General features: G+C 39.6%; 2 protein-coding genes across 10 annotated transcripts; one reads left to right on the top strand and one right to left on the bottom strand.

Moving 5' to 3' along the window:
* Positions 1-42384: 42384 nt before the first annotated feature.
* Positions 42385-107494, top strand: sipa1 (signal-induced proliferation-associated 1). 8 transcript variants are annotated; one of them, XM_079464046.1, is made up of 18 exons: positions 42404-42647; positions 44487-44587; positions 53604-55127; positions 58977-59101; positions 63428-63616; positions 65129-65303; positions 66687-66790; positions 69395-69552; positions 69645-70248; positions 70394-70668; positions 71417-71785; positions 71865-71994; positions 80232-80355; positions 93257-93355; positions 93521-93593; positions 93756-93834; positions 96102-96132; positions 106015-107494. In XM_079464046.1, the coding sequence occupies exons 3-17, from the start codon at positions 54014-54016 to the stop codon at positions 96129-96131; spliced, it is 3648 nt and encodes a 1215-aa protein (XP_079320172.1). In that variant the 5' UTR covers positions 42404-42647; positions 44487-44587; positions 53604-54013; the 3' UTR covers position 96132; positions 106015-107494. The 8 variants fall into 8 exon arrangements, with proteins under 8 accessions (XP_079320169.1, XP_079320171.1, XP_079320172.1 ...); XM_079464044.1 differs by lacking the exon at positions 96102-96132 and adding an exon at positions 44283-44404 and having other exon boundaries at positions 42598-42647; XM_079464043.1 differs by lacking the exon at positions 96102-96132 and having other exon boundaries at positions 42385-43843.
* A 3106-nt stretch (positions 107495-110600) lies between these two features.
* On the bottom strand, positions 110601-139944 carry psmd9 (proteasome 26S subunit, non-ATPase 9). Of its 2 annotated transcripts, XR_013786312.1 has the most exons (7): positions 139513-139944; positions 120704-120806; positions 120034-120221; positions 119628-119729; positions 119420-119508; positions 113488-115759; positions 110602-111469 (listed from the first exon to the last, which is right to left on the bottom strand). XR_013786312.1 is itself a non-coding variant. In XM_079450919.1 (6 exons), exons 1-6 carry the CDS (start codon positions 139633-139635, stop codon positions 115732-115734), a joined length of 633 nt encoding a protein of 210 aa, XP_079307045.1. In that variant the 5' UTR covers positions 139636-139944; the 3' UTR covers positions 110601-115731. The 2 variants fall into 2 exon arrangements, 1 of the variants encoding a protein (XP_079307045.1); XM_079450919.1 differs by having other exon boundaries at positions 110601-115759.
* Between the last annotated feature and the right edge of the window lie 4235 nt (positions 139945-144179).

The following is a 144179-nucleotide window of genomic DNA, read 5'->3' as shown; positions in this document are numbered from 1 at the left end:
ACCTCTGCTAGTAAGGGCACATTCAACTCGGAGTATGGCTTCCTCGCGGGCCCTTCTGTCGGGGCGTCTATGCAGGATGTTTATATGTTACTACAAACTGGACCTCTTTTCTTTACCTGGAACCCAGGCACTTTTGTCCTGAGATGTGCGTGGACACCTTCACACTTGGACAGACACAATGCATTATGGTGTATTGGGCATTTCGTTCCCCAAAGTGTCAACATTCACGCAGTGTAGAGTTCCCTCGAAAGGGAACGTCTCAGGTTACGACTGTAACCGTAGTTCCCTGAGACAGGGAACGAGACACTGCGTCGTTGTGCCATAACTCCCTGTGCCTGGAGCATTTGCTTCAATAAATTTTGCAGAAGCTGATTTGCACTGCGTCCGCTTCCGATTTATACCTTCCGGTGCCGCGCGTCACTCGTGACGTCATAGTGACGTCATCGCGGCGCGACGATAAGTCGCGAGATTAGTTTCACACAACGTATTCAGATGCGTCACGCTGCTGGCGTTCCCCAAAGTGTCAACATTGACGCAGTGTAGAGTTCCCTGTCTCAGGGAACTACGGTTACAGTCGTTACCTGAGACGATTTGTTTATTCAAGTTAAGTTGTACAGTCAGACACATAAGCATTACTTTAATAAGATATAAGAGAGATATATTTAATACATATTTATTCAAAATATATTACATATGTGAATAAAATAAACAACTAGGCTATTAGTTATGCTTAACCAATTCAAATTGCATCATTCAATACTATAGAATTAGTAGGCCTGACATGCTCCAAAACTGGACACTACTACTGCTGGTCCACTGATGTTATTATGTTCATGGAAGATCCTTTGAAAGTCTTCTGCACTATATATATTTTGTTTCAATATACTTTTTTGAGTATCAAAGCATTTGTTTAATTTATAATTACAAAGTTATGGATCTGTTAACTTAATAAGTTACTAAAATATGGTTCACATCTCACAAGTTCATATAAAAGTTTATTTTTTGTGGTCTATGTTTATTATTGTCATAGCTGTGTATTCAATATGACCACTTAAGTTGTGATAGTGAGAGACTGAGTGCATCTGTTCACACACTGATTTCAATAGCAGATGTCTTATTATAATGTCCATTGGTATCAATCTTAATATTTTTATGAAAACATGTTTTAACTTATGATATACCACCACTGGCACGCCATCGGGACTGTGGTCATCATGGCCCCGAGGGGTGTGTCCCCCTCTGCGGCAGGCGTCCCTTATTTTTCTGTATTGAAGGTGCCAACCCTATTTGTAACAATGAAAATTGTAAAAAGCGCTATATAAATTAAGCTGACTTGACTTGACTTGAAGTAGGAACTTGCTTGAGGTCTAACGACGTAATCAGGTTATTGAAGTCGGCAGCCTGTGGTTTTTCAAGATGGATGTTGAAGTCTCCAAGTTCCACCAGAGGAGTACTGGTCTCCTCAACTATACAGTACATGGCTTTATTCAATTGTATATTGGTTTATTCAAGCATCTATTGGTTTAGATACATTTTGGTGTGTTAAGATACTGTTGTGGAATTTTCTTATTCCTTAATCAAGGTGAGTCAATTTTGACAAACGCAATATACAGAGACATCAGGTACTTTGCAAAGTATTTTATTGTCGTTTAATCTGCATCATAAGCAATGAGCATGGTGCAGAGCAACGGCCCTCTTTCCTCCTGCACCCATAGTATATATATGATTAAAAATGTGACACCCCCTCCCTTTGCCCCCTAACAAGAATCCCGAGCTGGTTTACGAGAAGTGATGCCCGTTATTCCAAACAGAACATCTTGGCCTCTGCTCGAGGGCAAAGGCAGAGTGGTATGACGCGTATAGAGAAAAACATGATAACATATGAAAGAAAACAGATAAAAACTTCATAAACATATAGATAGACACATCAAGAAGCTAGACTAGAAAATTTCCATTACAATACATTTTGGTTTAGATACATTGGTTTGTTCAACTTCATATCGGTTTAGATACATTGGTTAGTTCAACTATATATTGGTTTGGATACATTGGCTTGTTCTGTTATATATTGTTCTATTTCATTTCAGTCAACACGCCACAGTATGGGTCAGCCTAGCTAAGGATGAGCTGTCAGGAAATGTTTTTTATAAACAAGTCACAATCACTTGTTTATAACCACCAGAGAAGTACCTCTTCTCCTATGCGGAGGAATGCTACCGCTAAGTCTTTGTGTGTTTACGTTGGGTTACAAGTTGTGTTTTCACAGTCACTTGATTATAACTGCCAAAGAGGAGCCTCTTCTCCCGTGAGGGTGAAAGCTACAGATTTTTAGAGAGCTGTTTGGGACTACAGCTATTCTGTCACAGAGGACTCATTGTTTCTGGAAACAAAAGCCATCTTCTGGATTCGACTTTCCTTGTTAGCATGCAAGAGGTGCAGTCGGATTTGACCCCTGCAATGCCTGCAGGCACTGAGCCACACCAGTCGGGACAGGATTCTCAGGAGGATGGGGTCAGACGTAGAGGTCTTCTCGGGTCCAAATATCTTTACCCGACCTGAAATGACCCGAATCATTTTTACCCGAACCCGACATGCCAATTTTTTATTTATTTTTTAAAGCCCCGAACTGAGACAGACCCGATAACGTTAGACCCGAGTCCGACCCGACCCATCGTAATTTTTTTTCAAACCCGAATAGACCTAAATGTAAATGTTACATGTAAACGTTACATGTAAACGTTCATTATTTCATAATGAAAATGAAATTGATATGGCAATGAAAATGTTGATCCTCTTGTTTTGCTCTGGCAAATTGCGCAAACTCAGGCTAAATAGCCTACGCAAAACAGTATAAAGACACAGCTTAATCCAGTTTCCTGATCAATCCCCTACAGCGATCTTTTTTTTTCGCAAGAGGAGAGTTGGTAACTACACGCACACACAAGAGCGACGCGCTGTTATTGTACAGGATAGTTCGGGTTTTCCTCGGGTCAATTCAGCAAAAGCATTTTTACTTTATATTACCCGAGAACCAAAGAACCTAATAATATACCCGACCCGTGTCCGAAGCTCCCGTGAATCTTTTAGACCCGAACTCGCTCAGGTCTCGGGCCGGACCTCGGGTTTTCGGATATAAGTGGACCCGTGAAGACCTCTAATCAGACGTAAACAAGCTTACAAACGTAAGCATATACAAGGGGACCTTGACCAGCTGCAGATGCAAATGCGAGGTATGCAGGAGACCCTAAAATCCCTGGTGGAGGCTTAGCAAAGGGCTGCAGAACCTCGAGGCTTGGGGTTGCCAAAACCAAAATGGCCGGCCACCACCCGGATGAAATTACAGTGGTAGCGTCTGGCAGGTTTGGAAGGGACGAACGCCCTGAGCATTCTGAGATGGACGACAACTCTGACATGGGTGAGTACGCTTCCCAGGCCGGGACCCTATGTGGGACCGGTGCGTGCACAGCTGGTTCCAACTATCACTCATGCCACTGGCCCTGCCTCACGGCTCTCGTCCTGCCTTCCTCGCCTCAAAGACTTGAAATAAACTATAAATAAAACTCTAGCCACGAGGGGCAAAACATAAGAAACAAACCAACTTGAACAGATTCAGGTGCAAGTTAACTCAAAGGGCAAGACAGGAACCTGATACCAACTGGAATGAACCAGTATGGGACAGTAAACAAAAGGGGCTATATTTTCAGGTTCTAAGCCCATGGTTTAAAGCGTCTAGTGCAGGTGCACTCAGGGCGTGTCCGAATCCACTTTTGCTAGTTTAGCGGCAGGAAAATGGTCGGTGCGCATGGTCTTAACGGGTTGTCCCGATTCTCTTAATGAGAAATGGGTGTCTTTTAGTCGCAATGTGCAATTAACCAATAGGAGTTTCATGGCGGATTAGCTATTTACACAGCGCAATTGAAAGTCTCTGATTAGAGACTTTCCAGAATGGAAACGCAGGGAGTAAGGAGGATCATAGGGAGTAATTCTGAATATGTTACAATTGGTTTGATACCTTTATTTCAAATATTGTTATCGTTTAATGGATTTATGTAATTACGTACAAGTTGTACAATTATTATAAAATACATAATTCCTAAAAAACTGAGCCTTGTGCAATAACAGGCATGTTTTTCTGAACATTTTAGTATTGGTTTTATAGATTAATATCACGTAGTTAAATTGTTTAATAAATTTTCATGGTTAATTTATATATTTTTTTTTCTAGAAATTAAGCCTTGTGCAACATAAAGGGCACATCTGAGTTAGTTTGGGCTCAAAACATAACAGGCCAAAGTATGTATGCACGCTTTTATATATTTATTAACAAGCGCAGATTGATTTAAACCCAAGCGGTGACCAATACATAGTTGATCTAAGCAATGTATCTGAACCAATATATAAGTGAACTAACCAATGTATCCGAACCAATATATAGCTGAACTAACCAATGTATCTATACCAATATATATTAAATCGAACCCAATGTATCTAAACTAATAAATAGATAAACAAACCAATCTAACTTAACCAATATATAGTTGAACTAACCAATGTATCCACACCAATTTATAGTTGAAGAAAGCCAATGTATTCAAACCAATATATAGGTGAACAAACCAATGTTTCCAAACCAATATATGCTTGAACACACCAATATACAGTTGAACTAACCCATTTATACTTGAGAAGACCAATACTTGAGCAAACCGATGTATCAGAACCAATGTATCTGAACCAATATATGTGTGGTTATACCGATGCATATAAACCAATTTGTTTGACATCCAACCATACATTTAACATAAACCAATACACATTAACATTATATATGAATTATTTCATGAACAGCTTCCCACAGTGGATCGCGTCATTTGCACTTTGACTCAACACAATTTACCACAACAGTTTAAATTAAGATATACACAAAGAAATCGGTTTAATCTTTTACTCGTCCAGATCTTGGAGAGAGAGCGTGTGCGAGCTAAAACTTTCTTTTACTCAATGATGAATACATTTGCAGTTAATCCGCGGGTCACATGCTTTACTCGGCAGATTAAGTTAAAATATATATGAGATTGCATTTAAAATTGTTACTCTTCTAGATACTGAAAAAAGAGGGAAAGCGTGTGCGTTATCTTTTACTCAATGGTGAATAAATGTACAGTTAACCCGAAGTTAACTTCTTTTTTGGATTTTGGAATTGGATTTGGATTCAATTTATTGTCATTACACACATACAAGTACAGTGCAACGAAATGTATTTTTAGAAGAAGATAAAGCATAACCTGGGGGAGGTGAGGAGAAAAACATGTACACAATACACCATAGACAAGACTGCAACAGGGATAAGTAATCCAGTTCCAACAAGCAGCCATCTGATCCTGCTGCCATGGTGGCGCCGTATACAGACCCGCTTGTCAGGCTGGCGGGTCAAAGCGACGGAGGCGATGGATCTTGGAATGGGTGACCGCCCTCGAGTGCGGCTTATGTTTGTGTGTGTGTGTGATAGTCTGTGTGATAGTCTGTGTGTTTCAGTAGAATGGGGGCGGGACGCGAGAGCGTCTCTCCGTACTGCTCCACTCAGGGTTGAATTCCAGCACCAGCCTTGGCCAAGGCTGATACGGGGGAGTCGAAAAAGATAAGATTGATTGTTTTGTCTTGGGTCTTTGTCCATTTTGGTCTCCAAAATATAAATTTTCCTTTGCAAAGTCGTGAGCTTCTCCGTGATAGAATCCATATTGCGGTTATTAGTCTCATTTACAGAGCCGACCGCTCTTCCCACGACTTCCATCATAACGGGCAGCCTTGTGAGACTTTTGAGAGCTGTTACCGTTTTCTTAATTTCTCGATAACTAAGGGCACAGCCTAATCCAATCAGCATAATACCTGTTATCATGGTTCCGAATAGGTAGATATCTTCAATGTCCTTCACGGAAAGAGGAGCCAGACACACGATCCGCCATCTCTCCCAGGCGTCCATCGTGTAGCCAGCTGCGAACGTTCCGTCAGGGCAGACAGGTTCCCCCGAACCCAAGCTTCTCGTCGAGAAGATCGTGTCAATAGCGTTGAGAGACCAGTTGATCAGATCCATAATTTCAGTTGTAGAGCAGTGCAGAGAGAATCTCTCAATAGATGATACGAGACAAGACACGAGATCAGCAGGAAAAAAAGGGGAGGACGGGAGCAAGAAAAATGCGACTGCCTCCGTTGAGAGAGCGAAGAGAAGGATTCATTTTTTCATTTTCATTTTTCATTTTAAATCTTAGTTTTTTCGGCATGCTATAATTGTGTGCTTTTAAATAAAATGTTCATCTCAAAATCTAAACTGTATTATTTCAACATGTTTTAAGACCTACAGGCGTCTTCGGAACACAAAGATATTTTAGGTGGCCTCCGAATAAACATCAAGGTTATAGTTGCTGGCATTAAATTCAAAGATCTGCTCTTGGCCTACAAGACCACCACTGGTTCGTCACCCCTAAATCTTAACTCACCAATACAGACTTATGTACCCACCAGATCCATAAACTCTGCAAACAAACAACGTCTTGTAGTGACTTGCAGAACAGTGACTTGCAGACTCAGCTGTCATTGAGTCTGTTCTGTACACTTCAATAACTGTCTGGATTGGTTCAGCTACAAAATCAGACATCAGAAGACTACAGAGAACGATTCGGACTGCTGAAAGGATTATTGGTACTCCCCTGCCCACCCTTCAATAACTGTAAACATCCAGATTGAGGAAAAGGGCTCAGAAAATTACTCTGGATCCCTTACATTCAAGTTACCGCATCTTTGAACTTTTGCCATCTGGGCGGCGATTCAGTGCCGCAAATACCAGGACAGTCAGGCACAAGAACAGTTTCTTGCCCCAGGCAATCTACCTCATGAACAGTTAAATGTTCCCCACTTATGCAATAAAAACGTTCAATATCCTTATATTTATTTGTTATCCCTCCATCCTAGTACATCGCTGCATCTTACTCAATCCTATTCCATTATCATTTCTAACAAAATTGTTTATACCCTTATTTATTTGCCTATTTGTGTGTTGTTGTCTCTGTGTACTGGAAACTTATGTCACTAAAATGTCTCGGTTACATGTGTAACATCAGTTCCCTTTCTGTCAGTCTCTTGATGTTGTGTCGAGACCGACAGAATGGGGTTTGACTTGAGAACCTATCATCTCCGATTCTACTTTGAAAAGGCCAATGAACTTGGGGAATGGGATGGCACCCATGCCCATTCATTCACCTTTTTGGGCTGAGGAACTTGAGAAGCGCTCTCGTTCGCTGCAGCGGGCTGGCACAACACTCGTGGCATGATGGACACAACGTCTCGTTCCCTCCATCAGGGAACCGAGGTTACATTCGTAACCGAGACGTTACCCTTCTGTCGGTTTCTCAACGTTGTGTCGAGACTGACATAATGGGGTTCCTGTCGAAAACGCCACGGTGCTGCGGCGTGTCACGATTTCCAGCGGAACGACACTCACTGACCTAGGCGAGTCACAAATGAGCATCCTCGCAAATCGTAACCATCCAGTGGTGTAGTAAGACATCAATATGTGGGATCACGACGAGAGGTTCTTAGTACCGGCCGTACAGGTGGTGGCCTTGCTACTCTAGAGGCGAGTAGGCCACCCGACACCGTAAGGAAAACTGGGAAGTGCTACCACCTAGCCAGCGGGGGGACGCTACGGAGACCACATCTTCCCGAAGGGAGAATACCTCCACAGTCTCACCAGTGGGGAGAACTTATGAGAGTATTGGGAGGTCACAGGTTCGCAGTCAGGGGAACCAAGAGTGAGAAAGCTTCGGGTCCACCTCGTGAGGGAAACTCACATGTACGGGGCGTGAATACGAGCTTCATGTTCGTACCCCCAAGTGCTTAGTGATGGATGGAATGCCTATACTTCATCCAATGGAGGATATAGGGAGGCTGGAATAGCGCCTGAAGAGGGCGCTTCGCAGGCGTACTCCCAGCCACCGCCAGTCTCACTCAAGACCCGGTCCGACACAGTTTCGACGCCGGTGCGAAAAAAGGCTGGCCGTAGCCCAACCCACAGCTCTGCAGATCCCCTACCCTCCTGATGGAGCGCCAACAGGAGAAGCATCTTCATCATTCGAGAAAGATCAGGTTCTCCAGGGGCTCCAACAGGGCCTTACGCAGGTCCACCAGGAATATGTTAAGGTCCCAGGAGTACGGATAACGACAGGGGGATTAGCCCACTGTGTGCCCCTTAGGAATCTGCTGATCAAAGAGGAGCCACTTATAGCGACAGTCGCCTAGTGGTGGGAGGGACCAGGCTCACAAGAGCGGGCGACAGGTCACTTCGGATCTTCTCGTCCCGTCCAGGGTTCAGACATGGGCTTCCAGAGGTCTGGTGTCGGGAGCCAGACCGTGCCCTTCTCTCCAGGGGGGAGTGTTCCCCTCTGGCAAAAGCTAGACAGTGCTTGCACAACAAGGCAATAAAAAAAGTTTGATTTAAGATTATCATTACAAAACTTCAGCCGCTATTAGATTATTAGAGTCGCCACCTAATAGTGCATTACAGTAATCTAGTCTTGATGTCAAAAAGGCATGAATTTGCTTCTTTGCATCTGATGGTGACAGCATATGACGTAGTTTTGATATATTCTTAAGATGGAAAAACACAATTTTACAGGTGTTGGCGACCTGGTTCTCAAATGACAGAGTACTATCGAATAAAAGACCAAGATTCTTTGCTGAAGATGAGGGTTTTATGGAACATCCATCAATAGTTAAGCAGTATTCTTGGTTGTTACGTATGGCGATGTTCGGTCCAAGTTCAGTAATAAAAAATGCTACTCATTCACTTTTTTATATCGACTATACATTCCACTATTCGATGGAATTGCTGTGTTTCGTGAGGCTTCGAGGAAATATAAAGTTGTGTATCATCAGCATAACAGCGAAAGCTTACTCCGTGTCGCTTTATTATATCTCCTAGAGGTAGCATGTATAATGCGAAGAGCATAGGCCCTAAGACCGAGCCCTGTGGTACACCGTACTGGACTTGCGATTTGCGTGATACCTCATTGTTTATTGCTACATATTGGAAATGGACGGATAAATACAATCTAAGCCATTTCAAAGCTATTTCCTTAATACCGACATAATTTTCGAGTCTATGTCGGAGCGTGCTGTGGTCAATGGTGTCAAATAAGAAAAATAAAAATTAACCAGTTAAGAATAAAAAATTAAATAAAATATAGTTTAGAATAGAAAATAAATAAAATAAAGTACAGCACAAACAGTCGGACGGTCAAAGGCACAGTGCACATTCATTAAATGCAAAGTTAAACAGATGTGTTTTGAGTCTGGATTTGAATGTGACTACTGTGGGAGCACATCTGATCTCTTCTGGAAGCTGGTTCCAGCTGCGGCTCGCATAATAGCTAAATGCAGACTCTCCTTGCTTGGAGAGAACCCTTGGTTTTTCTAGCTGATGCGATCCTAATGACCTGAGTGTTCTTTTGGGTCTGTATTCAATGAGCATATCTGCAATGTATTGAGGTCCTAGGCCATTGAACGATTTATATACCAGTAATAAAACTTTAAAATCTATCCTATATGTAACTGGTAGCCAGTGTAAAGACCTGAGGACTGGTGTGATATGATCATATTTTCTGGTTCTGCTCAGAATCCTTGCCGCAGCGTTTTGTATGAGCTGCATCTGTCTTATGGTCTTTTTGGGGAGGCCAGTAAGGAGGCCATTACAATAATCCACCCTGCTGGTGATGAAAGCATGCACAAGTTTCTCTAAGTCTTGACTGGTAACAAAGCATCTAATTCTTGCAATATTTTTCAGATGATAGTATGCTGATTTAGTTATTGCTTTGACATGACTACTGAAGCTAAGGTCTGACTCTAGAGACACACCTAGATTCCTGACTTGATTTTTTGTTGTTTGACCTTTAGAGTGAAGGTACGCGTTCACCTTGAGAACTTCATCTTTATTTCCAAACGCAATGACTTCAGTTTTGTCTTTGTTTAACTGAAGAAAGTTTTGGCACATCCAACTATTTATTTTATCAATGCATTTGAGCAGGGAGTCAATGGGGCTGTTAACGCTAAGTATATCTGTGTGTCGTCTGCATAGCTGTGGTAAGCAATTTGGTTATTTCTCATTATTTGGCTCATTGGGAGGATGTACAGGTTGAATAGGAGAGGCGCAAGAATTGAGCCTTGAGGGACTCCGCATGTCATGGATGTCCACTCAGACTTATGGTCACCTATACTCACATAATAACCTCTTGCTTCTAGGTATGACCTGAACCATTTTAGGACTATCCCAGAAAGCCCCACCCAGTTCCCTTTCTGTCGGTCTCTCGAAGTTGTGTCGACAGAATGGGGTTTGACTTGAGAACCTATCATCTCTGACTGACTTGAACGGGCCAATGAAAATTGGCGAATTAAATTTGCATGCCGGTCCCCGCTCCGGATATCCGGGTATAAAACGGAGCCGGCGTGCTGCATTCATTCACCTTTTGTTCTTCGGAGCCTTCGCATCCTGATGCTGACGACTTCGTGGTTCTACTACAACTGTTGCTGGTCTTACGACGTGGTGCAGCGGACTGTCCCTTCTCCTATGTCTTCCCCTGGGCGTCTCGGCAACTTCCAAAGCTTCTCTCTAAAAGAGCTAATTTCTTCAGCGTGGCATGTCCCGCTGTGCTCGTGGGTGCAACGCACTCATCGAGGAGGGGGACAGACACGATGTCTGCCTCAAGTGTCTGGGACTCCGGCACGCTGAGGCAGCGTTTGTGGATTCGTCATGCCCGCACTGCGGACGAATGATGATACAGACGTTGCGGTCATGGGTGGCTGTGTTCTTTCGGGAATCAGCCACCACCTCGAATGCTTCCCGTCCCGCGGCTGCCACTGCCTCGGCGAGCAATGAGAGTGATGGGGGATCACCGTGAGCTTCAATCCGTCAGCCCCTGGCTCGCCGACCGTTCACGCCCCGCCTCGCTCGTCTGACCATCCCGGAAAAGGCGGTACGCCGCCTTGCTCCTCAGTCACGCACTAGAACATGGGGCATGACGACGATGAGATGTCGCTTGCAGCATTCAAGCGTCGAGGCCCCCCCCGACTCATTGGAGCTTCCTCCTCCGGGGGGTCGAGCTCAGGAGGAATCGGATGTCGAGATGTCAACCATGCTTTCCCGGGCCGCCGCGAATATTGGGCTGCAGTGCACCGCACCGCCTCTTCCCCAGCGCTCGCGGCTGGATACGTGGTTTCTCGGCACCGGCCGCGACTCTAAGCCGCGGTCGGCCCCGTATGGCGTTTATTTTGACCCAAAAGTCGCGCGCAAGGAATCCGCGCGCGCAGGTGCAATGCAAACGCGCATAATGATATACACGCGTGAAAAAGCTGTTCCGCGAGGGCGTATTTATACACCGCGAGCGCGCAGAAAAGTATCCGCGAGCGGAAAAGAATACTCGCGAGGGATCTTTTCTGCAAAGCGCGCATAAATGGAGCCAGGTTGGGCTGGGATGAGTACTCTCGCGAATCACTCTGCGCTCTCGCAACTGCTGCACATTACTCGCTCGATGTTCAAGCAGACTTTTGAGACTTTGGGGGCTGGACAGATGACTGATGACTCCGCCTCTGTGATTGGTTGTTTGGTTTGAAAAGTGACAGACACGTTTTGTGAGACCATCATGTCGGAGCAGGTAATGCATTTCTGTTAAATCAATAGTCATTTATCGTGTTTAATCCATGCAATATACTGCTTAATATGGTTAATAGAAAAGTTAAGTTAGGATAAAATCTCCTCGCAAAGGTTTGCACAGGTCCTTATAAAAGTTTGCTAAAGCTAATTTAGCTGACTACATTAACCTTTAACCCTCAAACTGTTAACGGTTAAGTTAGTCTCTCTGGCCTCAAGTATGTTATTTCTTAGTAGTGTCATTTTCATGCAGCTAATCTGAAAATAGATTGATGTTTAGCCTGGATTTCTTATACATAGCCTTTGTTTATGTTTATAAAAGGACTATATTTTACTAAAACCCACAGTGTGTATTGAATGCATGCGTATATAGAGATCATGTCACACCATATCTAGTAGGTGCTAAACAATGGACTAGAGAATTATATAATAAACACACAAGTTGAACATTTGCATGCTTTTAAACCTCTTTCCACTTTTGAACTGTGATGTGTGCGTTACAACATGGACATTGATTTTGATTCCTTTTTTTGTGCTGTCAACAGGTGAAACATCACCTTTTGGAAAATCTTTTGCATAAATTACAGCAGGCATTCAGCGCAACATCACTGGATTTGGATTACTTGGAGTTTCTTTGTCGTCAGGAGCTGTATATTCTGGAGGCCCTATCTAATCACATTCAAGTACCCCCTTTAATCACCCAGGCATTGCAAGAGCTCTTTGACCTTGTTAGGGCACAAGTGTATTGTCCAGCCCCATATGTCAGAGTAGAAGTTGATGGCACCACAGGACGACCAAAAGTTTTGGTTGAGGAACAACGCCTGAAAGAAATGCTCCGTGCTCACCTTCCCGTGCGCTGCATAGCTACACTGATGGGTGTTTCAAGGAACACAATTTTCAGACGCATGAAAGAATATGATCTTTCTGTCAGGGACATGTATAGTCCTCTCTCTGATGAAGAACTTGACATTTTGGTTGCTTCTGTCAAGAATGATTTACCAAATGCAGGCTACAGGATGGTCAGAGGAAGACTAAAGTCATTGGGCCACAGGGTTCTGTGGAGAAGAGTTGCAGCCTCTATGCATAGAATTGATTCTATGGGCATCATATCAAGGTTGTCAAGTCTTGGCTGTGTTGTGCGCAGAGTGTACTCTGTACCAGGGCCCTTGTCTCTGGTACATGTGGACACAAACCACAAGTTAATAAGGTTTGTATTAAAGTTAAGTATAATATACAAAAACATTTGCATGTTTCTATTTTTTCTTTTATGAATTTTTAATATTATTTGCCTCCCAGATACAATATTGTGATATTTGGAGGAGTGGATGGTTTCTCCAGAAAGGTAAATGGCTGATGCTGTATTTTAGTAATTGTACTTGTTGTGCTCTGACTAAACATTTGGTAAACATTATGTAGTCTTCTGGTACACAGACGTGCATACAACTTGTATGCTTTTTAAATGGTTCACATTATTTTTTCGCCTTTGGCAGATATTGTACTTGAATGCAGCCACAAATAACCGTGCAGCAACAGCATTTTCATTCTTTCTGGAGGCAACTCAGCTGCATGGTTTACCCTCAAGGTAGTGTATTTTAAATTGTTGCAAAGCTACAATCCTCTCGGTAGATAATCATAAATGTAAAATAAAACATGTGAAAACATCATACTGTTCTATAACTATCCAGCATTAAGGTGTTCACTTTAGTAGTTCATGTAAAGGAAGACATTATGTTTTAGATTATGCCTCCATAATGACATTTGCGAAATCAAAGACATTTGCGAGACAATTTTGGGTCATCCCACTTTTTAATACACAGTGGGTTTGATGCTTTTATGGCCATTCAATGAGAAACAGTTGTTTAGAAAAAGTTAATGTTTTTTTTCTTGAGGATGTTGAGGAGTTTCTGTTGATTCCACTATTCTTGATGTGATTTAAGGGTAAGAGCTGATCAGGGAGTGGAGAACGTGGATATTGCTCGGTTCATGTTCACTGTCCGTGGCAATAATCCGGGAAGCTTCATCTCAGGAAAAAGCGTGCACAACCAAAGGTATTAATCATAGTTCTTTCTCCGCTTTCCTAGTAATTTGAGTTTCCATTACTAAAACTATATTAGTACCATTACATTTCCATTATATCAAGTTCTACATTTAGTATGTACTAGCAGTTGAAGCTTTGGGTATAGGGTATGACATTGCAGAATACAATTACAACAAATATTCGTGAGTTTTGTTCCATTTACAAAAGTATATACCATGTATTAACTTCTTACACAGTAATGGAGTTTATTTATTGTAACACCCAACAGGATAGAACGGTTATGGCGTGATGTGTGGATCTCTGTATCTTCGAAGTACTACAACCTTCTACACTGTCTTGAGGAAGATGGGCTCCTGGACATTTCATGTACAGATGACATATTTTGTGTACATTATGCATTTCTTCCAAGACTCAAGAGGCTTGGAGATATTTACTGAAGGCTGGAACCACCATCCACTTCGCACTGAGGGAAACAAGACTCCGACACAGAATGTACATTAGTGTTAAGCATCTGTGCAATCTCCCAGATCTGAGAACTTTGAGGTAAGAGTGTAAATATATTTTTCAAAAGCAAGACTTGATTTATAATTTAAACATTATGACCATCATTTTTTATTATCTATATTAAATATTGTTAGAATGCCAAAGCTTTTATTTGATGTTTTAAAACATTTATAGGACCTGCAAGAGCCTGACATTGACTGGGAGACTGCTGTAGACTTTGAGCATCTTGACACAGAAAGTGGTATTGTAGTGCCTACATATGAATGCCCTCTGACTGAGGAAATGAGGAATGAACTCCAGACTTTGGTTGATCCAACTGACCCAAGCATAACTGATGAACAGCTATACATGGTCTGTTATGAACATGTAAAACGACTACAGACACAAAATTAACCTCCTTAGCTATAACAATCTTATCATTGAACTGGACTCTTGTTTCTGATTGCATTGTAAATACTTTATTTTTTATACATTAAATGTAATGATTGGAAGATAAAGTACATGAAACATTTTAAATTCTTAAAGAACATGTGAGCTAAGCGAGCACCAGAATAATGCTTTGGTATTGCATAAACTGTTCAAGAATAAAAAACAAATGAATGCATGCCACTTGTACTTAATATTGTGTCAGAACTTTGCAAACATCAATTATTGAACTTGAACAATGACACAGCAGATGAGCTGGAGCAACATTAATAGCGTCCAAATTCATAGCCATGGGTAATGGCCTGTGAAATAATATTCCTGAATTCCTCATATGTACCCAGGTGTGTAACTGGGAATGTGACAGAGCGGGAACATGCGTTAACTACAGGGAAACAGATACTGTGTGTACCATAGCGCACACTGCAATAATGATCAAACTCCATGACAATTTTAAAATGCTCACGGTTTGCATGACTTAATGGAATATGAGACTGTCCTGTCAGTCACTGGCAAAACTTGCTAACATTAATGAGCATGTTGTTGGTATGTGCCTCTGCCTTGTCATCTTCACTCTGTGTGTCCTCTTTGGGTCTGTCTTTGCCCTCTTCTGAAAAGGTGATAAAAATCATTGCAGTTTTAAATTGTAGTTATGCAGGTACTAGCCCAACTGGAACAATACAGTAGGGCTTTCAACAACTACGACAAATTAGCTCTATTTTCAAAAAAGAAAATTCAAAGAACAGAACAGTTTAAACTTATAATTAAATTGTTAATTTGTGTAAATTATTTACCTTCATCCTCTATGTCCTGTACATAGTCCTGCAGAAAGTTGACTACTCTGGACTCCATTTGACGCCTCATTGTACCCATCTCACTGAAGACAGGTGATAGTGATGTCACTAGAAAATCAGCATCCGCCTTAAAGAAAAAAAAAGAAAACCATATATTCATATTTGAAATGTTTCTTGATTTAGTTCATATTATCTTCAAGATCTATGAGTCTTTTTTGCTTGCCTTGCAAAATGATCCTGGAACAAACAGCTGTCTGCAAATGTCCGTATCTTGTTGGACCAAGCTGAGAAGCCCATAGAGTTTTATTCCAGAGCAGATTTGTTGCAGCATGGGAAGTAACCTCACAGTAGCGTGTAAAACTACAGAGCTGTGACACAAAGTAAAATACTGAATTAAAAAATCCACAACAATTGCCTATAACAAAAGAATTGTCCTACCGCACAATCTCTTCTTTTCTTTCTAAGACACAGTCCCTGTGTATCCACATGACAAAATTCTGGCTGTGCACTCGATCAGGGATGTTTTGTCAGCTTCCTGAATCTATGAAACAAAAAACCCAAGCAAACTCAAATCTATACTATAAGACCTACTCAGAGTTTACAAGTTTTACGTATTGTTTTAAAAAGGATGTAATTTTCGCTACCTAAACATAAAATTATGGTGGAAAATTCAATGCAATTTTTTCCAAGCTGAAATTAAACACCTCTTTAATAAGCTCAATCAGTTCAGGGTCTGTAACATCCTTTTCAGTTATTGCTTCCTGATCCATTTCTCCAGTGGATAGGTACTTGTAACACCACTGCGAAAAGAAGTTTGGCGGTGGTCCACCCTGTGCGATGCTAACAGCAAATATCTCTCCAATAGTCCTGCAATTAAAAAACAAAATATATTACGGCACAATGGGTAACTGTATAAAATTTAAATGAGAATGAGAGTGAGAGGTGCTTGGGAGAGAAAAGTAATTAGCAATATTTTGACACCTATTGTAAACCATCTTTCAAATGTTGATAGTTATTTTAATCTGTATCCATGTCATCAGCCATTGGAAAGCTTTGCTAACGTGTAATTCACATATAAAAAATTTATTGGAAAAGTGTTAGTCCATAATTTCCATTTTGTAATAACCTACTTGAAGTTATGTTTGTCCAAGTCTGTCATTGAATACTTTGGGTTTTTGCCATCCTCCCCTCCATCAAAGAACCGCTTCTCTATTCCTGACATCATTTCTTTTCATAAAAGGGAAAAAGAACACATGAAATACAAGTAAAAACTAATATATATATAAAAATATATACTAACCGGTTAAAAATTCTATTCGCAGAGCCCCATTGTCAATACCAGCCTCTCCAATAAAAGAAACTCTGAGGGCATTTACAGGGGAAGACTTTTTCTGGCACTGCCATTGTTTGATGCCTCTTGCAAGCATCTGTTCCCTTGCCACACAAATGCTGAAGATGCTGCTTTCGTCCACCCTATCAGTTAGGTTTTTGATGACATCAGCAATGCTTATTAGGAATAGAGAAAAAAGGTTAGAATTGCACATTGAAAAAACAAACAATCTGAAGAAGGTTTTGATACCTTTTAATCTCTTGGTGTGTCTTAAATCGTTTTGGAAAGATCTCTGTTTCATCAGCTTCTTTTTTATCAAAATCGATGGCCTCTGTTTCCTCACAAAATCTGTGGGAATATCAATCTACTGTAACATGTTTTAGCCATACTAAAGGTGAGATACTGTTACTAGCATAACAAGATGAATTCATTGTATGATATTTAAATGTAGCTTCAGAACATAATGCATGGAAACACTGAGAAATACCTTTCACCACAGTAGCTTGCATGGATTTCCACAACGTCAATGGGGTAAAACTGCTTACAAATGGGACAGGCTGTCTTGAATGCAACCCATTAATAAAAACATTATTATTATTATGTTCACACCAATACCCTGTGGCCTTTCCTCTAATACTTAAGCAAAGCATCTGTATTCAAAACTTTTCTAAATTTGTATTTGGAAAATTTGTATAAAATATGTGCAATGAATTCTTGTTTGGCAGAGAAAGAACTAGCATTTTTTCAAGTTGTTCTAATGGTAACCACATAAAAAAGCCAATAATAAAATGGTGCCTTTGATACTCTGTTAAATTGGTTAAAAGTTCAGGTGAAAGGAGAATTGTCTTGTCTTGTTAGTGTTCTCCCTTGGTGAACGCCAGGGGGTGTTCATTAAGGGGGGGGTTCTGTCATGATTCTGCCTAATCTTGTCTTGTTTTTCTGGTCTAGGGGCAGAATTATGACAGACCCACGTGTTTTATGTGGAGAGAAACATATTATTGTCAATCAGGACATAATATGTGTTCTCTCCAGTCTCGTCATTGGCCCCGCCCCTCTCATTCCTAGTATTGCTTTCCTCCTGTGTCTCATTACCCACACCTGCCCATTGTTATCTCCTTTGTTAGTCTCCCTATTTAATGCCCTCTTGTCTATTGTCTTGTGCTCGTTCGTTGTACTTGTTTCCTGTCATGTTCTTGGTCACTGTATGCAGTTTGGCATGTTCCTTGTTTAATTATTCTTAGTTTATTTTTGCCCCTCTTGCGGGAAGTCTTTGTTTTCAATTTTGTATCTTAGTTTTGTTAGTGTTTACCCCATCGTTGGGTGTTTGTTTTGTTATTAAAGTCTGTGTGTTAACCCCTTCATCCCTGTGTCTGCCTGCACTTGGGTTCTCCTCTGTGATTCATGACAAGAATAGTGTAAATTATTAAACTAACACCGAAATGGTATGAAACAGCACAATCACATTTATTAACTTCATGTAAGTTTACGTAAGATTTTTAAATCAGGGTGTTTGAGAAGTGAAATTTAGTGTACATTATAGAGGTCTGACAAAATGTAAATCAAATTATTAGGCAAGGTTAAAATTATTGTAGTCTGAACAATTTAATGAACACCTTAAGCCAACCATGGTTTTCTGTTGCAACTTACCCATGAATGGTCAGCATTATCTGCAATACTGATGGTTCTTCAACCCATCCCTGCCTGTAGAAGAGTTAATTCATCTGCAGCTTTTGGTGTATTCTCCATATATTTGTTGACAAGGTAAAACTGTACTGGAAAACACTTGACAGTAGTGAGTCTTCTGTTCATGTCAGTAACAGTAGAATGTGGTCCCCTTTTCCTAGTCAATTTTTTCCCCAGATTTTTCCCAAACAGTCCTGGGAAGGATCTGCAAAAAGGTGAAGTAAGAAACAGCATCAGAAAAATAATTTAAAACAATGTCAAGCACTACAACATTTTGTTTATATTTAAACTATCATAAATTTGAATACAGCAGAATGACAAACCTTGACATGTTTTGCTCCAAAGTGTTTTTCTGCTGTGGAACTTCTCGGCTAGTGTGTGGCTGGTTTGCAGAATCTGCAGAAACTCCTTTCAAACACACAAAAACAACAAATTTGATTTGACTAATATTTGATTAATCAAGTACATAAAAGGTTCATACACCATCGTCATATTCAAAGTTTAGATTACATTTTGGCAACATTGTTGCTTTAATTTAATTTCATGAAATACACTATAATGACTAGCATATAAACAAGATGTAACAGATAGCATAAGGTGTGTGTAACAACATCCTCACTGTCTCTGGCTGCTGGCTGAGATAGGGCGCTTTGCAGCAGTGACATCACCCGTCGCGCTGCCTCCTTTAATTCTTCCTATCATAACGGTTAACATGATAAATAAGTATATATGTCAAATCTGGTAAAAATATGAGCTTGCTACTTTATACAACTCAAAAATATGTAAAAAAGTAAATTTGACAACACCTCATGGACAGTTGCCACAACTTGCACTGAAACTAATTTAAGCAATGGCTTCTTCTTTTTGAAACTACATGGATTACATATGTAATTGCTTTCGTCACAAATAAGACCTGTAAAGTGTTGGTCACTGTCGCATGTACTGTGTTAAGGACAATGTAAACTTAACTCTTCCTTGTTTTACCTCTTTTTTCTCCGACATCTTGATGACTGACTCTTCGACGAAGAGGAAAGTAGCAGGTGATAACAGACTGGCTGTTGCATTTTGCAAGTGACCAATCACAGAGGCGGAGTCATCAGTCATCTGTCCAGCCCCCAAAGTCTCAAAAGTCTGCTTGAACATCGAGCGAGTAATGTGCAGCAGTTGCGAGAGCGCAGAGTGATTCGCGAGAGTACTCATCCCAGCCCATACTCGCGTGGCTCCATTTATGCGCGCTTTGCAGAAAAGATCCCTCGCGAGTATTCTTTTCCGCTCGCGGATACTTTTCTGCGCGCTCGCGGTGTATAAATACGCCCTCGCGGAACAGCTTTTTCACGCATGTATATCATTATGCGCGTTTGCATCGCACCTGCGCGTGCGGATTCCTTGCGCGCGACTTTTGGGTCAAAATAAACGCCATAGCCCCGGTGCCATTTTTCTCAGTCGGACCTGGAATGCCCCCTTCTCGGCGTGTGCACGTCAGACTAGCTCGGTCGCCCTGACCTCCCTCGATGACGGGGCAGCTAAGGGCTATGTCGATATTCCCCAGGTGGAACGGGCAGTGGCGGTACACTTGTGCCTGCAGACAGCTGCCACCTGGAGAGATCGACCAAGGCTCCCTTCCAAGGCGTGTAAGTTTTCGGCATCGCTGGTGTCGAAGGCTTACAACGCTGCGGGTCAAGCTGCCTTGGCCCTTCACGCTATGGCCATCCTGCAGGTCCACCAGGCCAAGGCATTGAAGGAGTTGCACGAGGGAAGGACCGACCCAGGTCTTATGCAGGAACTCCGCACTGCCACTGACCTCGCTCTCCGGGCGACGAAGGTGACGGCACGGGCCTGAGAAGGTTCGCTTTCTCGACGCTCCCATCGCGCAGGGTGGGCTGTTTGGTGACACGGTCGAGGACTTCTCACAGCAGTTCTTGACTGTGAAAGAAGCAGACGGAGGCGATCAAGCACATCCTGCCCCGCCGCGACCAGGCCTCATTGCGCCCGTCGAGGTCCCGCGCGGCATCTGCTCCCCAGCAGCCCCGCCCCTCTATGACTGAGACTCCGACTCCAGCGCCCCCTGCACAGGCGGCCTCCCGGAGAAGGACGTCAAAGAGGAGAGCACCATCCCGTCACCAACCTCCGCGGAAGCAGAAGCGTTCCTGACGGGATGAACCCTGGGAGATCGAGTTCACCGGGCCCGACCCAAGCAACTACATCGCTAGAGGGTCCCCCCACTTGGGCGAAGAGTAGGCATTCCATCCATCACTAAGCAATCCTTGGCCTGTTTTTGAGCTCTAGCAGTGGCTCTAACAAGGCCTAGTGCTCCACACGTAGTAACCCCCCCACAGGGCGGTTACGTCTGATGTCTTCTCATGAATGGCTCTCACACGATGGCCCATGACCTCTCCCAGGTGTACTTTCACCTGCTCGCGACACCCTCTCGTGTCCGCATGTCTCCCACGTGCTCTCCCCTATCCGTGAGACCGTGTGTGGATCTCCACTAAGCTCCTCCTAAGCGGAACCCAGATTGAAAATTGTCAAAGTATCCGTTTGAGTTTAAGAATTTGTTCAGCTGATTGAAGACAACTTTTTCAATGATCTTACCTGTGAAGGGAAGATTTGAGATCGGTCTATAGTTGTTTAATATGGTCTTATCCAGATTGCTCTTTTTCAGGAGGGGTTTAACAACAGCAGTTTTCAGGGAGTTTGGGAAACTTCCAGAGAGAAGCAAGGCATTTACCACATCTAGAAGATCTGCTTCTAAACAGTTAAACACACTTTTGAAAAAAGATGTGGGAAGTGCGTCAAGGGCGCAGGTTGATGTTTTAAGGTGTTGAATGGTTTCTTCCAAATTTTTGCCATCAATTTCTTCAAAATCAGACATTGTAACTACTTTCTCAGGTTGTGGTGTGATCTGTCTGACCCCAGCGCTACTCAAGGATGTGCTGTTCACCTTTCTAATATTATTGATTTTATCAGAGAAGAAAGAAGAAAACTCACTGCACTTGCTGTCTGAGAGCATTTCACTGGGAATCTGGCTTAGGGGGTTTGTCAGTCTGTCTACAGTAGCGAAAAGAGTCCGGATGTGGTTTAAGTTGCTGTTTATAATATTTGAGAAGAAAGTCTGCCTAGCTTTGCCTAGTTCCATTTTGAAGGCATGGATTGTGTCTTTGTAGATGTTATAATGGACTACAAGTTTTGTCTTCCGCCACAAGCGCTCTGCTTTTCTGCATTGTCTTTTCATATTTTGCACTGCTGTTGAGTTTCTCCAAGGTGATTTTTGTCTACCACTCTTCCTGACTTTCACAGGAGCAATATCATCAATTACACTTTTAACCTTCGAGTTAAAAGTATCAAGGAGTGAATCAACAGAGTCAGCAGATATGCTTGGTGTTAAATATATGGCCTTCATAAATAGTACACTAGTGTTTTCATTTAAGCATCTCTTCTTGACAGACACAGATCTAACTTCAATGGCAGGAGAGATCAATATATCAAAGAAAATACAGAAATTATCAGATAGTGCTACATCCTTAATAACAATGGATGAAATGTTTAGACCCTTACTGATAAGTAAATCTAGAGTGTGTCCACGATTGTGTGTGGGTCCATGTACATGCTGAGTCAGGTCAAATGTTTTTAAAACATTTTTGATTCCTTTTGCCAAATTGTTTTCTGCATTATCTATGTGAATGGTAAAATCTCTGGCAATAGAGAAACAGTCAAACTCTGAGGAAATTGTTGATAACAGTTCTGTAAAGTCCTCAGCAAAGGATGAAGAGTATTTTGGAGGCCTGTAAATAGTGATAAGTAAAATGCGAGGAGCACCTTTTAACACAATACCCAGATATTCAAAAGACGTGTAATTTCCAAATGACATTTGCTTACATTGATAGACATATTTAAAAAGAGCAGGTACTCCCCCACCTCCCCTAACTGATCTGCAGACACTCATAAAAATTAAGTTAAGAGGGGGTGCTTCATTGAGGACTCTTGCACTGCAGCTGTCTTCTAGCCAGGTTTCATTTAGAAACATAAAATCCAGGTTGTATGTGGTTATTAAGTTGTTGACTAGAAGTGATTTGTTTTTAAGTGAGCGGATGTTTAAAAGTGCTAACTTAACAGTCTTGCTTTTTGCCCCCATCGCAATCTTGGTTTGACGTGCAATGGGCACCAGATTAGTCTGGTTTGATGTACGACTATTGAAGGCCTTAGACTTTCTGTCATGTGATAGCACAGCAATAGAAAAAGATACAGGCACACTGGATTCCTGCTTGTTCTGTAAACATTTGAGAAAGTTACTGTTATCATAGCGGGGACCCGACACATATCACTTAGAGCTGGTATTAGTTGTTTTTGGTTGACCTCGAGGAGATGGAGGAGGGTGTGGGCCCTGGTGTTGTGGTAGAGGCCGAAGAGCTCTCACAGGAGGAGGGCGAAGGCGAGCTGGGCCTGCAGGCTTTGGTGGCCGTGGGGCTTGTTGTTTTTTGGTCGATATTTGGGGGCTTTCAGCAAGTTTGGTTCCAGCATACACCAGTTTTTCCATTTTCTATGAGAAGCACAGAAGTGGAGATGCTAGGGAGAGAGATAACGTGTCTGGTGAGAGGGGCTGTATCTCTGGTGTTATCAGAGGCTGTAATACGCTGTCCTGGTTTCCCTGGCTGTTTTCCAGGAAGTCGTCCTTGGGTGCTGAATCTTGGAGCAGTTCTAATATGTCACAGTCTGTCTGTGTTGAGCTCGGTGGGCAGGGCTCGGCTGAGATGGTGTCCATGAACTGAGTGGTGTTATCATTGTGTGACGTGTCAGCCGCATGTCCAACCAGGTGCTGAGGTGAAGACATGTGGTCATTTATACTGCGTTCATGTGTGTGCCATTCTGGTTGAGTGGATTGGCAGAAATATTGTCCTTAAGCACTCTTGAACCCAGTTTGTTTGGCTGGTGGCCATTCTGTTGAAACAGTTGCCTCTGACTCCAGAAAAATATTGAAGTTGTCAATGAAGTTCCCTCCTTTTATTTTGCAGGTTTTTTGCAGCCATGTATTAAGCCCAAGCAAATGTGAAAACCTGTTTGTTCCTCTTGCTGGGAGTGGTCTACTGATGAATGTTTGAACATTCAGTCTTTTTAGTGTTTCAAAGAGTTCATTGAAATCCTTCTTAAGAATTTCTGACTGTTCTTTATGAATATAATTTTTCCCCACATGAATGATGAGTTGATTTGTAGCCCTATGTTTCATCAGAATGTTCTGAAGTTCCCTGTTTACATCAGAAGTTGTTGCTTGTGGAAGACAGCATGTAGTTGTATCCCTGCTACTAATGTTTCTGATTATGGAGTCACCCACTATCAGAGTCCTGGGCTCAGCTGCGCTTTGAGCTGAGTGCCGCTGTCTGTTCGACCTTGAGCGCCGGTTAAAATCAGAGTTAGCTGCTGGCTGATTTAGTCTGTGTTCAGACACATTCATAAAATTTGGGGATTCCTCATTGAATAATACTTCAAATCTGTTCTCAAGATGTATAGAGATGTTCGGAGACCAGTGTTTGCAATCCTTGTAGCCGTATTTGGGGTAGAGGATGCTGCTGCGGCAATATGTGATACTCGTGACAGTCTGATGTGTCTGATGTCTCGCTCCCTGTTTATGCCATCTATTTGTAAGTCGATCGGCTTGTTTCTCTACACTCAGAATGGCCGGTCGAGGAGTACTAGATTTATGGGACTCACCGCCTGTGTGCTGAGGGCGTCCATGACGGAGCTCTGATTTGTGTTCCGTCTGGTTTGGTGGTCCCACAAGTAACTTTGTTTCAAGAACTGCAATCCTTTGTAAAAGTTTGTGGCAGTTTATGCAGCAAGTAGATTCCAGAGAAGGCATTTTCTCTTATCCTTATGAGTGTAGACAGTTGTGTTTTCTCTTCCCTGGAATGTAAGCTTTCAGTGGGAGGCTGGTCAAATCAGATAATTCAGATTTTTGTAGTAATACGTTTGAGCACTGTGCTGATTTGCTGAAGTTAAAATTAGTTTATAAAAGGAGATAAAATATAAAAGTATAAAACCGACAGAGTAAAGCACGGCGAAGTAAGCAGGAGTTCATAAATTCATCACTGCTATGCTGGTATACAGAATCAGAAGTCGCTGACAGATTGTTTTTGGTAAATTTAGCCACTGTATCAAATAAAAACCTAGGGTGTTGCTGGTTTTCTTCTATCAGTGATGAAATGTAGGCGGATCTAGACATTTTTAGGGCTTTCCTGTATTTTCCGCTGATTGAATTAACCTAACTCTTTTCCCTTTCTTTCTTTCTTTCTTTCTTTCTTATAAAAAACAAAAAAACACTAAACTCACTATTCTTAGCTTTGTATACTGTGCTAGGCTTTAATGGACTAGTTTTGATGCACTTATGTATTTTGTTGCCTATGTTGTTATAATTGCTTCCAATGTTTCCTCATCTGTAAGTCGCTTTGGATAAAAGCGTCTGCTAAATGACTAAATATCAAATGTAAATTTTCTAATACTATCCTTCCATGCTGTACGAAATACCTCTAATTTAGTTTTCTTAAAGTTGTGTACCGCTTTCTTTAGAGCCTGAGTGTGTTCATTATTCCACAGTGTCGGGCTGTCATTTTTAATCTTCTTTAAGCGCGGAGGAGCAACTATGTCTAGCATTTCCAAGAAGGTGTCTTTAAAATTTTCAATGGTAAAGTTGAGATCGTCACAGGTTACGACTGTAACAGTAGTTCCCTGAGACTGGGAACGAGACACTGCATTAAGGTTGACACTTTGGGGAACGCCAGCAGCGTGACGCATCTGAATATGTTATGTGAAACTAATCTCGCCACTTATCGTCGCGCCGCGATGACGTCACTATGACGTCACGAGTGACGCGGTACCGGATGGTATCAATAGGAAGCGGATGCAGTGCAAATCAGCTTCTGCAAAAAGTATTGAAGCAAATGCTCCAGGCACAGGGAGTTATGGCAAAGTGGCGCAGTGTCTCGTTCCCTGTCTCAGCGAACTACGGTTACAGTCGTAACCTGAGACGTTCCCTTTCGAGGGAACTCTACACTGCGTCAAGGCTGACACTTTGGGAAACGAAATGCCCACTACGCCATAATGAATTGTGTCTGTCCAAGTGTGAAGGTGTCCACGCACATCTCAGGACAAAAGAGCCTGGGTTCCAGGTAAGGAATAGAGGTCCAGTCTGTAGTACCCTTTAAATGTATGTGGGGAAGACCATCCCGCAGCATCACAAACATCCTGCATAGACGCCCGAGACAGAAGGACCCGCGAGGTAGCCATACTCCGAGTTGAATGTGCCCTTACTAGCAGAGGTGAAGGTATTCCACGCACCTCGTAAGCTAAAGAAATTGCCTCTACCATCCATTTACTAATGGTCTGCTTAGAGGCTGGTTGACCTCTGTTACGAGGTACAAAACAGACCAACAGTCAGTCAGATTTTCGTCATAAAGAAGACCTACGTACATATTCTTCTAACGCCCTGACAGGGCATGACAAATATTACCTTCGGTGATCCGCTATCTCGTGAGGTGGGAGATGAAAAGCTTTCAGAACTAAGGTCCTGAATGCATTCCTAGGTACCTTAGGGACATATCCCAGTCTAGGGTGAAGAATAGCCTTAATGCTGCCTGGAGTGAACTCCAAACAAGATTGAGAAGCTGATAAAGCTTGAAGGTTGCCTACCCTCCAAAGAGAGGTAATGACTACCAAGAAGGCTAGCTTGAGGGATAAATGTTTGTCCCAGCTAGACTCAATGGGCTTAAAAGGCATCTGGGAAAGCCCTTCTAGAACCACAGTCTAGAGCAGGAACTTTCACCTGAGATGGAGGCCTCATCCTCAAGGTTCCATGTAGGAACCGAACAACTAAGGGATGTCTCCCCAGAGAACCCTTGGGTAGAGGGGAGTGAAAGGCAGAGATAGCTGCCACATACAGAAAAATCTTATTCTGTTGTGACAAGAACATGATGGCCTCTGAGGACTGGGAGGAAGTACCTCATTTAACCAGGAAACTAAGGCATCTGCGCGTTAACCTGATCATACGGAATGGGTTGCCTCTCGAAGAAAACCTTTTGCCTTTTAGCCACCACTGTAAAGGTCTCATGTGCAGGAGGCCAAAGGAATCACGTTGGACACTGCCGCCATTAGACCAAAAAATTCACTGAAAATGCTTGACAGTGTAAGCATGACCTAACTTGATCCTGGACACCGCTGTCAGGATCTATTCGAAACATGCAGGGGACAATCGTGCCTGCATCGTGACCCAATCCTATACTACCCCTCTGTTGAGGAGTTTAGTTGCTCTTTTTGGCATTGAGCCGTAACCCCACATGCTTCATATGGTCGAGAACGAGATCTCAATGTCGAATCGCCATCTCGTGAGACTGAGCTAATATTAACCAGTCGTCTATGTAATTTAGTATATGGATCCCTTGAAGTATCAATGGAGCAAGGGCTGAATCCATGCATTTTGTAAAGGTGCGTGAGGAAAGAGCAATGCCGAATGGAAGAACTCAATATAGGTAAGCTTTGCCCCTGAAAGCGAACCTGAGAAACTTCCGATATTGAAGGATAAGAATGTGGAAGTATGCATCTTTCAGCACTATTGTGGTTAACCAGTCTCCTGATCTGATTCCGGCCACAATAATAGGGACAGTGAGTATCTTGAACTTGTATCTCTTCAGAGATTTGTTGAGATTTCTCAGATAAAAAATGGGCGGTAAAAAAGAAGTACCGGCTGTTAAAGCCGATCTGACTCTCGTGGGGGGAACATATTCTATGGCCCCTTTCACCAAGAGAGACAACTCTTACCATTCTAACACCCCAATAGACATTTTTTAAGCTTTCTCCACTCGTGGAGAAAAGTGTGCTAAGGGGTCAACCTCTCGTCATTTATGTCGGTTGTGTGAAGCCCGACGCCCTGAAGCGGATGACCGGCAGAGGATGGTCAAACTGTTGTCTTTAATTGCAGATTCACTAGGTCTACAGCGTCTTCGGGTAGACTCTGATGATTCCATGTAACAGAAACTAACGTGCCCTGAAGCGTCATGGACGGCGGGGTTAACGTAAAGATTTCCTGAGCGAACTTTTCAGTCCTCCAAGAGGGGGCGCCTTCAAATGTCCTGAAATCCTGTCAGAACCTCTATGCAGCAGCCTTCCGATTTGTGACTATAACATTCCTCAGATCTGGTTTCACCTGCCTAGCAGGTTTAGGAGGTTGCTGCCTCGACCCCCAAGCTCTCTGAGGGGGGGGTATGAGTAGCTACGCTCTATTTCTGCTGCTGCCTATGTAAGGAGCTTGTAGATGGCTGGGGCTTTTCTTGGACTGCAGAGCCCTGGGAATAACTCCATCAAGTTTGCAGACAATACAACAGTGATTGGTCTCATCAGCAACAACGACGAGACTGCATACAGGGAGGAGGTCCGGCACCTGGCCACATGGTGCTCAGATAACAACCTGCTCCTTAATACCGCCAAGACAAAGGAGATCATCGTGGACTTCAGGAAGGCAAAAGAAGGCACACACGACCCCATCCACATTAATGGGATGGCTGTTGAACGTATTTCCAGTTTTAAGTTCCTGGGGTCTCACATTTCGGAGGACCTGTCCTGGACCACCAACACCTCATGCCTGGTCAAGAAGGCTCACCAGCGTCTCTTCTTTCTGAGGACACTGAAGAAGAACCAACTGTCTTCAACTATCCTGGTGAACTTCTATCGCTGCACGATAGAGAGCATCCTGACCAACTGTGTCACAGTCTGGTACGGGAACTGTTCTGTTGCTGAGCACAAGGCACTGCAGCGGGTGGTGAAAACAGCCCAGCGCATCACAGGGACTACACTTTCTCCCATTGAGGACATCCAGAAGAAACGCTGTCTGCGTCGAGCTCGCAGAATTCTCAAGGACTCCTCTCACCCCGCTCATAGACTGTTTACTCTCCTGCCTTCCGGTAGGCGCTTCCGGTGCCTCCGGACAAGAACCAGCAGACTAAGAAACAGCTTTTTTCCCAGAGCTGTTTCATTATTGAACTCTGCCCCCCACTGATTCCACTACCTCTCTTACCTTTAACTCCAATTCTGCTATAACATTGTTTACATTGTACTACAGGGCTTGACTGAACTGTACACACCAGTACTTCATGTTATCTGCTCTACCGGACTGTTTACACACACACACAGCATCATTTGCACTCTATACTGCTCACTTGCACACCAGGAATATTTAACTGAATGCTCATTTGCACTAATGGACCACTTCCATAACTGCACTAACCTATCTACTGCACTGTAATTATATTAACTGCATCTACTAATCTATTGCACGGTAACTTCAATAACTGCATTAACTCATCCATTACACTGTAACTCTATTAACTGCATCTACTCATCTACTGCTCTGTAACCTATAAACTGCATTAACTCATCTTCTGGACTGCAACCTATTAACTGCATTAACTCGTATACTCCACCGTAACTTTAATAACTGCATTAACTCATCCACTGCACTGTAACTTCAACAACTGCATTAACTCACCTATTGCACTGCAACTTTAATAGCCAATGTCAATAATTTATGCATACCTAAGTCACTTGCACTATTTTAGTCTAAATTATTATCTGTTCATATCCACCTGTACATTAATGTTCATAGTATATAGCCATCTGTATATTGTTCATAGTATATACCTACTGTAATTTTTTCATAGAACATTCCTACTGCAAAATATTTGTATAGTCCATGCCCACTGTATTATATTCTCTCATATTGTATTCTGTATTTATTCTAACTGTATATCCTGCACTTGCTAACTGCACTTCTGGTTAGAACTAAACTACATTTCGTTACACTGTACTTGTATATGTGTAATGACAATAAAGTTGAATCTAAAAAAAAATCTAATCTAATAAGAGCGGAGAGGTAAATATTTATGAAAAGCAGCAGCCTGCCGTTTTGTCTCCTGGAAACGGTCAACTACTGTCTCGACCGCACCACCAAAGAGGCCTTCCGAGGAGAGAGGTGCATCAAGCAGCACAGTCTTATCTCTCTCCTTAATGCCTGATAGATTTATCCACAGGTGTCTCTCTGTGGCTACCAGTGCTGACATGGAGCGCCCAACAGCTCGGGCTGTCTCCTTAGTAGCCCGCAGAGTAAGATCTGCTGCTGTTCTCAACTCGTTGAGCAGACCTGGATCTATGACCTCACCCTCTTTAATGTCCCCCAGCAAGTTGGCCTGGTATGCCTGCAAGAGACCCATGGTTTGTAGTAGGGATGCACCGATACCACTTTTTAAGGATCGAGTACGATACCGATATTTTTTCCCTCGTACTCGCCGATACCGAAACCGATGCTAGTTTTTTTTTGTTTGTGGCAATTTTCTAAGAACAACACAATGAGACTAATGAACCTATCAGCATCTCAACAACTTCAATTAATATTATGAAAAAATTTAAACTTTTAAAAACTTGCTTATCAAAACTTTTCAAAGCCAAAATTCACAGTGTCCAATAACCTCCAAAGGGCAAAACCGAGGACATAAGCATGCAGATTGCCATGCATGGGTCGTCATCATTGATTTTGAAATATTTCCACACTGCTAACTGCGAATGAAGCGTTAAGGGCGAGTGATTTACATGTTAAGTCAATGCAAAGACGTGATAGACCTACTTGCGGGGCGTTTCACGCGAATGAGGCGGCGAGAATTGAGCGTTCGCGTTATTTGCGCGAGTTAAAAAATCTGAACTTTGGCGAAAATTTGCGCCGCGTTAATCAGTCAGGCGCCTGCTGTAGTAGTGATGTGATTTTGACATAGCGAGCGGAGGCAGAAATCTGAAACAACAATGAAGGACTGCTCTGAAGGACAACGCCTCTGCAGAACTGCGCCTCTGGACACAGACACGGCGCCGAACGAGTCTACGTCTATCTTCAGCCTTCCATAGCACATAATGCGCAGCTACATGCTCAACAAAATCCATGTCCGCCATTTCCCAAAAAGACTGGAGCCGCCTGCCAGAAGCCCCTCCCATGACGCAAATTTCACTCGCGAATGAAGCGAATTCCACGCGCAAATGAAGCGAGTAAACTCAAAATGTTCAAGCGTCCAACTACACACGAATAGCGCGATTTAGGTGTGAACACTCTATGACATTGTGTCTGCTACGGCAGGTGTCTATGTGTGCACTGGAACGTTTTGTCAATTACGTCACGTGAGGTATCGGTCTTTGGTATCGGGGAATTTTTACGAGTACGAGTACATGAGCTTGGTATCGGGCCCGATACGGTATTGGTGCATCCCTACTTGTAATGGGTTTTCTGTGCTCAATGCTCACAATGCAAAGTCACTTAAACTATGTTTAGATTTACGCTACCTTTGCTCTAAATTCTGTTTGGTAAGGTCACGTTTCTTATGGCCATGAGATAACGTAAAGTGTATTAATCAATGATGCATTCGCTGAACGAATGAATACCAATATTGTTATACTGTACATCACTAATCAGAGACTGTAAAATATGTATATTTAATCACGGTTATTATATGTATTTTACTTTGAGCTAAACTAATTCCCTGACTGGTACCGATGTTTTAAGAACTCAGTTCATGGATTTGATCTTGATAGATCTGGTGGAGAATATTATTTGGTGAGCTAAGCTCATCATTATTTTAACATGCAGCTAAAACCGCTACATCGCTTACACCAGCCGAAGACTGCGAAATGCCGAGCGGAACGACAAAGACTACAGCAGTATAAAGCTAGAGCTGCTGGGCCTCAAGTGGGCCGTAACTGAAAACAGAAAATGTATTTGTTGGGTTCCAAGTTTACCATAGTCACAGATAACAACCCACTGTGTCACCTCAACACTGCCAGGTTAGGAGCCTTAGAGCAAAGGTGGGTGGCGCAGCTAGCGGCTTTCGATTTTGACGTTCAATACCGACCTGGGTGTTGAAATCATGCTGCAGATGCATTGTCTGGGCAGTCCTTGGCAGGGGAGCCTGTGGTGGACCCCAAAGATGTGGAGTATGATGATTGCGTAACCATTTGTAACCTGATACGATGGGGAATTGCTCTTGGTGCGAAGTGATTCAAGCTGGAGCAGAGAGGTGTGAAATTCGGCAGATGCGTGCTGAGACAAGTGGACTTACCAATACTGAGACCCAAGGAAGTACTCCAGTTTGGCCTGGCTTTTTTTAGGAGCAGTTAGTCACGTTCCAGGGCCAAGACCCAGAAACATAGACCTGCAGGCATGGAAGTGAGAAACCTGTTTAACCTGTACAATCTTTGTTGAAGTAGTGGAACCAACTCAGAGAGAAGGAGGGATTGTTGTATCGTGTAATTGAGGATGAGAGACATGGGGAGTGTCTTCAACTGCTGGTCCCCACCTGTTTGAGAATCCAAGTGCTGGATAGTGTGCATGATGGGATGGGATACCAGGGAATTGAGAGGACCCTACAATGAAGACCCTACTGATGAAACCAAGATGTTCCTGGGTGGGGATGTTTGGGGACGTCGAGCTGTGGATTAAGATTTGCTAGCGATGTGTTCTCAAAAAGATGCTCAAGGAACGCTCAGTGTGAGCGATTTAATTGCACTCTTCACGAGCTTCAAACGCTTCCACCCGAATCAAAGAGACGGTGGCTGAACATTTAACAGAGCAGGTCTATGTCCACCCATTAAGCTTGGCCAGATCGTATAACTGAGAAATTGGCCTCTGGGACAGGATAAAATCCAAGACACCTTGCATTCAGCTCTGTATCGAGTTTTCGAGATTCAGGGGACTACTCATACCGTGGAACCTGTGGAAGGAGGTTGCAGTGGAAGAGTGAATCGGGTTGATCTCCGACCCAGTGTGGATCTTCCTGCTCCCGTGGCTCCAGTGAGAAGTATCGAGTCTATGGTAAAGAGTGATGAAAAGTCGATAGGGGATAATGAAAATGAGAGTTTAGACAACAGAGTTTTGCTTGTGGAGTATTACCTTTAAGAGCGCAGCCGTTGTAAAATATGTAATCAGAGTGCGATACAGAAAAGAGGCCTCACGCAGTGCAAGAGAGACAAGCGCAAGGCATGAGAGATGATTTCAGACCATTAATGTCATCAAAGGTCAAATAAAATTACGTTCAACCGGATGTAACAGAATTTTGTCGTTTCATCTTGAGTATGTAATACATGTTTTTGTTTTGTTATGATATGGAATGATCTGTGTTGCATGTCGTTACACCTGGTGAGTATAATGGATTCTTGTTCAAATTGATTTTGGTAAGCTTCGGATGTAATATGAATGTGTGTGATGTCTGTGAATATCCTGAGTGATCCTGTGAAATTTAATAATGTGGTTCTGTTTACCTGAGGAAAATGCTGATTTGAGGTTTGTGCTTATGTGTAGGGTGCCATTACAGTGTTTGTTGGACTCTGAAGTGTGGTTTTTCACCTGAAAGTGTATCCTAACCTCCGTGCCAAATTAACCGTTGTGGAAAATAAACACTGTATTTGAGTTTCTGTCTTTTAATTGTGAGATTTGGCTGAAAACTTTATTTAAGAGTTATACTCCGTTATAGAAACCCGGGTAGTGTCATATTTTTTGTTTTATTCTGTTGAAACTGGAAACTATTTTATGTTTTGTTACAAGAGTTTTATATAGATCTCTTGAAGGCATCACTTTAATGAAGTATTGCATTGACAAAAAGCACCTTGGAGAAACTCAACAGCAGTGCAAAATATGAAAAGACAATGCAGAAAAGCAGAGCGCTTGTGGCGGAAGACAAAACTTGTAGTCCATTATAACATCTACAAAAACACCATCCATGCTTCAATATGGAACTAGGCAAAGCTAGACAGGCTTTCTTCTCAAATATAAAAAACAGCAACTTAAACAACAGCCAGACTCTTTTCGCTACTGTAGACAGTCTGACAGAGCCACCAACCCAGATTCCCAGTGAAATGCTCTCAGACAGCAAGTGCAGTGAGTTTGCTTCTTTCTTCTCTGAGAAAATCAATAATATTAGAAAGGTGATCAGCACATCCTTGAGTTGCGCTGGGGTCAGACAGATCACACCACAACCTGAGAAAGTAGTTACTATGACTGATTTTGAAGAAATTGATGGCAAAGATTTGGAAAAAAACGTTCAACACCTTAAAACATCAACCTGCGCCCATGACGCACTTCCTACATCTTTTTCAAAAGTGTGTAAAACTGTTCAGAAGTAGATCTCCTAGAAGTGGTAAATGCCTGACTTCTATCGAGGTTTCCCAAACTCCCTGAAAACTGCTGTTGTCAAACCCCTCCTGAAAAAGAGCAATCTGGATAAGACCATATTAAACAACTATAGACCGATCTCAAATCTTCCCTTCATAGGCAAGATCATTGTCTCCAACCAGCTGAACAAATTCTTATGCTTAAACGGATACTTTAACTATTTTCAATCTGGGTTCCGCCCGCATCACAGCACAGAGACAGCGCTCATTAAGATAATAAACAATATTTGCTTAAATTCTGATTCAGGCAAATTATCAGTGCTGGTTCTACTAGGTCTACCTCATTGCTGCATTTGACACAGTCAATCACAACATACTTCTAGACAGGCTGAAAAACTGGGTGGGGCTTTCTGGTATGGTCCTAAAATGGTTCAGGTCATACTTAGAAGCGAGAGGTTATTATGTGAGTATAGGTGACCATAAGTCTGAGTGGATATCCATGACATGCGGAGTCCCTCAAGGCTCAATTCTTGCGCCTCTCCTATTCAACCTGTACATGCTCCCAATGAGCCAAATAATGAGAAATAACCAAATTGCTTACCACAGCTATTCAGACGACACACAGCTATACTTAACGATTACAGCCCCATTGACTCCCTGCTCAAACGCATTGATGAAAAAAATACTTGGATGTGCGAAAACGTTCTTCAGTAAAACAAAGCCAAAACTGAAGTCATTGCGTTATGATATAAAGATTAAATAAATCATTCAATGGCCTAGGACCTCAATACATTGCAGATATGCTCATTGAATATAGACCCAAAAGAACAGTCATTTGGAACGCATCAGCTAGAAATACCAAGGGTTCACTCTAAGCAAAGAGAGTCTGCATTTAGTTATTATGCCAGCCGCAGCTGGAACCAGCTTCCAGAAGAGCTCAGATGTGCTCCCGCAGTAGTCACATTCAAATACAGACTCAAAACACATCTGTTTAACTTTGCATTTAATTAATGTGCACTGTGCCTCTGACCGTCCGACTGTTTGTACTGTACTTTATCTTATTTATTTTCTATTCTAAACTGTATATTCTTTTTTATTCTTAACTGGTTAAATTTTATTTTTCTAATTTCGTCACTGTTCTATCAAATGGATATTTTAATTTCTTAGATGTAAAGCACTTTGAACCATTACCATTGTGTATGAAATAAACTTGCCTTGCCTTGCCTTGCCTTGCCTTGCCTTGCCTTGCCTTGCCTTGCCTTGCCTTGCCTTGCCTTGCCTTGCCTTGCCTTGCCTTGCCTTGCCTTGCCTTGCCTTGCCTTGCCTTGCCCCTTGCCTTGCCCCTTGCCTTGCCCCTTGCCTTGCCCCTTGCCTTGCCCCTTGCCTTGCCCCTTGCCTTGCCCCTTGCCTTGCCCCTTGCCTTGCCCCTTGCCTTGCCCCTTGCCTTGCCCCTTGCCTTGCCCCTTGCCTTGCCCCTTGCCTTGCCCCTTGCCTTGCCCCTTGCCTTGCCCCTTGCCTTGCCCCTTGCCTTGCCTTGCCTTGCCTTGCCTTGCCTTGCCTTGCCTTGCCTTGCCTTGCCTTGCCTTGAGGTAATGCAACGCAAATAAATCAAAACCTTATAACTGTGCACTAGTGTCAATTTGATTTACAGAAGCACTGCGGCTAGCCAAGGCGGAATCTAAATCTAGCTCCTGATTCTGCTAGACCTATCTGCAGCGTTTGGCACTGTCAATCACCAGATACTGCTAGCAACCCTGTCCTCTTTAGGAATCTCAGGCTCCCCTCTCCACTGGTTCCAATCCTACCTCTCCGGCAGATCCGTTATGGTGTCATGGAGGGGCTCACTGTCCACTGCTCACCACATGATCACTGGGGTCCCTCAGGGATCAGTGCTTGGACCGCTGCTTTTTTCCATCTACAGGACATCCACACGGCTTCTCGTATCACTGTTATGCTGACGACACCAGGATCTACATCTCGTTTCACCCAGACGATACCACTCTAAAAGCTTGCATAACAGCCTGCCTAGATGACATCTCAGCTTGGATGAAAGAGCATCACCTCCAGCTGAACCAGGCCAAGACAAAACTACTCGTGTTTCAGGCACACCCCACGGTGCAACACGATCTCACCATCCAACTTGGCAATTCCACAATCACTCCCTCCGAATCGTTCAGGGACCTCGGAGTCATATTTGATGAACAGCTGTCCTTCAATGATCAAATTGCACAGTCAATGCGAATCCGCCGATATCGGCAGGATCGCGTTGACTGTGCAATGTGATCATTGAAGGACAGCTCTAACCGTTAGATCCGATCTCACTGAGCATGCAGCACAACTCCGTGTCCAGGCCCTTGTAATCTCAAGGTTGGAGTACTGCAAAGGCACTCAGCAGCATGCCTCATCTTCCATCAGCCCAAAAGGGCTCATGTGACACGCCTTTTCATCTCTCTCCACTGGCTACCGGTTGAAGCTCGTATCAGATTCAAGTCACTGATGCTTGCCTACAGGACTATCACTGGATCTGCACCGGCATACTTTCACACCCTCCTACACTACTACACCCCATCAAGAACCCTGCGTTCAGCAAACGAGCGGCGCCTAGTATTGTCTTCTCATAAGGGCATTAAATCGCTTTCCCGCTCATTCTCCTTCACAGTTCCTTCCTGGTGGAACAACCATATCTCTCACAGTTCTGTGATAATCGACTTCTATTTTCTTGACCAGAGTAACATGGGTTCTAACACAATAATATAAAAAAGTATGATTAAAGTACTTTACTACATCACACAATGATCACAATCAGGCATGTGCAGATAGAGCTCAACCTGTGAAGAACACATGCCCTTTTTGCCCCCTACACTCTGAAGTGCCCTGTTATGCTGTGTTTTTTCAGCAAACCAATGCAATTGGTCACCCTTTACATGAAAGGTTCAAAAGAGCTTGTGACAAAGTCTGGTTGGATACACTGAAACTGTCAGTAAAACCTTGTCGCTCCACCCCTTCTCTATCTTTACTGAACATTTCATTCCACCTTACCCCTGATTGCTCTGCAGTAATGTGCCACTGTATAAAACTACTTGTAAGTCGCTTTGGATAAAAGCGTCTGCCAAATGAATAAATGTAAATGTAAATGTAAACTTAAGTATCAGCCGTACGCGCATATGCAAGGCATAATCGGTCATTTCGTGCATCGCGAAAAAGGTGGATAGACGTGCTAAAGTCTACGTCACTGATCTCTGTCAAAATGTGTCAGACAGCACAATATGCTCAACACCTTCGTGCTTGAATGAACACAAATACACAAGATTATGGAATATTCATTTTCTTATTGACATTTCTGTACTTTTCATAATGATTTAAAAAAAACTAAAAATTATGCTTTTTTAGGCCTAATCGATATGTCCCAGATTACAAAGTGACCTGTCCCATATCACCGCAGATAACCTGAATTCACCCCTTGCCAATGATATACTGCCTTAGCTTAAGCTAACTCCTTTGCTCATAAGTGACAATATTTGCATTTGGTCTTTTGGATAATTAGCTGTGAGGCACAGGTAGAATGTTCATAACCACTCACCTTCACTTTTGTGGCTCTCTGCCTGATGTGCACTATACAGCTGTGCTGCAAAAGCACACTACGCGTGGCTGCTCGCCTGTGGAGACGTGGATGGGTGAAAGCCATATGAACTATCAACGTTTCCCGACCTGATTTGTTTGACAGGGAACGATGTGCGCAAAAAGAAAGAAACAGACACAGGCCAGGGCTCGGTCCGTGTACCTTCAGATAATTTGTTAATTCATTTTGTTTTCAACACAAATATTTTTTTTAATGTCTTGTGTTTTGTATTAAAGGTGCTTTAAGAATTGTGTTGTTTGCTTTGCCTGCAATGAGAATTAAATGTAGGCTTAGGCCTATTCAGGTCAACCTGTCGTGTATGGGATGAATTTCGACTCAAAATGATTAACAAATGCGCGCACAGTCATCCGTGAAAGTGATACACGTTTCATTTGTATTTTACGATTCACAAACAAATGCCTTATGATTTGATTCTGTGAAATTTAGATTTGAATAAACACGAAGCGATTTGTACAAATAGAGGCAGATTTGTTATCGCAATGTTTTATTTTGTGTTCATGTATATTGATTTTGCGCATACCAATGAGAAGTTGTGCATTTGTGGATCCTGTGACGCGCGTTTATACATCCTGTTCGGTTCATTTGGATTTTGAGACTTTCTTTAGGCGGTTTTGCAATGGACAATCCACACACACGCAACTGCAGAACCATGTGCAACCGTGCAGAAAATAAGAACTACCACTAGATGGCAGGCTTACGGAAACCATAGGTGCTGGTCATATCATTAGAATATCATCAAAAAGTTGATGCATTTCACTATTTCCATTAAAAAAGTGAAACTTGTAAAGTATATTAATTCATTACACGCAGACTGATATATTTCAAATGTTTATTTATTTTAATTGTGATGATTATAAGTTAATAACTCATAATGAGCTAATGCAGTTATTAAAGTTACTGTGCAGTAGATGAGTCAATGCAGTTATTAAAGTTACAGTGCGGTAGATGAGTTAATGCAGTTATTAAAGTTACAGTGTGGTAGATGAGTTAATGCAGTTATTAAAGTTACAGTGCGGTAGATGAGTTAATGCAGTTATTAAAGTTACAGTGCGGTAGATGAGTTAATGCAGTTATTAAAGTTACAGTGCGGTAGATGAGTTAATGCAGTTATTAAAGTTGCAGTGCAATAGGTGAGTTAATGCAGTTATTAAAGTTACAGTGCGGTAGATGAGTTAATGCAGTTATTAAAGTTACAGTGCGGTAGATGAGTTAATGCAGTTATTAAAGTTACAGTGCGGTAGATGAGTTGATGCAGTTATTAAAGTTACAGTGCGGTAGATGAGTTGATGCAGTTATTAAAGTTACAGTGCGGTAGATGAGTTGATGCAGTTATTAAAGTTACAGTGCAGTAGATGAGTCGATGCAGTTATTAAAGTTACAGTGCAGTAGATGAGTCGATGCAGTTATTAAAGTTACAGTGCAGTAGATGAGTCGATGCAGTTATTAAAGTTACAGTGCAGTAGATGAGTCGATGCAGTTATTAAAGTTACAGTGCAGTAGATGAGTCGATGCAGTTATTAAAGTTACAGTGCAGTAGATGAGTCGATGCAGTTATTAAAGTTACAGTGCAGTAGATGAGTCGATGCAGTTATTAAAGTTACAGTGCAGTAGATGAGTCGATGCAGTTATTAAAGTTACAGTGCAGTAGATGAGTCGATGCAGTTATTAAAGTTACAGTGCAGTAGATGAGTCGATGCAGTTATTAAAGTTACAGTTCAGTAGATGAGTCGATGCAGTTATTAAAGTTACAGTGCAGTAGATGAGTCGATGCAGTTATTAAAGTTACAGTTCAGTAGATGAGTCGATGCAGTTATTAAAGTTACAGTGCAGTAGATGAGTCAATGCAGTTATTAAAGTTACAGTGCAGTAGATGAGTCAATGCAGTTATTAAAGTTACAGTGCAGTAGATGAGTTAATGCAGTTATTAAAGTTACAGTGCAGTAGATGAGTTAATGCAGTTATTAAAGTGACAGTGCAGTAGATGAGTTAATGCAGTACCAGTACACAGTTCTGTAGTGCAAAGGATGCAGTGTGTGTATGTATATCTTGCCTGAATCAGAATCTACTGCACTGTAACTTTAATAACTGCATTGACTCATCTACTGCACTGTAACTGTAATAACTGCATCTATTAACTTCATGAGAAAATGCTTTGTCTTTGAGATCAAAACGCCTTATCAATTTGGTATTTTAATTAGTTGTCAGTTATAATCATCACAATTAAAATAAATAAACATTTGAAATATATCAGTCTGCGTGTAATGAATTAATATAATTTACAAGTTTCACTTTTTTAATGGAAATAGTGAAATGCATCAACTTTTTGATGATATTCTAATGATATGACCAGCATCCATGGTTTCCGTAAGCCTGTCATCTAGTGGTAGTTCTTATTTTCTGCACGGTTGCGCATGGATCTGCAGTTGCGTGTGTGTGGATTGTCAAATGCAAAACCGCGTAAAGAAAGTCTCAAAATCCAAATGAACCGAACAGGATGTATGAACGCGCGTCACAGGATCCACAAATGCACAACTTCTCATTGGTATGCGCAAAATCAATATACATGAACACAAAATAAAACATTGCGATCACAAATCTGCCTCTATTTGTACAAATCGCTTCGTGTTTATTCAAATCTAAATTTCACAGAATCAAATCATAAGGCATTTGTTTGTGAATCGTAAAATACAAATGAAACGTGTATCACGTTCACGGATGACTGTGCGTGCATTTGTTAATCATTTTGAGTCAAAATTCATCCCATAGTCGTGTCCTATGATAAAAGAAAAGTGAAGAAATAGTTTTTATAATAGATAGTCTGCAAGATGTGATTTCTTTTATTACTGTATAAAAGACCACTCACAACTACAATTTATTAAAAATAAAAAACTATAGTGAAATTGAAAGTGACCTATTTGTCAGTTATGGAGAACCATACCTGAAATTTGCCCTCTGCATTTAACCCATCCAGAGAGTAGTGAACACACGCACAGCAAGTGGTGAACACACATACACCCGGAGCAGTGGGCAGCTATCACTGCAGCGCCCGGGGAGCAAGTAGGGGTAAGGTGCCTTGCTCAAGGGCACCTCAGTCGTTACCTGCCGGCCCTGAGGATAGAACTGACAACCTTCTGGTCACGAGTCCGACTCTCTAACCATTAGGCCACGACTGCCCCAGAACACTGACCAAAACACAATAGAAAACAATGTATTCACATGGGTTTCAATTGGGTTTGGTTTCAATGGAGTTGTTTGAGTCTATAGAATGTAATATGCAATGAAAGTACCTACATGTTTTTAATCAACTTTTATTTTTTACAGCTTATTTTTATAAACGCACTATCTAGAGTTGAAGGCTATATAGAAGTGCAAAACGAACTCTCAGGATGAATTTAAGCGGAGGCTATGAAACCTCCCCGCTGTCAGATGCATCGCTCGACACTAGCAGTGACGCGTGCATACGTTCAAAAAATACTTTATTTTTTGTTTCGTTTTTATTGTGTATTTAATTTCGGCATTTAAACAAATATTGAGGAAAACAAAACAAAATTAGTTTTTTTATGCTCATGAATACGACGGAATATGTAAAAAGTTATCGGTTTATTTGTTTTTCCGTTTTTGAAAACAAAAAGAATTAACAAATTATCCGAAGGTACACGGATCACCGTGATTTTGCCCATAAGGGTATGTTAAGCACAAGACCGCTATCTATAATGACACATCAGTTTTCAATGGCGTGTGCCAAGCTGCCAATCATATGTAAATATGTAGGCAGTAAGTCAAGTCAACTTTATTTATATAGCGCTTTTTATCATTTTCATTGTTACAAAGTAACTGTAAATAATACTGCGTAATGTAGCAGTATGTACAGTTTCTGAAAGAATGCACCTATGTAGCCTACGCGTGTGCATTTACAAAACCCAATTCAGTTCATAGTGAGAGAAGCTTGTTTTGCACTTTAATGTGATAAAAATATGCCCTTTTGTTTGCACTTTTCTTAAAAATGTTATTGCACAAAAATGAATACCTAACTTAATTAAGGTTGGCACACGCCACTGAAACGGTTGTCATTAAAGATAGCGGCCTTGTGCTTAAGAGGCTGTTTCCAGGAGACCGTTTTCAACTGAAAACGCTAAATAAAGTATGCGTTTTGGCTGTCCGTTTACACGGAAACTGCATTTTAGTTGACTTTTTTATTATAAGTTGAGAATCCTCTGTATAGCGGATGATGCCTCTAGAGGAGAAAAAGACACAGCCTTACGAAATGAGACAAAGCTAATATGGCCACATCACCATCCACTGGCCTGGCGTGCATTCTACACAGTTTTTCCATTTTCCTGGATGTGTCATGAGTTTTTAATCATGTAAACATGGCCTAAGGTGCCCTTATGTGCAATACCACCACTGGTCGCCAGAGGCTGCGGCTGAACTACAGATCGATGGAGTAAACCGCGATTCTTACATAAAAATACTTTATTTTTCGTTTTGGTTACATTGTATATTTATTTGTGCATATAAAGAAATATTGAGGAAACTAAAAATATATCTCAAATTTGTTTTTAATGCTCATGAATACACTGAATCCATTTTGAAAACAAAAAGAATAAACAAATTAGGTAAAATATATATGTATGTATGTATGTATGTATGTATGTATGTATGTATGTATGTATGTATGTATGTATGTATGTATGTATGTATGTATGTATGTATGTATGTATGTATGTATGTATGTATGTATGTATGTATGTATGTATGTATGTATGTATGTATGTATGTATGTATGTTTAAGAACATACAACAACGAAGGGTCATACTAAATGTAAGCCTATTTGCATTGTTGCAGTAAAGTATTAATTAGGCATACAGATAGTAATGTTTTAAATGTACTCTGATTAGCAGAAACATTATTTAGAAAAAGTATTTGAATGTATAACATATATATATATATATATATATATCACAATGCGTTCATCATAAATTCTCGAAGAGGAAAGGAGTGTGAAATAAGATCAGGACCCTCACTAGCCACTATAGGTCGGCCGGGTGTGTGTGAGAGAGAGAGAGAGAGAGAGAGCGAGCGAGCAAGCGAGAGAGCTCAGTCGTCTCTTCCTCTTTCACCTTTAAAACACATCACTGCAGTGCTAGGGTGTTGCAGCCTCGCTGACGCGCGCATCAGAATAACTCGATGCACCATTGCACCTGTTCTCGAGGTTGCAAATCACAGGAAGTTGCCTGTGCTAAACCGACACGTACATCGAGCTTCCGATGTAGCATAAATTACGTCGATTAGATTTACGCTAGGGAACAAACACAGCGGAAGAGACCAGACAGCTGTCCTGTCACACATCGCTTTGTTGTCGGTGAGTTTTATTCGAGACCGCTGTTTTTAGATAACAAATTAAATGCCACCGATACATTTGGTATGCAGTCAGTGTAAGTAGATTTTGTCTTTTTTAATTCAGTAAATGCGATGTAACGTTACTCGTGCTTCTTTGTTCGTTCCTCGCCTTGTTCCGGTTGACATTGCTGCAATGGCATGTAAAGGTTCATATTGTCTTCAATTGTAATGCTTTTGCTGTAATATTTGTTTGAATGTAGTATTACTCAACGTCACCGTTTAGACGATACGTGAGAATAATAGCAAGAGATTTGTATTAGCGTCGGTAGGTCTGCTAAAATAACGTGACTGCCAGATTATTAATGGCATACACAAAGCTGTCAGTGCACACCCATACTGCCCTCTTTGCAGCGGCATTTGGGTACAATCTAGTGCATTGATGTTTAAAAGAAAAATGCTAATGCCGTGCATAAAATGTGGTAGGGTCGTTTTACACATAATCAGCTATGGTGAGTTTTTTTCTTGTATCCTTCCCACATGCAGTCAAGACACTTTGCAAAATAGTATACCTTCAAAACCCGAATATACAAAGCTTTGAAATGAAGCTAAATATTACTATTCCGATTATGTTTTTTATTACTTTCAAGTGCCGTTGCGTTTATTATGCCAATGGGCAGATTGATATAAAAAACGGTCAAAATGTAAGTCAAACTGATTTAAAAAAATTGACGTCCACACACTGATGTCCTTTTGACCACCAAACAATTACACACATAGAATGTATCCGCTGAAGACAGTACAGTGCATAAAGCTGAGTTGAAATATTAAAGGTTACCCAGAGAGCAGCTTAAAACAATTGAATCAATGTTAAAAATTGTTGATTTGTCAATGTTAAATACATTACTGTTGGAATCTCTTACGTCGTGGTGAAATGAACATTCTTGTGATCAGTGTTTCATTAAGTTAGTAAATTCAGTTTATTCTTACATTAGTGTTGATGAAGAAAAACCGGATAATTGAAAATCTGAGAAAGATGCAAATATATATGTTATAGAGAAACTGTTCAGTGTCAATGAGTAAAATAGGTGATAAGCTACTTCACTTGTCAATAATATGGATCCCAAGTGTACATTTAGTACATTTTTACACTGGCAAACTTGGACATTATCATTCTTCACACAAACCTCATCAATGGTAACAAACATCAAACTAATTCAGGTAAACTTATCAACCGCAATGCATTGTCGGGAGTCATGATTGCGTTTTGTACTATGCTTTTACCCAGCATGCATTGCTGCATTGAGCGGTCTTTTGTTGACTGTCACCATCGTTGAGTTTCATACACTGATTCTTCATCAGTAATTGATTCAGGTTGATAACTGTTTTAGAGTATATTCTGAAAATGTGTTTGACAATAACACTCATATAATTATATACAAAAATTCAAAGTGATTATACAATAACATTTTACTTTTCTAAACAAATATGGTTTGCACTGCCTCTGTGATATCACGTACTACATAATTATGTTGGAAAGGTGTGAAGTAAGCAGAAGTCCTGACCCAGTGCTTATGATTGTGGAGAAAGACGACCGTTCAAATTTTGGATCAAATTATTGGATGTTGAATGACAAATTATATGGTTTATATGTTTATAGGGATGTTTCAATCTTTTGAAATCTACGCCACGTGTAACCTTTTCCAACGTGATTGCGTAATACGGAAGTCGTGGACATGCATCGCGGAGGCAGTGAAAGCCGCTTATTTATGTTTAAAAACGGTACATTTTTTTTGTTTTCTTGGAAAATGACTAATCGTTTCGTTAAGCTGTGATAAACTGAAATTTGGACCTTAACCAACAGCCCCCCATTGAAGACCATTATATGGATTTAGAACCCAGGAAAGCTTTCCTCATAAGCCTCAATTTGTTTTCGACCGAAGAAATGAACACACAGACATGTGGGTGAGTGAACTATCTTGCAATTTTAATTTAAAGTGAACTAGTCCTTTTAAACGACTTCTAATTTGAGGCGATCCTACAATACATATACAATATAATTTACAGTAAATATATAGGCTGTTTATCTATACAGTATCATTTTTGACTAGTCGTATCTGTTTGCTTGCATTAGACATTATTTTTCAGAAATTATTATCTACATCAATAAGTGTTACAAAAGACACATACAATTTATTTATTTTAACATTTTTGAATTTTTAATTCTCACATCTTACTGGTTTTAGATCTTATTTACTTACCAGTAATAAAATAATTTATAGGGATATATATTGCCTAATCAAAGTTAATAGGCCTATTTAACCTAACCTGTTAATCCATCTCCCCACTTTCAATCGAAACTATTGAAACGACATGCTCACACTGAAACGTTTTGCAGTTCTTTGACCTACAGACACAATTGTGGCAGTTTCTGAAAAAAGAGACTTCCCCCAGAGCAGGTGAAAACCATTGAAGCGATGTTAAGCACTGTTGATTTGTCAATGTTAGTTGCATTGAACCAATATCACTTTTGCATCCGCAATTAATGTTGATCTTTTTTTACAATTACACAAACCACCATTATTGTGATCATTATTTCCATTAAGTTACTTCTCTTTACTCTTTAACTACTCAAAGTAGTGTTGTGATAAGGACACTTGTGTGTGAATAATGTAACAGATGTTTTAAAGTTAAGTTTTTTTAGTGGTGTACGCTGTAATACAGATGTGAAATAGCACTTAAGGAATGTTGAAGTTAATCTTTCACAAGTCATTTGAATGTTGGTTCTAATTTGCTACAACATGGATAACAATTGGATATACTTGGATATCAACACTGGTGACAATTATCAAACTAATTCAGACAAACAGATCAACTGCGGTGCACAATAGGAGTCATGAATGAGTATTGTACTATGTTGTTGCCCAGCATGTATTGCAGCATACAGTATAGTCTCAGCCTCAGACGTTATGCCCTCAGACCATTGGCTAAATGTCTGATGCATAAGGCACACTTTTCTGGAAACATTTCAGCATGTTTGAAGTCGTCATCTGATTGGTTATATTTAAAATCAACTTAAAAAAAAAGCTTAAAGAGCATGTAAAATTAGATTTTTAAGATACTACTTTGGATTATGGAGTGTCCAACAACAAATTTATGTTCATACAAGGTGTGCATTTCAATCATCATTGAAATAAAGTATAATTTTTATATATAATTATATAATAATATTTCGTCATTATTCTGCGTTGTTATTTTACATAGAGCATTTTAGAATGTCGACGTTATAAGAAATAATTTTAGTTTCACACCTATATATCTATATAGGTGCAAAAAGGACATTTACACTTTTCTAGTAACAGTATTATACTTGGACTAGTTGTCACGGCATACGGTGTACGGTGTTCATATCTTCAGATGTAATTACAATACAGCTAGTACTCCACTTATTTCTTGAAATAAATACTTTGAGAGTTAATAGATTGAACACTTAAATTAGCCGAGTTCATAACTAGATAAACAAACTGTAATACCCCAGAAATAATGGTACATGTTAACGTTAGTGTTATATGCATTAGCTAAACACAGACATAAGGTAGGGCTGGGCGGTATGACCAAACATTTATATAACGGTGTTTTCCAGATTTATACCGGTTTACCGGTACATGGTGGTATTTTTTTACCATATTTTCTACTGATTGAAAGAAGAAATAGTGCTCTTGATTGACTTAAAATGCCCTTTTATATTGTCATGGTGACAGTATCCCCTTTAATAACTGCAAAGTTTAGACTTCTTTAACAGCTAAATAGCATGCGAAGGTAACTTGCATTCATAATATTCAAGCAAATACAAATGCTCGAAATTTACTTTTTTCCTTGGAAGCACCAGTGCTCCCAACTTCAAGAGTTAGGAGCATCCACCCAAAAATTAATAGTTCAATAGTTGAAAACAAAATAGAAACAATTGAACTATTAAAACATGCATGTGATGTCGGTACTGCTTTACATGGTCACAATGCCTTCATGATTTCCTGAAATCATATTTCTTAATTTGGATATGAGAGTAAAGCGATCGCATCACGCTGTCAATCCTCCTTACTGACCCTTATTTCTCATCAAAGCATATAGAGAAAAAGTTCAAACTGAAAACACATCATATACATGCCTATATTGAGCAGATATGATGGGAACACAAGCATTTTTTGAAAATGTTTGTTTGCGATATAACGTAATGTGAACTTGCCATTGCTATACTTGTGCTGCTGTTCAGCCGCGAGGTGCACGCTCCCATTGCAACAGGAAAGAAATATGTTATGTTTCCGCTCATGTGCGAGATGCACACAAACATCCAAACGCCTCCGTTAAGGGCGTGTTTATATAGAAAAAAGATGATACAGTAGTGCCGATGCATAGAAAGAAGCATTCTGTGTGAATGGCTGGTCACAGCTCAACAGAGAAAAGGGAACCCCACTGACACAGTGTCGCATTGTGCCGCGTTCCGCAAGTTGTTTAAGCAACATACACCGGTAATGCGCTAAATAAAAAATTCACACATGACAAGAATACACATCGGTATTCGGTATTATAGACCGGTATATCGCCCAGCACTAACATAAGGTAAACAAATATTTATTTAAGTTAAGACAAAAATAAATAGTCACACTTTCAGGTTGTGATTCGGTGAAGCTAACAGCTCCAAAACATTTTGGTATTTCCCCTTCTTTCAAGCATAGTCGTTTAACATATCCTGCAGTTAACGCGCCAAGATTATTGAAGCAATCTTCTGTGAAATGACGCGATCACAGTAAAACCCTGGGGTTACAGTCCTTTGGTGTCATTTGAAAATGAATTGTAACCATTGTTTCCTCAGAGGTTCTTCCTTTGATAGTTTAAATAAGACGGACTTTCACAACGTAGAACACAATTTCACAGTGTAGAACACAGGTTCTAGTCATGATGCGCACTTTCAAACACGGCAAGATAACACACTGCATGAAATGTAATTGTTTTATGGGGTATATATGCTCATAATCCAATGAGCATACAACATGTTAACGTTATACATCATATTCACGTTAAATACTTTTTATTTGTCACTATTTGAGTCGGTATTGATAACCAAAAATCACTAAAAGCCTTCAGGTCTCACGAGTTGTTTGTGATATGTGCACGCCAAGGGAGTCAGAGAACACAATTCTAACTTGAGTTCTCTTTCACACCTTCTTACTCTAGGTCATGTAAACACAAAATTACGTAAAAATTCCCATATCAGGAAAAATCCTTATAAAGGTTGTCTGTTTTAATTTCTAATTTATTGTATTAAACACATTTAAATAAGGTTTTAGTGATTCTTTTTTCGAACCTTACCCCACAACTGTTACCAAATTAAGGGCTGGTGCCACCACCTAAATCATTTAAATCTCTCAAATGTTAGTCTAGAGCCCTGAAACACGCGCGTTTTGCACAGGCACTCTGATCACACTAGCTGTATTTCTCAATTTGCACGAAACACAGAGCTAATACAAACCTTAAGCTCTGTATGCAACCCAGCAATAAATGAAAAAAATCAACAACTGTCTCTACACTCCTTAGATTTTGAAAATGATTCTAACCGAATAAAGCATTGATTGATTTTATTTACAAATTTATTTAAATTAATGAAATTATGTATTTATGACTAGTATTAAATATAATTATTATTATAATTATATAATTTAAGTTCTTTTAACTTTGATATTGTAGACAGTGTTTGTCTTTTACGCAGAGTTATTTTATGCTGAGTGAAGATCTGTGAATAGACTGCCACTCAGCGGTAAACAAGAGTCAACACACATTAAAAAAGTTCCGCATGGACACAGCGATGGCGGAAGGATCATTCAGGTTTTTCTCCAGAACGTACCAATATGGTCACGATGTGAAGTTTTTTAAAGGGTGTGGGGACGTTTTTCGTTGGACCTTCACAGAACATTCCGGACGTTCCCTAAAGAACGTTCATGGGGCCTTACTTTAGGACATTATCATACATTTGCATGAGCTTTTGTGGATCAAACTACAATATTGCCTGCCAACCAATTACATCCAATCCTTTTGCTAATTGTATGACTTACCATCTGGCTATCTAACTGTCATGTCCCAGGCATGTAATTTTTGTATTTTTAAATGAAAAATTAACAATCAATATCACCTTTACACTTACAATTTATAAAAAGAAAATTAATTATCAAACCACCATTATTGCGATCAGTGTTTGCTTCAGGTGACCGCTTCACCCTTGCATTCGTTATGTCAAGTCTGGGCTTTCCTCTTTTGATTCATGTGGTTGTGTTTCAGTATGAACACTTGTGCATTGCTAAAGAAAAAGTTGTTTGTTATTTCACAATGTGTGATGTAAAAAAGACGAATTAACTTTAATTAGACTACTTAATATATAATGAAATAAAACACACAACAAACTAAAACAATTACTGACATACTTAGACAACGTGCATGCTGAGAGCAGGGGCATTTCCTCTGAGGAGGCAGTGCCTCCCTTCGAAAATAATCGAATGAGAATATTATTAACAGTTCAGAAATAAAATAGGACAGCAGATATAACGTATTGAGCTAAATATGAGATAAATCAGCATGTACAACAGTGTGAAAAAGCGACCCCGCTCGAAATAATTCCAAAGGGAGGCAGCATTTCTCTTGCCTCCTCTAAGCTCATTGACTTTACATATACCCGCTAAAGCGTGCCGTGAGTTTGAGTGGGGTTAATTGAAAAGAATGGAGAAAAGTCACGTGAGAGGAGGCAATGCCTCCAACGGGCTATGATTGGATTAACTCATCAGCGAGATCCCGCCTTCCTGCTCGTCTTCGTCATATATTTTAAACTGAGGGCGCTAAATTAGATTGAACGTTAATTACATAGTTTTATTAGTTGTATTAATCGGAGTTTAGGATTCGTGTCGGAGATGGCGGAGGCAGAGGAGTTATCGATTGTTGACAGAATATTACGTGGTTCAGATTTGTTTAAAAACATTTGCTTGTGATCAGGCTTGCTCAGGATAGCAGCAAGGCTAAAATAAGTCACATCTATTTGATTTGATCTCTTAAATGCTTTGAGTATTAAATAATATGCATAAATACACACAACATGTAATACAGACATATATATGCACACAGACTGCAAGACTCTACAGTGTACAGTGAACACAGCTGCAAAAATCATCTGTTTCCCTTTCCTCTTTATCCTGGAAATATGTTTCATTCCTTCAGCAAAGCAACGTACATTGTGACTTGGTGACTTAAGGCTATTGGAGTACAGTAAGCTCCTTGTCATGTTCAAGAAACCAGTTTGAGATCATTTGAGCTTTCTGACATGATCAATTATCCTGCATCAAAAGCTGGGTATTCTGTAGTTATGGTTAGGAGAGGAGAATAATAAGGAGAGCCAGCATTTGATACCAATAATTTGGGTAAATGTCAAATGCCACGTGATACACAATTGTTTAACCAAAAGAAGAATACATTTTGCTAGTTTTACTGTTATAGCGCCACCTAGTGTCCAAACGCCAAAGCCTTTTGTAGGTTACCTCAGGGTGATGGTCTACACATATGTTCCAAGCCCCATGATGGTATCTCTAATAGTTCTCGAGTTGTGGCCATTTTAATGTAATAAACTCCGCCTATTTGAACCTGTTGGCATAAAATAAGCTGGCAAATGCACCCATGTTGTAGTTTTATATCTTTAATTTCAACAAACCCCCGTTATTGTGATCAGTGTTTGCTTTAGTCTTCTTTGCCATCTAAAAGTGACCCTAACTTACAAAGTTTCTGTAAATGGGGGAAAAAAAAATGGGGGAGTGTATCGAGCACAGAAATACTACGTCCATTTTGTTTTTTGAAAAGTTGACCATGTTAAGTCAAGTCAAGTCAAGTCAGCTTTATTTATATAGCGCTTTTTACAATTTTCATTGTTACAAAGCAGCTGTACAAGAAAAAAATGACTATAAGTAAAACATAAAAGGTTATGGAATTCAAAACACAGGTCAAATATCAGACACACAATAAATTCCTATATGCAGTGTTAATTAAATAAGACAACCAAATTCTAGCAGCCCCCCCGGCCAGGCAAAACAGTGCAAAACAGTATGCAAACGGCGGCGAGGAACCCAAAACTCCATTGGAGGAGAAAAAAAACCTCGGAGGGAAACCAGGCCTAACCAGGGGATTCCAGTTCCCCTCTGGCAAAAACTGCAGCCTCTGCACAAGCTCAACAGTGCTTGCACAACAAGTCGAAAATAAAAAAAATTTGATTTAAAATTGTCATTAATAATCTAATAGTGGCTGAAGTTTTGTAGGGACGTCACTTCCTTCGTCCAGCATTTGTCAGGTCTAGGAATGGATTGCGCCCTGCCCGCTCCGCTCTTGTAACCTTGGAACAATGAGACAAGACTGGCTGAGAGTAGAGTACTGTTCAGCACTCTTTGATGCAACAAATGCATCAGTTGTTATTGGAAGTGTCCCTGGTTCCGGTTGATCTAACTAGTGCAGCCTAGATCTTTGAAATACATGTATTATGATAATCTAGTGTATGCAAGATTAAAAAGATGCGTCTTTAGTCTAGATTTAAACTGACAGAGTGTGTCCGCCTCCCGGACATTGTAGGGAAGACTGTTCCAAAGTTTAGGCGCTAGATAAGAAAAGGATCTGCCGCCTGCACTTGATTTTGAAATTCTAGGTATTACCAACTGACCTGACGCCTGAGAGCGTAGTGCACGTGATGGACTATAATACGTAAGAAGTTCTCTCAAGTAGTGAGGAGCTAAACCATGCAAGGCTTTATAGGTAATAAGCAAGATTTTAAAATTTATGCGATGCTTTATAGGTAACCAGTGCAAGGTTGACAGAACCGGGCTAATATGCTCATACTTTTTTGTACGTGTAAGAACTCGAGCTGCCGCATTTTGGACCAGTTGGAGTTTTTGTAATACCACCTAATAGTGCATTACAGTAATCTAGTCTTGATGTCATAAAGGCATGTATAAGCTTCTCCGCATCTGATGATGACAGCATATGACGTAATTTTGATATATTTTTAAGATGGAAAAACGCAATCTTACAGGTGTTGGCGACCTGGTTCTCAAATGACAGAGTACTATCGAATATAAAGCCAAGATTCTTAGCTGAAGATGAGGGTTTTATGGAACATCCATCAATAGTTAAGCAGTATTCTTGGTTGTTACGTAGGGCGGTTTTCGGTCCGATAAGTAACACTTCAGTTTTGTCCGAGTTCAGTAATAAAAAATTGCTACTCATCCACTTTTTTATATCGACAATGCATTCCACTATTCGATGGAATTGCTGTGTTTCGTGAGGCTTCGAGGAAATATAAAGTTGCGTATCATCAGCATAGCAGTGAAAGCTTATTCCGTGTCGCTTTATTATATCTCCTAGGGGTAACATGTATAATGCGAAGAGCATAGGCCCTAGTACTGAGCCCTGTGGTACACCGTACTGGACTTGCGATTTGCGTGATACCTCATTGTTTATTTTTACATATTGGAAACGGTCGCATAAATAAGATCTAAGCCATTTCAAAGCTATTTCCTTAATACCGACATCATTTTCAAGTCTATGTAGGAGCATGCTGTGGTCAATGGTGTCGAATGCAGCACTAAGATCTAGCAGCACCAATAAGGAGATACAACCTCGGTCGGACGCCATAAACAGATCATTTGTAACTCTAATCAGAGCAGTCTCTGTACTGTGATGTGCTCTAAATCCAGACTGGAAATCTTCATTAATCTCATTCCTTTGGAGGAAGGAACATATTTGAGTTGAGACTACTTTTTCCAGAACCTTAGATAAGAAAGGTAGATTCGAAATAGGTCTATAGTTAACTAGTTCTCCAGGGTCCAGATGGGGTTTTTTGACAAGGGGCCTTATAACAGCCACTTTATATGCTTTAGGCACATGTCCTAATGTCAGAGATGAGTTAATAATGCTAAGTAGAGGATCTATAATTTCTGGGAGCATCTCTTTCAGAAGATTTGTAGGTAATATAGCGTAGGTATAAGCACAAGACAGCACGTTTAACACTGTAAAGAAGTCAGAATGCATGACACACCGTTGCACCACCCCTTATATACTTTTTGGCAATCCATTTGTTGGGATTAAATCACTTTCAAATTGTGAGTGTTAGTGATGTGAAAACACTGTGTGAAACTAGAGTGGGGTTCTATAACAATGTAATGACTGTCACAATCTCAGGATATACTCTTAAAACTATCAACAAACTAAATCAGTTAGTCATCAAGAATCAGTGTATGAAACTCAACAATGGGGAAAAGCTTTATTCGGCAATGCATGCTGGGGAACATTGATGTACAAAAATGATTCATGACTTTGCAGTTGATCTACATTAGATCGACGATTAACTATTACAAGCATTCTACTGATTGTAAAATAAGAGTCGCGAGCCCCTACGAAAGCAAACACTGATCACAATAATGGTGATTTGGTGGAATATCAAGATTTTTCAATCATTAAATGCAATTAACATTGACAAATCAACAAATTGTAACATTGATTCAATGGTTTTTATACACTCTCTGGGTTAAACTGTAATATTTCGACTAGTCCCTTCAGCAGCCACATTTTATGATTTAAAGTTTAGCATTTAAAAGACAACAAAACTGAAATAAAATTATATTTAAAAAGAATAACATCAAAAGAAAATTTAAATGAAAGTGCAGTTGATGTAAACAGGTTAATTTGTTGTGTTATGCAGTGAATGTTACATTTGAGTCCAGAGATTCAGAGTTCTGTTGAGTCAAAGTGCAAAATAGTATTTTAAGTAATGTAAATAATGTTTAGTAAAATGTATAAGTAAAAAAACATTTTAAATAATTTTTGAAAAATATGTATCACTATTCTTCAATGATAATCATGTAATGGACATGTTATTGAAAAATGTACCTTTTGTCTTTGTCTTCAGGAATTCACTGGAGGGTGCAGCTCTAAAGGCTTGTGGCCAGCACTAAACAAATGATAAAGTGTACCTGACTTAATGAACCAGACCAGGTTTCACTTGGAACGTCAGTCAATCCACAGGCCTCTCATTAATAATGAGAGCAGTCTTGTATGATAGAACTCAATATGGCTAAGAAGATATTCAGATCCTGCTTTGAGCCTGTCTGTCAAAAGGTTTCATTTAGTCAATCTAAATATTTTTGTGGATGAGTAACCCTCTGATAGAGCATGTTTCTCTTTGTGGCTAAAACAGAAAGATTTTTGATGGTCACTTGAGTTCCCCTAAATCTCTAGATTCGTGTTTTTACAGAAATTAAGTAATTTGGTTGAGATACAAGAAAAAGAAACTTCCACCTCAAAACAATTTGTAACATCATGCAGTCAGACGATCTTTTCATCCGTAAATTCCGTAGGCAAAGCCCACGTCCGCACCTAGCAGCAGTAAATTTTGACTCCAAGCAAGACTGTGGTGTTGGTGTGCGAACACGAGGCATGACAGAATGGCCACCCAGGAAAGAAAAAGAGGAAATGGACAAAGAGAGTGTGATACTCAACACTGCTGGTCTGAATATGAAAATAGTTGGCCGTGGACATATAATGCAGCGCAGCAACAGTGATGTCACACTTGGGGATTTAGATTCTACTGATTCAACTGGGAGAAAGATCCGAGCAGGGGGTGACAAAATTTGTTCAGCTGGGCAGGGGGAGTACCTCCACAGAGAATACGGTAGCCTCTCCTCATTAGAAAGACAGACAAAGTCTACGAATCTTGGTACAAGTGAGCAGGGAGCTCTCAGTCCCAATGCTTTGCGCTTCAACGATCCATTTGTTCTGCTGGGACTCCAAGAACAAGATGGCTTCTTTCAAGCAAACTGCACTCCTGCTGTAGACAGTTCCAAACCAGCAAAGCCCCCCAAACCAGAGGTGCTTGGTAAGACAGCCAAATCGTCCCCTTTGCAGGCCTGTCAGGTTTCTCAGGATCACTTCACAGGTGGGGCTTGGGTGCGACATTTTGCTCACTATGATGTGCAAAGCATCCTGTTTGACCCCACTGAGGCTGCCACCAACCGTGACAGCATTGGCCGCAAGAAGAACATCACATCTGGTGCATCAGCTGCCTCACAGCTTCGTCCACTCACACAATCCACCCCTTCCTCACTGTCTCAGGGTGGAGGTGGCAGTGTGGGGAGTGGGGTTAGCTCAGAGGATGTAGAGCAGTCCTTGCTGGATGAAGGTGATGGCAATGATAATGATCTCCTGCTCAGCTGTCCACACTTCCGGAATGAGATGGGTGGAGAGGAGAGTGCAGGACTCGGCCTTACAGGGGGTGGCAGAGGCAGATGGAGAAGTCTTCAAAGCCCCAATGATGCCGTGTCTGTGTTAGAGGAGCCCAGGGAAAGCCACATCCAACAGCAGGGGAAAAGCAACTACTTCATAGAGCATACAGACCTGGGGGCTAGATACTATCACAAGTACTTTTACATGAAAGGTGAGTGTGTGTGTGAATGTGTGTTAGGAGTGCTGTCCACACAGTCTCCAACAATATACTGGGAATTGTTAAACAAGCCCGAATTCTAGTGTTTGCAGTGGTCTGTAGTCTGACAGTACTGCACAAAGATACTGAGGTGCTTATCCATTTAATGCTTAAAATATATAAAAGATTTTGAAATGTATATGGATTTTAACCCTCTAGGATCTGAAGAGGTTTTGGGGCCCTGGAGAAGTTTTTATATGCCCTGACATTTGTGCTTTTTAAGTTGCTTATAAACACATTAATGGCTAAAGTCTCATTTTACTACATACTGCAAACGATTTTGTGCAGTCATTCACATAATACAATATATATGAATTTCGCTTTTTGTAAAAGCCATATACTGTATGAGGGAATGCCAATTGTCATGAATATTGATGTGTTTCACACATGTGGCCTGTTGCATGAAGCCAGACAAACAAATTCCGAGTTACAGGGTGGGTTTACAGTTGATTAAACCAGACAAACCCAACCTGTGGCCTGTATCACGAAGCGAGGTGAACAAATACTGAGTTGCAGCAGAGTAAGTCTTGAGTTGACAAACCAGACAGACCCAAGCTAGTTTTGATCGGGTTCAGCTGTAGCAAAACGCTTGGTATAAACTTTTTCTGTCAACTCAGGTTTGATCCAGAGTTCGTGAGGCGCGTGCACCTGAAAGTGTGACATGTGCGGCAAACAGCCAATCACACGGAACGCGGAAAGCATCATTAATTTGACTGACTTCAACACTCATCTTACAAACCTCCATAATGATGATAATCTTTTTAAATACTAAAAATAAATCATCTGCAATACATACTGGGAATCATGAATGTGTTTTGTACTATGATGTTACCCAGCATGCATTGAAACAGGAAGCTTTCTTTTACTGATTCTATTGCTGAAATTCATACAGACATTCTTGATGTCTTAGCTGAACAAACACAATATATCATCATGCCAGCTGATCTAATTGCAGTTTAGTTTTCTTGGCCATAACATTTACATTTTTTGTATTTGGTAAAAAATAAAAAAGCTATCCAAAAAAGCTACAATCCCCTGGGATCGATCCGACAACCTTGCGTTGTGAACACAATGCTCTTAACACTGAGCTACAGGAAAGCACAGCTTGCCATGCTGGTTTTTGACTGTCAAGCCAGGGCTTTCTTTAAGCCGGGCCAGTAGCCTCGGGCTTCTAGCTTTGAGGCCAAAATCAAGGGCCACTAGCATGAAAGCACTGCTCTAAAACCCCCACCCTGCAGACGCCTCTCTGGACCAAACATCACGCAAACCGCCCCGCTCAATGTGTAAGTGCAAAAAGGTGCTGGTTAATTTCAGTAAAGGTTTTAATGTGCTTCTTCTTTTAAAGATAAGCAGCAATTTTTTCATTTACAATTGATTATCAAATGACTGGGTTGTTACTGTAAGGGAAATTCAAGGAAAGAAACAAGGAAGTGTCAGTGTGAGTAATACGTGAGCTCAATGTGATTTGATTTAGTTACCATTATGGTGATCAGTTTTTACTTTAGCTCAGAGGTCCCCAACCCTAATGTAGCGGGAAAACAAGCCCAAGGCTCCCATTAATTGATTTATGGTGAGTTTGTAAATGGCTTTATTGATTAAGTTATATAAAGTTGATGTAAAATAATTAATTTAAAATAAATTGTCTTTGTTTATTAAGTTGTATGAAGTTGAAATGACAGCGAAGTTTGACGACTGTAACACAGTTCAATAAAAGGAAGGAAGGAGGCGGTAACCGGCGAACATAAAACAACTTTTAATTAATAAATAAAAACGTAAATAGGCAGCCGACAATAAATGCGCAGTTTGATGATTAAATGGAAAGTAAATTAATAATAAATAAGTACGTAATAAGTAGTTATTTATTCACAGTAATGGATAATTATGTTCATTGTACTTCCCTCCATCCCCACCAGCCGGTCCGTGTGAATATTTTAAAAACAAAACCGGTCCATGGTTTAAAAAGGTTGGAGACTGCTGCTTTAGCTGCACTCTTCAAACCTTAGTTTTTGTATGCTTGAAATTTTTTGCTATTTTTATGTGCATAATTAATTTAGAAGACTTGAATATCTGATTACATTTAAACAGCTTGATCTCACTCTCTATTTTCACACATTATTGACAGCAGAGAACAGTTCTCATCAACTTTAACCCGTGTTTATACTACCATCAGAAACTCTTTTGGCATTACTGAATCTAACAAATGTAAACAGTAAACACACAGCTACAGCAGCCAGAGCAGTGTTTCACACAGGAGACTGTTGCGCACATGACGACACACACTAATTAGCATATTTGTGAATTCATCACGTGCGTCCGGTCTTATGTTGGCACTTGAAATCTGTTTCGCTTCTACTTTCTGATCCGTCACATTATATTGTATTTTAACTGAATGCTTTTTTCACATATTATCTGTTTTGTTGACATAGATAAAATTAGTAGACTCTAAAATATTGCCTCAGCACAACCCAATAATACCTCATGTTTAATCCAACCAGCTGGTACTTTAACCGCTGCTAAAATCCTGATTTATAAAGACGACATCATCTGACAAAATCACCATACAGTATATATACATTGAAGAGCAGATATTGGAGGTGATTTTGGCTATATTACTTGTTTGTCTCATGCAACGCATATCCTTTACTGCGTTTGCTATTCTCATCAATGTGTTGTTGTGTTATGAGCGCTTTATAAATGAGAGTGATAGTTTTATTGTAGATTGCGTATAGCGGTGCAAATTCAGAAATATGAGAGAATACACTGTTGTTGTTGTTACACAGAGTTAAAACTACATAACACGCACGCACGCGCACCAACGCACTATAGGAAGGCCGAGAGCTTGCACACAGACAGCACACATAGAAAGGGTGTGGAGGAAACTCTCCTTACCTTTCGTTAAGTCATGATAAACTTGATCAGCCGTCTTCTCTTGTTATAACATACGTGACAGTTGACATTTACGCAGAAAGGCAAGTCCCAGGCAACGCATATTGAAAACACTGTTCACTGTCATGTGAAAGAGGCGGTGTCGAGATGCTATACGCAACATGAGAGAGAGGCTCTTGCAACTCTATAATAAATAAGTCGTTTTAAATTGTAAAATAAAAATTATATTCGTGGCATCCAGTGTAGATAGCATGGCAAGCCACAACAAAAAAACATTACGGGAAACAGACAACACAATGATGATGTTGTTTTGAGAAGTAGACAAAATATTTTTATGATACTGTGGTTTGCCCTTACACTGTAATTATTAAATGGAAAACACTGCAGAGTCAAGAACCCATCTGAAGCAAACACTGATCAACATAATGGTGACGTTAAATGACCTCTAGGCTCACTACAATAATAATATTACAGGACACGGTGAGTCTGCTGTGCATTACATTTTGAACTCATCATCTGAAAGCCCAGGGTGACATCACTGTGAATTCAAATTGTTGACTGGCTTATGGACACGAACTGCAAACAACAGATAAATCTCTAAATTCAATCTCTAAATAACTTCACAAACACTACTACTATTCACTTTTTACTAACCACTTATAAAGCCTGCTTTTGCATACACAGCATTTTTATATGGCCACCTTTTTATGTTAAGTTCCAAACCCATAGAAACATAAGAAACATCAAGCATCGATTGATACAGATTCAAGAGACTCAGACCAAGAAACCAAACCTAAATGTATTGCACTTTGCCAGGTATGCACACTTGTTCTTTTTAGTAACAGAAATGAGGAAGTGGCAATTGTATAATCATTGTTCCGTATTTTATCAAATTTTGTTCCTCTTTTTACACTATAGACCATCAAAATTTCTTTGGCGTGGATGAGCGTTTGGGGCCAGTGGCTGTCAGTTTTCGCAGAGAAGAAAGAGAGGGATCCAGTGGGTCCCAGTACAACTACAGAATCATTTTCAGGACCACAGAAGTAAATGCCTTTCCTACACACAAAGCACCATTTTCAAACCTTTTCATATTTTCACATAATACAAATTAAAAATATTTTAAATTATAATGTATCATAAATATAACTTATCTACTATTGTACTGTGCAAAAGTCTTAAATGAGGAAACTTACAAAACAGTTAGAAACCAGTTATACATATTTTGCTGTAGTGTGTCAGTATGAAATATAGTTTACGTTTCCAAATATTCCTTTAGCCATTATTTGTAATAATTCAGTGAGTTTTTGTATGCACAGCCAGGACTCCACACAGTGATCACCATCGTCGATTTGTGTCTATCATTTCATGAAGTAACAGAACAAACTGACACACACTAAATGCAGAAGAACTTTGCCAATGAAGCAATGTTGCTTGAGAAAATGATGGCATTTCAACAAACCATCATTTTAAAAGTTTTCACTTTGGTTTTGACCTTGTGTTCTACTGCAAGTATTCTTAGGCCACCCATGAGCCTTAGAACACATTTGTTGTGGTAAATTATGGTTAAAACTCACCAAAGTTTTCTAAATTATTTTTGAGTTTGTTTTGTTATAAATGTGTCAGTGTATTAAAGCGATATTATGGACAACTAACAGAGCACATGATTTTCAAAACAATGTATAAACTGCCAAATCCATTAGACATCAAGAATCAACAGATGATGACAAAGAACAAAACAAAGCTTCATGCCACAATGCATAGTATATAACATAGGATAAAACTCATTCATGAATCTGGGGCACAGTGGCTCCGTGGATAGCACTGTTGCTTCCAGCAAGAAGGTCCCTGGTTGGTCCGGCTGGGATAGGAAGCAATTCTGTGTGGAGTTTGCATGTTCTTCCTGTGTCAGCGTGGGTCAAATGGTTAGGCTGCATTCTGCACTGGACGTCCACAACACGACCCACATGACATCCAACCTGCCTAAATCCAAGTGTGATATCAGAAGCCACGCCCATATTGGCGAGGATTTTCATATACTTTTGTATTGAGGGGCTGTGGCATCTTGTGGTTTCTGACATCACACTTGGATGTGGGCTAAGTTGGATGTCCATTGCAGGTTGCTGCGAAATGCCTCTCGCATGGGTTTACTCCCGTGTGCTCCGATTTCATCACAGAGCCTAAAGACATGGAAGATATGATGTTTGAGGTTTCCAACTTGTCCCCCCGACTTGTGTATACAACAGACATGTGTATGGATTGACTGGTTCTTGCCATGAATATAGCCTGATATGCTGAAACGGCATTTTGTCATCCTCAGATTGTTTCAAACCTGTAGGAATCTCTTTGTTCTGCTAAACACAAAGGAAGATATTTTGAAGAATATTAGAAACTCAACAGATCTAATCCCCCATTGACTCCTATAGCATTTATTATCCCAACAATGGCAGTAAATGGGGGATATGATCTGTTTGGTTACTGACATTATTCCAAATATCCCCAAAATATTTATAATAATATTCTCTGTTTAGCAAAGAACTTAACACAGGTTTGGAAGAATTTGAGGATAAATGATGACAGAATTTTAATTTGTGGGTGAACTATCCCTTTAAGAATGAATTAGGGTTAGGGTTGATTAGTACTTTATCAACGTTAACCAATAGGTCCGATAAGAAGTCCGGAAACTCTTTCAGTGTAGGGACCAGGAGGTCTATACACAGTAGCCAATGTAAAAGAAAGCAATGTTTTTTTTACTTTTGTTTGGAACAATAATGTTCAACGCAAGCACTTTAAATGATTTAAATTTATGCTCTGTTCTCTGAGTTGCAGTAAGAAAGGATATAAAGATTGTTGCGACACATCGGGTCGACAGATACGGTCTCTATACATTTGGAAGCAGTAAGATTTATAATAGTTGAGTGGGAGGAACACAGACTATGGTTAAAGTTTTGACTTACCGGTGGTAGCCGTATTGAAACGGTGCGTAGTGCCTTTGAGATGAAAACAATGAGTGCGCACCTTACCTTTATTGGAGGGAGTGCGTACGTTCCAGACGATTGAGTCTCCAAGGTGTATGGTGATTTTGTCAGACTATGTTGTGGTTATAAAACGATGTGGTTGATAATTTAGATTACACATAATCAGGACATATAAAGCAATCTCTAACAATGCAATGCAAGTATTTGCTTTTTGCAATGCATTTCCGGGAGAATTGTCCAAAAAGAGACTTAAGAAAAGTTGTTACATAACGATTTTTCATGTTCGAAAAAAACTTTCCGCAACCTGTATGAACACTGGGGGAGTGTATCGAGCACTGACAGACAAAACAAAGCATTAGCCGAAAAACATGGCGCTATGTTTACCAGTTTGTCAATCATCACAAATGCGGGAGAGTGAACTATGTCAACGCGTCTGCCAAATGTAAAATGTCTTTAAAACATCTCTTAATTTATTAGGGCTGCCCCCTTACAGTTGACTATTCTTTATTCAATTAGAAGATGCAATCCTACATTTCCCAGATCTGCTAAGCACATGCGCTCCATTCCTTCTTTGCTGCTGTAGTGCAGCCATGATTTCTTCTTTAAGACAATTGTGAACTATCCTCTAATTATTTAGAGGAACCATGTAGTTTTAGGTGGTCAGGCTGTTACAAAGCTTATACAGTGGGTACGGAAAGTATTCAGACCCCCTTAAATTTTTCACTCTGTTATATTGAAACCATTTGCTAAAATCATTTAAGTTCATTTTGTTACACACAGCACCCCATATTGACAGAACACACAATTGTTTACATTTTTGCAGATTTATTAAAAAAGAAAAACTGAAATATCACATGGTCCTAAGTATTCAGACCCTTTGCTCAGTATTTAGTAGAAGCACCCTTTTATCTAATACAGCCATGAGTCTTTTTGGGAAAGATGCAAGTTTTTCATACCTGGATTTGGGGATCCTCTGCCATTCCTCCTTGCAGATCCTCTCCAGTTCTGTCATGTTGGATGGTAAACGTTGGTGGACAGCCATTTTCAGGTCTCTCCAGAGATGCTCAATTGGATTTAAGTTGGATTATTTCTCCCCATCTTGAAGGCCTTCAGGTGTTTTTTAGCAAACTCCATGCAGGCTTTCATGTGTCTTGCACTTAGGAGAAGCTTCCGTCAGGCCACTCTGCCATAAAGCCCTGACTGTGGAGGGCTGCTCTGATGGTTGACTTTCTACAACTTTCTCCCATTTCCCGACTGCATCTCTGGAGCTCAGCCACGGTGATCTTTGGGTTCTTCTTTACCTCTCTCACCAAGGCTCTTCCCCCCCGATAGCTCAGTTTGGCCTGACGGCCAGCTCTAGGAAGGGTTCTGGTCGTCCCAAACGTCTTCCATTTAGGGTTTTTGGAGGCCACTGTGCTCTTAGGAACCTTAAGTGCAGCAGAAATGTTTTTGTAACCTTGGCCAGATCTGTGCTTGGCTACAATTCTGTCTCTGAGCTCTTCAGGCAGTTCCTTTGACCTCATGATTCTCATTTGCTCTGACATGCACTGTGACCTGTAAGGTCTTATATGGACAGGTGTGTGGCTTTCCTAATCAAGTACAATCAGTATAATCAAACACAGCTGGACTCAAATGAAGGTGTAGAACCATCTCAAGGATGATCAGAAGAAATGGACAGCACATATATGAGTGTCACAGCAAAGGGTCTGAATACTTAGGACCATGGCAGCTGTGGCCTAGTGGTTAGCTTTAAAAACCAATGTTAAAATATTATATTCCACTCCAAGTTTGACAGGTAGCCAATGCAGTGTAGTCAAGATGGGAGTAATATGCTGAAATTGAAATCTTCCAGTTAGAATCCTGGCCGCTGCATTTTGAACCAGTTGCAATTGCACCATAGAATGCTGATTTATTCCATAATACAGCAAATTGCAGTAGTTGGATTGAACTAACATGAATAACTGCATTGAAACGAACAAAGATGAATAAAAGCTTTAAAACAAAAAATAGTTCATTGTTAGCCAATGGTTACTATTGTATTTTCAACTGGTAATAAATTGCACCTTACTGAGTGACTTAATACCTTTGTGGGCAAACAAAAGTTACTTCATGATATTCAACAGTCAAGAGCCCAAAGAAAGCAAATGCTGATCACAATAATGGTGGCTTGTTGACATGTCAAAATGTTTTCAAAATTAACTGAGGGTGCAAAAGTGATATTGATTCAGTGGGATTAACATTGACAATTCAAAATTTTTACATTGATTCGATGGTTTTCACCTGCTCTCCTGCTATCAGGGTTATACATAGACCTCTGTTACATTTTTTGGAAATGACACTTTTAAGTTATGTCTTTTGCTCTTGATGATGGTGTGGTTTTGTCTTTGCCTGTAGCTGAAGACACTGCGTGGTTCTATTCTGGAGGAGTCTGTTCCCACTGCAGCACGCCACACAACACCGCGTGGCCTTTCACCCAAGAGACTGCTAGAATTCATTTTGCCTGATCTTAACCTTCATTGTCTTAGACTGGCTTCCACATCCCCTAAAGTCAGAGATACACTCCTCAAACTGGACGAGCAGGGGGTGAGCAAGATTTTGTCTTTAGACAGTTTCTGTATTTCTGTTGTAAAATTTAAATTTACAAGATATACACTACAAAATGTACTGCAATGCAGCATCACTTGCTCCCTTGCCTACAGTTTCTGTTAATGGCTTTGCAATGCCTCACTGTAAACCCAAATGCTCAAAGTAAATAAAAAGTAGTTTAAACGTAATTTGATTAAAAAGTTCTACTGAAATATTTAGGTTCCTACAGTATAATTATTATTTAAAAAATTGTCAAAAAAATTTCAATGTACTTTATTTAAAGAAGCTAATTCACCACAATTGGTTGAGAAGGATTAACAATTCGTAGCATGTTTTGTGTCAGACTGCATTGTGAGAGTACATTTCGAAATCTGATTATGTTATGTGTTTTTCAGTAAAGTGAGTTACTTGTAAGTGTTTAATGTTCATTTATCTTGGATATTTATCAATGCTCAATACATCTTTATATATACATGTTAGCCATTACCAGTCATTTCTACAGTAATATTTTGGCAACACTGTGGCCGAATAGTGTGTACGTCATACATCTACAAAAGCTCTTGTTAGGTTGAGATGTCACCATTAGTGTGATCAGTTAGAGTTGTTTTTTTTGCAAAATGATGATATGTCTAAAAGAAAGCATAGAGCACAAAATTACCAGTATTTTGTTGTGAAAGGCCTACAGTAACTAGCTGGCAACAGTGTTGCCAATATATTACTGTAGAACTGGCTGGTAAGGGCTAACAGTGTAGTTTCAAAATTGCTTATGTTGTGGTTTCAAAATGTGGTTAATGTGTTCTGCTCTGCCAGACTATATAGTACAGGCGAGTGGAATAGATACCAACAGTTGAAACTCTGGTGCTTTTGGGTTACAGCCACTAGGTGGCACTTGGGTACTGCGGCCACCTTTTTCAGGTGAAAATACCAGCTGGACAGTAGCACAGACATACAAAATAGCTGAAAAAACAACAATTTAATGCAGTGCTGATCCTAGATGTCTGGGGGAACTTGTATGAATAATTTTATTAGATATAGTCCTAAACAGAACTGTAAACTGTAAGAAAAAAAGTTTAGTTTCCCACACACTTTACTATAAATTGAATCTACATTAAATTTGAACTCACACAGTAAAAATTGCCTGTGCAATTACATAAAAGCACTTAGATAGTCGAAAACATTACATTAAATATTATATGTACAGTTTTAAAGTGTATAAAAATGCTTTAATTTTGCATGATTTGCTTGTTTGAATAATATTATGAGCTTTCCTGTAGCTCAGTGTTAAGAGCATTGCGTTAACAATGCAAGGTTGTGGGTTCCAGCCCAGGGTATTGCAGATACCTATGTATAAATGTGTAGGATTATGCTATGTAAGTCGCTTTGGATAAAAGCGTCTGCCAAATGCCTGAATGTAAATGAATGAATATTAATGCAGTGTATAAAAAATATTTTCATTTAAGTTATTTAAACCTTGTTAATGTGTGTGTATGTGTGTTTGTATGTGTAAAGCTAAATTTCCAGCGTAAAATAGGGGTTATGTACTGCCGAGCAGGACAGAGTACTGAAGAGGACATGTATAACAACGAGAGTGCTGGCCCGGCGTTTGACGAGTTTCTGGACCTTGTAGGCGACAGAGTGAGACTGAAAGATTGGGAGAAATACAGAGCTCAACTGGACACCAAGAGTGAGAAACAACACATACATTTTTGCTGAAACTTTAAATAATTGCAAAAATCATGACACAAATATCTAAGGGATAATCCACGGCTAGCCGTGCATCAAAAGATTTGGCGTATTTGCCTCTGTGAAGTGCATTAAAATCTTTTTAATGCATGGCTAGCTGTAGATTATCCCGTTTATACCATGGTAATTTGCAAAGTTTAAAACAAGTTAACCTACCAAACAAAGGCATATCAAAAAGACGTATTTTCCACATCATCGTTGATGTTAAAAAGAAGTCCACTGAAGAGCCAGAATTAAAGTTTTAATGAAGTCTTTTAATCAAGTCTTCTGAACTTCTGATATTGACGTCCAGGTGATTTCTATAATGGCACTGGACCAGCATCCCTTTTCCACCGCAATCAATTAAAACACTGTTATTCTGATCAGTGTTTGGTTTTGTCGAAGACTCTAACACAAACTTTCACAAAACCAACTCTAAAATCTAAAGAGTCAAACATTTTTTAATGCTCTTTATCAAACATTCTTGTCTATACCGAAAGAGAAGTCACACTATTGAGGTAATGTATTAAGAGCACAACTTATGCACAAACTGATCACAATAACGGTGGTTTAATTAGCATGAAGGTGTGAAAGTGATTCTGGTCCAATGCAATTATAGAGATCACCTGGACATCAATGTCAGACCTTCAGAAGATGTCAAAACTGCGTAATAAAAACATTTATTCTGGCTCCTCATTGATGAGGTTGAAAGTCTAAGTCTTTTGCACATGCCTTTGTTTGGTGGGAAAGCTGTTATTGATGTTTACAGTACAAATCTTTATCAGATGGGGGAAAATTATGGTTATTTTTGTCAGTTTCGTAAGTTGCAGCTCGTTAGTTCTAGCACTCCATCCACTTTTAAACAAAAGCACCAGAGAGAGAGAGAGAGAGAGAGAGAGAGATTTGGTACTGTTTCATTGAGCACTGGCAGTGCAATCAAGGCCGATCTGTGCATAAGCATATGTATAATATGATTACATTATACAAGGCTGCAAATTAATTCCAAATTGTGATCAAACTGACTGGAACTATTTATCCTCATGTCATTCAAACCTTTGAAAAGTCTTTCTTCTGAGGAAAACAAATTACGATATTTTGAGGGATCCCCAATTCTTGAATACAAATGAAGTCTATGGGGTCCAATGTAGTTATAATATCTTCTTTGTTATCTGCAGAAAAAACAGGTTTGGAATTACATAATGGTCAAAGGAAACTATCCTTTTAATGGCCCGTTTCGTACTTTGCAAGTATAGTAATGTTTGTGCACAGTAGATGCCAAAATAGCAGATAAAAAAAAGATTTCAAAGCCTAATAATGAGTTGAATAATGATGTATTTATTTTCAGCGGACTCCACTGGTACACATTCTCTGTATACTTCCTACAAGGATTACGAAATTATGTTTCATGTCTCCACCATGCTTCCATACACACCCAACAATACACAGCAGGTAAGTGAACATCATATATTTTAATATGTGATATACATGTATAAACACATACACACACGTGTGAGTACACTGTAAAAAAATGTCTGTAGTTTTTACAGAAAAGTACAAGCAGCTGTAGAGGCCAGTAAAATTTCATAAAAAATAAGGGAAAAGGATGTAAACAGCTTTGCAGTTTAAACGTCAGGGCAAAAACTTCAAGCTCTCCTCATGCATAAAAGTGAAAAACATTACATTTAAGTCCCTTTTAAACACAACAACATAACATCAGTTAGTTATTGCCTGACCTTGTCTTAAACAAAGACTTCACTCTTCAGCATAGTGGTGATACACAAAACATTTAATGTAAGGAAAAGAAACATTATTTTGCCATTAAACTACTGGACCATCCTGTTTTTAATTGTCAATTTATAGTAAAAATTAAATACATGGTCTACACCCACGACAGATTTTTTGACAAATAAAGTTATTTTGCTGTTTCATCATAATAATGCATTTTTGAAGGAAAAATAAGAACAAATGTAGATAGACGAATGAGCTCTTTGTTTAAAGGCAGAGACTCGATTCTTTACAGAAAATGTACTGTGAGCCATCACATTTTTATGAAAATGTTCTAAAATGCTGGCGCTGAATGTTTTAAAGAAAGCTGAAAGAAAATGTGATCAGATGCTTTTGGCTGTTTTTTAGTGATCTGGATTTTCAACTAAAGACATTTTTTAGTAAGTTTTAAATGAGGTTCAATATGAGATCCAGTTTTGTTTGCAGCAATCTAAATGTAGAGTTTTTTAATAGTAAAATAATGATATAAAAATAGCTTTGATTTTTGACAGACATCAAGAATCAGTATATGGGTCTCAACAGTTGTGACGATCAAATATGAAGCTTCATTACTGAATGCATGCTGGAGTCATGGATGAGTTTTGTACTATGGTACCCAGAATGCATTGTGTTTATAAAATGGTTGCCCAAATCTTTTCTGAATTTCACTGTGAATTTAATGGAATAAATTTTTTTTACATGTGGCTGGTTTTTCCATGAAAACTATGTATTTTCACTGTTAAATTCACTGATTACAGATAACCGATAACTGATATTTTAAACCGATATGTCTGTTCAAAATTAAGAATAACATGGGCTCTGACAAAAACGTTGCCCAAAAACCATGGTTAATACGTTTACACCACCATGGAAAACAGTAAGGAATGAAAGTTCAATGCAAAATTCATTTGAAATAGAGCGCTCTGCGAAAAATGTAACATAATAACATGGGCTCTGACAAAAACGTTGCCCAAAAACCATGGTTAATACGTTTACACCACCATGGAAAACAGTAAGGAATGAAAGTTCAATGCAAAATTCATTTGAAATAGAGCGCTCTGCGAATGTGAAAAATGTGATCACATAATGAGCTGACGGGAGAAACTGTACTTGTATTTTATACATGCTGTTCACATTTACTGAAAAGATCCAGCTGTGTATACTCACCTAGACCGGCATTTTACATGCGTGTCTGAACGTTTATGCACAATAAGTTGCGAAAATAACTCATTCTGCCACTTTTGTTGAAAACGGTTTGAGAGGCGGTTGTGTCCCGTGTGCACATGCATTGCCTGGGAGTGCGCTGATTAAAGGACGTCTTTTGAGAGCACGCGATTTGTGATGTGCAAGTGCCTATTCTGTCAACTGATTTGGGATCACTAAAGCAGCTCGAGCTAGCAAATGCTTTAAGTATGAGAGTACAATCCTTTCAGTTTCTTCAGCCTTCCTCGTTGATTGGCTAGACTCTTGACTTCCAGCAAATCAGCATTGGACGGGCATTGCTCTAGGCCAGAGAGTGACATGTTTCAATAGAGGAGGCTGCATTAGAACCAAATAGTACGTTTTCAAAATCAGATTTAAAAATGCTTAATATCAACGTTGATAATCGGTGAGGCCGATAATAGGTTGACTCCTTTTATATACAGTAAATATACAACCTCTGTGCTTGCCAACAAGGGTTACTCCACCAATTACAAAGATATGATTTGCTCTGGGATCAAATACTTATTTCCCTCACTGTGTATATATACAGTATATATATAAATAATGTTTTTTATTATGTTATCATGTTTTTATTGTGTTAGTTAGCTATATTTTTTAGTAATTATGGCTTAAACCAAAACAAACCAACTTCAAAACCTAAATGTCTATTTTGTTACAATTACAATAAATAATGGTACATGTTAAAATAAATAAATGTTTTAAGCTGTTGTTTTTTCATACTAGCATTTTTTTAAAGAACACTAGTAAAATACATTTGTAAAGCCTTGTCATAGTAAAATACATTTGTAAAGCCTTGTTAACAAACAAAAATTCTACAAAAAAGATACAAAGTTTGGAGAATTTTTGTTGAATATACAACTGCTTAGATAACTTAGCTGTATCTTAAGTTATCTGGAAAAAAAATTCACTTTTGGCGAAAATGTGCAATGGATATTATGAGCTGGATTGGCGCATCGAGAAAGGATAATCATCCGTGGAGGCTGTAGAAGTGAACTGTCAAATAAACAGATGATTTCCTCTTGTTTTGGATTTGTAAACTTAACTTTTCCTGTCTTTTTGTCTTAGTTATTGAGGAAGAGGCACATAGGAAATGATATAGTCACAATTGTCTTCCAAGAGCCAGGCGCCTTGCCTTTTACCCCAAAAGCCATCCGTTCTCACTTCCAGCATGTTTTTATCATTGTCCAAGTGCATGAGCCTTGCACAGACAATACCTACTATAGGTAAGAAAGTAGACGAAAAAAAAAAAATGTAAACAAGCACCTAAATATTACTCAAAACATAATAAATGTGTCTTTAAATCTTTTTTTCTCAGAGTTGCTGTAACCCGTTCCAAGGACATTCCTCTCTTTGGTCCCCTCTTCCCAAAACGCGCCCACTTTCCACGTTCTCCTGCCTTCCGTGACTTTATCCTTGCCAAAGCCATTAATGCAGAAAAGGCAGCTGAGAAATCTGAGAAATTCCGCTCTATGGCCACACGTACACGGCAAGAGTATCTGAAAGACCTTGCTGAAAACTATGTCACCACCACTCCCATTGATTCTTCCACCAAATTCCCCCTGCTTTCCCTGGGTGGAAAACGTAAAGAAAAGTTGAAGGGCGCTAAAGGGGCAGAGCTTCATAGCGCAGGGGCTTTAGTGTGGGCTGTCACAGCCATTCAGGGTGGTAAGTGTAATGGACTTAGCCTGCCCTGCTTGCTGGGTGTGTCAGCAGAGTCAGTGGTGCTCATTGAGCGGGCAACACGAAGGGTAGTTTTCAACTGCAGCTGTCGTGATGTGATTGGCTGGAAGGCAGTGACTGAATCAGGAGATCAGGGTGGACCTTCCCTGGACATTTTCTATGAGAGGGGTGAGGTGGTGACTGTGAAAGTGCCAGATGTCCAGGTGGAGGATATTAAGGAGGTGGTCCAAAGATTGGAGGTGAGAAAAATCTGACATGGGGCAAGAAAGGCATGTTGTCAGGAGTTTTTTGACATTAAAAATGAAATTTTATAAAAACCCCATTGAGGATTTGATTGTATATACCATTTCAAAATGTCACTTATACTGGTATATAATACCTTAGCTGGTAACAAGAGGCTGTGAGGCACGTGAAATCACCCCCTTGCGAGATGGAGTAGGCCAGCCCGGCTTCATGATGAGCGAAGAAGGCTTTGTGACAGAGCTCAAACGGTTTGGATATGCCGAGAGCGGGGGGCTGCAGTTGGGAGCTCGTGTAGTTCGTCTCTGTGGCCAGGTCCTCATACATCTGAGCCAGGAAGAGAGAAGTAGGCTCCTTCGCACTGCACAAAAGGTCCACATCACTGTCATACCTCCAGACGAGAATGGGAAACCACGCAGGTAAGGTGGACCAGACCTATTAAAAACATAAATGTAAGGATACAAAAACAAATAAATGACTAAATGAATTCATAAACAAATGCACATTATTAATTAAATGTAATCATTTGTTATTTATTTCCTTTTTTATAGTTAATTTTTTTATTTTTAACCACATTTTTATTTCAATTATTTATACAATTTTTATTTAACAATTCGACAATCATTGAATCAATGTAAAAATGTGTTAATTTCTCAATGTTATTTACATTGAATTAATATCACTTCTGCATAAGAAACAACAAAAAACTTGTGAAGTATTATCATTCAAAATGTGTATTGATTAATAATTAAGGAACCTAATGTCACCTTTCTTGAGGTTTGTATGATGAGTGTTGATTTTTATCACTGATTTGAATGTTCTGGATCACAATTGGAATAGTCATGTTCAAATGTTTGTGTAATATCACATTTTTATTTAATTTTAATATATATCACAAAGAGTAACCTTGAAAAAAAACACTAAACTTCTACCAACTTAAAAAAATTACTTTACATTTGGAAAGACTTTGCTGAAACAGTTGCAAACATTGTTTCAATTGTTTTCACCTGCTCTTTTCCTATCAGTTTTGTAACTTTATGACTAATGGTGTTCAGCTGAAAAACAACATACTGAAACAACATTTATTTTTGTCAAGTTATTCCATTCCATTTCGTCTAATGCTTTCTGTGTGGGTGTGTGTTTGTGTGTGTGTGCGTGTGCGTGCAGGAGTTTCTCAGAACTCTACCAGAAAGCGATTCAGGACACAGAGGGCAAGTCTGGAGAGGGACAGTCAGGTGAGGCCTGGGTCCTGGATGAGAGAGGAGAGAATGGAGATGAAGGGGAAAAAGAAGAGATGAAAGAGAACCAAAATAAAATATCAGACAGTGAAACTGAAATTCACAAGAAACAGCCACGTGGAGAAGAGGTCGGAATTCCAGGGCCCATGGATTCAGAATTGTTCCTCTCTCCACCCAGCTTGCCTCTTTTGCGGGCAACATCCCTGCAGGACAGCGTACAAAGTCAGATCACCCCCATCTGTATTACACGAAGCTGCTCACTTGAAACACACTCCACATACCAGGATATTCTTGAAGGGTACACAGATTTGTTTTTGCTGCTTGCATGAGAAACTCAAAATGTAACCATACTAATCTTCATTTCTTGTGTATGCCAGGCATGTTTATGATAATGTGGGGCAGAACAGAAACAAGCACATCTATGAAAACATCGGAGAGCTTAGGGACGCAACCCCTGACCTCATACTGGCAGTCAAACCAAAAGTGTCTCAGGAGCAGGGGGAAGAGGTAAGTAATGCTTTATGTTGTTATTTGTGCAAGTAACGCAAACACATTTTGAGGTTAACTTTAAAAACACTGAAATTAAGCACATGATGAGTTCAATCTTACTTGTGAAAGTTGCCAGTTTTGCATAATTAAAGCTTTAAACTAGTGTATTACAGGATTGATGTCCCTGATAGCCAACAAACATTGAATCAATGTTAAAAATCGTTTGATTTGTCAATGCTATTGGCACCGAATCAATATAACAATTAATATTGAAAATGTTTTGTAACATATCACCATCATTGTGATAAATGTTTCCATGAGTTGAACTTTACAAGAGCAATGCCTTTAACAGCATTTTGTGAAATTAGTATTAGGAATTAGGGAAATAATAGAATATGTTCTTTCAACAATACATGTTTTACAAATATACAGCGTAAGCAGCCAGATAAAGTAAACATTACTAAGGATCAAGAGACTTACAGTTTTTCTCCATTGGTTTGGCTCATTTCTTGAAACAGAAATTACATTCTCAAAATTCTAAGATCATTTGGCAAAACAGTCTTACAGTTCAGCACAACACTATAGCTCACTTGCAAAAGCTAACATCTCTCCCAAAACTGTTCACTCATGCTTCAGAACTAAATTACTTTCCCATATAAACAGTCAGTGCCACGAAAATGACAAAGATCCTTCTCAATTGCTTTGGCTCATTTCTTGAAACAGACCAGACGTTCTCTAAACTCTTAATGCGTTTGCCAAAAGAGTGTGGATGGTTCAGCACAACACCATGGTTTACCTGCAAAAGCTCATATCTCTCCCAAAACAGTTCACTCATGTGTCAAAACTAAATTTCTTTCTCATTTAAACCGTCAGTGCCCCCAAAATGCTTCGTCCCTTTGGCATTGTGTAAGCACTGCAAGTCAGAATGTTTAGATGTTTTGTCACTATGGCAGAGGACCATTGAAACATCCCACATGTCCACCTTTCAGTCTTAGCCCCGTCCTTCATTGACAATGGTTACTGTACTCATATTGTAGGTGAGGCCCTACAAGACCTCTCTCATTTTCAGGGATCAAATCAAAATGAAGACGGTCCAAGAAAAGAAGGAGCTTCTGTGTATTGTATGGGCCAGGACTGGGGATGTGAGTGGCCACACCATTCTCAGACATGGCAGCACACATAGTTGTATTGCCCCACTCGCTAGCCTGGGACATCCACCGTGGCCCGGTGGCCAATAATATTACGGCCACGTCTTCGGCCCTTGGCTTTGAGATTCGAACCGGCAACCTTCTGATCACAAGCCCAACGCTCTGACCACCAGTCTGACCTTCGAATCTCAGTGCCAGCAGGTCATTACTGAACTGTAAAAAAACTACTTGTAAGTCGCTTTGGATAAAAGCGTCAGCCAAGTGAGTAAATGTAATTATTCTCTACAATAGCGTAAAAAAAGAAAACATCAAATCAGTCATACACTACAGTTACAGACAATTACATAGGAATGTTCTATGTTCTCCACTAGATCAATTTACTACTGGCCACTACTCCTGTGGTTCCAAACCTGGGGTACATGTACCCCTATGCAGAGGTACTACAGGGGGTATTTGACAGAAAGGGGAGGGGGGAAATCATCAATGACTAGGCTTACTGAAATGTAAATCAAATATTTTCATACCTGGATACACAAATCACGTAATACTGAAGCGAAAAAAGTTTGGGAACCACTGCTTTGGATCACCAGTAACTGACTTACATGTACATACTGTCAAGTCAAGTCAAGTCAGCTTTATTTATATAGCGCTTTTTACAATTTTCATTGTTACAAAGCAGCTGTACAAGAACAAAATGACTATAAGTAAAACATAAAAGGTTATGGAATTCAAAACACAGGTCAAATATCAGACACACAATAAATTCCTATATGCAGTGTTAATTAAATAAGACAACTGGTACCGCAGCTCTTTCACTCTATCAGAGTTCCTCTCAAATGGTACCCTGTAAATTTGCTTCATTGTCATCTGATGCTTCTTCAATATACGGTCTATTGTGGAGATGCTTATAAAGTTGACATTTTGGAATATGGCATTGTCTTGTAGGATTGCAGTGTCTCATTGTGATGCAGGGCTGGACTGAGACAAAAAAAGAGCCCTGGCATTTTTACTCAGACCGGCCCACCACAATGGGTCGGACACAACCAACCACTACACCATCCTTGCAGTCCCTGTAGATATGCATATCTACTGTTCCATTCCCCCAAAAACCTACAAAGCTGAGAACTAAGTGCCATGGACCAGTGTACCAGTGTACCAGTGCAAGTGGACCAGTGTACTCACTCTCTCTTGACTGACTCCCTGGTGATAGACCTATACCTACTTGTTGTGTGATTCGCGCAAATTGAGCGTTAGTAAGGGAAGCCAAACAATCCAATAGTGGGATGAGACAGCGGGGTATTACAGAGCTCGCCCTGCGCTGACATGTCATCTGCGCGATTCAATTTCCTATCGCCAACCGATGGGCAGCGTGGCACCAACCAATCCGCTGCACTGACCACTTAAAACATATACAATGTTCATTTGGCGCCACTCATTTACATTTTACCCATAAACCTCTGCTATTATTAACATCAATTTGCATTTCATCCTGATTTCCTTTGTCTTCTGTAGGGAAAAACTTATGTAAATGTTGACTTGTGTAAATGTAAACAAATGTAAATGTTTTTAAGGAATGAGGGGTTTCTTTATTGTACATTTGAGTGTACGGTTTGCGCTGTTTAAATAACGTGTGCGCTGACGAGGAGTCGGCTGGCTGGGCGATTTAATCGCGCAGATGACATGTCAGAGCGGCGCGAGCTCTTTAATACCCTCTGTCTCGTCCCACTTTTGGATCATTTGGCTTCACATAGTTAGCGCGAGTTGAAAAATCTGAACTTTGGCGAAAATTCGCGCCGCGTTTACGAACCAGGAGCTTGCTCTAGTAGGGACGTGATTATGACATAGCGAGCGGAGGCAGGAATCCGAAACAACAATGAAGGACTGCGCCTCTGAAGGATTTGATGGACCCAGACATGGCGCCGAACGAGTCTACGTCGTTCTTCAGCCTTCCATAGCACATAATGCGCAGCTATCCTCTCAACTAAATCCATGTCCGCCATTTCGCAATTAGAGGGGCGCCGCCTGACAGAAGCCCCTCCATGACGCGAATGAAGCGTGTAAAAGCAAAATGTTCAACCGTCCAACTAGACGCTAATAGCGCGATTTACTGCGTTTGGTGTGAACACTATAAGACACTGACTGCATCTGACACGAGAAACTGGGGGGGGGTGGAGTCTGTTTAGAGATGATTTTGGCCAGCCCAGTGTCAGTATGGAAAATGAACCAATGGGCCGCTGTCCCTGCTTTATGGGCCGGTCGTTGGTCGATTAAAAAAATATAATTTTATATTATATCGGCCCCAAGTGCGTCGGCCCACCGGGCATTTGCCCGGTATGCCAGATTACCAGTCCAGCACTGTTGTGATGGCATTATTTGCCATCACCATGTTACAGATCTCTTGTTCATTGAGAAGTTTTTCTCTGCCACCTGTGCAAGGTTGTCGTGGAAAACTGTGTTTTTCCAAGGTTTTTCTTGTCATTTTTAGTATCATAACATACCATTGAGGTAAGATATTACTGTAGGCCTATCACACACAAACACACACACAAACACACACACACACACTGTAGAGCGAGGCACATTAGGCTGAACTCGGCGACTAAGGCCATGGTTGATGACATGGTCTATAATTGTGGCCCGAATTTCATCTGGGACAGCATGGTTTCTTCGTGCTCCTCTGCCTCTTCCCCCTATTCCACCACCATGCACCCTTACTACTCCTCTTCCTCCTCTTCTTCCTCCTCCTCTTCCTCAAGCAGGCAGTTGCCCTTGTTCATTTACTTGGCCAGGTGCCTCCATGTTCAGAAATTGTATTGGTTCTGCATGTCAAGCTCTTTATATACATGTTTGGCAGCATTTACAGTCATGGACAGCGCCTGTCAGGTAACTAAACATACATAATTGGTCATCTGAGATGTGTGAATCTCCTCCTTCGTTAGTCAAGTTCTAGTTTCACCTGACTGTCAATTGCTGTAATAAATTTATAAAATGTTCCAAGGGATTCATATATGGTATTCATGGTATTATGGTCTTGACTAATTTTGACAAAACAGACTATTTTGCATATGATGACTTATACAATGAAATGACGCTGAAACGTTTTGGAGCGAACAACCATTAGACTGAGAATCGACAATCAGTTTAGATCAACAAGATCAATTCACTTGGAAATTGTGCTAAATGTAGGCTACCTGTACTTAATCATTTGCAAAGATGTAGCGAGACATTGACACATGTATTTAGACATTTGCAATTTGATCAAATGAATGAGAAATTCCATTCTGTTGTAAACAATTGCCAAGTTGTTTGGAGGTTTGTCCATGTTGTTTTGAGAATGTAATTTCTGTTTCAAGAAATGAGCCAAACCAATGGAGAAAAACTGTAATAAAACAAAAATTGATCACCACGATTGATTTTAAATAGAACATCATGTAGCCCTGCATTTCAACCCATGTCGGGCCAATTTTTACGTCATAGTACCAGTGTTAAGAAGCTGTCTCTTTTTATGTTTGGGATTAGACTTGTTTCATTAGTAATAGTGAAAGTAAAAGTGTAAGGTAACACAATCTGCACGTTGTTATTATTATTATTTTAAATTGTTTCAATTTAAAAAGACGTTTTCTTTGCAAGCAAAAAAAACCTTTTACTGTTGTGGTGATAATACACGTTTAAACTTACAATTGTGACATGCTAAAATAGTTAAGTTTATATCTTATTAAATATTTTTGGGGATTTTATTGCAGACAAGCCAAGTGATTTGATAGACTAAATTGATCAAACGTAGTCAACTCACCACCGGGCGCTAGCCGCTTGGTCGTCTCTTTAGAAAAAAAAAACGTTTAATTTACCAAACAAAAACATTCTCCAAACATGTTTCAAAATTAACTCAATGAAGAAAATAATATATATATCTATATATATAGATATATATATAACTACTTTGCCATAAAAAAAAACTATTTTAATGGCTGCAACAGTAGTATTGGCTGTGTAAAAGCGGGCTCGGGGCGAGAATTCTGATAAGCTTGTCGAGCAGGGCCGGACTCGGGTCTGGATTTAAGGGCTGTGCAGAGCTCTAGAACATCTCCTTTTCATTGGTTAATGTATTTATATTTTAAATACAAGTAATTGAAACCTGCGTTGATTCTATCTAAAAGCGAATGCGCACCCAGACCTGCCTGAAACACATCGTGTAACCACACCCCGACAAATCTACGTCAGTTTGTGGTATGATTTGACCGACCAAATGTATATGCAAGTAAGGTGGGCGTACATGTCAGTACAATTGCTTTGGAACCTGATGATCCAAATATGGTAAGAAGCGTTACATTTCCGTCACACGCTTGCAGTATTCGATCAATCACTACGCACTGGTTGACTGGCCAATCATAATACAACGAGCGATGAGCTTTGTAAAAAATCTTTATTTTTATGTGCCTTAATTGATTAGATCATTCATAATTATGTAAGGTTACAAGATTTTAATAGAATTCCTTTTTCTAACAATAATTATTTACTTCATACTGTCACACACAGAAAAAACTATTTATATTTTTAATTTGTTATTAGGTAAATAAGACATAATTAAGGGATCACATATTAACATCTCACTCCTAGTCCTGTATGACCTTTGTGCTTCGTTCAATACTGTGGACCATAACATACTTTTAGATTGCTTACACAATTATATCGGTATTTAGATACAGGCATTACAATGGTTCCGATCATACTTATCAGACAGATATCAATTTATCCATTCAATTGGGGAATCATCAAATCTAACAGAAGTAAATTATGGATTACCTCAGGGATCGGTTTTAGGACCCTTGCTATTCTGCATATTCATGCAGATTCTGCTGCCCCTTGGAAACGTTATTAGAAAACATGGAATTAGCTTCCACTGTCATCTATATATCTCATCAAGACCATATGATTCCTTCCAGCTATCTAAATTGGCAGAGTGCATCGAAGATATAAAACATTGGATGACTTGAAATTTCCTTCTTTTAAATTTGAATAAAACAGAAATATTGCTTATCGGTCCAAAGAAACCTAAACAGAATATTTTGGATTATAATCTGCAAATTGAAGGCTGCACTATTACTCTAACTCTAAAAAATCCACCAACTAAACTAAACTCTGGAATAGCCTTGCCGGTACTCTCCCAATTTAAATTTAGATTAAAGACACATCTTTCAGCCAAGCATTTACTTATACATAATACTCTATGCTAAATAAACAGAATGATCTTGCTTGTTCTAGAAACACCAAGCACTGTGCCTTTATTGTGTTTTTCTTATTTTCTCCTGTAAAGCTGCTTTGGAACAATGCACATTTAAAAATGCGCTATATAAATAAGATTGAATTAACATGATAAATCAAGTCAAGTCAAGTCAGCTTTATTTATATAGCGCTTTTTACAATTTTCATTGTTACAAAGCAGCTGTACAAGAAAACATTGACTATAAGTAAAACATAAAAGGTTATGGAAGTCAAAACACAGTTCAAAAATCAGACACACAATAAATTCCTATATGCAGAGTTAATTAAATAAGACTATCAAATTCTAGCAGCCCCCCCGGCCAGGCAAACAGTGCAAAACAGTATGCAAACGGTGGCGAGGAACCCAAAACTCCATTGGAGGAGAAAAAAAACCTCAGAGGGAGACCAGGCCTAACCAGGGGATTCCAGTTCCCCTCTGGCAAAAACTGCTGCCTCTGCACAAGCTCGACAGTGCTTGCACAACAAGGCAAAATAAAAAAACAAATTTAGATTTAAAATTATCATTAATAATCTAATAGCGGCTGAAGTTTTGTAGAGTCGCCACGTCCTTCGTCCAGCATTTGTCAGGTCTGGGAATGGATTGCGCGCTGCCCGCTCCGGTAGCCTTGGACTGCGTCCTGCCCGCTCTGGTAACCTTGGAACAATGAGACAAGACTGGCTGAGAGTAGAGTACTGTTCTGCACTCTTTGATGCAACAAATGCATCAGTTGTTATTGGAAGTGTCCCTGGTTCCGGTTGATCTAACTAGTGCAGCCTATATCTTTGAAATATATATATTATGATAGTGTAGTGTATGCAAGATTAAAAATATGCATCTTTATTCTAGATTTAAACTGACAGTGTGTCTGCCTCCCGGACAGTGCAGGGAAGACTGTTCCAAAGTTTAGGCGCTAGATAGGAAAAGGATCTGCCGCCTGCACTTGATTTTGAAATTCTAGGTATTACCAACTGACCTGACACCTGAGAGCGTAGTGCACGTGATGGACTATAATACGTTAGAAGTTCTCTCAAGTAGTGAGGAGCTAAACCATGCAAGGCTTTATAGGTAATAAGCAAGATTTTAAAGTTTATGCGATGCTTTACAGGTAACCAGTGCAAGGTTGACAGAACCGGGCTAATATGCTCATACTTTTTTGTACGCGTAAGAACTCGAGCTGCATTTTGGACCAGTTGGAGTTTTTGTAATAGGCCTGCAGGGCAACCACCTAATAGTGCATTACAGTAATCTAGTCTTGATGTCATAATGGCATGTATAAGCTTCTCTGCATCCGATGGTGACAGCATATGACGTAGTTTAGATATATTTTTAAGATGGAAAAATGCAATTTTACAGGTGTTGGCGACCTGGTTCTCAAATGACAGAGTACTATCGAATATAAAGCCAAGATTCTTAGCTAAAGATGAGGGTTTTATGGAACATCCATCAATAGTTAAGCAGTATTCTTGGTTGAACACTTCAGTTTTGTCCGAGTTCAGTAATAAAAAAATTGCTACTCATCCACTTTTTTATATCGATAAGAGAACAGAATGTGAAGTATGGAGTGTAAAAAATTATATGAATAGAATGACTTATAAACTTAAAATAAATAAATCCAGTCTTACCCACTGTGCCTGCGAAAATCATACAGCTAAAAATGTTTGTACTTTTTAACATCATGCTAAATCATGCTAACATCATATCTGAATCTGCTTTACATTTATTTAGATATAGTAATATAAAAAAATATTTAAGAGAATAACATCAGAACTGTCAGACCAGGATTTGTCAAGCCAACATAGTTTAGTTCATTCATTTACTTGTTTTTGTGCTTTTGCTCTCTCTAGTGTGGACCTGACCAGGAGATTGAAGAACAACCATCAGTCAGTGATGAGACGCATCGAACTGCCAGCATGGAAAGAGCAGAAAGAAACTGCAGAGCTCTGAGCCTCCATAACTCCATAACTAAAAGTAATTATTTTCTTTATTCTGAATGTCACTACAGAACATCATAGTTTAAAAATTATAATTGTCTAGTTTCTTAAGGAGGGAGGCTGGTCTATTATTACTGACCACTGAGGGGTTGATTGTTTTTAGCAGTGGGCCTGCCTCAATGAAGTGAGGACAGTTCCTATAGTAATGAATGAGTTTATAATGTGTATAAATTCAGGTAGTTGGGACCGAGAGACAGAGCTTGTAGGGGATAGGGTCAAAGCAGGTTCCAGTTATGGGTGGTATTACTGCTGAAAGTTTACTTATTAGTTGTCCTGTCATCATGTGACTACGTGCAGCAGTACCAAGCACAAGCGGGCACCTATGGCAGCAAGATTTATGGGGCGTTTGTAGGGGTGGGCGGGGGTGGGGTTAATTAAATTTCACTGAATGAGTAATTTTTTTTCACGGTAACAATCTCCCATTAAAATTCTACATCTTATACCTCAATTTTCTTAGATTAAATCTTAGTTATTTATTACAGTTAATTTGAATGCCTACTATAGTTATAATGTAGGCAATTTATAAAAATGTACTAAAGATATCAAATTAAGTTCTGATAATGAGATTTATTATTTATTTATATTTATCTTCTGGCTATATCATACTGTCTGTATACAGTAGGAAGAAAGACAACATGCATAACAATTAAGTATACATATATGCACACAAACAATGAGAGTACATGTATATGCATGACTGGTATTATAAACTAGTGTAGGTCTTCATCGCTCTTTACTCTCTAATAGATGCACATGGTTTGTTTATTCTTGCGCTTGTCTTTGCACTGCACGTGTCTCCCAAAAGGTAGGTTTGCGTCTCATCACGTCAAAGCACTCACGCGGCCAGAAACATTGCGCATTTCAACGCAAGTTGCTCTTCAGCTCGCCAAAAGTCGAACTTTATTAAAACTATTAACAGCTTTGCAAAACAATCTGACTTCTGAAATTGGTGAGAATAAGCTTTTTTATATGCTCGCATAGATCCCTGCACGAGCACTGCGGGTGAGAGGAAAGCCGGACTGGAGCGAATCACGAAAGTACAGACTGAACAAAGGTCAAAAGACGATTTGATTTGTTAATTTGTTATGGGTGCGTTAATTCACATGTTTATTTTTATCATAACGGCTAACTTGCAGAGGGCCGACTTAACCACGCGTACTTGTTTACATTCCTGAGAATACACGGAATAGAAAAATCGCTTATGGTTTACATTTTATTCCACGGCATATTCGTCATTCCGCCCAGCCCTAGGCCAATAGGAATATTTCCTTGGATTTAGGGGTACAGCTAGAGGTAGATTGTGCTTTTGTTTTTGTATTTACGCAATTTTACATTTGCACATTATTTACCAAAAATCTTTGCACTTTGTTTATATGAAGGCAATTCTGCCCATTTAACGGAAAGGATACATTTTATTTTGTTAGTTTCAATAAAACACTAAAAAAAATCATAATAATAAAACATTTAAAAAACAAAGTGCATACAATTATTATTAAATGTATATTTGCTTTACATTTATTTTGTTAAATTAATGTTATTTGAGTTGTTATAAAAAATAACTGGCTGTTTTGAGAGCACAAATGTATGATCAAAAATGTATTCTGATTTAGCACACTGACCCCATAAATCATGACAGTGAGGTCTCCTATACAGGAAGTTACATTTAGGTTCAAGGCAATTTAAAAAAAAACTACAAAGTATCGGTATCAGTATACGCGTTACTCTTACATTTACATTTATTCATTTGGCAGACGCCTTTATCCAAAGCGACTTACAAGTAGTTTTTTTTTTTACAGTGGCACATTACTGCAGAGCAATCAGGGGTAAGGTGCCTTGCTCAAGGGCACTTCAGTCATGACCTGCTGGCACTGAGATTTGAACCGGCAACCTTCTGTGTAATGTAATTCGTCCTAAGCTATTCAATTATTTAAAGTCATGTAATAATATTTAAAATCAATTTAAAACATAACAGACAGCAAGTGTGAGCACTAGAGTGCCAGTTTTTGCAGCAGCATCAGATACAAAATTAAACTATCAAATGGCATTTTTGGGAAGGCCGGTGAGGAGTCCACTGCTGATGGTGATAAAAGCATAAACAAGTTTAAGTCTCAGATAAGATAAATCATCTGATTATTAGCTTTGATATGACTGCTAAAGCCAGGGTCATATTCCAAAATTATAGCAAGATATGCTATATATGTTTTTAGACTCTAGACTTTAGTTTTGTATTTCTAATTGTATTAGAGTTTTGTTAATTGTATCTCTTTAGGTTTTGACATATGGGCTACAGCTGTTTATTTGATCAAAACACTGGTAAAGGGAGTCAATAGGGCTGTAGCCATTAGCCAGGTTTTCCATTACAGATTTGCACAAAACTTGTAAAATTTTTCTAAATGTCGATATAAAATAGTGCAAAGTTGCAGCATTTCCATCAAACTACGTAATTCGACAGAAATATACTTTTTTTGTCAAACTTCCTTAGGTTTATAGCGGGTTGCGATGGTGCATACTGCCACATACTATAAATATAAATCTAGCCCAACCATACACGCCATCTTAATCAAATTAGCATTAACCGTCATTGTGAACATATATATTAGATATAATTTGCAATTATAATGTGTCGGGTTTAATTTAAGTTTAACAGCCAGAACAATTGTGTTTCCATGACACTGTTCAGGCAGTTTTAGCAAGTAATGTACCAGTTTATTTTTCCTAATATAAAACACAAGATACAAGCAGTCACAATGTCGTAAAAAAGATATTCCAAGGGTACCAACGCAAAATGTGAAGTGTGAAATAGTGTTGGCTCTCGCAATCACCTGCATCTAGCTAATGTTCCGGTTTATCTTGAATGGGAGTCGACTGTGTGCATTCACGGACATGTCATCTTCAAATAAAGTTATCGTGCAAAAAGGTTTGCGACAAGTTGTTATACTTTTACACTGCTTTTGGTCAGTTTGTGCAATGAATACCGGTGAATGCTTTTATTGGCGTGTTGTGTTTTATATGGTTGAGAAGTGGTTAGGTTTAGGGTGGGGTTGGGGTTAGGTGCTATAAAATATTAAAACCATAAACAATTATGAAATCCAAAAAGTTGCACACGTCTCGGTCTGGAGCATTTAGCAAACAACAAAATCGGAAAACGATGCCAAAGGTGTACCCTACACGAGGGGTGCTGGCCGAGCGCTAATATGTGATGAGCCGGGAGTGAGACCGGGTTTGGTACTGCAGGGACATTTGTCAAATGACAAATGCATACATCTACTGTAAAAGTACATAAAACAATTCCCTCAAAATAATCACATTTTAGCTTTGCATCCTATTCCAAACATACATGATGAAAGCACACGTCCAGGACAAATTAACATTTAAGCAGAAAAAAAAGAGAGCCGACAGCCCAACTAAGGCCACATTTACACAAAGAAAAATGGAAAAGTGTTTCCTTAATGTTTTAGAAAAGTTTCATGTACACATGGCAGTGTTATCAAAACGTCTACATTTACGTGGATCCTGGAAAACGGATAAAAACGCTGTAGTATGCACGCCAGACCAGTGGGCGATAATGTTGTTGTGTAAAGAAACCGGACGTGCCTTGGCACATACAGTTAACCAAAAGTGCTTTTTAATACCGTTTGCTTATAATATGGGAAGCAGCCATGTTATTTTGACTGAGCACCTCATACGCATGCCCGTGACGTAATCTTTTTCAGAATGTTCCGCATGGCAGTTTATTCGGAAACGGCTGCATTTTCAAAAAGTTGCATTTTGAGATCTATTTTCATGTACTAAACATCTGTTTACGTGTAAACGGACAGCAAAAATGTATAAATGTTTTTGCTTTTTCGATTGAAAATGGTCTCGTGTAAATGGCCTCTAAAAGTTACACCGATCACCCTAATGGTGACTTACAAAATTCAAGTGTGAAATGGTGTTGGCTCTCGCAATCACCTGCATGTAGCTAATGTTCCGGTTTATCTTGAATGGGAGCCGACTGTGTGCATTCACGGAAATGTCATCTTCAAATAAAGTTATCGTGCAAAAAGGTTTGCGACAAGTTGTTATACTTTTACACTGCTTTTGGTCAGTTTGTGCAATGAATACCGGTGAATGCTTTTAGTGGCGTGTTGTGTTTTATATGGTTGAGAAGTGGTTAGGTTTAGGGTGGGGTTGGGGTTAGGTGCTACAAAATATTAAAACCATAAACAATTATGAAATCCCAAAAATTGCACACGTCTCGGTCTGGAGCATTTAGCAAACAACAAAATCGGAAAACGATGCCAAAGGTGTACCCTACACGAGGGGTGCTGGCCGAGGGCTAATATGTGATGAGCCGGGAGTGAGACCGGGGTTGGTACTGCAGGGACATTTGCACGCCTCTAAACATGACGTGGCACAAAACTTCATATGGCCTCCTGGCCTTGGCCAAAGAAATGGCCAATATAAAGGTCTGGCTATGCACGACTAGTATAAACTAAACAGCAGCAGTGCAAGAATTTAACTCCAATTGTCATTGATGTCCACTCAAATTAATGTTTACATGTTCATATACCAACCACTCATTGTAGGTATGACCATAACAATTTAATTGACCGAGGAATGATTTGAATCATTAGTTAATGCAAGTCTTTAGTTAATGCAGTCTGAGGCAAAAGCATGCTGAGCACTTGAAATCCTTTTCGACTAATTGTGTTCAATTCAAGTCTTTACATTAAATCAATTTAACCAGGAGCTAATTAATTCAAGTGTATTCGGTGTATGTGAAACACCTGATTCAACTCATCAGCTTGTTAGTTTTTCAAACAGTCATGTCAGCAGACTGATGAGTTGAATCAGGTGTTTGATACAGAGATACATCGAAAACATTCTGTCATGGGTGACCAAGAGAACTGGAGTTGAAAGCCCCTGGTCCTGGAAAGTCTTGATTAGCTGCTTCAGGTGTGTTTGATGATGGTTGAAGCTAAACTCTCCAGGAGCAGAGACTCTGCATGACTAAAATGGCCATCCCCTGCGATAAACAATACAAAATAACATGAATAATCAAGCAAAAGCAGTCATAAAAAATAATATGTTCTAAGAAGAGATTTAATACTTGTTAGTGAATTGGCTTCCCTGATGTCAGCCGGGAGAGAATTTCAGAGTTTAAGAGCATAAGAAGAGAAATCTCTATCGCCCATGGAGCGAAGGCATTTCTTGGGAACACCTAAGAGACCACATTGAGAAGAGTGCATATTGCTAGATCAGACAGGTACTGGGGATCCAAGTCATGCAAAGCCTTAAAAGTTAACATAAGGATTTTCAAATCCATACCGTTCCTGACAGGAAGCCAATGCAAGGACTCTTAAGACAGGAGTAAAATTACTTTCAGCATTCAGGTTTATAAAATATGCCATATGACCCGCGATTTAGGATTAGGATTTTTTTGCGAAATTAAATTAAAATCGGCAAAATTGCCTGTGCCAGCATGCTTAAAGTGTGGCGCAACATCAAAACAACGAAAAACAAAAAGCATTAATTTACAGAATTAAATTAGAACATAATATACATTTCTAATAATAAAAAAATAAAATAAAAACGAAATCAGAATCAGGTCACAGGAAGCATAATAAATGTGTGCAAAATGCCAAAGTGCAGGGGAACATATATAAAAAAAAGTTAAATTAGGTAACCCTGAGTGATCAATAAATAAAATTAAAATAAATAAATTATTAAAGCAACGAAAGATTATCCAGAATTGTGAACTTTCTCTTTTTAACTGCCGCAACAACAATAAACGCTAAACTGACAGTTTTTTTTAGCTAAACATGTTCACAGCAAATTAAAATAGAAACGGCTGAAATGTTTGAAAACACTTGTACCCTACCCGAACGAAAAAAATCCAGTCTTTCACTCTGCTTGTGTGCGTTTGAGTCTTTTCATATTGTGTGCGAGGAAAACCAACTTGTTAACGTTGGCCGGCAGCAGTGCGCTCCTGGTTTTACTGATAATAAATCCAGCCTTGGAGAAAATTCTTTCTGATGGTGTGGAAGTAGATGGGATGCTGTGGATTCTCTTTGCGGCCCTGGACAGCTTTGGGTATCTCTCCTCGTTCTTTTGCCACCATTCCAGTGGTCCTGTACTGCTTTTTGTAGTGTCCTTTAAATAAGCGCTCATCTCACTGTCCCCTGGCTGTTGCTCCTCTTCATCACTGGACAACAGCATTGACATCACTTGGTCTTTCTCTTTTTCTTGTCTTGAAGGGCCTGCAGTATAACGCTCCTCCACCAATTCACTGTCATTACCTACCTCCTCTACAGGCCTTGCAGCTAAAGTCTCAGCCAGATTTTCCACCACAGTATACGCCTCGTTCCTTTGCTCACCATCAGTGAAAAAAGAAAGCTTCTTAAAACGTGGGTCAAGAATTGCAGCCTTGATATAAATACTGCTCTCCAAAAGACGACCTTTAAGCTCCCATCGTCTGTTAATCTCCTCAGTCAGGGTTATCTTGAGGGTCTTAGTAACAGCATTGTCCTCTTCATGTACCACCAAGTGTCGTTTCTTAATGTTCATAAGCATCGGAACAGTGGCAGATAGAGATGTGTTCATATCTTGTGACAAAAGCTCTGTCAGTTTGATCATTGGCTTGAGAACATGAACTATGTCCTCTGCCATTCTCCACTGGGATGTTGTTAGCTCTAGATCACGGTCGGACCGTTTGCAGACACTTGAATCTGTCAGCACAGCTGAAACTGCACCCCTTTGTTCTAACAGACGATCGAGCATAAGATAAACAGAATTCCATCGAGTGGCAACATCTTGCACAAGTTTATGCTCTGCAACATTCAGTTCTCTTTGTTTTTCTGCAAGTGCTGTGGTGGCCTTTGCGCTTTTTTTGAAGTGTGAAACAAGGCGCCTCGCAGAAGCAACAGTGCGACACACGGGATCTTTCTTTAATGCGCTGTTAATGCACAATTGAAGTGTATGCCCCGCACAACGGACTCCCTGTACAGTTCCCCACGATGGGTCTTGGGCCAGTTGATTGGTGCATGCAACCATATTCGTTGCATTGTCATGGACAACAGAAACGATCTTAGTACCTGGAATGTCCCAATCAGAAATGACTTCTTTCAGTGTTTGTCGATCACCCTAATGGTGACTTACAAAATTCAAGTGTGAAATGGTGTTGGCTCTCGCAATCACCTGCATGTAGCTAATGTTCCGGTTTATCTTGAATGGGAGCCGACTGTGTGCATTCACGGAAATGTCATCTTCAAATAAAGTTATCGTGCAAAAAGGTTTGCGACAAGTTGTTATACTTTTACACTGCTTTTGGTCAGTTTGTGCAATGAATACCGGTGAATGCTTTTAGTGGCGTGTTGTGTTTTATATGGTTGAGAAGTGGTTAGGTTTAGGGTGGGGTTGGGGTTAGGTGCTACAAAATATTAAAACCATAAACAATTATGAAATCCCAAAAATTGCACACGTCTCGGTCTGGAGCATTTAGCAAACAACAAAATCGGAAAACGATGCCAAAGGTGTACCCTACACGAGGGTGCTGGCCGAGGGCTAATATGTGATGAGCCGGGAGTGAGACCGGGGTTGGTACTGCAGGGACATTTGCACGCCTCTAAACATGACGTGGCACAAAACTTCATATGGCCTCCTGGCCTTGGCCAAAGAAAGGGCCAATATAAAGGTCTGGCTATGCACGACTAGTATAAACTAAACAGCAGCAGTGCAAGAATTTAACTCCAATTGTCATCGATGTCCACTCAAATTAATGTTTACATGTTCATATACCAACCACTCATTGTAGGTATGACCATAACAATTTAATTGACCGAGGAATGATTTGAATCATTAGTTAATGCAAGTCTTTAGTTAATGCAGTCTGAGGCAAAAGCATGCTGAGCACTTGAAATCCTTTTCGACTAATTGTGTTCAATTCAAGTCTTTACATTAAATCAATTTAACCAGGAGCTAATTAATTCAAGTGTATTCGGTGTATGTGAAACACCTGATTCAACTCATCAGCTTGTTAGTTTTTCAAAAAGTCATGTCAGCAGACTGATGAGTTGAATCAGGTGTTTGATACAGAGATACATCGAAAACATTCGGTCATGGGTGACCAAGAGAACTGGAGTTGAAAACCCCTGGTCCTGGAAAGTCTTGATTAGCTGCTTCAGGTGTGTTTGATGATGGTTGAAGCTAAACTCTCCAGGAGCAGAGACTCTGCATGACTAAAATGGCCATCCCCTGCGATAAACAATACAAAATAACATGAATAATCAAGCAAAAGCAGTCATAAAAAATAATATGTTCTAAGAAGAGATTTAATACTTGTTAGTGAATTGGCTTCCCTGATGTCAGCCGGGAGAGAATTTCAGAGTTTAAGAGCATAAGAAGAGAAATCTCTATCGCCCATGGAGCGAAGGCATTTCTTGGGAACACCTAAGAGACCACATTGAGAAGAGTGCATATTGCTAGATCAGACAGGTACTGGGGATCCAAGTCATGCAAAGCCTTAAATGTTAACATAAGGATTTTCAAATCCATACCGTTCCTGACAGGAAGCCAATGCAAGGACTCTTAAGACAGGAGTAAAATTACTTTCAGCATTCAGGTTTATAAAATATGCCATATGACCCGCGATTTAGGATTAGGATTTTTTTGCGAAATTAAATTAAAATCGGCAAAATTGCCTGTGCCAGCATGCTTAAAGTGTGGCGCAACATCAAAACAACGAAAAACAAAAAGCATTAATTTACAGAATTAAATTAGAACATAATAATAATAAAAAAATAAAATAAAAACGAAATCAGAATCAGGTCACAGGAAGCATAATAAATGTGTGCAAAATGCCAAAGTGCAGGGGAACATATATAAAAAAAAGTTAAATTAGGTAACCCTGAGTGATCAATAAATAAAATTAAAATAAATAAATTATTAAAACAACGAAAGATTATCCAGAATTGTGAACTTTCTCTTTTTAACTGCCGCAACAACAATAAACGCTAAACTGACAGTTTTTTTTTAGCTAAACATGTTCACAGCAAATTAAAATAGAAACGGCTGAAATGTTTGAAAACACTTGTACCCTACCCGAACGAAAAAAATCCAGTCTTTCACTCTGCTTTTGTGCGTTTGAGTCTTTTCATATTGTGTGCGAGGAAAACCAACTTGTTAACGTTGGCCGGCAGCAGTGCGCTCCTGGTTTTACTGATAATAAATCCAGCCTTGGAGAAAATTCTTTCTGATGGTGTGGAAGTAGATGGGATGCTGTGGATTCTCTTTGCGGCCCTGGACAGCTTTGGGTATCTCTCCTCGTTCTTTTGCCACCATTCCAGTGGTCCTGTACTGCTTTTTGTAGTGTCCTTTAAATAAGCGCTCATCTCACTGTCCCCTGGCTGTTGCTCCTCTTCATCACTGGACAACAGCATTGACATCACTTGGTCTTTCTCTTTTTCTTGTCTTGAAGGGCCTGCAGTATAACGCTCCTCCACCAATTTACTGTCATTACCTACCTCCTCTACAGCCTTGCAGCTAAAGTCTCAGCCAGATTTTCCACCACAGTATACGCCTCGTTCCTTTGCTCACCATCAGTGAAAAAAGAAAGCTTCTTAAAACGTGGGTCAAGAATTGCAGCCTTGATATAAATACTGCTCTCCAAAAGACGACCTTTAAGCTCCCATCGTCTGTTAATCTCCTCAGTCAGGGTTATCTTGAGGGTCTTAGTAACAGCATTGTCCTCTTCATGTACCACCAAGTGTCGTTTCTTAATGTTCATAAGCATCGGAACAGTGGCAGATAGAGATGTGTTCATATCTTGTGACAAAAGCTCTGTCAGTTTGATCATTGGCTTGAGAACATGAACTATGTCCTCTACCATTCTCCACTGGGATGTTGTTTGCTCTAGATCACGGTCGGACCGTTTGCTGACACTTGAATCTGTCAGCACAGCTGAAACTGCACCCCTTTGTTCTAACAGAAGATCGAGCATAAGATAAACAGAATTCCATCGAGTGGCAACATCTTGCACAAGTTCATGCTCTGCAACATTCAGTTCTCTTTGTTTTTCTGCAAGTGCTGTGGTGGCCTTTGCGCTTTTTTTGAAGTGTGAAACAAGGCGCCTCGCAGAAGCAACAGTGCGACACACGGGATCTTTCTTTAATGCGCTGTTAATGCACAATTAAAGTGTATGCCCCGCACAACGGACTCCCTGTACAGTTCCCCACGATGGGTCTTGGGCCAGTTGATTGGTGAATGCAACCATATTCGTTGCATTGTCATGGACAACAGAAACGATCTTAGTACCTGGAATGTCCCAATCAGAAATGACTTCTTTCAGTGTTTGTGAAATATGTTCTGCTGTATGACTTTCCCCCATTTTTTGGTTGCTAACACAAAATTTTCCAGTCGCCAGGTTTCAGTAATAAAGTGGGCTGTAACTGTAAGATATGCCTCCATTTGTAGTGAGGTCCAAATATCTGTGGTGAGGCTGACTGATTTGCAATTGTTTATTAACATGTAAACCTCCGCGCGTATGGACGCGTATTTTGCATCCACCGCATGCATAACCGTCTCTCTTTTGGGAACTGTGTATCCTGGCTCAAGTGTGCGCATTAATTCTTTAAAACCTTCACCGTCCACAACATTCACTGGCCTCATGTCGAGCGCAATAAACTCTGCAATTTTGTCCGTGATTTCTCTTTTCCTTTTCTCGGACAAAGGCGGTCTCAAATCTAGCTTTCTTTGAGTTAGTTTTGGCGCAGCTCCGGTACTACTAGATTAACTGCTGTCGTCAGTCTGATACTGTGGGTGGATCTAGAAAAAAGACGAACATATTTTAAGTCACAACATATGATATTAATATTCGTAAATTAAAAGCGCCATTATATATGAAAAAGTGAAACGTAGGCCTATTTATTGGTAAGAAACTTACCCGTTTTAAGTGGAAAGCCATGTTTGTTGTTGATGAATGGTATGACATGAGCTGTTGGCACAACTTACATTTAACTTTTTTTGGATCATCTTTTACAATTTCAAAGTGCATCCACACTTTAGATTTTCTTATCCCAGACATTGTTAAGAAATCCCTGCCGCCAAGATGCTCCTCGTCTGTCACGGATCAGGGAAAGTGAAACTTAAATATATCACAGGGGTGGTTGGATTTATTCACACACACACGTAAAAAATATTTATTGAACGCTTCTTTCTTTTCACGTTTTTTTAACAGCATTATTAATTAAAGGTTGTATAACTTAATATAACCGTACAAAACCAGTACTTCTGTGGGAAATTGAGCACCCCCATATTGCCAAAATGGTATGATCGTTGTTTTATAACAACCGCGAAGATTCACCTGTGAGATTGGTGGTCGAATCAGGCTCAGCATATCGATGCATCGAATCATCGACTATTCGGGGTCACCCCTAGTTTAACTACAGTAAAATTTGTAAAATTAATGGTGATTAACCATACCTATTTTATACACTTACCTGATGCAGCAGAATCAATAATAGCGACAAGCTAAATACACTCGTCCAGCAAGCGATCAGCAGATCGTATATTAACTCTAAGAAATATTACTTTTCTGGTTTTGGAAAACAATACTCTTACTGTAGTGCAGTACCACTTAAGAAATCGAAACAAAATCAAGCATTTTAAGTGACCTTAAGATGTGATCAATAAACACAGAAACAATTCGAGCCTGGATACAAATGCAGGTTTGTTGACTACATTAAGGGAAACAAACCAACTAACTAACAAATACCGAACACTAAGCAAACACACATAAAACGTAAAAGCAGTAAAACATTAAAGAAATAGAAAAATCAAAGAATGGCAGTATTAAATCAGCTATTTACATCTGCATAAACCATCAAGGACTATCTCCTTATTTAAAATGGGCACAGCTTAAACGCAGCTATTTAGACATCGATCAGATACTTGCATTGGCGGGCGATCCAATGTGATGAGAAGCATACAATGTGGAGGAGATACATGTATATACACTTTAGGCCATTCTTTTGTGGCTAATGAGAAATTGCCATACATTTTTTAAACAAATGTATAGTGCAATGTAAGTAAATCTGCCAAATGCATACATCTACTGTAAAAGTACATAAAACAATTCCCTCAAAATAATCACATTTTAGCTTTGCATCCTATTCCAAACATACATGATGAAAGCACACGTCCAAGACAAATTAACATTTAAGCAGAAAAAAAAGAGAGCCGACAGCCCAACTAAGGCCACATTTACACAAAAAGAAATGGAAAAGTGTTTCCTTAATGTTTTAGAAAAGTTTCACGTACACATGGCAGTGTTATCAAAACGTCTACATTTACGTGGATCCTGGAAAACGGATAAAAACGCTGTAGTATGCACGCCAGACCAGTGGGCGATAATGTTGTTGTGTAAAGAAACCGGACGTGCCTTGGCACATACACAGTTAACCAAAAGTGCTTTTTAATACCGTTTGCTTATAATATGGGAAGCAGCCATGTTATTTTGACTGAGCACCTCACACGCATGCCCGTGACGTAATCTTTTTCAGAATATTCCGCATGGCAGTTTACTCGGAATCAGCTGCATTTTGAGATCTATTTTCATGTACTAAACATCTGTTTACGTGTAAACGGACAGCAAAAATCCATAAATGTTTTTGCTTTTTCGATTGAAAATGGTCTCATGTAAATCGCCTCTAAAAGTAACACCGATAACCCTAATGGTGACTTACAAAATTCAACCTCAATGAAAGCTTTTGTAGATGAATGACCTTCCAGTAAACTGGCAAAAGTGTTGCCAATATATCATTGTGAAAATGGCTGGTAAGGTCTAACAATACAGTGTATATAGTTCAGTAGAACGTGTAATAAACACTTTTCTTTTTCAGTTCTCTCAGAGACTACGGATTCATCTGAGGCAGAGTGGCAGTCTATTTCTAATCTAGCCAGTGCCTGTCAGAACATTCTGGAAGCTCTTTCTCAAGAAGGTGATTAATAATAGTTTTGTTAGATGAAATAAAAGGCTGTTTAAATCTAAATCAATCTTAGCATTCTAGTTAGTTTACTTAGGCTGTTCTCTAAGGAGTGCTGGTATGGTAATGACGGTGACAAAAACTAGAGTATTAATAATGTTATCTAAAACTTTGTTTCAGACTGGAAGGCAGGCGATGGGACACCAGAGGGTACAACGCAGACCGAAAATAGGTTAAAAGACATGAAGGACAGGTGAGATTGACTGTGTTACCATTTTTACGCTGGTTATAAAACTCAAACAATTGCACTTACATTTTGATGTGTAAATTCATGGCCAGTTTTGGAATATGAAATCAAAGTTAAGAGGTCAACAAAATGCTTATTTGTGTACTGTTTCTCTCCTTCCCTTTGCAGTGACTCGTCCGGCCACCTTGAGGAGAAGGTGTCCCAGTTAGAGGCCGTGTTGAAACGACTACAAGATGACCTCCAAAAGGTACTTTCTCCACGGTTGGTTTGTCATGTCAAATGTTGCCCGAGCCCTTCTCTCATTAAACTATACACACACTATCCCATTTTACTCTTATTAAACATATCCACCCATCCTTATCCATATATCTACATCATCCAGTCCTAGCTCTCTTAGGCCACATCCACACGAAGCCAGAGATTTCCCTATCCAAATTTTCTTTTCCTTTTCACAGTGTCGTTTCAAGAAATATATGCGTACACGAAACCGTTAAACCAACTCAAAACGATGTAGTATACATGCCAAATCAGTATGTGGAGCTGTAATCTTGCCAAATTGATACACTAAAATCAGAGAAGACATGGAGCATGCGCACAAACTATGCGCGCTGGGGTGATGACAACACCATTTAAAAAAATTAACGGATCGGCTGTACAGACGAAAACGTAAAGTGGCGTCTTCAGATTTTTCCACTCTGGCACCCAGTTCAAAAAAATAAGCTGTTCCCAAAATGCCGGTCCGTGTGGACGCAACTCAGATACAATATAAAATCTTTACGTATACAGCTATACGTGTCGCGTCTCCGTGTGGATGGCCTCTTAGTTACTTCAAAATGCCACCGCTACATCAAAGAGCCAATCAAACAGGGAAGTAGAGGTAGGTTGGGACAAGCAAAAGAAACCTGTCTTGTCATTAAGCAGGGTGAACAGAAGAGATGAGAAGAATGCTGGAGGGACTTTGGGCAGCCATGCCCACTCTCAACACTAACAGCCAATGGCAGTTAAGGCAAGTAGAGCATGAAATTTCATGAGAAAAAAATGCACTACAGTCCTCGTGAAATGGTGATTTAGCAACTCAAAGACATCCCAGTGGATACCTTGATGTTGAAAAGATGTCAAATTGACCTCAAACAAAACTTAAAATTTACTCCAAATTAATGTAAAATATGCAAATTAGAATGACATGAAAATATTGACATCCAACATTTACATCAAAGAAGCTGGTCAATGCAATTAGGTTGTAATCTTTATTTTTATAAACTAATGTTATTGTGATCACTGTTGCTTAAGTTGAGCTCTTGGCATGTGTTTGCAATTTAAAGACCTTTTAGCGATCAATTTGCTCTGTTGTGGTAGTGATGAAAGAATACTGTGTGATACAAGATTATGGTTTTACAACAATGTCATAACTGTCATAAACTCAAGATATACTCTTAAACTGCCAACAAATGGAATAATTAGACATCAAGAAACAGTGTATGAAACTCAACAATGGTGACAATTAACAAAACAAATATTTATGGTGCAATGCATGCTGGGTAACATCATAGTACAAAACTCTATTAATGACTCCCAGCCAGAGCCCATCCTTCCTATATGCAGACTACGCAGGCTTCCTAGGGCCTCTAAACCACCAGAGGGCCCATTGAGTACCAAATCAAAAACACTATTGTAAACAATTAAGAAGCTATTTTTATAACTTACAGATCGAACTTTAGAGGTATCATTTTCTATTTAGTACTTAATTTATTTAATTACTGTGACATAGTCGGACATCATGCATGTTTTGATGTACCTTTACATATGGCAATGGTTTTAAACAGAGCTATCCGTATGGAGAGGAATAAAGGACAAAAACGCCAACCACGCAAACAAAAGAACAAGACGCATGTGTTATTGTACTATTTAAAAAAAATGTTTTGCCAAATTACGCAAGAACGTATTTACAAATTCATTATTTGAACACTGGCATAAAGTTGCTTGACGTTGGATGTTTGATAGTCGTGAATTTAGGGACCGTCTCCAAAGTTACTACATTAATACACGTTTCTAACTTTATTAGCATTTAAAGGGAATAACTTAGACCACAAAACCAGCTCTACAGTATTCATGTCGGTGTGTACGCTATAATACACACCTTTTGATTTTTTTATATTTATGACAATAAACTGTCAAATCATATATAAATATCGCTATGTGTTTTGCTGTGTATATTAAACCCATCTACTATATGGGTTCATACAGAAGATATATGATTATTTAAAGTTCAATAGCATTTATAGTGAATGACTTACCAACTACAATGTTCATGTGAGTTTCAGCTATATGCGCATAACTGCAATCCACTGCATTTGTTTTGCCCGTGATAATATATAATCTTTAGTTTGTGCCATCACATTAAGAGAATTATTGATGTGTTTTTGTATACTTAGCTTTATTTAGTAAACTATATTTATCATGCTTTTATCACTCATTTGGTTAGAAAAAACACACCACATTTGTTTTCTTTTACAGCTAGATGGTTCCGAGCCACGTGTTAATTAAGGTAAAGAAAAAATTACATGTCAAAACATTTGTTTATTTTATTTTAGAATTTACTGTTCTCATTGTCAGTTTAATGTTTTTTTGTGTCTTTCAGTCTTTATTTGTTTGTGTGTTAATTGATTTTTTTATTTGTTTATATATATATATATATATGTATTTGTTTAAATCTATTTGTTTTTATTTGAACTCATATGACAAGGGCCCTTCAAAAAGGTTTGCTTAGGGCCTAGGATCGGCACTGCTCCCAGCTTGCATTGCGGTTGATCTGTATTAGTTTGATGATTGTCACCATTGATGAGGTTTGTGTGATGAATGTTGATTTCCAAGTGTGCCTGTAAAAATAGTTATAAATTTCTCAAAATTCTAAAATTTGCATCATTAACAGGCTCAACACAAATAAAAGCATTCTTAAAGGAAAAGTCCTTCTCAAACTCTTTACTCAACCACATTATGTTCAACATATTGTAAGCATTCCTGCTTTCTTCAGAACACAAGCAAATATATTGAAGTGACATCTGAGAGAATTTCTGGCGCTCTATAGACATGGTTTTAGTTGTTGTCAAGGTCTGGGAAAGTACTTAAGTATCTGCATAACTGTTTGATACTTTCCATTTAAAGCAAACAATTACATCCAAACCTTTTCAAAATATATTTTTCTTTATCCAAACAAAAGTGTTCTTATTAAAAACACTATTGCACGTATTGAAAGAGAATTTACTTGATTATAGAACAAGAGTCAAGAGCCCAACTAAAGCAAACACATTTACATTACATTTACATTTATTCATTTGGCAGACGCTTTTATCCAAAGCAACTTACAAGTAGTTTTTTGTTACAGTTGGCACATTATTGCAGAGCAATCAGGGGTAAGGTGCCTTGCTCAAGGGCCCTTCAGTCATGACCTGCTGGCACTGAGATTTGAACCGAAACATAATAAGGGTTATTAATCTGCCTTCCGGGCAATTTAGCTTTATGCACTGTAGTCCCTTCAGCAGATACATTTTATTTGTGTTATTATTGGTGGTCAAAAGGACATCAGTGTGTGGATCTCAAATATTTGACATCAGTCTGATTTGCCTTTTCGACCTGTTTTAGATGTCAATTTGAAGTCAAAGTGCCCGCTGGGATTTTCAAGGATATATCTGCTATAATGTAAAGTTTAATTTATGTAATTAAATTGACACACACACACCAAAAGGGGTCTTGGGTAAAACGTGGCAAGATTACCCCAGATACTCATTGTTCTTTTTTGTTAAACTAGCATATGTCATGCAATGAGTTACACAAATAAAAATATGAACCAACCATATTCATAGTACAGAATAAACAAGGAGACATTCATACAGTATATACACTACAAGGACAAAGGTCCCAGCCAGCATTGTCATTTAGGGTGGAGATGGGTTTGATCTGGGTCCCAGACAGTTTTGTCCATGGGTTCCATGTAGGCCCCACATGGGTTAGCCCAGATGAAATGAACACTGCTTAGTGTGCATACTACAGGCTGCTAAATGTGACATTGAATGTTGGAGTGAATGAAGTGATAACAAGTAGAATCACTGATGGACACAGAACCAACAAGAACCGAAAGAAAGGAAACAGAAGCAGCACAAATGACTTTGGCCGCAACAAGTCAACAAACAATATTATAATTTTGACTTCTTAATAATACTGGGATTAAGCAGAATATTTTTGTAAAGGTTGTATAGAATTTAAAATTGTTAGGATTGATATCACCTTTATGGTGATCAGTGTTTGTTGTAGTTGGGCAGTTTGACGCTTGATATAGTCAATTAATTTGTTCTCTTTTGGGCATAGCTATGTTTGTTATGGTGTTTCAATTATTTTTGACAAAATTTCATCATCTTTTGTTGAGTTTTTCCAAATTTCACAAAGACTTTTGTATGAGAATCTCTAATTTAATTTAGTTTTATGGCTTAATTCACACGCAAACATGAAGTATCAACTACTTGTAAGTCGCTTTGGATAAAAGCATCTGCCTAATGAATAAATGTAAATGTGAAATGTAAATCAGCACATGAATCCTAACAATGGTAACATGCTTCATGCCGCAATGCATTGTGGGAGCATTATACAAAACTCATTCATGACTACCAGAATGCATTGCAACATGAAGCATTTCACCATTGTTGAGATTCATTTGCTGATTCTTGATGTCTGTGTGTGGGCAACACTATAATCTTCTAAAGTGTTAAAGAGGAAGTAACATGATCATGAAAATTCTTGAGTCAGTCAAGAAGTAAGGTAATAATAACTCCCTATTAAAAATTTTTGTTTAGGGCCTAGGGACTCCACTGCTCCCAGTATGCATTGCGGTTTATCTGTATTAGTTTGATGATTGTCACCATTGATGAGGTTTGTGTGATGAATGTTCATTTGCAAGTGTGCCTGTAAAATCAGTTATCTCAAAATGCTTAAATTTGCATCATTAACAGGATCAATGCAAATAAAAGCTTTCTTAAAGGATAAGTCCATCTCAAAATCTTTACTCAACCATATTACGTTCAACATATTTTAAGCATTCCTGCCTTCTTCAGAACACAAGCAAAGATATTGAAGTTCCTGGCGTTCTATAGACATGGTTTTAGTTGTTGTCAAGGTCTAGGAAAGTACTTAAGTATCTGCATAACTGTTTAATACTTTCTTATTTTACATAATAGTGTTTTTTCACCTTGTATGTACATAAACTTGTTGTTGAACACTCCATAAATTTCAAACAGCCCAACTAGAGCAAACAGTGATCATCATAATAGTGACATCAAACCTAACAATTATTTTCAATAAAAAACAATAACATTTTTTAATTCTCAATAATATAAAGAGTCAAAGATGATCAAAATGTTTGTAGAGTTTAATCCTCCTCTGGCGAGAGATTTCATGTTTTCTTTTTCTTCAGTTAATCAAAAGCTGTGGTGGAAGTCAGTTGTAGTTCTTTCAAGTCAGCTTTATTTATATGGGTTTTTTTTTCAATTTCCAGCTATATGCACACGGATTTCACTACTGGTTGCATAGTTATATTTTTTTCGCTAATATCTTGGATTTTATTTGTGAAATAGATATAGATTAATAAATACATCACTGCTATGCTGGTATACAGAATCAGAAGTTGCTGACGATGATTTTTGGTTAATTTAGCCACTGTGTTAAATGAAAACCTTGGGTTGTGCTGTCTTTATCTAGACTCTAGATTCATAATCTAGGGCTGTCTTTTTTAATCTTCTTTAAACTCAGAGGAGCAACTGTGTCTAGCGTTTCCGAGAAGGTGTGGGTTAAAATGTTCAATGGTAAAGTCAAGATCTTCAACGTTATTACTAATGCTAGAGATTTGAGACAATTCAGGCAAATTATCAATAAACACACCTTTTGTAGTTGAAGTTATTGTTCTACCATATTTGTAACAAGTAGTTTGATTTGCAGCGATAGGTACTGCAAGGTTCTACTTAGGTACTGCAAGGTTATCAGCAAGCATGATAACAGATAATGAGCCGAAATGTCTTTGCTCTGCTGAAGGATTTTTACGTCGTCCGTATTTATACCGTAAGACAGTATTAAATCTAAAGTTTATTTTGCTTTTTATCACTTCTGTATGTTATTAACATTCAATGTCACATTTAGCAGCCTGTAGTATGCACATTAAGCAGTGTTCATTGAATCTGAGCTAACCCATGTGGGGCCTAAATGGAACCCACAGACAAAAACCGGCTGAGGCCGAGATACACAGATCACATTAAACAAGTGTGATGTTTCACAGAATAAACAACTAACAAGCTAATGCTTCGCTAACAAAACTGAGTTAACTATGAGGATAATTAGCAATAAGAGAAGAAAATAAGAACTACTACTGTATTAAAATAAAATGCTATGCTATGAAGATGCAAGCAAACAAACAAACAAACAAACGTGAGCAAGCACCGCACATTCTACATTCTCAACAATATATTTTGTACACATTCTGTTTGAAATAAAGTGTAAGTTGTGTTGTGAAAATGGTACGGATTTTTAAGGACTATTTTAATTCTCCTCTGGTGAGATGTTGACAGATGTAATGTGTCAATCTGTTATTTACAGTTGATTTTCGTCTGTGTTCATTTACTCTGTAATTTAGCTCAGTCAAAGCATCAAGATGGCTCTTTTCATATTATGTTAATTAATTAAATTGATTGAATGAATCTTATTCACAATTCAGTTTTTCCTTGAATTTTCACAAAGCGGGCCACATCCCTTCATTCAATCTCTGGACCAGATGATTTTTTCTTCTCACAATCAAACAGTGGTGTGTGGACCAGATCTAGGCCAAGGACCCAGGCATGTAATCATGTCACAACTGTACTTTGCTACTTAGGGTCAAACATTCCGCCGTAATACTGTTTTAAAGCATCTCCCAAGACTGAACAAACAGAACAGTTACTCAATTAATAAACTGCTTTTCAGTAATCAGACTTACTCAGAATGGATACAGACAGAATGTGGATCGGCTTTCTCTTTGGTAGTCACAACAACCTTCAACTCAATCTGACTGTGTTGTAGTAAGACTACAAGCCCCCATGCAGACCTGTGACAGCACCATCTCCCTGTTATGAGCTGAACACCTTCTTTGCCCGCTTTGAGGCACAAAACAGCACCGCTGCACAAAAGACCTCACCTCCTCCTGGTGATCAGGTGATGACGTTGTTCCCGGACAGTTTGAGGATATCAGTGCACGCAAAGCTCCAGGTCCTTAAAATATTCCGGGGCACGTGCTGAGAGACTGTGCTGTAGAACTCACTGATGCCTTCACAGACATTTTCAACATCTTGCTGAGTCAGGCAGACTGTTGTCCCCCCATGCTTCAATGCTACCACCATCATTCCAGTTCCAAAGAAGTTATTTGGACGTTCTATTCTCATGAAGTGCTTTGAACCGCTAGTCATGCACTACATCAAGTCTGTCCTCCATCCTCCCTGGACCCCTTCCAATTTGCATATTGGTCCAAGCACTCGTCCGATGATGCCATCGCCACTGCCCTCCGTGCTGCACTCACTCATACTGACCAAAAAGACTCTTACGTCAGAACATTGTTCATAGACTTCAGTTCAGCATTTAACACAATTATCCATCAACAGCTCACTCACAAGTTGGTCCAGCTGGGACTAAAAACTTCAATGTGCAAGTGGTTGTTGGATTTCCTGACGGGGAGACCTCAGACAGTACAGGTCGGCATTAACACATCCAGTACCATCACACTGAACTTGGGGAACTTAGCCTCCTCATCTACACCTTGCTGACCCACGACTACACACGACTCCAACCTCTTAATCAAGTTTGCAGACAACACGACTGTTGTAGGTCTCTTTAGCAACAGAGATGAGACAAACTACAGGAGCGAGGTGATGCAGTGACAACAATCTCTCTCTGAATGTGGAGAAGACGAAGGAGATTGTTGTTGAGTTCAGGAGAGTATGCACTCAGCATGCTCCTCAGACCGTCAACGGTGCGACTGTGGAGAGAGTGAGCAGCACCAAGTTCCTGGGGGTGCACATCACTGTGGATCTCTCCTGGACTAACAACACTGCAGTACTGGTCAAGAAGTTATATACTTTGCAAACTGAGAACCCAGTCAACACGATTATGTCACAGCAATCTCACAGTGATTTCACCATGAGAATACAGAAAGCTCACGATGAAGTCAAAATGTAACCTCACAGCAAACTCACAGTGTGCTCAAACTGTGATCTTACTCTTGTACTGTGATCTTAGAGGTTTAGATGTGACTGGTTTGTCATTTAAAGTCACCATTATGTTGATGAGTGTTTGCTTTAGTCAGGTCTTGACTCTACAGTGTTAGGCTTCTCTTCCTCTGGCTGCTTAAACTGTGTGTTCACTATGGTAGAGCATATTTGTTATATCAAGCTATACAAAATGAGTCTCGGATGATAATAAAGTAATTGGTAAATGTTGATGAGATAACTGTCAGTTTGTAACTGTCAGTTTGTGTGATAGTAGAGAGTGAGATTCTGCTGTTTAGAGATGATCAGATATTCCAAAGGTTTTTAAAATGCATTATGCACACATATTTGGCAGCACAACACTGATCTCATCAACATTTAGCCATGATTATGCGATCACCAAAGACTCCCTTGGCAATCAAAGACAATCAAACTAATCAACCGAAATGAATGAGTTTTGTACTATGATGTAAAGCTTTCTTTTGTTAATTGTCACCATTGTCGAGATTCAAACACCGATCCTTGATGTCTAATTGATTCACATAATTTTAACAGTTCTTGAATGTGGTGTTAAAAGAATGTCATTATCTCAGAACTAACTCTAGTATCACATAGTATTCTTCGTCACTTACACACAAGTTTTTGATGTCATACTGATGTGCATTTTTGACCTGCTTTTTAATTAGATGTAAGTTTTGTTAGATGTAAATTTGACTTGTTTTAACATTAAAGTGCCCACTGGGACTATTATTGAGTGCTTGCTTTAATTGGGCTCTTAACTCTTAACTACATGTATTTTGATGTAAAGTTTTCATTGAATACTATTACTAAAGACTGTAAATTTAGAAAATAGAAGCTAAGTCAAGTCAGCTTTATTTATATAGCGCTTTTGTTACAAAGCAGCTGTACATGAAAACATTGACTATAAGCAAAAAATATTAGGTTATGCAAGTCAAATCACAGGTCAAATATCAGATAGACTATAAATTCCTATTTGCATTGATAATTAAATAAAACTATAAAATTCTAGCAGCCCCCCTGGCGGGCAAACAGTGCAAAACAGTATGCAAACTGTGGCGAGGAACCCAAAACTCCATTGGAGGAGAAAAAACCCTCAGAGGGAAACCAGGCCTAACCAGGGGATTCGAGTTCCCCTCTGGCAAAAGCTGCAGCCACTGCACAAGCTCGACAGTGCTTGCACAACAAGGCAAAATAAATAAAAAAAATAGATTTAAGATTATCATTAATAATTTTGTAGAGTCGCCACGTCCTTTGTCCAGCTCTATCATCACAGCATTTGTAAGGTCTGGGAATGGACCGCGTCCTGCCCACTCTGGTAACCTTGGACTGCGTCCTGCGGGCTCTAGTAACCTTGGATCAATGAGACTAGACTGGCTGAGAGTAGAGTACTGTTCTGCACTCTTTGATGCAACAAATGCATCAGTTCTTATTGGAAGTGTTCCTGGTTCCGGTTGATCTAACAAGTGCAGCCCAAAGCTTAGGAATATATATATTATGATAGTGTAGTGTATGCAAGATGCAAAAAGATGCGTCTTTAGTCTAGATTTAAATTAACAGAGTGTAATTTCCTGTAAAATCATGGTGTAATTTCAAAACATTAATGGTGGCCTTCAGGACTGTAGCTGTGTTCCAATTTAAGGGCTGCGTCCTTTGAGGGCTACATTTTAAGACCGAATGCATCACAACAGTGCGACTGAAGGCTGTCCCAATTCGAAGGTTGCTTTAAATGCAGCTCATTCAAACTTTAGTTAAATAAAAGTATGTAATTTGCAAAAATGGTTCATGTCAGTGTTGGTTTATGCACGTAATGTTTCTACTACTAGCGTTTGTTTCTGCTTTCGTGTATCCGTGTGAATGCAGATCATTGTTGTGTGTACGTGAAACTTACACAAAAATCTTTGGTGTGACTTTGTATCAGAATGAACACAGCTCTTATTTAAGTTGATGTTTTCATTTACACTCACCTAAATGATTATTAGGAACACCATACTAATACTGTGTTTGACCCCCTTTCGCCTTCAGAACTGCCTTAATTCTACATGGCATTGATTCAACAAGGTGCTGGAAGCATTCTTTAGAAATGTTGGCCGATATTGATAGGATAACATCTTGCAGTTGATGGAGATTTGTGGGATGCACATCCAGGGCACAAAGCCGCCGTTCCAAAACATCCCAAAGATGCTCTATTGGGTTGAGATCTGGTAACTGTGGGGGCCATTTTAGTACAGTGAACTCATTGTCATGTTCAAGAACGAAATTTGAAATGATTCGAGCTTTGTGACATTGTGCATTATTCTGCTGGAAGGAGCCATCAGATGATGGGTACATGGTGGTCATAAAGGGATGGACACAGTCAGAAACAATGCTCAGGTAGGCCGTGGCATTTAAATGATGAGGGGCCTAAAGTGTGCCAAGAAAACATCCCCACACCATTACACCACCACCACCAGCCTGCACAGTGGTAACAAGGCATGATGGATCCATGTTCTCATTCTGTTTACGCCAAATTCTGACTCTACCATCTGAATGTCTCAACAGAAATTGAGACTCATCAGACCAGGCAACATTTTTCCAGTCTTCAACTGTCCAAGTTTGGCGAGCTTGTGCAAATTGTAGCCTCTTTTTCCTATTTGTAGTGGAGATGAGTGGTACCCGGTGGGATCTTCTGGTGTTGTAGCCCATTCGCCTCAAGGTTGTGCGTGTTGTGGCTTCACAAATGCTTTGCTGCATACCTTGGTTGTAACGCGTGGATGTTTCAGTCAAAGTTGCTGTTCTATCAGCTTGAATCAGTCAGCCCATTCTCCTCTGACCTCTAGCATCAACAAGGCATTTTTGCCCACAGGACTGCTGCATACTGCGTGTTTTTCCCTTTTCACACCATTCTTTGTAAACCCTAGAAATGGTTATGCGTGAAAATCCCAGTAACTGAACAGATTGTGAAATACTCAGAACGGCCCGTCTGGCACCAACAACCATGCCACGCTCAAAATAGCTTATATCAACTTTCTTTCCCATTCTGACATTCAGTTTGGAGTTCAGGAGATTGTCTTGACCAGGACCACACCCCTAAATGCATTGAATTAACTGCCATGTGATTGGTTGATTAGATAATTGCATTAATGAGAAATTGAACAGGTGTTCCTAATAATGCTGTAGGTGAGTGTACATTCATGCAGTTGTATTTGACTTTTATAAACAGTGTGGTCTAAAAAACAGTTGCCTGATAGACAGCAATTAAATCAATGTCACCTTTGCGGGTCAATTGAGGGTCAATTAATGCTGAAAAAACAAAGATCAATTGGGATCTGGAGATGCGTGTTGTGTGTGTAATGTTCAGAATATTGAGTGAGATTAAAAAAATCTCCAAGAGAAAGCTTAAAATTGCTAAATCATTTAGACATCAGCATATAAAACTCAAAAATGGCGACAGTTAAACAAAAGAAAACTTAATGCATGGTTGCTGGGTAACATCATATTACAAAACTGTGAACTAGAACATTTAAATATGTAATGAAAGATTCCTATTACTATTGTTACCCTTCTTTTAGACAGCTTGACAACTATGACAAAAAGTAACCGACACTACCTTTACTTTAAACATCTCTTTCATATTCAATCCACAAGTGTTTTAATTGAAATTCTATTGTATGCACTAAGATACTCAGAGAGGCAAATCAAGAGCCCCATTAAAGCAAACACCGATCACAATAATGGTGTTTTGTTGAAGTTTCAAAGTTTTCCAACATTAATTGCAGGGGCAAAAGTGATATTGATTCAATGTTTTTTTCAACATTGATTCAATGTTTTTCAGCTGCTCTCTTGCTATCAATAGAGATTGGTTTGGAATGAATGCGTCATCTGTGTCCAATGGTTTTATTTGCCTAAAGCTGACTTTTAAGGAAAATGTACAGTATACCTTTCTATTATGATATTACTCAAAGACAGTGTTATATATGGCAAGTGCATGCAACCCTTCTTGCATGTGTTATGTTGTGGCTCATGCTTGTATTTGTATTTGTTTCATGGTGTTACACAACAACCAAACGTTTGCATAGAGTTGTCAAACCCGACCAATTTGAGGCAGATTTGAGAAAGCTCAGGCAGTCAGACTTAAAATGTATTTGCTTTTTGTGCAGGAGAAGGAGGACAAGGCGTTGCTGCAAGCAGAGGTGCAGAGTCTCAGGCAGAACAACCAGCGGTTGCAGGAAGAGTCCCAGAGCACTGTGGCACGTCTCATCAAAGTCACAGAGCTACTCTGCAATGTCAACAAGCCGTGCTAGCCGAGAAGAGTAATCCATGGCAGCAAGACCTACATTCAAGTACATAGACACATCGGAAGACTAATGCAACTGTTATGCCTGCGAACAAAGCATCAAACCTAACGGCCCTATGAATAATATGATCAGCATATCTTAATTTGTCAAATATAATTTAAAGCAAAAATAATCCTATTTTAGCATTTCTTGGCACCAAAGCCCTTTAGAATATGTTCCGTTTAGCTGCCTATGTAAAACAGGGGGAGGATTTGATAACATTTTCAAGTTCGACTCAAGTTGCTCTCTCAATTCAGGCTAAAATATGGCATTGGAACATCTCACAATTTTAGAGACGGTTGGCCTGGTAAATTATACTTTACGACCATCACAGAGGAAGATTTACATTTAAAGGGCAAACAGCATTATTTAACTGAATTGACAAGTGTACTTTTTTGTAACGATAGTGTACCTCTCTGGTCCGTACTACTAGGGTTTAGGGCAACAAGTTTGGGGTCTAAAGGGGTACCAAACTTTTTTTTCCGTATAACTTTTAAAGTAATACGCAATACAAGACAGTTTCATATCATTTAAATTCAAATGACTTGTAAAGCCAGTTTGATTTAACTTATGAATTCAGCTTCTGAGCTACACTTTTTAACTAGAATTTTTTTACAGAGTTGCATACTATTCATTTACATTTAGTCATTTAGCAGACGCTTTTATCCAAAGCGACTTACAAAGAGTTCGGGGAGCAATTCATAGGTTGCTCCCCATGAACCTATTCATAGGTTCACTATTGTCACGAATCAGTTTAATTACGCTGTCATTTGTGGGCTGTACTCATAAGTATTGCTGAATGTTCTGCAAGAGAATGTGAAATATTTGTTTTTTGTTAATAATGGAAATGGAATTGTCTTTGAAAATGTAACATATTAACTGCTTTGTTCTTTCGTTTCACACATGAGGGATGCCTGATTTAGTGTTTAGAAGTGTTTGAGAAATAAGCCGGATGTTTGTGCTTTGTTTAGACACAAATTGAATATTACTTACTGTATTGCAAGATGTCTTTTTTCTATCTATTGCACCCCAATGTATATTAGTTACCCCAATGTGATCCTTAAAGGTTCACTGATAATGACAAAAAATTTGAAAAAAGAACAAAACGACTGGATTTGCTACGACATATAAACCTACAGCTGCATTTTACAAACACAAGAAAAGTAAAGCAAAATGTTAAATAATCGTATTTAGCGATACTGTATGTTGTGTTTTTACCTTAAAATGTGGAATTTAATTTTAGAGTTACTGTGATAACTTGTTACCAGCAGATTCTGATGTATTATTAAAATATAAAACTTTATCTTTATCACTCTCTGTAAAGAAATGTAGAGTCAAAATAAGTGTTACTTTAATGTCTGTATATTTACATCCAGATGGCTTGATGAATTAACAGCAGCAATGCTATTTTATTGCAGAATACAGAAAGTCAAGGAGACTGATGCAGGTTTTATGCAATGCATTTTGTCAGGTATGCATAGTAAAATAGCTCCCTAAAAGGTTTGTCTACTGTTCATTCGTATGCGAGAAAGTGTTGTAGATTGTAGGAAGTTGTCAAAGCATGTTAGGGCACAAAAAAATTTCCAGGCCACCTTATCTCTGTGTATGTATTCATGAAAATGTAGTACTGTAACTTATAAAACATCTAGATGCCATTAGTAGATATATTTTAATTTGAAGGGTGAACTAAGACAAAACTTTAGGCAAGGGCATATTTTGCCCTACTGGAATAATAACAACTTCTGATGGATTTTTAATATTATATTTATCTCTGGGTTTGCGATGAAATGAAAATAATTGGAAACTAACAGACAAAGGACTTACACAGATGGCTACTTTGTGTTACATTCCATTGTGTTGTCTGTAGTTTACTGCTCAGTTCATGTTAGCTAATGCATTTACTAATAATAACAAATACAACGTTATTGTAAAGTGTTACCAAGATCTTTTAATATTATGTGTGACCCAGGGGTGTGGTCGCAAGTCTTGTCATTACCAGCAATGGTAATTGTGTTTCAGGTGTTTCCCAAATTTTCAACAATTCAGGTTTTTCACAAATTTTTGCAATGTGCAAGCTTGTTTGATTGAAACTAAAGCTCGGGACCTGTGGCTAGAAGCATGTAGTGTTCAATATCTTTAATTTGGCTGCTGCTGGAGAGTGTTCTTTTCAGAGTAGTCACCCTTATGTCCTATTACTTTTGAAGACTTCACCATTCACTATCAAGTATTTGGAGGGCGTAAGTTTTGTTGCTTACAAACTAACAGTGAATTACATTAAAGTTAGGTTTGTCATATAACAGTATTTCTACAATACAATAATATATTCCAAAAGGTATCTTTACTATACACTGAAACCGATGCAGCACGTGTCATATATGTAATGTCAAAAATGCAAATGAGTCACTCTTACAGAACCATTGAAAAACAATGGCAGGAATGATTTTAAATATAAAGAGTGTAGGGCTGCACGATAAGTCACAATTCCCATCAAAATCGACCTGCCAAGTGCGATTATGAAATTGCCAAGGCTGCGATTATGTTTTTATGCGCAGCTTGTTGGTGAAGCATGGCTCTTTGATCAGTAGGAAACACTGCTCACTATAAAAGCACTGTGAGTTTGAGTGGCTTATAATGTGCATTTGAACATCATAATAAATGTATCTTGTTATCATGAAATACCTGGAAGGCTTGAAGATCCGTGTTAGAAAGATAGGAAGATGGCATTTCCTGGTTATAAGTGTGTGTGGTATTTCTTTTGCGGAACATATTTGGAGTCTGCGCACGAGTACGCCCTCGTGCTTTTAGATGCAGCTGCATTTTACCGTACTTCACTGACAAACTGCGCATAAAATATCCCATCCAAATCGCGTTTTTTTTTTCGATCAATCGTGCAGCCCTAAATTAGGGTGTAAATATAAAACATTTACTAAAAATTATAAAAGATCATATTAAATACAATTGTGTTCTCTACAAAGAATAATTCATAAGAATTAATGAATTAACTGCCCTTTCTGTCCAGCTTTATTTGAGTGCATGCTATTAAAATTCTAATATTCTGAAAAGACTATTGGATGTTGTACTAGATTGAACGTTTTGAAAACATGCATGACCTCTTAGAAATCAAGATATTGTTAGAATTACTCAATTGTCAATGCAAATGTTTTCGATCTAAACAGTTATTACTCCCTGAGTAACGTCATCACTACATCTTTGTCTTTAAATGGTTCAAATAATGGATCTTTTGACAGATTTACTATGGTTTTGGGAATAATACATCAAACTACAGAAGCGAATCATGTTTTTGTATGGGAAACGCAGCCCAGATTGAGACATGTTCTTCAACCTACATCAACAGCAAATTTGGGCTTTAAACTCATGTATTTTGAAGGAACAAGTTGTATCTTTATATGGTATGATATTTTTATGAGGACATAAATGCTTCTCACTGTATAGTAAGCATTACCATTTAATTAGCATATTTATGATACAATTCAGTTTTACTTGTTTACTGTAATATTTGTTTTGCACCAAAACAGTTAAAAGACTTCCAAAGTACAGTTTGCTTACTGTTATCAAGCCACAAAAATGTCAGTCAATGAAGCCATGCAAACAGATAAACGTATTAAATGGCAATTAAAACATGTGAAACTATGTACTCCCATGATATATGTGAGGGAATTGTTGATTTGTGTATTTGCAGACTGTACATTTAAAAGCTTTTTATGGACTAGTTGAAGCTCTCCTAAGAAATAAGAATATTTTTTTAGATCATCTTTCTAGCCATCTTATGCCACAGATAAACTTAGATAGATAGATAGACTGGCATACCACACACCTACACACTATGCACACTGATCGGTTACCTTCAGGGAGCGTTACAACTAGACTGAAACAATAATTACATTTAATGGAGTATGAAACTAATTTTGATGAGCGTCAGATTAAGTATAATAGTATAATTTTAAAATGATTTACAGTATTGTCATACTAATACTGTACAGTATTATTTTTCATCCGTATTATTGACGTAAAATACACTGGTAAACTCAATGTTAAAATAACAGTAACAAACTTAATGTATCAAAGATAGCCATGATGAGTATATACAGGTGCATCTCAATTAATACGATTATCGTGAAAAAGGTCAATGTGACTCATTTCAGAAAGTTAAACCAATATATTATATTCATAACACAGAGTGAAATATTTCAAGCCATTATTTCTTGAAATGTTGTTGATTATGGTTTACAGATTATGAAAACCCACAATTCAGTGTCTCAGAAAATTTGGATATTACATAAGATCAATAAAAAAGGATATTTTAAACAGAAATGTCAGATTGTTCACCTCACATAGGCCTCTGTTCTGCTACAGTGAAAAAGATAAATCAGTGAAACACTACTAGAATCTCACACCTGTTTTAATAGAAGTAATAAATACATATTCTTACATAAGTTTGTAAATCACAAGTTTGCAAAAGCATAAACATTTCCTCCACACTTGCCCCTTTTTGTCATTCAACAACCTTAAAGTTGGGAATATTTCAGAGAGCACAGTGTCCTAAAAAAAGAGCTCTTTTCCAGATTGAAATGATCATTAATTGGGACATATGAAATAGGATGCTTTTTGTTTGACATATAGACATGGCTACTTTTATTTTAGCAGATTGGTTTGTACTATTTACATCTCATATTAACGTATCTCACGTTTGACTCTTCCCCACTATCATCATAAATTTTGACTGCCTCAAACATGTAATTTTCAGTCAGCACTTCCATTCTGCACTGAATGATACATGGTGCACACATCAGAACCAGAAGTATCACAATCATTACAAGGATCAATGGATAATCTGTATCTGCCTGGTTTGGTCTGTGTTTGGATTTTGGTAAATAGGTCAAAAACGCTCTTCTCATGCCGTGTCGGTGACTGGTATGTCCCATGTTCCGCTGTCAAGGGGAATAGGTGTGGCCATGACAGGCGGACGTCTCTCTGCAATCATCTCACTCCGATTCATCTCTCACATCCAGCTCTGGGGCTCTCCTACAGTGGCTGGCGTGTTCATCTCACTCCGATTCATCTCTCACATCCAGCTCTGGGACTCTCCTACAGTGCCTGGCGTGTATACAGATGGCTCTCTCTGGCTCTTCACTGCGGTGTTGGTTACCAAATATACTTGAAAAGATCCCTGCCACCGCCTTGATCTCCAATGCTTCCGGTCGTTTACCACAACCAAATGCAGCGGTATGTCTGCTGCTCGAGCTTGTGCTGCTTTAACCTGCACACAGACATCAGAAAGCATAAAAGACATTATCTTGCAATACTCTAACATGCTATGTCCAAGCAAATTAGTTGAAGGCAGCTGGGTGATTCTGGTTTCAATTCCCACATGTGGTGGTCTGCCAAACAGAATTTCAAATGGGCTCAGATTGAGTTTAGATTGTTTTCTCATTCTCATGTACCTCAGTACAATGGGTAATGCTTTTACCCATGTTAGCCCAGTTTCTTCACAGCCTTTTGCCAATTTAGTTTTTAGTGCCATTGATGACACTGCTTTGGCATATTATGTGTTGCAGATGACTTGCATAATTTTCTGCATACATTTCGTAACAAATTTTTGATTTTTTTTGTAAATCATGAGGTGTCAGTTGGTCTACAATACCCCTTTTGGATGCATGGTCTTGCCAATGCGTCAACTTTGCATTGTCTAGAAAAATTGTTTAGGAAAGCCAACCCAGATGCCATCAACTTTCTGACAACCAGCATTCTAGTATTTCAAAAACAGGCCTAATGCCATCAATAGCTTCCTTTTTAAGTGGGTATTAGGGTTTACAATGGCGACAATCAGACTTTACAGATAGGTAATAGCTTCACAATTATTTATCAAACCTATGTCATATTTATACAGCCCCCAAGACAGGTTAACACCTCAGAAAGCTGGATGAATTTTTGATGCTGTAAAAACGAGCGCCGCCTTGTAATGCCTTCTCATAAGGGTATTAAATCACTTTCCCGCTCATTCTCCTTCACAACTCCTTCCTGGTGGAACATTCTTCCTAACTTGGTCGGGTCAACCATATCTCTCACAACCTTCAAAAAAATACTTAAAACCCATCTCTTCTGTGAATACTTGACAGACAAATGAAAAAAAGAAATAAAATGTAACCTTCTCTCTTTCTCTCAACAGGTAGTGGTCTAGCTTTTGTTGACACTAGTAACTTTGTATTAGCGCCTATCGTACTATTGCTCTTTTATTACATATTGCTTATTGCTCCCTGAATTCTTTGTTATTGCTCCCTGAATTCTTTGTAAGTCGCTTTGGATAAAAGCGTCTGCTAAATTACTAAATATAAAAAAACAGCCATTAGAGGGGTACTACAACATGCTATTTCATCAATATTACATTCAACTGGAATCTCAGCTTTTTGTGGACATTGATAAGCATACAGTGATGTGCTGGAAAAATACAGACTCAGACAAACATGTCCAGTCAGAGGCCTCACAACTAGATTTCACAAACGGGCCTAAATCTGCCCACTCACTGTGTGCATCAACAGCTAATGAAACATGCAGCACAGAATTCTGCACATCAAAGAAAAACCGATTGACCTTCAAATGAAATCACACTAAGTGCACAGACCAGAGAAACCACTAAGTGCTTATGGTCTCTGGCATATCATTGGAAAACCAATACTTTCCTATGATTTATAGCCTTCACATACGTCAGGTCTTCAGGCAACATACAGTAAATTTGGTTCCAAATAGGTTTACCTTTGCTCATGCAGGTGCACAAATTCCCTAGGCCCAATTTTCAAGCATACAGACCATTCATATGCCAAATAAGAATCTGACTGATATCATAGGTATTCCATCACGGTCACTATAACACCGGCATCACTGGCCATAAGACATATGCCCAATTTTCACATTAAATCCCTTCCCAGTAATAGAACAGGACCGGACAAATTTATGCAACGTCCGTTTTCCCTCTCCTGTTTCACAATTCATTCTGATTGATTCAGAAACATGATGCTGACACACAAAAAAACCCAGTTTTATAGGTCAGCCGTGGTTTTTCATAGGAGGCTGCTAGGTCGCATGGTCGATCTACCTGCCTCATTGTCTACCATAAATGAAATGCATACATCACCAACCAAAATAATATACCTTAGCAATACTTTAAAACAATTCAGTTCTGCTAAACTGTCACATGAAGGAACAACAGAGCAAGCAAGTTTTTCATTGCAGACAGCGATGTCAGTGTATGTGTGTGTGTGCGTGTAGTTCGATAATTACCACATTCCTTATCTGGTGGAGATGGCTGCACGCTCAGAGTCTTCCCCTCCTATGCTCACATTGTCAGTCTGCTTTCTTCTTCGGATCACCACCTCTGCTGCTTTTCCAGTGACCAGTTTTCCCACACAAACAACAACGATGACAGTCCCAACATGTCATTATTTTTGCAGACGTAACAATAAGAATGATCTTGTTTACGGATGCTAGTGTCCATGTGATCAGATTTTCACCGGTACTGTTCCGCTGTGGACGAGGTACATCATTGCTTCCTTGCTGTTGAGCCACAGCTGTCATCACTAGCTGAAACTGTTTGAGTGTTCTCTTTGCTTACACTGTTTAATACCTTTCCACGATTAAAGAAAAGTGTTTAACACATTTACATGACCTTACACATTAGCAGTTTATTAAGCATATTCAGAGTGAGACTGTGCATGTGAACGCACTCAATGTCTTCATGATCTTAATATGAGTCACTTTCGTGAGGTTGATTAGACTTACCTTCCCCTTCGGGAACAGACCTACACTAAGTAAGGTTTGGGTTAATCGATACATTTACATTTAGGCATTTGGCAGACACTTTTATCCAAAGCGACTTACATTGCATTATCCTATACATTTATACATAGGTATCTGCAATCCCCTGGGATCTAACCCACAACCTTGCGTTGTTAAAGCAATGCTGTTACCACTGAGCTACAATAAAAGCAATTTGTGCAACAAAAGAGCAACGATGCTAGGTGCAGAAAAACACAGTTAGCCTACCACAGTATACGAGGCAAAGTATTTTTTTGGGGGGGATAGGAAAGTAGAGAAGAAGCAGAAGACTGCAATGGGTCAGATGTTGACAGAAGATTTTCTGTTTTTTTGCTCTTAAAGACGACTACAGAACCCACTGGTCTTGTGGCAGAGTCGTGAAACACATCCGGAGTTTATTCAGGGTTTAGCTGGACTTAATAGTTTTTTTTAAATTGCTGACAAGCGTTTATAAATTCTTAAAGTACTTTTTCTAAGCTCTTTACACCCTAACACACCCACATCACACAATTTGCCAAAAAGTTAATGTTTTGACCAAACCACATTTTGTTAAGTAACTGCAAACTATACATTGCAAAATGCTGAATGCCTTTACCTATCAAAACACAGCAGACCCGATTCAAAATCGAATCATTCAATCAAAACATTAGCACTAGCTTTATATACAACAGGAACACAGAGTGAATCAAAGTGCAAACACTGCACTACTTGACATGTTTCAGTTCGACCTGAATAGAACATACATTATGAAAAAAGTCATTTTAAATTTTTTTACTGTAAACACATTTTTTTCTATTGTGCAGTGACATTTATTTTCTCTGCATCACAATTCTTCTATGTGGAGTCATTTTAGATAGGGGAGAGCAGGGCACAATGTTACGCTTTTTGGTTTTAGATCAATTACTCAAAAATATTTAAACATAACTACAAACACACCTCTGCTATGAATGAACACTTAAGAGTTTTTTTTAATAGATCCTACCTGTACCATAGTGACAGAAGTACTTAAGTTACAACTTACCCCAAGGATGGGGTTCATTGTAACAGAATAATATTGAGTCTGTCTATAAACTAAAGGTGGATATTGTTTGTACATTTGTATCAAGTAGATAGATCTATCATGCAGCCATCCCTCACCTACTATCCTTCTAGTATAGATCTATGCAGATATGTGGATAGATGTATGAGACTAATTTGCCACAGACACAGATGGGGCAGCAACTGGCAGCCAGTGAAGTGAAATCAGGAGGGGTGGTTCATAATAACCTCTTCCAAAATAATGTGTATGATATCTGGAGTTACATTGTCAGTCTCTTGGTAAAACTTAAATGTATTTAGTGCACCCTCTCATTTGTCAGTTTTATCTCAAGTTATCATAACTTAACGTCTTTTCATGTCGAGGTCCATCAAGACCAGAACCTCAATCCAAAACTCCACAGGCAGTTTAACATGCTGATAACAGAGGCACAATCATTTGTCAAACAAGCAATTTATATAATAAATGACAATGACAGAAAATAGACAATTTTCACTTAAAGTATGTCATTTTATTGTAGTTGTGTAGTTTTAGACCCTTTTGTTACTGTAGCTTTGTTCCACAATGCATGCATTTATACTCAAATTCAAAAGTGCACTGCAGAGAAGCATTACAAAAGTAAATTGAAATCGAGGATGTGTTGTTTGGCTTGATAAACTTTGTACTTTCACTGGTCATCGGCGAACTGGTACCAAGTTGCACCTATTTGTCAGAAGAATAAAAATATATTAGTTTTTTTTAATTTCCTTTCCACAACAAATGCAGTACCAACTTACAATGTTTTATCAAAACCATGTACTGTATGTCTTCAAAATGTGGTGAGCAAAGGATATTAGTGTATGACTAATTGTATTACTAGGGCTGTCACGATAACCACATTTTGAGTTTACTGTGCTACTGACAAACTGAGAGGATTGCAAGCAACCACAGAAACTGCAGCAACGGCAATATTCAGATTATTTCACTATGCTGTGCCCTCGATTTACAATTCATTCAAGTATACTGAATATTACATATTTGAAAAAAATAGTAAATAAAAGAATTAAGAGTGTGTTTATCTTCGCATTGGTGTATGACAAACAATGGCAAACCTTTCGGCCTCAGGTTGGTGCCGTTCGAATATTAGGATTAAATGGAGCCTTTGCGCAAGTAGTCAAATATTGCTATGAAAGTGTTGTACATAAATGTCTTAAAGCTGCTGTTACATCTGGTGGGGAGATGGTTTCATTTAGCACTGTGGAAAAAACGTCTTTCAAGTCAATGCTTCAGATATTCGACAAGCAGGACGAGCTGCCCGGCAAAACCTCTCAAAACTTCTCAGAGACTGCTGTACCGATAATGTACAACACAGTAAAGACGCAGATTAAAAACGAGCTCAAGAATGTCGACGACCTTCTCAGCCAGAAATGTTATGTGGTCAAGTGTCAATATAACTCCTTATATGAGTCTAACTGTACATTATTCAAGTCCGGTCTGGAATCTGTAATCACATTGCCTTGAAATAGAGTTTATGCCCCAGAACCATACAGCCGATAATAATTCAGAAGTTCTTTATCACGCATTTGATGAGTGGTCCCTGGATGAAAAAATCTGTTGTGTATTACTACAGACAATAGGGCAAGCATTGTAGCATCCCTGAACTGGCCGTAGCTGAACTGCTTCTGTGACAATTTACTTTTAGCATTGACAAATGCAACGACAAGATCTAAGCACTGTACAGCATGAGCAATGGGTCAGTGCCATGCCTTTGTTAGTATGTTCTCTTAGAGCTGGCTAAAGAGATGAGTAGAACTCCAAATCCCTTAGCACTGCCTAATACTGGTACACTTCAAATCTACTACGGTAAATGAAAATATTGAAAAACATAATTGGCAAAAGTATATAAAACATTTATTGAGATGTTGCCTGCTTTACTACTAGATTAGCCCCATTCCGCCATGTTAACAATGTTATCGCGCAACTACGGTGCAATTTTCTGTGGGTTGTTTGCTTCCTGCCTGCATTACTACAAAGATAATGGATATTACCAAGATGTACCACTGCCATTACAATGAATGGGGAGGAATGCAACGCTCAATACGGTTGCTCGGAAATTTTATTTAAGGCAATTTAAGCTTTGCAAGTTATGGTACAGGTTTAACGATGGATATTGAATGATTGATCGGATATGCCGTTTAATTCAGTTTTTTTGCCAGCAATGCATACGTTAGCAGCTGCCCGGAACCATTGTTTGCTATCACGTAAATAGCTGCCAGGAGGCGTTGCAACATGGCTGCTGAATGGCAAGACTTTTATAAACAGACTTTGTTTACTACTAGTTTTGTCTCATTCTGCTGTTAACAACTTGCTCATGCAACTCTGCTATTTGCTGCTGGGAGTATGCTTCCCCTGCTTGCTTACTACTACTACTTCAACATGATTCTTTCTTTGTATTTTCAAGACATTGCTGCCAGCAGGGGTGAAGCCTCCCCCTTTTAGATCAAAACATGCTTGTTGTTAAAGTTCCAGAGTTTAGCAACACGCTTGTTGCTAGGACATAGAGGTTCTCCACAGGCGTGTCTCAAGTATTATTACAGTATAACCTATTTTGCTTTAGAAGCTTTGTCCTTATGTTCAGTTGTCTGATAATTGACATGTAGGTTATACACGATTTCTTAACGTAGGCACGCTTTAAAATGTATGCATCCTGATTTTTATTTAATTTCTCTTCTGACAGGTATGTATCCTCTTTTAGATGATCTCCTCTTATTATATAAATTTTGCATAACACTATTGTGCAAGGGATGTATTGAAAATTGTTCTGGTTCCCCATGTGGGGGGATATGATTATTGCTGTACTCCTGCACTGTTCGTGCAAGGCTGTATGGACAAGCAGAGAGTTCGCCCAGAACGGTTTCATTTCATCAACTTTAAATATTACTATTGTTTACATGTTTGACGTTAGTGGTCCTAACAGAAATAATTTTGTAAGACAATAAGTATTTCGACTTTAATTAAAATCCCAAATTGTCTTTTGTTGCACCGCATTGCACCAGCATTCATTTTTAGAAATAATTAAAATTGTTACACTGTCTGTATTGTTATCTTTTTAAATTCCGACAAATATAAAAAAAATTTCAACAATGTTAAACAGTCCAACAATAGAGCACTATCATGCAGGGCCAAAATTCTGGGGGAATAACTTTTGACCCATCCGTCTAAATTAATTTTTTTATTGATGTGCACAGAAGTATGACCTCCTTGTAATTGATATTCAGAACAGTTCAAAAAACTTAATTTGACAGATTTTTCAAGCATCTTTGTAATTCTGTTGTGCGACCCACCATTAGATCAACGCAACGCAGAACACTGCATTAAAGGGATACTTCACCCAAACTGTTCCAATGTTCCAAAACTGTAGCAATGTCTTTGTTCTGCTGAACAAACAGGAAGATATTTGGAAGAATGTCAGATTTCATGCCCCATTGATTCCCATAGTATGGCAGTAAAAGGTGAATGAGATCTGGCCAATTCCAGCGTTATAGACGTGACACAAAAATGCTCAGAGAATGTTTTTTACGAATATTTTGAACCATCTGTTTGTATTTTGTAACAAATTAAAAAAAGGGAAATAAACAAGCGGTATGGATGAGACAAAAAAGGACACAACAAACTTTGTAGGATTTCTATGAATTAAAATGTACAAATCTGAAGCAATTATTCCCAACAAATGCAGAAGGGATACCTCTTCATAGAACATAATAGTAATGATAATTGTATTTGAATTTTCATGTGCCCATTTTTGAGGAATATAGACCATTACCATTTTGACGATTGTCTTATCCGTACTTGCGTGACTATGAAAAATCATGCACTACATATAAAAAACTTGAAGAGACCTTACATGGGAATTTAAACCACAAAATGTTGATATCCGTGATATTAGCATAGTAAAAACATTGATAAAATTTTTTCAATTGCATGGTATATAATTGCTGTGAAATTTGAGCCCTCACATGGATTAAATAATTCTGCAGTAATCTATGGTCGCAAGCCTCACAAAAAGGGAAATTCCTTCACCGTGACAGCCCTATATATTACTTCTTAGAATTTCCTGTTTATTAACACAATCATTTTTAATCAAATGCCCAACGTCTGTCGGAGCCTGTGGCCATATGGACAGTGTGCAAATGCCCTTTGGGCGAGTCCAGGCTCGAGGTCCTTTCCCGTCCCACCCCTTCTCTCTCCCACTTCGCATCCTGTCCTCTCTACCTCTGCACTGTATAGAAATAAAGGCAAAAAGGCCTAAAATAAATGTATAAAAAACCTCCCTGCTATTTATGGTTTCTTTGTTTATTAAGGTATATATCTATAGAAAAATACCCCAGTAATCCTCTTCCAGTCCACTTCTGAGGAGTCAAATTAAGATGCGTTTCTTGTCCATTCCGAATAACTCCAACACGTAGGATTTTCTGTGTCATGGACAAGAGAAATCATTCTAAGACACACTGAAATTCAATCTTGATGTAATAAATGTATGTAAAATGATGATGTTATTTTTTTTCACGGCATGTAGAGAGTTGCAACGCACCCCTTCACTGTGTTGGACAACAGAAGCAATGTCATGCAGATTGCTGAAGTTTTGTGTATTTATAGAACCAAACTCTATAACCTCATCACCAACTCGTAAACCCTAAACGTAAAAAAATGGATAAAGTCTTAGTTAAAAGGCAGGTTTGCATTTTCTCGAATAAAAAAAAAAAATCAACCATGAACAAACAACCACATTCTATAGTGCTCAACAGTGAACTGTATATAATTAGTTTGTGCTGAGAATATAATCTTGCCCTTTTAGAAAAAAAGTAATACGCAAATCTTGTTACCATTGAAATAACATGGAAAAATAAACCATGTGTAACTGGGCCATGATGACTTAACAAGCTTTACAGAATTTGTGAATATAAATGTTTCAAAGTTGTTTGGAAGTATGAACTTACCGCTTGAAAAGCAGGGGAGCCCTGAGTTACAGTGTCGACAATGGCAAATGGGGATGACATGGACACCACCTGCTTAGCGGCTTTTGTCTTTGCACCGTCCCTCTCGTGCCCAAGCCTTACCTTGGCATGCAGTGTATGAAGAGCATTTTCTATCTCGGTCATGAGAACTTTATGATCATTCTGTAAACCTAAAAATAAAGAGAACTGATTTATTACAATTGGAATTCGCTTAATAGGACTAGGTGTTATAATCCCACTATTCAGCACAGTTGAATTGACCAATAGGACATTTCCGACGCCTTATGCATGACAGAGGGAGCAGTCAAGAATATGAATTTAGGAAAAGGAGGTATGAGGTTTCACTGGGTTCGTGGGGTAGTCATCCTCTGTGTTCGGGGATTCATGATTCTAGAAATACATATTGCATATGGCATACTAACATTATCTATGCAATTATTTACACTGATTGTAAATGTAAACTTCGAAGCAGTATGATGTGTGTATTTAGTAATGTCCCTCAGAATCTAGATTACATATTTAGGGCACTATTCAAGGCTGAATCAAGGGATTGGAAAACAACGGAAAAGTCTGTATTTTTGATGGCCTACGTAACAATATTGCTGTGTTTTTAAATAACATTAAAATTAAAACTGATACAAAATGTACTCACAACTGATACTGTGCCTTGCTGTACGGACCGCATACAAATCCACATCAGTTCGAGGAAAGCCTTCAGCATCAACCAGAGGAGCTTGCATTCCTACATCACCCTGCTGTGTAATTGATTGTTTATTAAATAGAAGATAATTTTACATTTTCACAAAATATCAGTTACAAAATGATACAGTGAAAACATTTATTTACATTACATTCACTTTTTTACTGTATTTACAACCAGATATTGTAATAAATCGCACAAAATCCATGTTAAGTTGGATTAAAATAATATACATTCGTCCTGTTGTTTATTTGCACTGTGAAATCAAATGTATTAGAGCAGACTGTAATAAAATAAAATAAAATAAAATATTTGGATATTATTGTAAAAAAATAAACAAAATTTAATTCAATTTTGAGACCACTCCGGTTACATTTATTTTCATTAATTGTGGTGAATTCAATATCTTTAGTGTCAATATATATTTGATTAAAGGTCATCATTAATCTTGATTGATAATGATAATGTTATGGGAGATATTAGCATGAGGGTGACATGTCTGAGGTGGATGAGGAAAACAGACATTTTATGGAAAATGGTCATAATGTAAGGGATAATGTACAGCTGGTTGTTATCGCAGAATAAAGCCAGACAGGACCTGGGATCAGGACCCAACGCAAAGCTACTTTACATGGCTATTAATTATTGGATTAAGATTTTAAATATTTTATTAGGTTTGCTTTTGGTTTAAGGCAGAATCTGGTTCAGAGCGCTGCGCAATAAGTAAATTAAGTTTTTACATTTACAGGGCTCTAGACTCATTTCTCCCACTTTCTCAGTTGGTCGCACCAACTTACAATTTGGTCGCAGCCAAATAAATAGATAAAAATTGCAAAGATACTTTGTATTTGTTATTTTATACAGGTGTTATAATTTAGTTTTATATTCAAGTGATTATTGGCTATGAAATGATGTGACAAACTCTTCACAATCCTCCTTTATTGCCCTCTTTGGAAAAAAAGCTGGAATTTTGCCACTGGCCTTCTTAATTTTTACCAGATAAAATTTAATCAAATTAGCTAGCTCAAATCTCAAAAGTAACTCCGAACTAAAACTAAATTATTATACATGTACTTTACTACACATTGTGCAGCCGATTGTGCCACAGATTAGGCGGATTAAGGTTTATATTAATCGATTAATATTTAACGCTTCTGAAGTTTTGCATGCATAAAACCAAATTAACGTGCACATAGTATATATTTACATTTACGAAAAGCAATTCACGTGCGTAAAACAAAACAATTTTCTCACAAAGTACGTTTCACAAACATTCAACTGCGCACAAAACTTTCAAAAGGTTAAAATGTACACATTTGTATTGTTATGCGAATGTCCTAATCGTCACACACGTGTGAATCGCATTGGACGTGTGTGTGTTTTGAGACTCTCCTGGCAACGCAACCCCTACCACTTGGGTTGTCGTACTCTTTAGCCAATCACAACCCGCTGAGGGCGCAGGACTCAAGGAAAACGGCTCTGCGCAGCTTTGGTGCAGGCGGCACATATTGTGTTTTGTAGGCTAACGTTACATAGGTTAACCGTTCACGGCGAGTCTGTTTTTATGTTTTTAAATGTTGAACCACGTTTATGTGGTTGCCAATCCAAAATAATAGAGTTGTTACATGAACATAGATGATTTTGGTTACATGTGGAATAAAGTATTTTTATCGACTGCAAATCTTCAGTTTCCTCCCATTTTGCGATTCATTGCTGTATGGCATGTCTATTTACCTTACCGTGTTTCTATCTGAGATCAGTAGTATTGTCAAAGACGGTTTGTGTCGTTTTTTTTATTAAAATCTGATAATACTAGTTAACTTTAAATGTAGTAATTTATTAGTATGGGTCTATATAGGCTAATATATCTATCCATTTAATCTAAATTAGTAAAATAATCCCTTCAATGGCGTTTACAGAAGACAATAAGGAACATAACACGTATGTCTAACTAGACTATATAAATTTACATGAAGAAAGAACTATAAAGTCAGGGGAAACATTACAGTATTTCAAACTGACTTGACAGAACGCATAGTGAAATGAGACCAGGTGGACAGCAGCGAAGTAAATTGAGTATTGTATTTGATTTAACAGTAAAAAATATAATAAATTGTACCCACAAAGCTGCGCAAGCGTGGAAAAAAGATCGTAATGTGATTAACGTGCGGTGAGGGTGATGCGTCATTTCCGTTCTATTTGAGCCAAACTGCACTAAAGTTGCGCAGAGCCCTTTTCCTTGAGTCCTGCGCCCTCAGCGGGTTGTGATTGGTTGAATGGTAAGCTTGAATCTGATTGGCTAAAGAGTACGACAACCCAAGTGGTAGGGGTTGCGTTGCCAGGAGAGTCTCAAAACACACACGTCCAAGGCGATTCACACGCGTGTCACGATTAGGACATTCGCATAACAATACAAACGTGTACATTTTAACCTTTCGAAAGTTTTGTGCGCAGTTGTATGTTTGCGAAACGTACTTTGTGAGAAAATAGTTTTGTTTTACGCACGTGAATTGCTTTTCGAAAATGTAATTATATACTATGTGCACGTAAATTAGGTTCCCTATCGATACTTCACTCGTACTGCGTAGCAGGACGCTATGGGGAAAACTCCTTTTTCTCCGATGACTGAAGCAATTCAAAAGCGCAGTGAAAACTGCACGGTGATTGGTTGGAAAAAAGCAGAGCTTTAAACCAATCGTAGCGGAGCTGCCGGACCAATGGCGATGGCACCCGCCAAAATGGGCGGGGCTTATGGCTATATAAGCGGACACATCGCCGTAGGGTCTTCAGATCTCTTCTCCTTCAGCGACGACTCGTCTTCGCTTCCCGAGACTGACTGCTTCGCCGTCGAGAGAGCACCTGCAGCGGATTCGACCTTCGGCTCAGCGCCTTCGCTCCAGCGGATTCATCAGCGGCTTCGCTCCGGCGGCTTCTGTTGGCGTCTTCGCGTGTGAGCGGCTTAGCGATCCAGCCGGTCTTTTCCCTGCCGCTATCCGGCGAATCTAAAGAGCAATTTTCACGCTTTCTTTTCAGAGAGCGTTTAGAGCAAATTTCCTGCGGCATTTACGTGCAGTTTTCACTGCGCTACAATGCCGCGTCGTCCCTGTCGCTCGTGTGGGGTTTTCCTGCACGCTGTCGACGGTCACGACGAGTGCGTTTCATGTCTGGGTCTCGCCCACGCAGAGAACGCGCTAAAAGAGACGGAATGCTCTCACTGCGAGAGTATGAGTCTCTCCTCTCTGCGCTCGCGGATAGCTTTCTTTTCAGAGAGTGACTCAGCCCCTCGATCCCCGCCGCCGCTGCTCGCACAGGACTCTGTGCGACAGAAGCAGCGGGGTAGAGGAGCTAAGCGCTCGGGGAAACGCGAGCTCACGCCGGCACGCCGTGCCTCGCTTTCCCCGCAGAGAGATGTTTCCCCGGTTTGTTTCACCCGAACAGATCAGCGTCCACTGGCGGCCGCCTGTGACATGATCTCGTTCGGTGGAAACGAACCGGAGGATGACGACGCCATGTCGTTAGCGGCTTCAGACGGGGAGGAGTTAGCGGGCTCGCTGGATGACCCCGCCCCCTCGCCGTCTCCAGAACCCGGCGGACACGCCCCCAGTGCGGACTCCGAGCTCTTCCGGGTCCTCACGAAGGCTGTCAACGAGCTGGGTTTGGAGTGGTCTCCCCCAGAGGAACCCTCTCGCAGCCGCTTGGACGAGTGGTTTTTGCCGGGGCGCCGTCAGGCTCCTCGTCAACGTAACTCACCGTTCTTTCCAGAAGTTCACGGCGAACTCACGAAGTCATGGCGCGCCCCCTACTCGGCCCGTCTTCGACCTTCTTCCTCCTCTGCGCTCACCTCCGTGGACGGCGCAGAGGAAAAAGGATACGAGAAGCTACCCCCCCTCGATGAGTCTGTGGCCGCACATCTGTGTCCGCCCGCAGCCATCGGATGGAGGGCTAAAGCGTCTCATCCTTCCAAGCCGTGCAGGACCACCTCGGCCCTCGCTGGACGCGCATACTCGTCCTCAGGCCAGGCGGCTTCAGCGCTTCACTCCATGGCTGTGCTCCAGGTCTATCAGGCCAAGCTCCTCCAAGGCATGGATGAGTCCGACCCTGACCCTGCGCTCTTCAGAGAGCTACGGAGCGCGACGGATCTTGCTCTACGCGCCACCAAGGCCACGGCCCAGGCGATAGGCAGATCCATGGCCAGCTTGGTGGTGCTTGAGCGTCATCTATGGCTGACGCTCACGGAGATCAAGGATGCGGATAAGGTCCCCTTCCTGGATGCTACTATTTCCACTACCGGCCTCTTCGGACCGGCGGTGGAGGGTTTCGCAGAACGCTTCACGGCAGCGCAGAAGTCTTCGCAAGCCATGAGGCACTTTCTGCCTAAAAGACCCGGATCTCGGCCGGTGGCGAGCCATCCTAAGCCAGCCTCGACGCAACAGCCGGTAAGAACCCCTGCTGCTCAGAAGGCTTCGGGAGCTGACAGCCGTCAGCGCTCCCGATCTGGACGGCGCTTCCCGCATCCTCAGCGACAAGGTCCCCGGCCAAAGATCACGCTGGACCCCGCGCCTCAGGCCCCATCCTGAGCCCGATGCGAGGAAGAGGAAGGCTACAGGGCCCGCTCCAGCCGGCCCTCCTTCAAAGACTGCTCTCATGTCTGCCAGGTCACCCCGTTCAGTTCCGGGTGCCGGCAAAAATGTTTTATTAAAATGCAATGTTGTAAGTGCGGGGCCTTTTCTAACGCCCACACCACATTCTGCAAAATGTTTAATAAAACACAAACTTTGTCAAAAAAAGAGCAAACTTCCTCTTCCATTGTTCCTGGGAGTCAAGCCCCCAAAAGGCGGCGTATCTCCTCTTTACACCCAAACCCTTGCCACCCGGGCCAAGGCCTGGAGAGCCATCCCCGGGGTATCAGACTGGGTTCTGGAAATAATATCCCAAGGATATTCACTCCAGTTTGCTCGTCGACCCCCGCGCTTTCGCGGGGTCGTCCCCACCCGAGTGCAGGACTCAAATTCTCACGTTCTGCGCACGGAGTTAAGGAATTTACTGGGAAAAAGAGCCATAGAAATGGTTCCCCCAGACCAAATCGAGTCAGGCTTCTACAGCCGGTACTTTCTAGTACCAAAGAAGGACGGCGGCTTCCGCCCCATCCTCGATCTCAGGCATCTGAATCACGCCCTTATGAAACGGCGCTTCAGGATGCTCACGATGAAGCAGATCCTCTCGCAAATACGCCCAGAGGACTGGTTCTTCTCCCTGGACCTGGAAGATGCTTACTTCCACATTCAGATAGCCCCTCGTCACAGACGATTCTTGAGATTCGCCTACGAGGGAATTGCTTATCAATACACGGTCCTTCCATTCGGACTTTCTCTAGCTCCCCGCACTTTCACGAAGTGCATGGACGCGGCTCTTTCCCCTCTCAGACAGAAGGGAATCCGCATTCTGAATTACCTCGACGACTGGCTTGTTCTAGCCCAGTCGGAGGACGAGCTAAAGTCTCACAGATCCCTCCTCCTCAGCCACCTGGAGTGCCTGGGACTCAGGATCAATCTTGCCAAGAGCGCACTGTCACCCAGCCAAAACATTTTGTTCCTGGGAACAGTCTTCGACTCAAAACGCATGACCGCCAGAATTTCTCCAGACCGAGCTCTGGTCATTCGACGGCTCGCGGCCTCATTCACACCCGGGGTTTCACGCCCCCTCAGGGTTTTTCAGAAAATGCTAGGTCTGATGGCCTCTGCATCTCAGGTACTGAGTCTGGGCATCCTCCGGATGCGCCCCCTCCAGTACTGGCTGAAGCCCAGAGTTCCTCCACACGCTTGGCGTCTTGGTCGACTGCGTGTTGTGGTGAATCAAGCCTGCGTAACCGCCCTAGCCTCGTGGAAAGATCCCCTTTGGCTAGAGCAGGGTGTGCCCATGGGCTCCACATCCAGTCGGAAAGTGGTCACGACAGACGCCTCCAACACGGGTTGGGGGGCTCTGTGCGATGGCGACCCGGCCTTCGGCCTCTGGTCGAACCAGGAAGGAAGCCTCCATATCAACTACCTGGAAATGCAGGCAGTATGGTTGGCCCTCCGCTACTTCCTACCGGTGCTAAAAGATCGTCACGTCTTAGTCCGATCAGACAGCATGACGGTAGTATCTTACATAAATCACCAGGGAGGCCTCTCCTCAAGACGCCTTTTTTCCCTAGTTTCTCACCTCTTGGAATGGGCCCAGTCCAATCTGCGCTCACTGAGGGCAACTCACCTTCCAGGCAAACTGAACCGGGGAGCAGATATGCTATCTCGGAGCAATGTTCCTTCAGACGAATGGACGCTCCACCCCATGTCGGTTCAACAAATCTGGAAACTCTTCGGCAAGGCAGAAGTCGACCTTTTCGCCTCAGAAGACAATACTCACTGCCCGACGTACTTCTCGAAGGGCAAGGACGCCTTAGCCCACGCTTGGCCCAACCGGCTCCTCTATGCTTTTCCCCCGATCGCGCTCTTGCAGCAGACGATCAGGAGAATCAGGGATCAAGCTCACCGAGTGCTTTTGGTAGCCCCTCTGTGGACGAACCAGCCTTGGGTCGCAGATCTCTCCCAGCTGCTAATAGCAGCCCCGTGGCCCATTCCCCTGAGGCGGGACCTCCTCTCTCAGGCAGGGAACACGATATGGCACCCCCAGCCAGAGCTGTGGGCTCTGCACCTTTGGCCTCTCGACGGGAGCCTACGGACCTCCCAGAGAGCGTACTGAACACCATATCACAAGCTAGAGCTCCGTCTACTAGACGCCTCTACGCCCTCAAATGGTCTGTCTTCGCCTCCTGGTGTACAACACGCGGCGCTGACCCAGTGTCCTGTGACGTATCACTGATACTGTCATTTTTACAAGAGTTGTTGGATAACGGCCGTGCCCCTTCCACACTCAAGGTCTATGTGGCGGCTATTTCAGCCTCACATACCCACATCGGAGGACAAGGAGTGGGCAAGAACGATCTTGTCGTTCGTTTCCTGAAGGGCTCCAGGCGGCTACACCCCCCTCGCCCTCTTACAGTTCCCTCTTGGGATCTGCCCACGGTCCTGAGGGCTCTAAAGGGTCCTCCCTTTGAGCCGCTGCTATCTGCGGACCTCCGTCCTTTGACGCTCAAGACCGCTCTGCTTCTCGCTTTAGCATCGGTGAAGCGTGTGAGTGACTTACAGGCTCTCTCTGTGAGCTCATCCTGTCTGGAATTTGGGCCTAGCGACGCCAGAGTCGTTCTCAAACCAAGACATGGCTATGTACCTAAGGTGCTCTCTACTCCGTTCAGAGCACAGGTTATTTCGCTCTCTGCTCTCCCCTCCTCAGAGCGGGATCCAGAGCTTAGTCTGCTCTGCCCAGTCAGAGCGTTAAGAATATACTTTGAGCGCTCCGCCCCATTCAGACGGTCGGAACAGCTCTTTGTGTGCTTCGGTGACCGCACCAAAGGGTCCTCGGTCTCGAAACATAGACTATCGAAGTGGATAGTTGAGGCTATATCGCTGGCTTACTCTTCCTTGGGCCTTCAATGCCCCACGGGAATTAGAGCCCATTCCACTAGAGGCGTTGCCTCTTCCTGGGCATGGTATAGCGGTGTCTCTATAAAAGATATCTGTGCGGCGGCCTGCTGGGCTTCGCCGTCCACTTTTACAAGGTTTTATAACCTGGACGTTCCGGCCCTTCAGGCCCGGGTCCTTTCTGCTTGAATTAGGTCGCTGAGCCATGGCTATGGCCACGCCAGCACTTAATTACTTTGGGACGATAACCGGTCTAGGCAACCTTCTAGCTTGGCCTCTACCGCTTTCAGGGTTTCCCTGCTTTACTCCGTCTCCGAGCCCAGGCTCCGAGACCATTTATGTTTTTCGTTCCATCTGTAGCACGGCGTGATTATACTTGTTCCCCATAGCGTCCTGCTACGCAGTACGAGTGAAGTATCGATAGGGAACGTACTTGGTTACTTACGTAACCTCGGTTCCCTGAGATACGGGAACGAGTACTGCGTTCCTTGCCGTGCTACGAGCTGCTGTGTCGTCGCTTCAGTCGAAGTAACCTGAAGACCCTACGGCGATGTGTCCGCTTATATAGCCATAAGCCCCGCCCATTTTGGCGGGTGCCATCGCCATTGGTCCGGCAGCTCCGCTACGATTGGTTTAAAGCTCTGCTTTTTTCCAACCAATCACCGTGCAGTTTTCACTGCGCTTTTGAATTGCTTCAGTCATCGGAGAAAAAGGAGTTTTCCCCATAGCGTCCTGCTACGCAGGACTCGTTCCCGTATCTCAGGGAACCGAGGTTACGTAAGTAACCGAGTACGTTTTATGCATGCAAAACTGTCTACGCATGTGTGTATCTTGTTTTATGCGTGAATAATTAATGAGACTAAAATCGCTCCATAAATATGTGCCAGGAAAAGAAGCGAAATGTGAATCAGGTCTAACTGGCAGGTGCATCTGTGAGCAGCTAAGCCTTGTTGTGGATGTCCCCCTGTTTTTAATTACCTGATAACTTCACACGAAAACGGTAAAATTTAAATGCTATTTTGTTCTTAATCTAGCCATGTTTATTTGATTGATTTAAAATTTTGCTACTTGAGAATGTGAGTACATATTATTAGCGAGCCATCAGCCACATAGTTTATGCTACATGTACAGTAGGTACTCAACCAGAATGATGCATTTACATTTAGGGCATTTGGCAGACGCTTTTAGCTTTACATTTTTAGGCATTTGGCAGACGCTTTTATCCAAAGCGATTTACATTGCATTAGCCAATACATTTTACATAGGTATAGGTAAAGCCACAACCTTGCGTTGTTAACGTAATGCTCTACCCCTGAGCTACAGGAAAGCTGTAGGTATCTATATCTTAGAAAGCTGTATATATCTATATCTCAGAAAGCTGTATATATCTTTATCTCAGAAAGCTGTTTATATCTATATCTCAGAAAGCTGTATATATCTATATCTCAGAAAGCTGTATAAATCTATGTCTTAGAAAGCTGTATATATCTATATCTTAGAAAGCTATAACTTCCGCCATTTCCGCAGGGGTTCTTCTTTAATGTGTGTTGACTCTTGTTTACCAATGAGTGGCAGTCTTTTCAAAGAGTTGAGATCAGAGTGACTGCACGTATTTGCTGGTGTGTATTGAGATGTGCGTAATTAATAAAAATGGCAAATCCGAACTCTAACATGATGTAGCTTTATTTCCTTTAAAAGCAAATGTGCTTTATAATATTGTTGGATTATCAGCATATATATCCCCCATATGGAATAAATACCACTGCAAACTCAGCTGCGTTTCTCCGATGTTAATCCAGGATTACATTATAAACATTCACATGTACATATTGGTAGGCTACATTCACATATTTTGGGGATATGTCATCATATATAAAGAAATGTCTCTGCAGTAGATTTTTTCATAATGTCAGACTTTCTAAAGTTCTTGTGGCAGCCGGAACAAGTGCGCGTTCAGACACAAGCCCCATTCACAAATTGTATTGTCATGAAAACGTGGTCTGTCAAAACATATCAAAACATTTAAAATGAAAATTTTGATCCAGTTTACCAAATGAAAGCATGTTGTGAAATATAAGCATTCAACAGGACGTGATGAGATCTTTGGATAGCCACCAGAACCGCAGGTAACAAACAGTGAAGAATCATTGTTTCTTTCTTTCTTTGTTACATGCCTTGTGATTCTCATCATTCGTTTAAAAAAAAACTTTTTACCATTAGAAAGTTAAAACTGATCATAATATTAAATCAACTAAGCAAAAATAGGTCTGTGCAGTGCGAGGCAAGGAACTTATGATTAAGCTGGTTTCTTTCTTTGTGAATATTTTTTGCATCATCAGCCAAAACATCAGAAACGGTCTATTTGTTTTGCAGCTCAACTTCTGACACACTGAAAATTGGCCGTATTTTTGGAGAAATATTTTACAACGGCAAAATACTGTTCTTTTAAGAACGGTTTAATAATGTAAATTTACAGCCATTGATCTGTAAATGAATTACTCTCTAGTAAAATTAGAACATTCAACCATAAATCTGTTTACGGCATTCAACCGTAAAGAGCTGTGTAGCAAACAAAGGCAATCACATTTCATTTTAATTTTATTTAATTTGGAATGTACATTAAAACGGAGTAATTCAAAACATTGCTGTGATAATTAACACAATCCTTTATTATAAAGTAAAAGAAGTTTGCACTTTGCCCTCAGTCAAAACAATTGTTGGACAAATAATTAAAGGGATAAAATAAAATCCCATATTTAAAGTAGTCTTTATTAGATAGATTTGAACTTTATACATATAAATTCCCGCCTAAACAACTCTTAAAATGACATTTTGTGACACAAAACGAATTTTGAAGTCCTTGGCTCGATGAAAACAGTAACGTAACTTGCGCAACTAAAGTTAGCTAATTCACGGATGACGTTTTACAAGTCAACGAGAACACAAGTACGTCAGGAAACTGACATATCTTCCAAGACACTGTTCAAGGTAGGTGTATTTATTTGTATTTATCTATTATTTTATTATGTTGCGCTTCGAAAAGCGATTTTTTATTATACATTTTGACTGAACTAAGTGGCGCAAATTACCTAGACTGACAGACAACTAGAGAGTTCTCAACTGTGCCAGCATCAAGCATAAGTAGAAGCGGTGAAGAAGGGGAAAACTGGTAGTTAATTAGGGCCGCACGATTTGAGGAAAATGTCACACTGCGATTATTGAGGTAAAAAATGTAGATGTGCAAATTAGATAAACTGGATATGATGAGTCAACTTGGATGATATCAAGGAAAATGCACACACATTTAACTGAAAATGCTCAAATTCGTATTTCTCAACTGAGATATACAGTTCAAACTAGCAACAAGAACTAGAATTGCACAAAGTTTTCATAAAATGTTATTAAATTAGGGATGCACCGATACCAGTATTTCATGTACTCGTAAAAATTCCCGATACCTCACGTGACGTAATTGACAGAACGTTCCAGTGCACACAGAGACACCTGCCGTAGCAGACACAATGTCATAGAGTGTTCACACCTAAATCGTGCTATTCGTGTGTACGCTTGAACATTTTGAGTTTACTCGCTTCATTCGTGCGTGGAATTCGCTTCATTCGCGAGTGAAATTCGCTTCATCGGAGGGGCTTATGGCAGGCGGCACCAGTCTTGTTGTGAAATGGCGGACATGGATTTTTTGAGCAGGTAGCTGCGCATAATGTGCTATGGAAGGCTGAAGATAGATGTAGACTCGTTCGGCACCGTGTCTGTGTCCATCAGATCCTTCAGAAGCGCAGTCCTTCATAGTTTTTTCAGATTTCTGCCTCCGCTCGCTATGTCATAATCACGTCCCTACTAGAGCAGGCTCCTGACAGATTTTACAACTCGCGCGAATAACGCGAACGCTCACTTCGCGCCGCCTCATTCGCGTGAATCGCACCGCAAGTAGGTCTATCGCATCTTTGCATTGACTTAACATGTAACTCATTCTCTCTTAACGCTTCATTCGCAATTAGCAGTGTGGAAATATTTCAAGATCAATGATGATGACCCACGCATGGCAATCTGCATGCTTATGTCCTCGGTTTTGCCCTTTGGAGGTTATTGGACACTGTGAATTTTGGCTTTGAACATTTTTGATAATCACATAAGATTGATTTAATTTTTCATAACATGAGTTGAAGTTGTTAAAAATAAAGATGCTGATATGTTCATTAGTCTCATTGTGTTGCTCTTAGAAAATTGCCACAAACAAAAAAAAACTAGCATCGGTGTCGGTATCGGCGAGTACCAGGAAAAAGTATCGGTATCGTACTCGATCCTTAAAAAGTGGTATCGGTGCATCCCTATATAAAATGAAATAACAGTAAGATCTTTGCATTACTGTATTAAATTAACTTAAAAATAAATATATTCTCAACAGTACAGGTAAATTAAACAAATAGAACATAAATACGGATGTACACATTTTTAGGAAAATAATCCCAGCAAACAGACATTTAAGCAGATTGTAACTTGTATGAACTCTTTTGAAAAAGCAACTGGATATAAATGTGCGGTTCATTCTGTAAAACCTAAACCTCTATAATCTTTGTTGTTACTTTAAATGGTTGTTACTCAACCAACTGGTTGAATCCTCTTTCTAAAACATTCCATTTAGTACTTTATTTAGAACTTTAGTTTTGCAAATTCTGCACAGTACCGCTCTCTGCTCAGTGTCTGATATCCTGAAAGAAAATTATCGCCAAATAACACAGGTAGCAATTTTTCTTAGCACTAGTTCAGAATCAAGAATGGATGTCTGGTCACGTCCACGAATGCTCTTGTTTCTTTAATATAATCACAACATTTTGCCATCATGTAATCGAATACCCTCAATACCCTCACACCCTAACTTGCTTATTTTAATGACACTAGTGCAGACATGCAGAGCAGGTAAATGGACACACAACAGTAAACAAAATGCAGCAGATAGAAATGTCCTTATTGATTGCAGCCATTTTGAGGCATGTTTTACCACTCAAGGGAACGTGTCCAGTCACTCAAGGGGGCGTGTCCTGGCATGTCCACATGGGAAAGTGATGTCAATGCATACCCTCTATAGAGAAGCTGTGTTATTATAGCTTTGCATCAAGTTTTTAAGAGATTTGACCAGCATTTCATGTTTTCGGGGTTATTTTAAACTGTTTACAAGTGAGAATATATCTCTATTTGAAACAAAATAATTAAGACTAAATTTATCCAGAATCGTGCAGCTCAAGTAGTATTTTTGGTGAATTGATTACTATTGGCAAAACCATGGTTTTACTATAGTAACCATGTGTTAAATATGGTTATTTGAAAACCATATTTTGAGGTAACCAAGGTTTTAGATTAACCACCCATATAGCAAACTGACTGTTGATTTTTGGTTAGAAATGTTAGTATCGGTTGTCAATCAAATTTCAATGTTGAATCAATGTTCGGTCGGTACATCTGAACGTTTTACATCAGAAATAAAAAACGTATTCAATATCGAGATGAGGTTATCAACACGACGCATCTGGTCGGAATCATATCCTTATTTGGAAATTCGGTAGAGTCAGAGTTCACACTTCAACTTTGCGCGTCTTGGAAATAATATCACAAATCTGTTTTCTAGAGCGAGGATGCAATGGTGTTTTACAGCAAATAGCAAACAATTTTAAAAGGGTATCTTGTTTCTTAACAAGGCCTGTAGTACGCTGATCATATATCTATATAGCAACAAGTGTTTGCAAACGCTTGTTGCTAGTGCTTATTGCGAGTGGTGAATGTCCTGCATGTTTGTGTGGCCAGCCGTCGACCGTTAGGGAGCTTCCAGCATTTTAAGTTCGTTTTATTGTTTGTTTATATGATTAAAAGTTGTATTACGTTCGCCAGTTCCTGTCTCCTTCCTTCCTTTTATGGAACTTTGTTACAGGCGGATATAACAAATCATACAGTGATTATGCAATCTACTTAAAAATCACTTTGCTCATTGATGTATTAAAATAACGTAATGCAAAATTGCATTGTTGTAATGTAGTACCCTGGCAACACAGTTTACATTGCATAGTAATACATACACTTACAGTGTGATAGGAAAATGTTGACGCGCTACTCCTGCTCTGCATACGTACTGCACACATGCTGCTTATGCTTCCGGTGTGAAGCCGGCGTTAGACTTGTGTCATACTCCCACGTCTCTGCCCCATGCAGCACGTTTCCCGGAAGAGCCATTTTAACTTGACCTGCACACACAGCCTGTTTCGTAATGCACCTTTGTACTTGAGTCCGGCTCTATACTGCAAGTCTTCACAAGACCATATGGCAATATGTACGAGGCTTGATGCAAACGCGCACCCTGTGTCAACTCACACCTGGCCCTGTGTTTCAAACAAATGTAAATTCTGTCTAACTGTTTTGCTCATTTCACCAGGATGAAATTTAACATTCAGGACATTTTCTACTTGTTTTTAAAATCTCAAACACTTCAAAATGAATAAATCAACAATGCAACCAATGTATTATTTTAAAAATTCACTAACAAAATATTTGTTATGGATTTAAGGGTTGGGATGGGAGTTGTATTTGTGTTAATGCAAACTATAATAGTGTACACTGGTTTTTGAATTGACAATTATTGACAATAATGATCTGAAACTTTCCCCTAAATCGCACAGCCCTGGTTTCTATTTACAGACTACTATATTGATGTCTTGTTTTTAAGGGAAGAATTCATTACTCAACAGAGCAACCTCAATGGATGGTAATGAATTGTCCATGTCTTAACGTCGGCTTCACACTGGATGTGTGAGCAGTGTACACGTCACATGAGCAGCGTGTAGAGAGAGCGGTTGCAAGCCCATTGTCCGTTCACACTGGCAGCGCTTGCTGTGTACCAGTGTAGGTGAGAGTACAATTTTATATACTATGAAACTTTTAAATGCTTATGTTGTCTGGCCGACAACAGTTGTGTTTTGCAAAGTTTTGGCAAAACACATTTGACATCACTTATAGTCCAGTTTTTACTTTTCTTGTCAACCCATGTGCATTTTGGCCATTAAAAATGCAGTTACAAATTAATTGAGTGCGAGCAGTGTAGACTAGAGCTTGGCGATATACCGGTCCATACCGAATACCGGTGTGTATTTTTGACATATGAATTTTTTATTATACCGCATTACCAGTGTAAACAACCTGAAGACAATAAACAACCTGAAGACAATGTAATAAACAACCAAAACCAATTAATAAAGTTTGGCCTGCTTAATATTAGATCACTAAATTCAAAGGCAGTTATTGTAAATAGAATTATCATAGACAACAGTTTTTATATACTTTGTCTTACCGAAACCTGGCTTAAACCAAATGATTATTTCGGTCTAAATGAGTGTACTCCACCAAGCTACTGTTATATGTATGAGCCGGTTGGTCGAGGTGGTGGTGTCGCAACAACCTTTAGAGACTTTCTTACTGTAACTCAGAAAACAGAGCATAAATATAAATCATTTGAAGTGCTTGCGTTGAACATAATTGTTCCAAACAAAAGTAAAAAACCATTGCTTTCTTTAACATGGGCTACAGTGTATAGACCCCATGGTCCCTACACTCATTTTCTGAAAGAGTTCTCAGACTTCTTATCGGACCTATTGGTTAACGTTGATAAAATACTAATTGTTTGAGGTTTTAAAATCCATGTAGATAGCGCTAACGATGCATTAGCAGTGGCCTTTACAGAATTACTACACTCTTTTGGAGTAATACAACATATCAAAGGACCCACTCAATCATACTGAGAGACACTAGACTAGCCAATCTAACCAATATAGATATTATACCTCAAAGCGACGAAGTCACCGATCACTATCTTATAACATGTACACTGCAGGAATCAGCCATTTAACTTGTTATCGACAGGGTAGAACAATTACCTTGACTACTAAAGATAGTTTCACAAAGTGCTTGCCAGATCTAACTCCTTTAATAACCATACCAATAAATACAGAATCGCTCGATGACACGACCAGCAAATTGGGCACTATTTTCTCTAATACATTGGACGCTGTAGCACCTATGAAGTCCAACCATCGCCCCAAAAGAAAGGCTACAGTGTTTTTCACCTATAAAACAGGAAGATTTAATTAAACATATTGCCACATCTAAATCTACAACTTGCTTATTAGACCCCATACCAACTAAATTACAAAAATAGTTACTACCCATCGCAATTGAGCCTATTTATAACATTATCAACTCGTCAATAAGTCTAGGCCATGCCCCAGGACCCTTTAAGATGGCCGTCATTAAGCCTCTTATCAAAAAAAAAATGTAGACCTTAGTGATGCATTTGATACTGTAGACTATAACATACTTCTAGATCAATTGCACGATTATACCGGTATTGAGGGACCGGTACTTCAATGGTTCAGATCTTACTTATCAGATACACATAAATTTGTCCATTTAAATAGGGAATCATCAAATCTAACGCAAGTAAATTATGGATTACCTCAGGGATCGGTTCTAGGACCCTTGCTATTCTCCATATACATGCTGCCCCCTGGGAACATTATTAAAAAACATGGATTTAGCTTCCACTGCTATGCAGATGATACTCAGCTATATATCTCATCAAGACCAGATGATTCCTCCCAGCTATCCAAATTGGCAGAGTGCATCGAAGATATAAAACATTGGATGACTTGAAATTTCCTTTTAAATTCTAATAAAACAGAAATATTACTTTCGGATATTTCGGATTATAACCTGCAAATTGAAGGATGTACTGTTACTCCAACAAATACGGTAAAAGATCTAGGCGAAATATTAGACAGCAAATTCTCAATTCGAAATCACATCTCAAATGTCATAAAACAGCCTTTTTCCACCTTAGAAATGTTGCCAAATAATGAAATATTCTGTGTGTTGCTGACACAGAGAAGCTTATTCATGCGTTTGTGAACTCAAAACTTGACTACTGTAATGCGCTACTTAGTGGTTGTCCTGCATCATCAATAAACAAACTACAGTTAGATCAGGGACCCGTTTCAGAAAGCAGGGTAAGTGCAAACTCAGTAAGTTAACCAAAGAAAACGGGATACTCTGGGTTTTTAGTTTTAGAACGCGAGGTATATCAAACCCGTGACCGCGGGGTAAGCCAAGCCCGTTTCAGAAATCAAGGTATCTTATACTTAGAGTGAGAAACGGTGTAACGAGCGGTGTTGAACTTGCCTACGCCGTTTGTTTTTTCATTCGTTTTCATTAATCGCGCACAAGTTCGTAACACAGACATTAAATGTCCGTTTATTCAGGAACCCGTAGATGAGGAAGCTGCCCATTAAATATATCCACAATCTGCTTCATCCTTACATCACAAACCTCACTCGTCGTGGCCGCGCTCTTACATCGGAGCAGATTCTCTGTATGGCCTTACGTTTCTTTGCTAATGGAAGCTTTCTTTATAACACTGGGGATGCAGAACACGTTAGCAAGGCAACTGTATGCAGAGCAGTAAGAAATGTGTGCATCGCTCTCAAGAACTTTTTATATATTTGTGTTAAGTTTCCTGTGACAGCCCTCAAAGAGGAGTTTCATAGGACTGCAGGTGAATGGTGAACGTCTTTCTGAATAAGCTGATCAAATAAATGTGGTCTTGCTGCCAACTCTGGAAGTAAGCGAATAATTTAAATACCCTTTAGGATTTCCCAATGTGATTGGGTGCACATGTAACCGGTCCTACTCGCGCGGTCTTCGAACCGACGTCGGTCCGAATGGGAGACGGGCACCTTAAAGATGAGCCCTAGAGCGTCTCTGTTGGTCGGGGAGTGAGGCTTAGACACTGCACAACTCTTCACTAGCTGGCCTCCATATATATATATATATGTATGTATATCTTACATGTAAATGTGTGTATATATAAACACATATATATATATATATATATATATATATATATATAGTGCCTCCAATTCGACTGGCGAGAAATAAACGGAGCGCTTTTTGTCACGTGGCATTGCCATGGTGAAACGTGTTATCTTTGCTCAATTGATGATGGCTTTTTAAAGCCGCGATGAACGCGCCTAACCTAGAGTAAACTTACTCAGAGTGGATCGAACTCATTGAAACCAGCTGTTCTGAAACAGAAAACTCAGAGTAGCGATTGTCTGAGTAAATCAACTCCGAGTTCATATTTTAACTCAGTGTTGCTTGAACCTCCTTATTGAAACGGGTCCCAGAACGCCGCTGTCAGAGTTCTAGACAGGTCCAGAAAATATGATCACATAACCCCAATGTTATCAACCATTCACTAGCTACGCATTAATCGCTTATAAAACCATGAACGGTTTAGCCCCTACCTACCTAACAGAGATTCTATCACACTACAACCCATCACGCTCTCTACGATCTCAAAACTCAGGACTTTTGATAACACCTAGAATAATAAAATCCACCAAAGGGGGTTGAGCTTTCTCATATGTAGCACCTAAACTCTGGGATAGCCTTCCTGATACTATTCGAGGATCATACACACTCGCCCAATTTAAATCTAGATTAAAGACATATCTTTTCAGCCAAGCATTCACTTAATGCATAATATGCTAAATAAACCACCGGGAGACTGCATTTATTAGATGTAATTTACTAGAATAATTTAACTTGTTATATAAACACCATGTACTGTGTTTTTCTTATTTTCCCCTGTAAAGATGCTTTGGAACAATGCACATTGTGAAAAGGGCTATATAAAAAAATTGAATTGACTGTATATAAATAATAAAGCAATGTAACATAATGTGATTGTTACATACACCGGCTAAACGCATCTATTAGTTGTAAGTATTTTAAGATTGTTTATGGTATTTTTTATGTTTACTGAGTTCAATGTTAAATAATTTCAACGAGCAAATCAACATCTAATCAATGTTTGCCAAGTGAACCAATTGCTCAGATTTTTCTTCAGTTTTAAATGGCCTGAATGACGTGGATTCAACCCGATTAGCAAAACGGTTCGGGATCGTCGTCGGAGATCAACGTCGTTTCGACGCCGCGATTAATATAGATTCTTCATCGATTCTAGGTCGGCTAACTGTCTGGCAATGTTTTTTTTTTGTTTCAAATGTAGTAAAACAATGTTGTTTGGGGGGGGGGATTAAACACCATAGTTTATTTTCGTAAGGTCGTTTCACCCAAACCAACTTCAACAAAAGTTTAACTTAACGTACACACTTCAGTCAAACTTACATCTTGGAGCATGTCGTGATATGCCTTGATTTGTTCTTCAATTTCATCCTTTCTTTTCATCAGCAATCTAATGTCCTCTTCTGTTACACTTGGTCCAACGACGTTTATGTTTTCCTCTGTCATTTTTTCGGCAAATTTGCCAATGCCGTTCACTTAGAGAGCACTTAATTTTAATAATAACCACTCGGAATTATTTTATTTCAAGAAATTGTTCAAAACGTTAACTCCACATAATCCGTCACAACTGGTGTCTTCTTCTTCCTTTTTATCCTGCTGCAGACCAGACGCCACAAAGACGTATTACTGCCCTCAACCGTTCATCTGAAGAACTACTCTTCTTCTTTCTTTTAAATTGCGGGCATGGCGTCCTAAGCACATGCCGCCACCTACTGTTCAGTGAACACTCATATTCCTGTTATGTAGGCTATCCCTAAAAAAACAGATTAATCAGGGCTCAGTTATCAGCTGGCGCTGCGTGTTCGGCTCCTCCGTTTTATACACTCACATCCCCGAATCCTTCCCCAGATAGCAAGCATATTTGGACTACATGTGAATTAGTCTGTCACATTTTACCTGATATGGCCAAATATGTGCCATTTTCGTTTTGCCATAACATGGTTCTTGGTTCACATCTTATTTTGTGGTATATCTATGACAACAAACACATGAGAACCACGTATTTTTAAGACATGGCACACATAGTGGGAAACATCAACTTGAATTGTACTTGGAAAAAGATATGAAGTCCACACAGCACTTCACTTATTTCCTCACAACGTTTCTCGTTTGGGTAATGTTTTTACATTTTATAATGTTATTTTATTGAAATTTGTAGCATTCTGTGTCAGTATTGCATGTCATTGGGGTTTCCTCAGCGATGATGGCTGAATGATAAAATAGCGCTTAGGCCTATTAGAAAAATAATGGACTATCCACTATCTAGACAGATCAAACTAGGCTCAAATTCACTACATATTTTACAGTACAGTTTTTGTCTTTTAATTGTTGTTTAAATTCTTATGTGACGGCCTTACCATAAAAATCAGTGTTTAAATGAAGTATGCAGTAATATAAAATAATATCTAATAGCAGTAGGCCTATATACTTTTCCCAACAGATTTCCCTTCAAATGATCCCCACAGACATTGGGAATAACCCCAGAAGGAGAATGGTTGAAGGAGTAAATTATTTTTATTTAAATCACTTTAATAGTGAAATGAATTTACTCTTAGCATGTAAGTTCACCCCTCACCTGATTTATTGGACAAAAATGCAAGATAATACCCTTTTTTCCAAATCGCCTACATATATGTTGGGAAAAGTATATAGGCCTACTGCTATCAGATATTATTTTATATTACTATGTAGGTATTGTTTTTGTGTTGGAACAGTAGGTACTTTTGAATGCATCGCAAAAGAGATTGCACACACTGGGGGTGCGTTCCACTTTAGACAGACCCTCGCAAACTTCCCTAAGTACTTCCCCTCGGGGAAATCCCTGCAACCATTTTGAAGTCCGTTCCACTTCGTGAAGTGAACGAGGGAAGTTCATACAGACAGACCCTCGTTCCCTTGATTTTGACAGAGTACTTCATCTGTATACTTCAATCTCCTCTAAATCCCACAAATCAACTTGATGTGACGTCGCAACAGATCGCTCAATTGTAGTCTATGGTGAATCATTTTACATATATTACATATATTGTGAGATTTAATTCCATAATACTTCTAGTTTGCTTAGCCTATGTTTACATTCAAAGTTTATACTATTGATGTTATGATTGTGTAAAACAAAATTCTCCAATAGTTTATACAGCTACCGAGGGTGGTTGTATATCTGAGGTTGGGGTGGTGAATTCTGGAGTGCCCCAGGGTTCAATTGTGGGCCCTATACTTTTTAACATGTAAATTTTTCTTTTGGGGAAACTTCCGAGATCATTTGGACTTAACTTTCATTTTTATGCTGATTTCACCCAGATATACGTTCAAAATCTGGTGTCAACGCAACGGTTTCTTTCTTTCCAATGTATCTCTGAGATTAAGACATGGATGTCTGATGATTTTCTCTGTTTGAACAGTGACAAGACTGAATTGATGCTCATTGGTTCACCTCACCAGTTACGTAAAGCTGAGCCTTTAGCTTTAAATGTGGATGGTTCTGTTCTACATATTCAAACTAAATAAAAACTATTTGGGACATTTGATGCTAATTTAACATTTGGTTTACATGTTCAGAATACAGTTAAAGTATCTCAGAAATATTGTCAGATTACGTCCCATCCCATCTCATTTTCTGTAGCTGAAAAGTTAATTAACACATTAGTTTTCTCTCGAATTGATTATTGCAATGCATTGTTGGCTGGCGCATCTATAGCTACCCTTAGCAAATTACAGTTTGTACAAAACTCTGCTGCTGGCATCCTGACTAGGACCAAGTGTTCACATTACACCTATTCTGGAAACCTTACATTGGCTTCCTGTCAAGTTATGAATTGATTTTAAAATCCGTCTACTAATTTACAAGATCTTAAATTATTTGGCTCCACAATATTTGTAGATCTTTTAGTACCCTACACCCCAACACGTAACCTCCATTCTACAGGAGCAGGGGCCTCATTTATAAAACTTTGCGTATGATTTGCGTCAGAAGTGGCGTACGGATGAAACATAGGACGTGCGTACGTACAGAAATATTCAGATTTATAAAACCGTGCACTCGCACATCCTAGGCAGTTTTCCCTTAATAAATCACAATCAATTCTAAATGTAGCGCAGCTTTTGCGGCTTCATGTCAAGCCCATAGTTGCCCATAAATAGTCCGTGAAATGCCCACAAGTTATTGCGAAATCATGGCAAACACAGAGAGGAAATAAAAAAAACGTAACTTCACTCAATGTGAAGTAGAAGTTTTCGTTGGCGAGGTGGAAAAGAGGAGAAAAATTTTGTTTGGAGGGCACAGTGTGGGCATTACTAATGCCAAAAAGGCACTTGAGTGGCAAAAGGTTGCAGACGCCGTAAATGCTGTAGCCTCAAAACCTCGGAGAGTGGCCGAAATAAAAAAGAAATGGTCGGACATCAAAGTCGAGGCAAAAAAGCGTCTAGCGCTCCATCGCCATGAGTGTGTCTGCCACGGGTGGGGGAAAGGGGACACTGGAGCTGATGAAGAAATTTTTACTATGAAAACAACTTTCCCCACTGGACAATTAATCTGTCTGTCTGTCTGTCCGTCCGTCCGTCCGTCCGTCCGTCCGTCCGTCCCCGTCCGTCCGTCCGTCCTAATTGCATCTATATCTGCTCCGCCAGACGGACACATTGACGAGAATATCAGTTTTGTACATTATTTTGTTCTGTTTACCATATTATTTATGAGGATGAATTGCATAACATGCCAAGATTCTTGCAGAACATATTTCACTTTTCTTTTTGCAAATATGTGTTAATTTGCATTTCTGTTGTACTTTTCGTTTGATTTTGTTTGTTTTACACTGCAGATCGATCAAACGGGTGTTCGTGTAGGCTGTTAATTGTAAGACTTGGTTTGTGAAGTCTTCGTGTTATTTATGAGAAGCAGTATTGCCATTTCTTTTACACAACGGTCTACAGTTTCAAACACTTTCACGTGTTTCTTCCATCCGCCGACGGTGTCGCCATTTCTCATTTCACCCGTTTTTGTGCTTACGCCTGGGTCAGAGCTTGTGTGAAGGACCGCACATTTTCCCGTCAAGTTAGCTTTTTATAAATACCAATTATTGCGTAGAGCGTGGCGTACGTACCCCTGGTCTTTTTATGGTCCCGGCAAATTGCTTAAAATCTAAGGGTGGTAATTCTTTTTCCTCTCTGGCTCCAAAGCTATGGAATTCTCTTCCCTCTGAGATAAGAAATGTAGAATCTCTTAATATTTTTAAATCCTCTCTTAAAACTTTTAGGGTATGTGAGTGCCTTGTCTTTATTTATATTTGCATTGTATAATTTGTTTAGTGAAATTGCTTGTTTCTCTTTTTGTTTTTATCTTGTTGTTATTGATTTCTAGTATATGTTGAATTTTTGTAAGGCTGCATGCATACTTGTGTCCTCCAGCGGTATCATTCTCTAAAGGATGGGGTATACTGAGGATTCTCAACTTAGATGTCCATCGTAGTAAATTCTTGCAGAAAAGAAACAGGAAGTACCACCATGCTATGACAAAGCGTTGCACTGGCTAACCTGTCAAATTAATTAAAATGATTTCCACATGAATTTAAGAGGTAAAAAGTTGTTTACTTTCTACTCTAAACAATGCCTTAAGCAAATGTCAAAATGTTTTGCCTTACTGTTTTAAAACGTTCTAAAATCATAAAACAGTTGTAAACCTATGCCTGCTAAAATAAAATAAAAAGTGACACAAATTGTAAACTGTTAACCACCACATTTTCTATTGAATGTGCAGCGACTGCCGTTTCTTCAAATAACAGACGTTGACCAACGCTAAGACTTGTGAGGTGTATTCTTTGTTGCTAGAGATAACCCACGTGTCCTCCGAATTCTTGGCAGTTTTGACCACATACATTGTTGTGTATTAGAGGTAGTTTCTGTAAACAATAGAATATAAAGGAATAAACATTACTCTTACAAATAAAAGACGTACATTTCTAATAATAATAAACAATATTAGCACCCTCAGTATAACA

This window comes from Barbatula barbatula (assembly GCF_947034865.1).
Source record: "Barbatula barbatula genome assembly, chromosome: 1".
Taxonomy (NCBI): Eukaryota; Metazoa; Chordata; class Actinopteri; order Cypriniformes; family Nemacheilidae; genus Barbatula; species Barbatula barbatula.
This window is presented reverse-complemented; position numbering and strand designations above follow the sequence as displayed.

What these genes read in the sequence shown, in the direction of transcription:
- sipa1 (XM_079464045.1), top strand. Translation starts at nt 54,014, where the DNA reads ATGCAGTCAGACGATCTTTTCATCCGTAAATTCCGTAGGCAAAGCCCA. An exon ending in TCATTTTCAGGACCACAGAA is followed by an intron (nt 59,102 to 63,427) that starts GTAAATGCCTTT and finishes CTTTGCCTGTAG; the next exon opens with CTGAAGACACTGCGTGGTTC. An exon ending in TACCAGGATATTCTTGAAGG is followed by an intron (nt 71,786 to 71,864) that starts GTACACAGATTT and finishes TGTGTATGCCAG; the next exon opens with GCATGTTTATGATAATGTGG.
- psmd9 (XM_079450919.1), bottom strand. Translation starts at nt 139,635, where the DNA reads ATGACAGAGGAAAACATAAACGTCGTTGGACCAAGTGTAACAGAAGAG. An exon ending in AGCAAGGCACAGTATCAGTT is followed by an intron (nt 120,222 to 120,703) that starts GTGAGTACATTT and finishes CTTTATTTTTAG; the next exon opens with GTTTACAGAATGATCATAAA. An exon ending in TTGTCCAACACAGTGAAGGG is followed by an intron (nt 119,509 to 119,627) that starts GTGCGTTGCAAC and finishes TCCATGACACAG; the next exon opens with AAAATCCTACGTGTTGGAGT.